The sequence below is a fragment of the Oncorhynchus mykiss genome, chromosome 26, assembly GCF_013265735.2.
Source record: "Oncorhynchus mykiss isolate Arlee chromosome 26, USDA_OmykA_1.1, whole genome shotgun sequence".
Taxonomy (NCBI): domain Eukaryota; kingdom Metazoa; phylum Chordata; class Actinopteri; order Salmoniformes; family Salmonidae; genus Oncorhynchus; species Oncorhynchus mykiss.
Window position 1 is genome coordinate 35,959,521 of NC_048590.1, and position 144,179 is coordinate 36,103,699.

General features: G+C 43.1%; 2 protein-coding genes and 1 pseudogene across 4 annotated transcripts; 2 read left to right on the top strand and 1 right to left on the bottom strand.

The window, feature by feature from the left end:
- Positions 1-18,570: 18,570 nt before the first annotated feature.
- LOC110506734 lies at positions 18,571-21,430 on the bottom strand. 2 transcript variants are annotated; one of them, XM_021586567.2, is made up of 7 exons: positions 21,270-21,430; positions 20,854-20,960; positions 20,599-20,709; positions 20,421-20,474; positions 20,149-20,310; positions 19,787-19,909; positions 18,571-19,355 (listed from the first exon to the last, which is right to left on the bottom strand). In XM_021586567.2, exons 1-7 carry the CDS (start codon positions 21,274-21,276, stop codon positions 19,317-19,319), a joined length of 603 nt encoding a protein of 200 aa, XP_021442242.1. In that variant the 5' UTR covers positions 21,277-21,430; the 3' UTR covers positions 18,571-19,316. The 2 variants fall into 2 exon arrangements, with proteins under 2 accessions (XP_021442242.1, XP_036820149.1); XM_036964254.1 differs by lacking the exon at positions 20,599-20,709.
- A 13,112-nt stretch (positions 21,431-34,542) lies between these two features.
- Positions 34,543-55,348, top strand: LOC110506121 (annotated as a pseudogene).
- LOC110506735 (ubiquitin carboxyl-terminal hydrolase CYLD) lies at positions 51,806-82,927 on the top strand. Of its 2 annotated transcripts, XM_021586568.2 has the most exons (19): positions 51,806-52,191; positions 55,269-55,645; positions 61,881-62,050; positions 65,013-65,256; positions 66,218-66,526; positions 67,932-68,037; positions 72,176-72,277; positions 72,974-73,090; positions 74,468-74,877; positions 75,143-75,308; positions 75,472-75,613; positions 75,831-75,953; positions 76,122-76,213; positions 76,312-76,378; positions 76,546-76,678; positions 79,493-79,601; positions 79,760-79,878; positions 80,613-80,829; positions 81,110-82,927. In XM_021586568.2, exons 2-19 carry the CDS (start codon positions 55,568-55,570, stop codon positions 81,292-81,294), a joined length of 2,889 nt encoding a protein of 962 aa, XP_021442243.1. In that variant the 5' UTR covers positions 51,806-52,191; positions 55,269-55,567; the 3' UTR covers positions 81,295-82,927. The 2 variants fall into 2 exon arrangements, with proteins under 2 accessions (XP_021442243.1, XP_021442244.1); XM_021586569.2 differs by lacking the exon at positions 72,974-73,090.
- The last annotated feature ends 61,252 nt before the right edge of the window (positions 82,928-144,179 follow it).

Here is a 144,179-nt window from a genome sequence, read left to right on the forward strand (position 1 = left end):
TACTGCAACACTGTTTCCCCTGCCATAACCCCTCACACTAGACAACTGCAACACTGTTTCCCCTGCCATAACCCCTCACACTAGACAACTGCAACGCTGTTTCCCCTGCCATAACCCTTCACACTAGACTACTGCAACACTGTTTCCCCTGCCATAACCCCTCACACTAGACTACTACAACACTGTTTCCCCTGCCATAACCTCTCACACTAGACTACTGCAACACTGTTTCCCCTGCCATAACCCCTCACACTAGACAACTACAACACTGTTTCCCCTGCCATAACCCCTCACACTAGACTACTGCAACACTGTTTCCCCTGCATTAACCCCTCACACTAGACTACTGCAACACCGTTTCCCCTGCACTAACCCCTCACACTAGACTACTACAACACTGTTTCCCCTGCCATAACCCCTCACACTAGACAACTGCAACGCTGTTTCCCCTGCCATAACCCCTCACACTAGACTACTACAACACTGTTTCCCCTGCCATAACCCCTCACACTAGACTACTGCAACACATTTTCCCCTGCATTAACCCCTCACACTAGACTACTACAACACTGTTTCCCCTGCCATAACCCCTCACACTAGACAACTGCAACGCTGTTTCCCCTGCCATAACCCCTCACACTAGACTACTACAACACTGTTTCCCCTGCCATAACCCCTCACACTAGACTACTGCAACACATTTTCCCCTGCATTAACCCCTCACACTAGACTACTACAACACTGTTTCCCCTGCCATAACCCCTCACACTAGACAACTGCAACGCTGTTTCCCCTGCCATAACCCCTCACACTAGACTACTACAACACTGTTTCCCCTGCCATAACCCTTCACACTAGACTACTGCAACACTGTTTCCCCTGCCATAACCCCTCACACTAGACTACTGCAACACTGTTTCCCCTGCCATAACCCCTCACACTAGACTACTGCAACACTGTTTCCCCTGCCATAACCCCTCACACTAGACTACTGCCCTACTGTTTCTCCTGCAATAACCCCTCACACTAGACTACTGCCTCACTGTTTCCCCTGCCATAACCCCTCACACTAGACTACTACAACACTGTTTCCCCTGCCATAACCCCTCACACTAGACTACTGCCTCACTGTTTCCCCTGCCATAACCCCTCACTCTAGACTACTGCAATACCGTTTCCCCTCCCATAACCCCTCACACTAGACTACTGCAATATCGTTTCCCCTCCCATAACCCCTCACACTAGACTACTGCAATACCGTTTCCCCTCCCATAACCCCTCACACTAGACTACTGCAATACCGTTTCCCCTCCCATAACCCCTCACACTAGACTACTGCAACACTGTTTCCCCACCAATTATCCCTCCACTTGACTACTGCAACACCGTTTCCCCACCAATTATCCCTCCACTTGACTACTGCAACACCGTTTCCCCTCCAATTATCCCTCCACTTGACTACTGCAACACCGTTTCCCCTCCAATTATCCCTCCACTTGACTACTGCAACACCGTTTCCCCACCAATTATCCCTCCACTTGACTACTGCAACACCGTTTCCCCTCCAATTATCCCTCCACTTGACTACTGCAACACCGTTTCCCCTCCAATTATCCCTCCACTTGACTACTGCAACACCAATTCTCCACCAATTATCCCTCCACTTGACTACTGCAACACCGTTTCCCCTCCAATTATCGCTCCACTTGACTACTGCCACACCGTTTCCCCTCCAATTATCCCTCCACTTGACTACTGCAACACCGTTTCCCCTCCAATTATCCCTCCACTTGACTACTGCAACACCGTTTCCCCTCCCATAACCCCTCACACTAGACTACTGCAACACAGTTTCCCCACCAATTATCCCTCCACTTGACTACTGCAACACCGTTTCCCCTCTAATTATCCCTCCACTTGACTACTGCAAAAGCTATTTATTCGATTGTGGGGTTTGAATAGTAGAGAGAAGAGAAGACAACATATTTGGTGAGAATCACAACATTGGGTACAATATAAAATACTATCTCAAGGGGGCACTAGCCTACATTGGGTGTGCAATTTTCAATTACAGCATTATACCTCTTAAATGTAAAGTCCCCTGTTTTGAGGACCTGCGTTGTTCTGGTATTGGTTCCGACCAACATTTTCCCTTGGAGGCAGATGTTTTGATCAAGAGACCTTTAGAAAATATGCACATTTTCTCTATCACTAAATACATAAAGATGTATTTTACAGTTATAAGGAAGGTGAACTCTTATAGTTAGTTAGTCATTGTATAATTCGATGATACTATATTTAGAAAGCATGCAAGTTATGTCAAGCCTTATTCATACAGATTTGTTGAATAGGAAACACATCATATAACAGATTTCATATTTGCATGGTGTACTTGAGCTTGTGTCCTCAAAAGTGACTAAACATCAGCAATTTATAACTATTTGTTACCAGAGAAGTCAGATTTGAACCTTTCTTAGATATGCAGCATTAGTATGCTCTCATGATAAACAATTACATAGATTACATTTAGTTACATTCAACTGGTTTTTAATCTGCTATTTATTCTGTTATTATTTTCTGATTATAATTATGTCTCATCTTTTAACTAAATGCAATCTATTAGCTTCCAAAATGTAAGTAGGTATATCTAGCTGTCCGATAACACAATCTGATGGAAGGGCTTGTCCTGCACTTCGTAAAAACCCAGAATGTATTGAGTGAATGTTGGAAAAAGATCTTGGTTCCTTTCTAAATAATGCAATATAAATGATATGCATAGGGGACTCGGACCACAAAATAGGTGAAGTGAACCTGCAAAAGAGTCCTCATTCAAATCCAAGAGCAGTGTGAATACAAAGAAAACCTCTTTTGCTTTTTTTGACCCCAGAGTTCAATTTAAAAATCACTGAGATCAGTTATTTTAAAGATGACACTATGTGAAAACACCCTTAGATTGTGTGTTGTTGAGCGATAGGAGTGGGAGTCGGGTGAGAGGAGGTGGGGGTGTTGGGGAGAGGGTGGAGATGAACCCTGTCTTGTTGTTGCCAAAATCAGGAGAGCAATGATATTGTGGAAAATGAGAGGCTGCCATATGTGTTCTCTTTGTCTCCAGCAGATAGGCAGTGAGAGCTTTGAAGTGCGGATTGGCCCAGTGGGGTGCTAGCTTCTGTAGAGACGAGATGCTAAACGCTAAGGATGAGAAGGACACGAGGTAGTCTATTACCAATACAGGAGCAAAGAGAAAAAAGCAAATCCAATGATAATGTACATCTGTTCCAGCGTATTTATGGGCTTTGAAATGTTTTTCATGCGGGATAAGTGGGCCCCTATTTCTTACAGCATATCAGAACTTCAAAGCCCAGATTCACAGGATAATGCAAATTATTGGAATATGCCGGTTTCTGCCGATTCAAGAGCATGAAAAAAGAGAGAAGAAAAAGAATGAAAGCTAATTAGTGTGGCAGCCTTTCATGTGTAGAAAAGAAAGGGTAAAAAATAAAGCCACTTCAATAATTGTCAAGTTCATTGAATTAAGGAGCTGACAAAGTGCTAAAGTTAAATCCGTCTGCCCCTGTAATCAGTCACTGGCACTGAACATCACTTTTCGCTGTCTGTTGACATTTGCAACGGGACTGTGGTGATCATCTCTGATCCTACAGTGTTGATCGTGGGTCATCACTGTTAGCCTGCCTCATCCACCAGCCGGCTTGTTAGCAATCAGCCTGGGACAAGGTTAGGTTCTTCAACCGATCGCTGCCCACACCTGCCGGCTCGTCCAGCATCACAACTCTGGACAGTTCTGAATTAGAATATGTGGACAACTACAAATATATAGGTGTCTGGTTAGACTGTAAACTCTCCTTCCAGACTCACATTAAGCATCTCCAATCCAAAATGAAATCTAGAATTGGCTTCCTATTTCGCAACAAAGCATCCTTCACTCATGCTGCCAAATGTATGCTCGTAAAACTGACCATCCTACCAATCCTCAACTTCGGCAACGTCATTTACAAAATAGCCTCCAACACTCTACTCAGCAAAGTGGATGCAGTCTATCACAGTGCCATCCGTTTTGTCACCAAAGCCCCATATACAACCCACCACTGCGGCCTGTATGCTTTCGTTGGCTGGCCCTCGCTTCATATTCGTCGCCAAACCCACTGGCTCCAGGTCATCTATAAGTCTTCGCTAGGTAAAGCCCCGCCTTATCTCAGCTCATTGGTCACCATAGCAGCACCCATGGGTCAGTACAGTAATAATAACATTTCCACAGGTTTGCTTGCCATTGGATTTTCCAGCCACTAAGGATATGTTTGTAATGGAGGAAGCCTGATTGCTAATGAACTCTGCTGTGGTGAATTATTCAGTGTCTGGGTGGATGGAGGATGAAGGGTGCCAGTAGCTTCAGGCCTTTTATATGCAACAGACTGTAATTGCCGCTTTTAGATTGGAAATTACTCTTGATTTGAAAAAGAAAAAAATCAACAGATCTCAGCACACAGATCAAAGCGGAAAATCAATGTAGATGCACTTGTTGTCTGTGTGTTGAGGTGTGGTTGGCTGGTGGGAGGGGTGGAAGGGGTGGCCTAGCCTTCACAACCCCAACCTCTAGTAATCCAGCCTGCCCTGCCTCCCTGCTGCATCTTCCCAGGAGTGAGGGTCTGCAGTCTACACACATGGCCAACAAACTGGCCTTTTGACCAATTTCCCTACAATGTTTTAGATTAAAGATGGCTGCAAGCCAGTCAAGAAGAACGCCTACTTTCTCCTTTTATATCTGTGATTTCTGCATCAGATTTAAAGGCTCCTCGTCTGTCACAAACAGGAAAAACAAAAACACATTTGTCATTTCCACAAGCTTACAGATCCTTTGAAAAAACTGCAAATTACTGCAACATTGGAGTCAATGGAAACAACTGGTTTAGATTGGTCCCAGATGGACGAGTGCGTGCGTTTGTGTCTGTGCACGCCATGTGTATTTCCTGTTACATGGCATCATTACTGGATACTGGAGCAACATATTATGTACCGCAAGCTGGCATTGCATGTAATCAGTAACTATTTTATGACTGAGTATGATGATTGAAATTGTCTGCATTGTGACTGTTTTAGGTTAAATACAATTAAACAATCAAATTGTGTAGGTTAGGTTGTAGGGCAGACACTAATATGATTACAGCAGTGTGAGGAGAAATACCCTTAGATTATGGGAGAAATAGACAGAGACACAATATGACATTTGAAATGTCTCCTTTGGAACTTTTGTGAGTGTAATGTTTACTGTTTATTTTTTTAAATTTTGTTATCTATTTTACTTGCTTGCTTACTTTCCCATTCCAAAAAGCCCTTTGAATTGAATTAACCACCTGCTATGATGTCTTGTCTCTAACGAATGTTAACTTGGGTTTTCTGTGTTTGCTGGATCTGCAAAGGAAGGACTTGCAAAGTAAGGGACTGCAAAGGAAAGACTTTCCATGGACAGGAAGAACAGAACAGAGGTTGGACATTAAGAAGAAGAACCCTTCTCAAACTCAAAGACAGTGAGCTAGTTGGAGATGAATAGCAGCCAGCCTGCTCCCTCCAAAAAGTTGCTGCATTGGTTTTAGTAGATCATTGAGGTTCTTTCTTTTTGCAACATCAAAGGCAGTTCTTCCTCTTTGAAGTGGCAGCATGCTGTTAAAGGTACAGCATGAATGGAGAGATGTCAAGCTGCAAGGTGCCTCTGTAGTTTACGTTGAGTGCTGCAGATGAAAGGAGCAAACAGAGTTTGATAATGAATGTCCAACAAGTAGGACCCATCTCAGACAGCACGCGCTCAGCGGGGGCCCCAGTGCTAACCTTGAGCGGCCGTGCCCACCGCACCCCAAACCTTGGCCAGGCAGGCAGGCACTGGAGAGGAGACCAGACTCTCCTTCTGTTTTCGACTTTGCTGGCGCCCGAAAAAAGCTCCTTCGTCTCTCAGATGTGAGCTTTAATCTTCCTGTCAATTAAATCCCGATTGACACCCACACTTGCGGCCACACACACACACACACACACACACACACACACACACACACACACACACACACACACACACACACACACACACACACACACACACACACACACACACACACACACACACACACACACACACACACACACACACACACACACACACACACACACGTCCTTGCTCTGTTCCCTTTAAAGAGGTTCTTCTTTTAAGTTCCTCGCTCACCGGCCTTGGAGAGAACTGACTAATTGGACACCAATCTTATCAACATATGAGTCAATAAGAGACAGAAAACCAGTCTCCCATTCTTACCATTATTACAGCAAAGCCTGTTGCCAATTAACCTCTCCATAATTTGACTGGGAGAATAATGTACCCACCTGTATCTTCCATCCCCCTATCGCTCTCATTAGAGTGGCTTAGTTACTCTGTCTAGGGAAGCTGTTATCATTTTGATGAACACACACACCTTAGATTTAATCTTCCAGATTTCCATGAATTTCAGCAGAGCTCAACTCTCTTTTTTGAGTGAGGACCCTCTACACTGTATTTAATGGTTGTATTTTTATCAACACACCACAAGTTCTCAGCGCAGGGATTTAAAGAACCAATGAATTTCAGCAGTCCATGAAGTTTAATATGATGATGCATATTCTGACCTCACAGTGCACTCGGAGAAAGAAAATAAAAGAAAGATGGCCGCTTGACATATACAGCTACTGATGATGGCTAAGGAACCATGGAGCCAATTTACAGACAGGTAAATAGTAATAGTAATAGGTACCAGTCAGAGATAGCATACAGTACATTCCTGTCCAAACACTGATAAGGAAATAGAGAATGTCACTGCGACAAAGCAAGAGCGGTCCAGATTTATTTTGCAGTCACATCCACAATGATACATCTAGTATTTCAATATCTTAGTATTCAAAACAACTCCTAGCCTACATTTTTTCTACCACATTACGTGCACACTCAATGCACCTGGCCTAATGTCAAGCTCACCACATGTTTTTGATATCTTAAGAGCAGAAAAATGCATGATGATGAAACAACTGTGCTGAACTACGTTATTCACTGCCATAAGCCTGCAATGGCTGGGCTGGGCTATGTTATTCATAGCCATCAGGTTAAAATGGCTGTGTGGAGTTAAGTTATTTAGTGCTTTGCAACTGCTTTAGTGCAGCTCAGGGAGCTGAATTGAGTCCATATGGAGCAGGACCTTACTTTAATGTCCAATAAACCACATGCTGATGAACATTTCCGCCATGTCGGGTTTGACTGGGGCTCTCTGTGGGTATTGTGGAGAAATGAACATTATCTCCCTCTAAAATCCCCCTCTTTCTCTCTCTCCTTCTCTTTCACAGGGTGATCTGGAGGGCCATAGAAACTTGGAGTCCCATCGCTGTCTTGATTCCCCTTTACTGGTCCATTGCTCAGGTCCAGGGATCTGTATGTAGCTGGATACATACTGTTGTTAGAACAAGCCAGAGGCTACAGTACATATATGAAGGAGTCCCAGGCTTGGCTGTTCATAGACATGTCAGTCTGTCACTGGGTGTCCATTGCGGAGCTCACAGGCCTGCACCACATCGTCAGATCAACATCAGTTTGACCTTTCATTACAACCAATGACCCAGAGCATAGGAGCTTGGTGGTGACTGGTGTGTCAAGACATTTGCACCAGACACTAGTCCTTACTATCTCTTTACACTAAAGAACAAGCATAAGAGTGACAGCTAGATCCTAGCTCTTCTGTCATCTGACTCCCTGTTTGTTTGTTCATAGATTTTTAATTGGCATGAGAGATACAATTAGCACCAAGATGATATCAGCAGGACTGTATAGACTCCAAACAATTTGGGGATTGTTTTTCCACCCCTTAATCATCAGACACACAATGCAGCCAGACTCTCTATAACATATCTGTGAAAAACATTATTATACGTCTGGGCAAGATTCAAGAAGTTGTCCCGCACCGTTGGAGACCCATATAGACCCAAAAATCACCTCATCACTGAGGGAGGAAATTAGTAGGAATGGTCTGTACTCTGTAGAGACTTGGCTCGCATCATTGCTCCTGGAATGGGTATACTTTCAGCTATAAGAGAAGAAGAAATGCTGTATATTACTCTATAAGATGTATTTTGTCTGCTTTCTACATTTTTACACAAATCATAGAGCTGTGTCAACAGTCACAGTGCATCATTTAGAAAATGCAAAGACTGTGTATGAACAACACAATAACATCTGTACGTACCACATCCAGGAATTCACAATAAACAAGCAACTTTTTATTAAATGGTCACAGATATTCATGCCCATGGTCAGACGGGGTTAAATGAATGGTTACAAAAGCACAGTGTACAATTGAATTGAAATTGACTCAGACCAGGCCACAACCCCTAGTTCATATCACAGAACATTAGATAGAGCAATAACCATGCTGTGCTGGTTGAATAAAGACAATTGTGTGACACTCTGCTACTCCCTGTGGTAGGATTGTGTCCTTGTCAGATTTAGGAAGAAACTGACTTTAAAATCACCCAGTCTGCCTTTCATTACATACTTCCTTTGTCTGACTTTTGAAGATTTCGCCCTCAGAACATAATGAAAAACAGAATGAACTAATCATGGCACACAGGAGGAAACAATAATAGTAATATAATAATAATACAACAACAGACAGTCCCCCCTCAAAAAATGTTCCGCTGATATTTCATTTCTCAGATCAAAGAATGCATGAGGAGTAGATGGCAATCAGAAAGCTGCTGTTTCCATGGTTGTGTTTTTATGAGATTACATCAGAAACACAGCATGTGAGCATGATGAATAGATACATGCTCCCAATGGCTAAACTATTTATTTCTCCCGCACCACCACTGCATACTGTTAGTATTCATAAGAATTGTAGTATTTTATTGTTGTTGGAGGAAACAGCATTACAATTTTTATTTAGAATGAGTTGTCAAAACAAAGTCAATAAATCATCGTCTCATGTCAAATGATTTCCCAATTTAGATGAATGGCAATTAACTGGCTAAATGTCTTGGTAAATGATCACAGTGAACCCTGCAGACAGAGTTATGATGTGGGTGAAAAAAACATCCCTATATCTGATCATTTGTGCATCAGTCATTTCTGTGATTGAGTTCTGTAGAAGGTTTGAAGCTGACAGATAATAGAAAGTGACAGATGAAAGGTTAGTGTCAGGGGAATCTAAAGAAAATGTGTCATAGGAAAACGATAAGAGATGGGGCCTCAGTCCAGTCTCGTCAACAGATAGCGTGCTCTAATTTACACAACAGTTCCCTCAAGTGGTTGCATTATGCCACTACAGCATATATTATTGGGTATGACAATTTGACTGGCGCCCTAATCTGTGCTACACATCTCCTAGGACCTAGCAGAATTATGTGAGGTCCCTCGCATTATGCATTTAAAAATACTTTAGATACTCAATGATAATTTGGGTACTTACTTATTGTTAATGTTGTAAACGACTATTGCAGCTGGAAACAGGGAATATCTATTTTTAAGGGAATATCTATACAGGCGTACAGAGGCCCATTATCAGCAACCATCACTCCTGTGTTCCAATGGCACGTTGTGTTAGCTAATCCAAGTTTATCATTTTAAAAGGCAAATTGATCATTAGAAAACCCTTTTGCAACTATGTTAGCACAACTGAAAACTGTTGTACTGATTAAAGAAGCAATAAAACTTGCCTTCTTTAGACTAGTTGAGTATCTGGAGCATTTGTGGGTTCGATTACAGGCTCAAAATGGTCAGAAACAAAGAACTTTCTTCTGAAACTAGACAGTCTATTCTTCTTCTAAGAAATTAAGGCCATTCCATGTGAGAATTTGCCAAGAAACTGAAGATCTCGTACAACTCTGTGTACTACTCCCTTCACAGAACAGCGCAAATGGGCTCTAACCAGAATAGTAAGAGGAGTGGGAGGCCTCAGTGCACAACAGAGCAAGAGGACATGTACATTAGAGTGTCTAGTTTGAGAAACAGATGCCTCACACGTTCTCAACTGGCAGCTTCATTAAATAGTCCCCGCCAAACACCAGTCTCAACGTCAACAGTGAAGAGGCGACTCTGGGATGCTGGCCTCCTAGACAGAGTTGCAAAGAAAAAGCCATATCTCAGACTGACCAATAAAAATAATAGATTAAGATGGGCAAAAGAACACAGACACTGGACAGAGGAACTCTGCCTAGAAGGCCAGAATCCCGGAGTCGCCTCTTCACCGTTGACGTTGAGACTGGTGTTTTGCGGGTACTATTTAATGAAACTTAATAGTGAACACGACTGACTCATTACCTCAGCCCTGAGAGCCAAAACGAGTTGATAGGAATATGTGGTCAAAGGGTTTTGAAAGCAATACTTTATGAAAGAGAAGATGCGATCTATTACTCGGTTATATGTGATGCAACTCCAGACATTTCCCTTGCTGAGCAAAATGTATTATTGTTGTGATATGTACACAAGATAAAGTTCAGGGAACAGGTGAATGGAAATAACGGAATGTTTTCTTGAACTTAAAGACTTTGCTAGAAAGACAGGCAGTGACATTTCTGAAATGATTTTGAGTGCATTGGAAGGGCATGGTATTGACATAGCAATGGCATAGCATAGCAAGTGACAACTTGCCGTCCATCTTCAAGGCCCTAGATGTCACGCCCTGACCTTAGAGCTTTTTATGTCTCTATTTTGGGTTTGGTCAGGGTGTGATTTGGGTGGACATTCTATGTTCTATTTTCTATGTTTTTGTATTTCTTTGTTTTGGCCGGGTATGGTTCTCAATCAGGGACAGCTGTCTATCGTTGTCTCTGATTGGGAACCATACTTAGGTAGCCCTTTCCCTCCTTTCTGTGTGGGAAGTTGTCTTTGTTTGTGGCACTATATCCCTTAAGCTTCACGGTCGTTTTGTATGGTTTATTGTTTTGTTGGCGTCATTTTAAATAAACGAAAAATGCGCTCACCAAGCTGCGCTTTGGTCCAGTTCTTTCGACGGCCGTGACAGAACTTCCCACCACCAAAGGACCAAGCAGCGTGGTAAAGAGGACTGGACATGGGAGGAGATCCTGGACGGTAAGGGACCCTGGAGGCAGGCTGGGGAGTACCGCCGTCCAAGGGAGGAACTGGAGGCAGCTAAAGCAGAGCGGCCGCGATATGAGGAGGCAAGTCAGCGAAGCAGGCACGAGAGGCAGCCCCCCAATTTTTGGGGGGGGGGGCACACGGGGAGATTGGCGGAGTCAGGTTATAGTCCTGAGCCAACTCCCCGTGCTTACCGTGTGGAGAGAGTGACTAGTCAGGCACCAGGTTATGCGGCTCTGCGCCATGTGTCTCCAGTGCGCTCTCATAGCCTGGTGCGCTCTCTGCAAGCTCCCCGCAGTTGCCGTGCTAGAGTTGGCATTCCTGCACCAGCTCTATGCACGGTATCCCCAGTTCGCCAGGAGAACCCAGTGCGGCCTGTTCCAGCTTCCCGCACGTGCCGGGCTAAAGTGGGCATGAAGCCAAAAGGAGAGATGCACGTGGTAAGCACCAGATCTCCAGTGCTCCCCCACAGCCCGGTTCGACCTGTGCCTGCGCTCGGGAGGTGCCGGGCTAAAGTGGGCATTCAGCCTGGAGGAGTGGTGCCAAGGCTACGCACCAGATCTCCAGTGCTACCCCACAGCCCGGTTCATCCTGTGCCTCCTCTAAGGACCAGGCCGCCTGTATGTCTCCCCAGCGTGGTGGGCCCTGTGGCAGCCCCACACACCAGGCTGTCTATACGTCTCCTCCCATCAGTGAGGGTCTTTTCCGCTACTCTGGATTATCGACCCCTGCCTGCCGTCCTGTACCTTTTCCGCTACTCTGGATTATCGACCCCTGCCTGCCGTCCTGTACCTTTTCCGCTACTCTGGATTATCGACCCCTGCCTGCCGTCCTGTACCTTTTCCGCTACTCTGGATTATCGACCCCTGCCTGCCGTCCTGTACCTTTTCCGCTACTCTGGATTATCGACCCCTGCCTGCCGTCCTGTACCTTTTCCGCTACTCTGGATTATCGACCCCTGCCTGCCGTCCTGTACCTTTTCCGCTACTCTGGATTATCGACCCCTGCCTGCCGTCCTGTACCTTTTCCGCTACTCTGGATTATCGACCCCTGCCTGCCGTCCTGTACCTTTTCCGCTACTCTGGATTATCGACCCCTGCCTGCCGTCCTGTACCTTTTCCGCTACTCTGGATTATCGACCCCTGCCTGCCGTCCTGTACCTTTTCCGCTACTCTGGATTATCGACCCCTGCCTGCCGTCCTGTACCTTTTCCGCTACTCTGGATTATCGACCCCTGCCTGCCGTCCTGTACCTTTTCCGCTACTCTGGATTATCGACCCCTGCCTGCCGTCCTGTACCTTTTCCGCTACTCTGGATTATCGACCCCTGCCTGCCGTCCTGTACCTTTTCCGCTACTCTGGATTATCGACCCCTGCCTGCCGTCCTGTACCTTTTCCGCTACTCTGGATTATCGACCCCTGCCTGCCGTCCTGTACCTTTTCCGCTACTCTGGATTATCGACCCCTGCCTGCCGTCCTGTACCTTTTCCGCTACTCTGGATTATCGACCCCTGCCTGCCGTCCTGTACCTTTTCCGCTACTCTGGATTATCGACCCCTGCCTGCCGTCCTGTACCTTTTCCGCTACTCTGGATTATCGACCCCTGCCTGCCGTCCTGTACCTTTTCCGCTACTCTGGATTATCGACCCCTGCCTGCCGTCCTGTACCTTTTCCGCTACTCTGGATTATCAACCCCTGCCTGCCTTCCTGTACCTTTTCCGCTACTCTGGATTATCGACCCCTGCCTGCCGTCCTGTACCTTTTCCGCTACTCTGGATTATCGACCCCTGCCTGCCGTCCTGTACCTTTTCCGCTACTCTGGATTATCGACCCCTGCCTGCCGTCCTGTACCTTTTCCGCTACTCTGGATTATCGACCCCTGCCTGCCGTCCTGTACCTTTTCCGCTACTCTGGATTATCAACCCCTGCCTGCCTTCCTGTACCTTTTTCGCTACTCTGGATTATCAACCCCTGCCTGCCTTGACCTGTCGTTTGCCTGCCCCTGTTGTTGCAATAAACTTTGTTACTTCACACAGTCTTCACTTGGGTCTTACCTGAAACCTGATACCTAACCTTAAAAATGTTAGGGTTAATGGCTAGTTTGAGAAACATGGACTGTGACAGCTAGTTGCTCACTGAATAGAAACAATACAATAACTTTCATGTTCCAGCTACTTTTTCCACTGTATTTGCACATTGAAATAATGGGAATGATATTGAATTGGGTTCTTTACATTGTGATACCATATGATAATGATATGGTCATTGGTAGACGCTTTCATCTAAAGCTACTTATATTACAATTGCCAGTGACACATACAGTGCCTTTAGAAAGTATTTAGGCCCCTTGATGTTTTCCACATTTCGTTACATTACAGCCTAATTCTAAAATGGATAAAATAAAATCAAAATATTCCGCAGTCTACACACAATACCCTGTAATGACAAAGCAAAAACAGGTTATTAGAAATGTTTCCGAATGTATTTTTTTGAATAAGGCTATAACATAACAAAATGTGGAAAAAGTCACAGCCGTCAAAAGAAGTGAACCAAAGTGCAGCATGGTGAGCGTACATTTTCTCTTTTTATTTAAAATGTCGCCAACAAAACAAGAAAGAAAGAAACAACCGTGAAGCTTTACAGGGCTAAGTGCCACTAACAAAGTCACCTACCCACACCGAAGGAGGGAAAGGGCTACCTAAGTATGATTCCCAATCAGAGATCACGATAGACAGCTGTCCCTGATTGAGAACCATACCCGGCCAAAACATAGAAATAAAGAAACCTAGAAAAAAAAAATAGAATGCCCACCCTACATCACACCCGTGACACAAGGAGTCTGAATACTTTCTGAAGGCACTGTATCTAAAGCTACTTATATTACAATTGCCAGTGATACTTACATTCAGTATGTGGTCCATGTGGGAATCAACTCCAACCCCCTGGTGTTGCCAGCACCATGCTCTAACCCACATAGCCTATTCAAACCCCTATAGGATATCCTTTATTTAGAAACCCTCCATAGATCATAATGTAGGGGTTATGTTGTGTAAATTCTTACACATGGATTATAAATGAATCACTCTTTTATCACTCAGTCAATTGTAAGTGAATCAGTCTTTATTATCAGCAAGCTGGAGAGGACACAGTCAAACTTAGATGCATAAAGTACCGGTCTGAAGTGAGCTCTAACGGGCAGTCCCGTTAGTTCCCTTATATACTGAACAGTTAGATTTGCATGATTTAGCTTATTCATCATTCATAATTCATGTTTGCTTCATTCATGTGACAACCAATACTGGGGTCATGCATGTGACAGACCAACAAGGCTTCTTTTCTCTAAGCTGAGACCTTGAAACTGAGATTTCCCTTTCTCTAAACAAGGTTCTGGGCGTAGTGCCAAAATGCAGATACTGATAGTGAGGATTAGTTTAATCAGTCACTTGCATGAACACAGAAATTGGTTTATAGAAAAGCACAAACATAGAACACAGCAATTGGTAAATAGAAAAGCACCAAGAAGATGTTTTCCATCACAGTTCCACCAACCTGCTAGGACCCATATTAAAATATAACTCACATTAGGCTACACCATTCCAAGCAGTTTTTAATAAAAATAACACATCCATCGGTCTGACGTATTGGTAGGCATATAGGCCAACAATATGTCAGTTGATGGAAGTATAAGAAAATTATAATGCTTTTGCTGGTTGGTTAGGGGGTTGGATTGCATGTCTTAATAGGTCCTCACACATAATCTCTCCTCATTGCTGAGCAGGAGGGACTTGGACCTTGATCACCGGCTAGAAGAGAGAACTCACACACTCAATTAAGACATTATAACAGTCATGTTATAACAACATTCCATTACTGATGATAATTCAGATTATCTGATCAAATACAATATTTGAATGATGAGAAAAGGCCACTCAGCCCATTCTAGACACACCACAGGCATAGTATTGGTAGGTCTCCAACCAAACTTTGCATTTCAAGGTGATTGATGTCTGTTGTAAGCAGGGATGGACTGCATGAAATTGGAGGGAAAAGATCCCCTTGTTGTCCTCATCATAAACCAAATCATGAAAATTATGCACCAAAACCCCAATTTAGACGGGCCTATTTGCCAATGGACCCGTCTGGCATTTGCCAGATCTGACTATGGCCAGTCCATTTCTGATTCTAGAGGATCCATTTCTACACTGACTCACCATTCGTTGTCCCGGGGAGCAGCAGTTGATCACCTTACAGCAGTAGGCAGCCAGCGTGACAGCGATAGCGATGAGAGCTGTTTGCATCAGGACCAACTCAGCAAAGTAATGTATAACAGAATTCTGTTGACAAGAATTGTAGCATTGTGTACTTTCTTTTGTGTTTTCTTTCCCATTGTATGACATACACTACATTACCAAAAGTATGTGGATACCTCATTCCAAATCATAGGTATTAATATGGAGTTGGTCCCCTCTTTGCTGCCATAACAGCCTCCACTCTTCTGGGAAGGTTTTCAACTAGATGTTGGAACATTGCTGCAAGGACTTGCATCCATTCAGCCACAAGAGCATTAGTGAGGTCGGGCACTGATGTTAGGCGATTAGGCATGACTTGCAGTCGGCGTTCCAATTCATCCCGAAGGAGTTCGATGGGGTTGAGGTCAGGGCTTTGTGCAGGACAGTCAAGTTCTTCCACACCGATTTCAACAAACCATTTCTGTATGGACCTTGCTTTGTGCATGAGGGCATTGTCATGCTGAAACAGAAAAGGGCTTTCCCCAAACTTTTGACACAAAGTTGGAAGAACAGAATCATCTAGAATGTAATTGTATGCTGTAGTGTTAAATGTCGCTTCACTGGTACTAAGGGGCCTAGCCCAAAAAAATTCAAAACGGACCCAGACTATTATTCCTCCTCCACTAAACATTATAGTTAACACTATGCATTGGGGCAGGTAGCGTTCTCCTGGCATCCACCAAACCCAAATTCGTTCATCGGACTGCCAGATGGTGAAGCGTGATTCATCACTCCAGAGAACGCGTTTCCAATGCTCCAGAATCCAACGGCGGCGCGCTTTACACCACTCCAGCCGACGCTTGGCATTGTACATAGCGATCTTTGGCTTTTGTGCGGATGCTCGCCATGGAAACCCATTTCATGAAGTTCCTGATGAACAGATCTCGTGCTGAGTTGCTTCCAGGGGCAGTTTGGATCTCTGCAGTGAGTGTTGCAACTGAGGACAGACCATTTTTACCCACTATGTGCTTCAGCACTCGGAGGTCCCATCCTGTGAGCTTGTGTGGCCTACCACTTTGCAGCTGAGCCGTTTCTGCTCCAAGATATTTCCACTTCAAATTAATAGCACTTTCAGTTGACGGACAGTTTAAACAGGGCAGAAATTAGACGTACTGACTTTGAAAGTGGCATCTTATGACTGTGCGACATTGAAAGTCACTGAGCTCTTCAGTAAAGCCATTCTACTGCCAATGTTTGTCTATGGAGATTACATGGCGGTGTGCTCGATTTTATTCAGCTGTCAGCAACAGGTGTGGCCAAAATAGCCGAATCCACTAATTTGAAGGGGTGTCCACATACTGTACTTTCATATATATTGTGTATTTGCCTCTACACATCCAATAAGTAATATTTGCATGTAGCATTTCATAGGACATTCTCAATATCAGCCGTCTTTAACATCTAATATAAGCATCACTTTAGCATTTACAGTGCATTCGGAAAGTATTCAGACCCCTTCACCCCTTGAGTGCTGAACCTATTGCGATGTTTTTTTGGGAAAAGCATATTGAGACGATTTCTGTTCACATGCAAATGTTCTGGTATGAGATTGATTTTATTTTTAATACAAACATGCAGATCAGAGTCCAGATTGTCTTGTTTTTACTAACCATGCAATGCAATGATATTTGTTTTACCTGCCATAACTGTTGGATGTTATTAAGATCTCTGAAACCTTCGATAATCTTTAAAATAGTCTACTTTTGACTTCCTTGACGAAATTCATAACAAAACCACCAATTCCCAGTGCAGGACAGAATATTCTAACTGATGGTTTTGATTTGAAAATTGTCGTAGACTATGTCTGTGTTCAAAATGACACCCTAAGTAGTGCATTATATAGGGAAAAGGGTAACATTTTGGATAAAGATGGCACACAAAGTAATGTTCTATATAGGGTACGGTGCCATTTGTGATGCAGCCTGTATCCATCTAATGAGGCAGGTTGATAGGAGTCAGAGTCAGGTTGTTGTTGCCCTGAACCTACTCATAAAGAACAGAGGACTGATAAACTACAGTCAACTGGTGCTCTAGGTTTATTTTCCTCATCCACCAACACATTATTTCTCTAAAGGGAGACAGTAAATGAAGGTCCTGTAACTTCCTCTACAGCTGTCGACACACTGGAAGAGCAAAGTATCAGACAAGCCTCAGAAAACCAGGAAGTCAAGTCTTACCTATCTATCTATTTTGCTCTTTGGATGGAACAAATAAAAGCTAATATCCTAAACAACAACATGTCATCTATTTTCCACCAATCCTATTACCTTGTTTTTATGTTTTGTTTGACCAGGTTATGCATTTCAAAAGAATTTCAAGGCAGGAAATTGTTTAGGATGTGTGACAGAAAGCATGCAGGGTTTTGCACACCCCAGCTCTTAGATCATTGCGCTGGATCTATGTTATTCTGATTAAGCACAAAAATGACTGGCTGTATCGTAGCAGGAGAATTAAAGTAGCATGTTAGGAGAATTAAATTAGCAGGTTAGGAGAATTAGGTTAAGGTTTGGAAAAAGGTTAGGCTTAGCTAAAATGCTGTACTCTTGCCACAACTGTAGAAGCCATCAGTTCTGAGAAACCATCCGTGTCACCACACCTGGAGCTGCTTGTGGATTTGACTGGTCTAAAACGCTTCCCCCTCCGACATCGTCAAAACACCAGATATACGGGTGTCGGCTAACGTGAATCTGATTGAATCAAGCCCTCATCCATATAATCACTGTAATAATGTGTCTGTTTATACATCTCTTGGATTTCATTCAGCTCTTTAGGCTTTGTATAAGACTTTGTAGCTGTACCCTTGCCCCTGTACCTCTTACCTCTAACCCTTGTTTATAACACTATAGTTATCCATTTACCATTACTCTAAATCTATCAACTACAAATGGATTAGGAGAAATGGGCACTTCATATCTAGTGGAATTGTAGTTCTCTGTTATCAAAAAGGGGCGGCATTGTAATATAAATTGGCCTATATTCATAAATCGTCTCTGAGAGGGAGAGCTGATCTAGGATCAGGTCCCCCCTGTCAGTGTAATCTGATATTCATTATGATCTAAAAGGCTAAACTGATCCTAGACCATTACTTCTACTCTGAGTCACTTTATGAATGTGGGAGTCAACTCCCACCCCCTGGTGTTGAAAACACCATGTTCTAGCCCACACAGCCGCCGAGTCGGTTGTAAACCAATGGGTATACTTTATTGGTGAATTATAAGCCATTTATAAACCCTCCATTGATCAACTTTTTAACAATCGCTTGTGGAAATATTGACCAAAAGGAGGAAGACCCAGGAAATATAACAAGAACACTAACAGAACAATAGGGATCCTGCACCTGCTAGGACCCCTAATAACATGTAACTCACATTAGGCTACATCATGTCAAACCGTTTCTCATTGCATAAAGATATCCATCAGCGTGACTTACACTGAGTGCACAAAACATTATGAACACCTGTTCATTCCATGACATAGGTTGACCAGGTTAATCCAGGTGAAAGCAATGATCCCTTATTGATATCACTTGTTAAATCCACTTAAGTCCGTGTAAATGAAGGGAAGGAGACAGGTTCAAGAAGGATTTTTAAGCCTTGAGACAATTGAGACATGTATTGTGTATGTGTACCTTTCAGAGAGTGAATGGGCACCGGTTTGTCTCAAGAACTGCTGCGCTGCTGGGGTTTTCACACTAAATTGTTTCCCGTGTGTATCAAGAATGGTCCACCATCTAAAGGACATCCAGCCAACTTTACACAACTGTGGGAAGCACAGTGTTCTTAATGTTTTGTGCACTCATTGTATGTGTAGACATATAGGCCTACAATATTTTTTGTTGATGGAAGAATAACACATGTTTTTGCTGGTTGGTTAGTAGGGTTGGATTTCTTGTCTTGATTGGTCCTCACACAGAATCTTTCCTCATTGCTGAGCAGGAGGGACTTGGAGTGTGATCACCGGCTAGAAGAGAGAACTCACACACTGAATTAAGAGATTAAAACCTTAATGTTAAAACAACATTCAATCACTGATGATAATTCAGATGACCTGTTCGGTATCTGGTCAAATACAGTATTTGAAATGATGAGAAAATGCCACTCAGCTCATTCTAGACACACCATAAGCATAGTATTGGTTGGCCTCCAACCGAACTTTGCATTTCAAGGAAGGCATGGACTGCATGGGACTAGAAATTAGCCTGGGCATTTACAACTCACTGGATAATTTTCTTTCCCTTTTTGTTCCCATCATAAGCAAAATCATGATAATTCTGTGATAAAACCCCAATTTAGACTGGCTTACTGGCCAATGGATCCGTCTGGCATTTGCCAGAATTGACCTATGGCCAGTTCGTTTCTGATTCTAGAGGATCCATTTCTACACTGACTCACCATTCGTTGTCCCGGGGAGCAGCAGTTGACCACCTTACAGCAGTAGGCAGCCAGCGTGACAGAGATAGCGATGAGAGCAGTATGTATCAGGACCAACTCAGCAAAGTAATGTGCAGTAGAATCCTGTTGAAAAGAATTGTAGCATTGTGTACTTTGTGTCATGTTTTTTCCTATTGTATGACATATTTGCCTCTTTACACATTTGATAAGTAATATTTGCTTGTAACATTTGATAGGACATTTTCAATCTCAGCCTACTTTAACATCTAATATGATCATCCCAGTTTGAACATCCTCTTTCTCCATATCCATTTACATTGAAATATTTCCAACACATACTGACATTGTCTGTACATACTCACAGTGATTGAATAGCAAGAATCATTGTGATCAGTGCTGTTGATTTCAACATATTTCCAGCAGCTATAACCATGTCTGTGTCCAGCCATGTCTGACACAGAGACGATCAAGTTGATCACTGATGCTACACAGGCCACTACCTGCATCCCCAGACAGGCCTTCAGCTGAGACAGGAGGAGAGGAGAGCAACTGAGAGCCGAATAAATGCCACTGATACAGTATATCTCACTTGTTTTGTCAAAGAACATCTACGCCTACAAATTGCATAACTTACAGTGGGAAGATGGAGATTCTGTGCAGCTATGGCCAAACTACCAGCTATGATCACCTGAAGAGAGTACAACAGTAAATGTACCATCAAACTCATAGTCTCAACACTCAATTCCTTCATTTGCTTGTCTTTTAATATCAATCAAGTGAGTGCAGGGGGCACATGTATGGTGGCCACTCACAAACATTGATCCAATGACATGTGTTAAATCTTCAACCAACATGCTCATGCTGTTGGTGAACATGACAATGACAGAACTTATGTAAAATACACTGAGAGCAATCTGAGCCACCTGAGGAGAGGAACAGAGAGAGGTAAAGTAAAATGAGCTACAGATTAAATAACATTTCATAGATCATAATACATTATAGTGACATTTAAATGGATTGCCAAACTACACAGACTACACTTCATTTATTTGCTCAGGATGATTTACCCCCAATGCTTTGGGTTGAGACTCCAGGTACTTCTGTTTTTTGTGAGGAGTTCTCTGAAAAGTCACTGTGACAAGGGGACCCTCTGCACCAGGCACGGCCTCTTCATCTGAAAATAACATTTGAGTAAACAGTCTTGCAATAGACTGTTGAACCTACTGTACTGTCTTTGGGAAGAGCGTATTGCACAGATTGCTGTTGACATGCAAAAGTTCTTAACTGTTAGATTTCCTCAATGCAGGACAATACATTCTAACTTATGTTTTTTACTGGCAAATTGTTGTGTTCAAAATGACACCCTAAGATGTGTCAGAGGAAGGCCCAAAAAGATTGCGTTTGTTTTTAAAGCAAACATGCAGATCAGAGTCCAGATTGTCTTGTTTTTACTAACCATGCAATGCAATAATATTTGTTTTACCTGCCATAACTGTTGGATGTTATTAAGATCTCTGAAACCTTCGATAATCTTTAAAATAGTATATTTTTGACTTCCTTGACGAAATTTATAACAAAACCACCAACGCCCCTAAACTCTTTGTGTGCCCCGTTATTTTTTATCCAATCCCGCCCCCTTGTTGTCAGAGGAATTTGACCCCTCTCTAGGCCCACACACTCCTCCCCCTTAACTGTTAGAGTTCCTCAGTGCAGGACAGAATATTCTAGCTGATGGTTTTGACTGGAAAATTGTTGAAGACTATGATCGTGTTCAAAATGACACCCTAAGTAGTGCACTTTATGGGGAAAAGGTTGTCATTTAGGGTGCCATTGCAAATGCATATGCATACCTGTATGTTCATTCAAAAGACTGGACTACAGTTTGTAGTTTGATTTAAAGCCTGCTTCTTTTATTTCAAAATGTGTGACTTCTACCCACATAGGTCAGCAGTGAAGACCTTTTCAGTATGCCACTGGGTTGTTGTGGAGGGGCACGCTCCTTAATGAGTGCTTTATAAATGCAAATCAATTAACATTAACACAAATCATGCTATCAGCTACCACAGCAAGTGAAATCACTGCAACACTTAACAAATAGCTGCAGTCAGTTTCAGAATGAGTGGCAAGAAATAAGTTGGTCCTTAATGATTAGAAAACTAAAAGCATTGCATTTGTGGCAAATCATTCACTAAACTCTAAACCTCAACTTAACCTACAAATACCCCAATGGTTATAATTATTGTAATCAGATACATTTTGTGCTCTTATAAGGCTATAGACATCCCCCTAATATTGCCACATTGATGCGAAATTGATCAGATAAACTAGTGTTCATTATTATGCCTCTGTCAGAAACAGAGGTTTACTGTTTGTTTTACTGTTAACTGAGAGCTGTGGCAATTTTAGCATGTAAATCTTGGTAGGCCAAAAAATACCAAAAAGTGGGATACATGCCAGCAAAGCCACTACACAACACAACACTAAACAATACATGAAGTGCACTATAATGGTGACAAACGGTGCCCACAAACTGTTAGGGCCTACATAAAGCTGTCTCAACATCTTATCACTTCTACACCTGGCTATCAGCGGAGCCTGGTCTAGCAGCAAAACAGTTAATTGTGCCTCATTTAGTGCCTTTCAACAAAAAAAAGGTGCTAATATGGCTGACTTGCTTAAACGAATGTGGTTTCTAATGACAATTGAGATGTACAAACTATGGCATGAGGGGATTAAGACATTAATGAGCGAGCTAGGTTGGACGTACTCAATATAACTATTTGTTTAGCACTTTTGAAATGTACAGCAACAGAATTCAGAACATGGGCCGTTCTTACAGTGTTCTAGCTGTACACCAAGTCAGAACTGTAGGATAAATAAAGGGGGCATATAAGCTGACAATGAAAGCTCTTACAATATTCAATGATTACATTTCTCTAAAACAGGTTATAGGCTACATGTGTACCACCAAGTCAGAACAGTAGGCACAATTAAGAGAGGTAAATATACCAAATTATTAGGGTGAGGCATATGTCCTACTAACATGTTACTACACAACATACACTTATTATTACTTTCTTAGTTACAATAGACATATCTCCCTGGAATATTACAGCATTTATGCAGCAGCATACAATACATTTTTAGACTCACCTTGTTGTACTGTGCTCACTTGAACAGGAAGGTGGCGCGGCGGTCCTTTGTGGGACGATTTTGTCATCAAAGTATGGCTTTCTCTGGATTTATGGTGCATTCAAAACAACTGGGAACTCTGAAAAATAACAAAATTAGAATCATGATGATTTAATTGATCTTCAGGCCGTAGCTCTCGAAAGAGAACAGATTTACAATTCCGAGTATTTTCCCAGTCGGAGCTCGTTTATTCCCGATTTCCCAGTTGTCTTGAACTCACTGATGTCAGGTTTCGCAGTTCCGAGTTAACAGTTGTTTTGACTGTGGCACACATCATGCTTCATTGACAGCATAGTCTATGTTGAATGTTCATCATTTTAAACTTGGAAAAGAGCCCCTTAATCCCAGATTTGGGACCACACTGCCAATCCACTGAATAGCAGGATAGTGATTGCTTTGCAATGCTTGCAGTTATCCACCGTCACTGATTCCTTCCAAACCACTCATTGTTGAATTTGTGATTTCCAACTTGTGTAATGTTTATGTCCAATGGCCGATGAGCATCGATACGTTTTATCTGTAATTTCTCTTCATTATTTCACTTCATATGAGAAGGATTGAAAAGGATTTGCCAGTAGATTGTCGACTGAATTCATGATGACTGCTAGCTAAGATTTTGAAAGTATGTTGACATGATCAGTTCAATCAAAGCTACTGTACATACAGTGCCTTGCGAAAGTATTCGGCCCCCTTGAACTTTGCGACCTTTTGCCACATTTCAGGCTTCAAACATAAAGATATAAAACTGCATTTTTTTGTGAAGAAACAACAACAAGTGGGACACAATCATGGAGTGGAACAACATTTATTGGATATTTCAAACTTTTTTAACAAATCAAAAACTGAAAAATTGGGCGTGCAAAATTATTCAGCCCCTTTACTTTCAGTGCAGCAAACTCTCTCCAGAAGTTCAGTGAGAATCTCTGAATGATCCAATGTTGACCTAAATGACTAATGATGATAAATACAATCTACCTGTGTGTAATCAAGTCTCCGTATAAATGCACCTGCACTGTGATAGTCTCAGAGGTCCGTTAAAAGCGCAGAGAGCATCATGAAGAACAAGGAACACACCAGGCAGGTCCGAGATACTGTTGTGAAGAAGTTTAAAGCCGGATTTGGATACAAAAAGATTTCCCAAGCTTTAAACATCCCAAGGAGCACTGTGCAAGCGATAATATTGAAATGGAAGGAGTATCAGACCACTGCAAATCTACCAATACCTGGCCGTCCCTCTAAACTTTCAGCTCATACAAGGAGAAGACTGATCAGAGATGCAGCCAAGAGGCCCATGATCACTCTGGATGAACTGCAGAGATCTACAGCTGAGGTGGGAGACTCTGTCCATAGGACAACAATCAGTTGTATATTGCACAAATCTGGCCTCTATGGAAGAGTGGCAAGAAGAAAGCCATTTCTTAAAGATATCCATAAAAAGTGTTGTTTAAAGTTTGCTACAAGCCATCTGGGAGACACACCAAACATGTCGAAGAAGGTGCTCTGGTCAGATGAAACCAAAATTGAACTTTTTGGCAACAATGCAAAACGTTATGTTTGGCGTAAAAGCAACACAGCTGAACACACCATCCCCACTGTCAAACTGGTGGTGGCAGCATCATGGTTTGGGCCTGCTTTTCTTCAGCAGGGACAGGGAAGATGGTTAAAATTGATGGGAAGATGGATGGAGCCAAATACAGGACCATTCTGGAAGAAAACCTGATGGAGTCTGCAAAAGACCTGAGACTGGGACGGAGATTTGTCTTCCAACAAGACAATGATCCAAAACATAAAGCAAAATCTACAATGGAATGGTTCAAAAATAAACATATCCAGGTGTTAGAATGGCCAAGTCAAAGTCCAGACCTGAATCCAGACCTGCCTGCATCCGTAATGGGTCAGCGGTCAAACGACCTCCTCCCATCACTGTAAAACGCTCCCTGAAACACTTCAGCGAGCAGGCCTTTCTAATCGACCTGGCCGGGGTATCCTGGAAGGATATTGACCTCATCCCGTCAGTAGAGGATGCCTGGATATTTTTTTAAAATGCCTTCCTAACCATCTTAAATAAACATGCCCCATTCAAGAAATTTAGAACCAGGAACAGATATAGCCCTTGGTTCTCCCCAGACCTGACTGCCCTTAACCAACACAAAAACATCCTATGGCGTTCTGCATTATCATCGAACAGCCCCCGTGATATGCAGCTGTTCAGGGAAGCTAGAAACCATTATACACAGGCAGTTAGAAAAGCCAAGGCTAGCTTTTTCAAGCAGAAATTTGCTTCTTGCAACACTAACTCAAAAAAGTTCTGGGACACTGTAAAGTCCATGGAGAATAAGAACACCTCCTCCCAGCTGCCCACTGCACTGAAGATAGGAAACACTGTCACCACTGATAAATCCACCATAATTGAAAATTTCAATAAGCATTTTTCTACTGCTGGCCATGCTTTCCACCTGGCTACTCCTACCCCTGTCAACAGCACTGCACCCCCAACAGCAACTCGCCCAAGCCTTCCCCATTTCTCCTTCTCCCAAATCCATTCAGCTGATGTTCTGAAAGAGCTGCAAAATCTGGACCCCTACAAATCAGCCGGGCTAGACAATCTGGACCCTTTCTTTCTAAAATTATCTGCCGAAATTGTTGCCACCCCTATTACTAGCCTGTTCAACCTCTCTTTCGTGTCGTCTGAGATTCCCAAAGATTGGAAAGCAGCTGCGGTCATCCCCCTCTTCAAAGGGGGGGACACTCTTGACCCAAACTGCTACAGACCTATATCTATCCTACCATGCCTTTCTAAGGTCTTCGAAAGCCAAGTCAACAAACAGATTACCGACCATTTTGAATCTCACCATACCTTCTCTGCTATGCAATCTGGTTTCAGAGCTGGTCATGGGTGCACCTCAGCCACGCTCAAGGTCCTAAACGATATCTTAACCGCCATCGATAAGAAACATTACTGTGCAGCCGTATTCATTGATCTGGCCAAGGCTTTCGACTGTTTCAATCACCACATCCTCATCGGCAGACTCAACAGCCTTGGTTTCTCAAATGATTGCCTCGCCTGGTTCACCAACTACTTCTCTGATAGAGTTCAGTGTGTCAAATCGGAGGGTCTGTTGTCCGGACCTCTGGCAGTCTCTATGGGGGTGCCACAGGGTTCAATTCTTGGACCGACTCTCTTCTCTGTATACATCAATGAGGTCGCTCTTGCTGCTGGTGAGTCTCTGATCCACCTCTACGCAGACGACACCATTCTGTATACTTCCGGCCCTTCTTTGGACACTGTGTTAACAACCCTCCAGGCAAGCTTCAATGCCATACAACTCTCCTTCCGTGGCCTCCAATTGCTCTTAAATACAAGTAAAACTAAATGCATGCTCTTCAACCGATCGCTACCTGCACCTACCCGCCTGTCCAACATCACTACTCTGGACGGCTCTGACTTAGAATACGTGGACAACTACAAATACTTAGGTGTCTGGTTAGACTGTAAACTCTCCTTCCAGACCCATATCAAACATCTCCAATCCAAAGTTAAATCTAGAATTGGCTTCCTATTTCGCAACAAAGCATCCTTCACTCATGCTGCCAAACATACCCTTGTAAAACTGACCATCCTACCAATCCTCGACTTTGGCGATGTAATTTACAAAATAGCCTCCAATACCCTACTCAACAAATTGGATGCAGTCTATCACAGTGCAATCCGTTTTGTCACCAAAGCCCCATATACTACCCACCATTGCGACCTGTACGCTCTCGTTGGCTGGCCCTCGCTTCATACTCGTCGCCAAACCCACTGGCTCCATGTCATGCACAAGACCCTGCTAGGTAAAGTCCCCCCTTATCTCAGCTCGCTGGTCACCATAGCATCTCCCACCTGTAGCACACGCTCCAGCAGGTATATCTCTCTAGTCACCCCCAAAACCAATTCTTTCTTTGGCCGCCTCTCTTTCCAGTTCTCTGCTGCCAATGACTGGAACGAACTACAAAAATCTCTGAAACTGGAAACACTTATCTCCCTCACTAGCTTTAAGCACCAACTGTCAGAGCAGCTCACAGATTACTGCACCTGTACATAGCCCACCTATAATTTAGCCCTATCAACTACCTCTTTCCCAACTGTATTTAATTTATTTATTTATTTTGCTCCTTTGCACCCCATTATTTTTATTTCTACTTTGCACATTCTTCCATTGCAAAACTACCATTCCAGTGCTTTACTTGCTATATTGTATTTACCTTGCCACCAAGGCCTTTTTTGCCTTTACCTCCCTTCTCACCTCATTTGCTCACATTGTATATAGACTTGTTTATACTTTATTATTGACTGTATGTTTGTTTTACTCCATGTGTAACTCTGTGTTGTTGTATCTGTCGAACTGCTTTGCTTTATCTTGGCCAGGTCGCAATTGTAAATGAGAACTTGTTCTCAACTTGCCTACCTGGTTAAATAAAGGTAAAATAAAATAAAAATCCAATCGAGAATCTGTGGAAAGAACTGAAAACTGCTGTTCACAAATGCCCTCCATCCAACCTCACTGAGCTCGAGCTGTTTTGCAAGGAGGAATGGGAAAAAATGTCAGTCTCTCGATGTGCAAAACTGATAGAGACATACCCCAAGCGACTTACAGCTGTAATCGCAGCAAAAGGTGCCGCTACAAAGTATTAACTTAAGGGGGCTGAATAATTTTGCACGCCCAATTTTTCAGTTTTTGATTTGTTAAAAAAGTTTGAAATATCCAATAAATGTGGTTCCACTTCATGATTGTGTCCCACTTGTTGTTGATTCTTCACAAAAAAATACAGTTTTATATCTTTATGTTTGAAGCCTGAAATGTGGCAAAAGGTCGCAAAGTTCAAGGGGGCCGAATACTTTCGCAAGGCACTGTATAAAGTGATTTGACATAATTTTATCTGTGGCCAATGACCTTGAGCCTTCTTGGATGGGCACTTCTAATGTTACTCTATGGCAGCACCCAAGGGGCTAGAATTATTTAAAGAAAACAAAAATGAGAACATGTTTGTGTGTAGCTTTATTAACTCAAGGATATATATTTTTTACATTGTTTGCAAACTGATATGTGACACCAAAATAACATTTATTTGTATTGTATTTTTTGCTATAAATGTGTGGCTCTACCCCACCTGCCATGAACGACGGGTCGCCACTGACTGAGGCCTATTAGAAGGGACATTAATCATTGGAATAAAGAGCCAGGATTTAAACAAATTCTAAACGTTTCATTGACATGTCACTTTCACTTTAGATAAAAGGTACGTGCACATGTAGTTTCTCATAATTCAATAGCTCTCAGTAATACAATAGTTTGAGAACTTGCCAATGCTTCACGTTGAAACAATAACTTAATATGTTTATAGATTAGTTATTAAATGGTTTAGGAAAAAGCCACAATTTACAGCAGGCAATCTAGCGGCATGAGGAACGAGGGATTGTGGAATGAGGAAGTGAGACAGGAGTTGACGGATTTCAGCCTGTTCCATTTGAGTGGACCATTCTGATTCGCAGGACTCGAGTAGACAGATGATGATCTCGCAGAAATCAGACAAATCTCCCGCTGAAACTTAAGTTAGGACTGGACCAAGGTGCAGCATGGTAAGCGTACATTTTCTCTTTATTAAAAATGACGTTAACAAAACAAAGAACAAAACCAAACCGTGAAGCTTTGGGCTATGTGCCCTGAACAAATTCAAAGTTAACTTCCCAGAAAACAGGTTGGGGAAAAGGGTACCTAAGTATGGTTCTCAATCAGAGACAACGATAGACAGCTGTCCCTGATTGAGAACCATACCAGGCCAAGACATAATAAATAAATAACATAGAAAAAAGGACATAGGATGTCCACCCTAGTCACACCCTGGCCTAACCAAAATAGAGAATAAAAAGCCTCTCTATGGCCAGGGCGTGACAGTACCCCCCCAAAGGTGCGGACACCGGCCGCAAAACCTGACTCTAAAGGGGAGGGTCCAGGTGGGCCTTCTTACGGCGGCGGCTCTGGTGCGGGACGTGGACCCCGCTCCACCTCAGTCTTGGCCCACTCGCAGCGTGCCCCGGACTGAAGACCCTCGTAGAGGGCGCCTCTGGACTGAGGGGCGCCTCTGGACTGAGGGGCTGCGGCTCTGGACTGAGGGGCTGTGGCTCTGGACTGAGGGGCTGCGGCTCTGGCAGCTCCGGACAGGAGGGAGGCTCTGGCAGCTCCGGACAGGAGGGCGGCTCTGGCAGCTCCGGACAGGAGGGCGGCTCTGGCCGCTCCGGACAGGAGGGCGGCACTGGCAGCTCCGGACAGGAGGGAGGCTCTGGCAGCTCCGGACAGGAGGGCGGCTCTGGCAGCTCCGGACAGGAGGGAGACTCTGGCAGCTCCGGACAGGAGGGCGGCTCTGGCAGCTCCGGACAGGAGGGAGACTCTGGCAGCTCCGGACAGGAGGGCGGCTCTGGCAGCTCCGGACAGGAGGGAGACTCTGGCAGCTCCGGACAGGAGGGCGGCTCTGGCAGCTACGGACAGGAGGGCGGCTCTGGCAGCTCCGGACAGGAGGGAGCACCTGGAGGGAAGAGACGGAGAGACAGCCTGGTGCGTGGGGCTGCCACCGGAGGCCTGGTGCGTAGTGGAGGCACCGGATACACAGGGCCGTGGAGGTGTACTGGCGGTCTCGAGCGCAGAGCTGGCCCCACCCATTCTGCATCCAGATTTTTTTGGGCTGCCTCTCAGGCTTCCTTGCCAGCCGTGTTCCCACATACCGCTGGTTCCTCTCTCTGGCTGCCTCTGCCCTCTTAGCTGCCTCCACCTGTTCCCATGGAAGGCGATCCCTTCCCGCCAGGATCTCCTCCCATGTGTAGACTACCTTGCCGTCCAGAACTTCCTCCCATGTCCAGGAGTCCACCTTACCATGCTGCTTGGTCCGTTGGTGGTGGGAAGTTCTGTCACGGCTGGCTGAAGGACCAAAGTGCAGCATGGTAAGCGTACATTTTCTCTTTATTAAAAATAGATCAATACTTTACTCAGAGAGCGGTCTCACTTCAAAATGAGAACACAATATTTTTTACAACACATACACACACACACACACACACACACATGAACTCACATCAGAAGAAACTCCACCTCTCTTTAGGTGGGCTGTATTTTTCCACAATACTAACACATAGTTTCTCATTATCTTCTGCAAGTCTAACCCTTTTTTTATTTTTATTTATAACTCTGTTTATTAAGTTTTACACACACACACAGACAAGACAACACAAAGCAATATAAATAATATACTCAACTAGAAAAAAAAAAAAATTGCTTTAAAGATACCATACTTTAGACAAGTTAAACACACCAGGCAGAAGGCTACAAAGGTTAAAGGGCAATCTATAATACAGGGACAGAGCAAACACCTCACCATTGTTCCTGTAAACAGTCAAGGGATAAGGGTGGAGAAATGCAACCACTCACAGACAGTCATGGCCACAGACCGACCATCCACTGGACCAAAAATAAAGTTTACAATGCTTTAAAATAAAAAAAAATAGAATGATTATTTATGTAGGCGTGAACAAAATTAAAAAATAACTGGGAAAAACAAGCTCACACTTCAGTCTCTGCCCGGGCAAGATGAACAAGGCATCCGCGGTTCACAATCAATAAGCACATGGACCTTAATGCCCCCCCAGCAAAAACACAGAGAGAAGCTCCTCCAACCCTTAAGTCACAGGGGGGTCAAATACAGACTTATTTTAGTTTTAATTGGAATGCCATCAGAGGATGGACTGTTTAAAGAAAGATCGGAATGGAGCCCAAGACTCATTAAACAGTTTGGGGTTCCCACGTGAATTGAATTGTGACACCATGGATTTTTCTAGTTTCTCACCCAATATTTATAAGATGGGGGAGCTGCCATCTTCCAGTTCTGTAGTATTAGCCGTCTAGCTAAAAGAGCAACAGTGTCCGACTGGATTCTTGATATGGGGGTACCCATGGGCAGTACTCCAAAAGGGCTGTAAGGGGAGACGGATCTATAACAGTGTCATATATATCAGAGAAACATTTAAATATTAATTCCCAGAAATCTGACAGTTTATGACAGCCCCAAAACATATGCAACAGTGTGACTGGTTCCACTTTACATCTGACACATGTAGGATCAAAATCAGAGAGTATTCTTCCAAGTTTGGCCCCCGACCAGTGGATACGGTGAACCACCTTGAATTGAATGAGGCTATGTCTAGTGCTAAAAGAGGACGAATGCACCCTGTGCAGCACAGATTCCCAGGTGTCTTCTCCAAGTTCCTCCCCCAAATCCTTTTCCCATTGAGTCTTTAAAGGCACCAAAGAAGGGTTCTGTAAGTCATGAATGATTGCATATACATCTGAAATTGCGCCCCTAGGAAGCTTGTTCAACTCCAAGATGCTTTCCATAGCAGGCCTATGGGGAAATCCAGGTGTGTTAGCTCTGATAAAGTTTCTAGTCTGGAGATAGCGGAAAAAGTGGGATTGGGGGAGATTGAACTTTTCCTGCAGCTGAGAAAAAGAGGCAAATGTATCATCAAAGAATAATTGGGCTAGCGAGGAGAGGCCTAGTGAGTGCCAAATGCCAAAAGCCCCATCATTCAAAGATGGAGGAAATAAAATGTTCTGATTGATTGGGCCTGAAAGAGAAAAGCCTCGGAGGCTAAAGGCTAAATGGAACTGATTCCAAATTTTAAGAGACGGCTTTAGAATTGGGTTGACACACCTTTTGCCTAGGGACACTGGGAGAGGCGAGCACAACACAGAGGAAAGTGCTGCAGGTTTACACGATTCAGACTCCATCTGGACCCAGAGTGGTCTAGGGCCAGTAGGATCAGTCTGCAGCCAGTACAGAAGGGCTCTGAAATTTGCAGCCTAGTAGTATGTCTGAAAATTTGGTAGAGCTAAACCCCCCAATGACCTAGGCTTCTGTAAATGTTTTCTACCAATCCGTGGTACCTTGCCATCCCAAATAAAATGCATGAATGTTTGATCCAATGAAATAAAAAAAGATTTTGGAATAAAAATGGGTAAACATTGAAATAAATATAAAAATTTGGGCAACACATTCATTTTAATGACATTAATCCTTCCGATAAGAGAAAGGGGTAGCAAATTCCAAAAAGTAAAATATTGTTTCAAACTGTCTGCTAGAGCAACAAAGTTTTCCTGAAACAAATTTGAATATTTCTTTGTCACTTTTACTCCCAAGTAGGTGAATTGATCACGGACAATCCTAAACTGAGAACTTGTAAAAGAGCACTTTAAAGCAACCTTCTCTTGCCTAGATTCAGCTTGTACCGTGAGATTGATCCAAACTTTTTAAGAACAGATAGGGCACGTGGCAATGAGGTATCAGGGTTAGAGATAAACAAAAGGAGGTCGTCAGCATATAGCGAGACTTTCTGCTCCCAGCCCGCCCTGATTATGCCTTGAATGGCATCATTCGAGCGTAGTGCAATGGCGAAAGGCTCGATTGCCAAAGGAAACAACAAGGGGGAGAGTGGACAACCATTTCTGGATCCGCGGTGCAAGGGAAAATAGTCAGAGGACAAGTTATAAGTCCGTACCGAAGCCATGGGAGAAAAATAAATCATCTTTATCCACGCAATGAATTTGGGGCCAAAGCCAAATCTATAAAGGGCAGCTGTTAGGTAATCCCACTCAACGCGGTCAAACACTTTTTCGGCATCAAGTGAGACCACCACGCTGGGGAGTACAGTATATTCATAAGGCGCCTAATATTGAAAAATAAATGCCTATTTCTCACAAAGCCAGTCTGGTCAGAGTGTATTACTTGGTGCAGCAAGCCTTCCATACGGATGGCTAAAAGCTTAGCTAGGATTTTGTAATCACAGTTTAAAAGCTTGGGCGATAGGATCCACATTCCAGGGGGTCTTTGTTTTTCTTTAATAGTAATGAAATTGAAGCCTGATAAAGACTAGGCGGTAGCTTTGAAGTATTAAGGCACTCTGCAAATAGTCAAGACAAGAATGGGCAAAGCAGACCAGAAAACATCCTGTAAAATTTGGTTGGAAAACCGTCTGTCCGTTATTTATCACTTTTCATTGTGGACACTGCTGTTGCAATCTCCTCAAGCGTAAATTCTTCTTCTAGACGGTCATGGGAGTCTGTATCAATTGAAGGCATATTCAAGCCATTAAAGAAGGAGTCAATCAGCAAAGGGTTCAGAGGTGTATAGCGCAGAGTAAAATTGTTTGAATTGATCATTGATCTCTTTATGTATAACTGTGGTGGCACCAGACGGGGTCCTTATTTGTGTGATTAAACGTGAGGCCTCAGATTTACGGATCTCATGCGCAAGGAGTTTACTGGCCTTGTCGCCTTGTTCATAGACTTTGTATCGAGCTCGCAAGAGTAATGTTCAGCTTGCCTGGTAGAAAGCTCATCAAATTCAGATTGGAGTAGTTGGTGCTCTTTATGCAGATCAGAGGAAGGATCCGTAGCATACTTCTCATCCAATGTGGCTATGGACTCGCTCAGGTCCCGAAGTCGCTGAGAGCTAACTCTGTTTTGGTTGGCTGTATAAGAAATCATTTGGCCACGTAGGTATGCTTTGAGAGACTCCAATATGGTAGAGCAGGACATACCTGGTGTTGAATTAGTTTCTAGGAATAAGGTGATTTCAGAAGAAATGAAATTGACAAACTCCTTATCTGAGAGTAAAATGGGGTTGAGACGCCATTGATAACACATAGGAGGTCGCTGGGGAATCTCTAGTTCAAGCACTAATGGTGAATGGTCAGAGATAACAATACTCTCGTAAGTACACTGCCGAAGGTTAGGCAGAAGTTTTTTGTCCAAAAATAAGTAATCAATCCGGGAGTATGTTTGATGAACATGAGAATAAAAGGAATACTGTCTATCTGTAGGATGTAGGAAACGCCAGGCCTCAAACATAGCATATTTCTGAAGAAAGGATTGAATAAGTAGGGCACATTTAGATGGGCCTGTATTTGTTTGTGAGGACTTGTCAAGAACTGGGGACATTTTACAGTTGAAATCCCCCCCTAAAATCAACAAATGAGAATCTAAATTGGGCATAGCAGACAGAAAGGAAGAAATGAAACATGTGTCATCCCAATTGGGAGCATAAACACTAGCCAAAACAAGAGGGGTAGAAAACAGTTCACCGGTTTAAAATGACGTATCGTCCCTTAGGATCAGCAATAACCTCAGAAGCTACAAAGGGAGTAGCTTTATCAACCAGAATAGCAGCACCTCTTGATTTACTATGAAAGTTCGAGTGGAACACTTGACCAACCCAGTCCTTACGCATCCTAAAATGCTCACCAGTCCTCAAGTGAGTCTCTTGTAGAAATGCAATATTTGCATTCAAACCCTTTAAGTGTGTCAACACCCTCTTACGCTTCACCGGGTTATTAACCCCTTTGGTGTTCCATGAAATGTACTTGATCGCATTATTCCGGCCCCCCTGGGCATTCCCGTTATTCAACCCTGTCATTAGAGCATATAATGGAAAAGCAATAAGTGCCCAAAACCCACAGAATAACTTGTCTCAGAGTAATAATGTACAGAGGTAGATGTTTGGAAAAAGTACAGAAAAAAAACTAAAAAGACAGAATGACAACATTAGAACTGAACAATTTAACCTGCCCCCCCACCCCCCATCCCAGACAATACCTCCCCAAACGAGGTACAAGCCTAAATAGAACATGTTCTCTTCACACAGTATGTCTGTGAGAGTGCGGTCTTAAACCTAAACCCACAGTCCCGCTCTTTAAAGTTGCAAAAAGAAAGATTTTTATGTAAAAAAGGCGAATCCCTTGTGCAAACGGAATGACAAAAGCACCACTTGTAGATGTATATAATTATATTCCCAGTCTTATAACAGGCATTGAGAGAGAAAATAAATAAAATGTATAAAGGCTCTCAGCCAAAAATCGAATTGGAAGTAAGGAAATCGTAGTAAGACAATCAAAAAATAATAGTAATTATAATAGTAGTCTAGTTGACGCTGAGACAGCTTACAACCAAATACCAAAAAACTACGTGTGTGCAACGTTGAACGTTTGCTGGGCATAAATTACACTCAAAACTTTTAAAATTGAAGTGAGACCCCAAAAACCGTGTAGCCTCGGGAGACATTTACTGTTTACTGGGTCAATGCAAACGGATGCAGTAAACAAATAACCAAAAATATTTTGAGTCACTGAGACACTGTGTAAACAAACTGAATAGGTGAGCGAGACAGCCTAGAAACACAGGAGTTAAGTAAAAGCTTAATACAATTAAATTAAAATGACTGAATGCTTGTAAGGCACGCACACTAGATAATCAAAACATTAGATCACATCAAATAAGCCTGAATGGTTTCGCCAATTATACAAGACTAGCCTGTTATATCTAAACATAATTGTACAACAGGTGGGTTACTTACTATCCACAGTTTGCAAGCAACAGTTGCTGAACCATGAGCATGTTCAAGACTTCTTGATGTGACATTAAATGTGAGCCATAGCCTCATCCGGAGATTCAAATGTGTAGTCTTTACCCTCATGAGATAGCCATAAACGGGCCGGGAACTGCAGTCCATACTTCACACTTGGATGGTCCCGAAGTACTCGTTTGGCCTGTCCGAAAGCTGCGCGCTGCCTGGAAACAGTGGGGGAGTAGTCCTGGTAGATGGAGAAGCTCTGTCCTTGAAAGCTCAGAGTGGTATTGCGGGCTCGTCGGAGGATCTCCATCTTCTCATGAAAAAAGTGCACTCAAAGAATTATGTCACGGGGCCTCTCCCCATCCCGGGGCTTTGGGCGCAGCAACCGGTGGACTCGATCAATCAGGGGCTTTTCATCTAAGGCAAGAACATCCTTCAGCAGCCCTGAAACGAAATCCGTGGCGCGATGCATTTCCTCTGACTCTGGGACCTATACAAGTCTCAGATTATTGCGGCGAGAGAATCCCTCTAAACTCACACAGCTCTCCTTCACCTTTTTCAAATCCGCAGCTAGGCGTTTAACTTCCTCCAGGGATGTAGTTAAGTCGGAGACATTAGTAGCGGAGGTCTCCAGTGCTGCAATCGTTGTAGTGTGTGACGCAGTTGTTGTTTTGAGTGATGTGATTGCTGGTACAGTCTCGTTCCGCAGGATGGTTAAATCTGCTTTTAAAGTATCAGAAACCTCCTGTATTCTGGCCTCAATCGTAGCAACCACCTCTGTTTTCATTTCAACTATCTCAGAGCGTAGTAGTTTGATGACCTCGAGAATGTTCATTTCAGCGCCGCCAGGCCAAGCTGCACCCCCGGGTAAAGTGTGCGTCCTCGGGCCCTCAGACTCAGGAGAGGTGCGGTGATGAGAACGGGTCTTGTAGGCCGGGTTTTCTCAAAGTCATGCTTTTGGCCTTATGTTTGGTCGACATGCTGACATTCGGAAGCAAAGTAGTCTTGGTTTTTACGGAAAGGGATCACCAAATTAATATTTGAAAATAAATACGGTTCTGCTGCAGAATTCACATAAACTTTAAGAATACCACGGGAGCAAACGGAAAACATGTCAGTCGCACATGGCGTCCCTCCTATTCCATTCCTAACCCTTTCTAACAGTTAGTCCCCTACCTAGGTTGGGGAGGCCTCTTTCCTGTTATTGGTTTCAGAGTTATCACAAGTCGACAGTTCAGTTGGCCTTGAATGTCTCAACTATACTCAGCTCATATTGTGAAATAGTAACACAATGGCCTAGTCACACACATATTGAATTATGACTCTAACACATTTCATACAATTATATGGTTTCAGGGTGGAATACCTTAGTCATTATCTTAAACATACAAATTATCCAATCGTAGACTGAATTTGCATAAACCGTTCAATACTGCTTTTTTACATATGAAGTATGTTGTATTTTTCAATCGTATTGAAATGTGTGATACATTTTGGATTGTATTCATACATTTCCTTTTTTATTGATTAATTTATTTTTATTCCTTGACATCACTGAGGAAAAGAGAGTAAACCATATGAGTTTGACATGATGCGGTGTCAGGTTTGGAGCTGTGCCTGTGTGCATTTTCAGACTTGATTTGCCCTAACAAAAAATGTAACAATCCCTACTAAAATGCCCATTAATTATAATCCACATAATAATTCACATTTCCTTTTGCTGCAGGATTATTTTCCTGCTCTAGCAAGTTGGCTCAAATTAAGATCCTACGTCTGTATGAGTGCCGGCAGCTGGTCCTGCGGCAGAGAGCAGGGAGCTGCTGCATGCCCTGTGCTGTGGTGGCTCTTCTGAGGGTCTCGAGAGTGTATTGGACCTACTCCTGTCCTGAGGCATGCTGTTGTGGGAGGACTACCAGAATGTACGGGTACCAGGCTGTGCTCTGTGTGCCAACACAAGGGTGCTACTAGATCTGGTGTACACCAAGGGAGATGAGACCTGTTTACTGCTCCTAGTTGCTTTCAAACAGGTAAGCTATGTAGGCACAGCTCTTCACAGGTGATGCCGTTCTAAAGGATGTATGAGCATTGTTTTGAATGGACTCATTACTGATGTATGTACAAAACATTAAGAACATCTTCCTAATATTGAGTTACACCCCATTTTTCCCTTAGAATAGCATCAATTTGTCGGGGCATGGACTCTACAAGGTGCCAAAAGTGGTCCACAGGGATGATGGCCCATGTTGACGCCAATGCTTCCCACAGTTGTGTCAAGTTGGCTGGATGTCCTTTGGGTGGTGAACCATTCTTGGTACACACGGGAAACTGTTGAGCGTGAAAAGCAGCATTGCTGTTCTTTGCACACTCAAACCGATGCGCCTGGCACCTACTGCCCTGTTCAAAGGCACTTAAATCTTGTCTTGCCCATTCATCCTCTGAATTTCACACACATACCCAATCCATGTCTCAATTGTCTCAAGCATTAAAAATAATTATTTAACCTGTCTCCTCCCCTTCATCTACACTGATTGAAGTGGATTTAACAAGTGGCATCAATAAGGGATCATAGCTTTCAACACTTAAACAACACAATGTAACTCCAAGTCAATCACACTTCTGTGAAATCAAACGGTCCACTTAGGAAGCAACACTGATTGACAATAAATGTCACATGCTGTTGTGCAAATGGAATAGACAACAGTTGAAAATTATAGGCATTTAGCAAGACACCCCCAATAAAGGAGTGGTTTTGCAGGTGGTGACCACAGACCACTTCTCAGTTCCTATGCTTCCTGGCTGATGTTTTGGTCACTTTTGAATGCTGGCGGTGCTTTCACTCTAGTGGTAGCATGAGACGGAGTCTACAACCCACACAAGTGGCTCAGATAGTGCAGCTCATCCAGGATGGCACATCAATGCGAGCTGTGGCAAGAAGGTTTGCTGTGTCTGTCAGCGTAGTGTCCAGAGCATGGAGGCGCTACCAGGAGACAGGCCAGTACATCAGAAGACGTGGAGGAGGCTGTAGGAGGGCAACAACCCAGCAGCAGGACCGTTACCTCCGCCTTTGTGCAAGGAGGAGCAGGAGGAGCACTGCCAGAGCCCTGCAAAATGACCTCCAGCAGGCCACAAATGTGCATGTGTCTGCTCAAATGGTCAGAAACAGACTCAATGAGGGTGGTATGAGGGCCCGACGTCCACAGGTGGGGGTTGTGCTTACAGCCCAACACCGTGCAGGACGTTTGGCATTTGCCAGAGAACACCAAGATTGGCAAATTCACCACTGGCGCCCTGTGCTCTTCACAGATGAAAGCAAGTTCACACTGAGCACATGTGACAGATGTGACAGAGTCTGGAGACGCCGTGGAGAACAATCTGCTGCCTGCAACATCCTCCAGCATGACCGGTTTGGCGGTGGGTCAGTCATGGTGTGGGGTGGCATTTCTTTGGGGGGCCGCACAGCCCTCCATGTGCTCGCCAGAGGTAGCCTGACTGCCATTAGGTACCGAGATGAGATCCTCAGACCCCTTGTGAGACCATATGCTGGTGTGTGGTTGGCCCTGGGTTCCTCCTAATGCAAGACAATGCTAGACCTCCTGTGGCTGGAGTGTGTCAGCAGTTCCTGCAAGAGGAAGGCATTGATGCTATGGCCAGCCCGTTCCCCAGACCTGAATCCAATTGAGCACATCTGGGACATCATGTCTCACTCCATCCACCAACGCCACGTTGCACCACAGACTGTCCAGACTGTCCAGGCGGATGCTTTAGTCCAGGTCTGGGAGGAGATCCCTCAGGAGACCATCCGCCACCTCATCAGGAGCATGCCCAGGCATTGTAGGGAGGTCATACAGGCACGTGGAAACTACACACACTACTGAGCCTCATTTTGACTTGTTTTAAGGACATTACATCAAAGTTGGATCAGCCTGTGGTTTTCCACATATAATTTTGAGTGTGACTCCAAATCCAGACCTCCATGGGTTGATAAATTTGATTTCCATTGATAATTTTTGTGTGATTTTGTTGTCAGCACATTCAACTATGTAAAGAAAAAAGTATTTAATAAGAATATTTCATTCATTCAGTGTACAAATAATTACATAGATACAATTCATTACAGAGATACAAATAATTACATAGATTCAAATCATTGCAAAGATACAGATCATTACATAGATACAGATCATTACATAGATTCAAATCATTGCAAAGATACAAATCATTACATAGATACAGATCATTACATAGATTCAAATCATTGCAAAGATACAGATCATTACATAGATTCAGATCATTTTTTAATTTTTTAATTTTCTGAATTTTACCCCTTTTTCTCCCCAATTTCGTGGTATCCAATTCTTTTAGTAGCTATTATCTTGTCTCATCGCTACAACTCCCGTACGGGAGAGACGAAGGTTGAAAGTCATGCATCCTCTGATACACAACCCAACCAAGCCGGTGAGGAGGCTATTTGACCGTATTGAAGGAGCTCTGGAGTTCCTGCTGGAACAGGCAGCTTTACACCATCTGATTGCGATGAAGTGCAGCTACTTGTGTTCACCCCCTCACAACAGGTAACCAACCGCACCCTGAGACCAGTATAACAGCTTTATTTATGTCTACATGCCTGGTATGATGTAGAGCACAATGATATTACACAACTTGGTTACATACAAGCATGCAGACGAGGCGGCTGAGGACCTGAAGTCAAGGGGCTTCCCAGTGGAGTATACCGCCAGGAGAAAGGCGACATCACCAGCGGAAAGACTCAAGCAAGCTCTCCCATGGATCACTGTTGACAAGCAGGGTCATGGAGAAAGAGGGAAACCATCTCGGCAAGAGAACGTTCACATCCGAGAGAGACTCAGGCATTTCCAACGGGAAGATGTAAGACACTGAATCAGATTTAACAGAATTAATAGTTACCGCGAGCTGTTAAGACTTTGGGTTGTTACGATTGACATTGCAATAGGTAAAATATATCCCCTATTTTCCCCCAATGCTGAACAAGGGTGAGTAGCCAAAAGCATGTGTTCTTTACGAACACACTAAGTAGCATCATGTTAATAACATATATATTAGCTAAGGATTAATGACACATTGACAACGGGGTGACAAAACGTCATATCAAGGGGAGGATTCATGATATGCAAGCATGACCGATATAGTTTTCACTTGTAATTAGCCGATGTGTATAAGCGACAAAATAGACGCCCTTATTATTTTCGGTTCCACCAGGTCTTGTTTGTGACTACGTCACACATTTTCATATCTGAGCGAGGGGCCCCTCCTGCGGACAGGTTCATCTCCTCAAACCCCAGAGGCAAGAGACAGTCCTCTGACATGGGAGTCCAAATACCAAAATATTTTCCTACTTTGGTTTACTTTATTATCGTTCTTGATTTTTCATTCATTTTTCGGTTCATGATAAGCAGGCAGATATGGTGCACAGTTTTTTTTTATTTATATCGATGCATCATCTGGAATTTAAGGTCAGAAGTCTCAATGTAAATGGACTGGGGAGTGCCGTCAAGAGAAGTAAGGTTATAGCAAAGATGAAACGGGAGAGAGCTGACATACTATTCTGGCAGGAAACTCACTTATCCACACCTGAACACAAGAAACTCAAGAAAATGGGATATAGGAACACTTTTTTTTCTTCTTACAAAATGGGTAGAAGGGGAGTTGCAATCTTGATCCCAAATTCAGTTAAGTTTGAGTTTATGTCAGAAATAAAAGACAAGGTGGGTAGATTTATACTTGTTAAATGTAAACTGGATAACAAGGAAGTTACATTATTTAATGTATATGCACCCCCAGGGAGTGACATGACTTTAACACAATTCTAAACTCAAAATTGGACAGCACAAACCAAAATAGGAAAATGAGCCTAGTTGCCAAAAAGATCAATCGGATACTGCAGGATCTAGGACTGCTCGATGTATGGCATGACACCCACAAGACCGATAAGGAATATACTTTTTACTCAGCTCGCCACACGGAATACTCCAGGTTAGACTACTTTTTTATGTAGAGTGCAGATAGACACAGGCTTAAGGATTGTAGGATCGGGCAGAGCGACTTATCAGATCATAATGGAGTTTACCTAACTCTACACCTTGATAGCAAACCAAGAAATACTATATGGAGACTTAATACAAGCATGCTGAATGATCCAGCATTCAAGGAATAAATAAAGACAGAATTGAACATCTATCTGGAGAATAATGATAATGGGGAAGTATCTCCTGCTATATTGTGGGATGCAGCTAAGGCGGTTATTAGAGGGAAGATCATAGCCACATCATCTCTCAAGAAAAATATTAAAGCACAGAAACTGCTGAAATTACAGGAAACCCTAAGAAACTTAGAACGATCTCATAGTCAATACAAAGACCCTCTTATATTACAAGAGATTTAAAAGGTAAAACAGGAAATTGACCAGATTTATAGAGAAGAAGTAGAGAAAAAGCTTAGGTTCCTGAAACAATGATATTATGAAGCAGGCTCAAAGGCAACCAAATTACTAGCATGGAGACTCAGGAAACAACAAGCACAGAATACCATTTTCAAAATAAAAGACCCAAAAACAAAAAAGATCACATCCAAATTCTTAACACAGATTATAAACTATATGCATCAATAATAGCCAAAAGAATGGAGAACAGAATCCCAGAATTGATTGACAGAGATCAAACTGGTTTCATACAAAATAGGCAGACACAGGACAATATAAGGAGAACACTACATGTCACGGACCACATTACTCAGAATAAGATAAGTGCAACATTAATCAGCCTAGATGCAGAAAAAACATTTGATTCAGTGGGATGGGATTACCTATTCCAAGTTATGGAAAGATTTGGTTTCAACAAAGAAGTGATACAGTGCATAAAAACACTATATTCATGTCTGACCGCTAGAATAAAGATAAATGGACATTTGACACGAACGATAAAATTTGAGCGAGGGGCAAGACAAGGCTGTAATCTTTCACCCGCGCTCTTCTCCTTGTACCTCGAACCATTAGCACAGGCAATAAGACAGGACCCAACCTCAGAAGGAATAACAATAAGAGGCAGTGAACATAAGATATGCATGTCTGCTGATGACATTCTTTTATTCCTTGAAGACCCAGGCTCAAGTGTACCTAGATTGATGGATGTTTTACAAACATTTGGAACATATTCAGGGTATGTGCTTAACGTACACAAGCCCTAGTATATAATTATACCCCACAGGAAGAGCTGAAGAGTAGGTATAACTTCACCTGGACCTCCTCATCCATTAAATATCTGGGAGTAAATTTACCAAAAGATACACCCAAACTTTATTGCATGAATTACGATCACATTAACAAGAAAATATATGATGACCTAGACAAGTGGAATTCACTTCCCTTAGATCTTAGTAGTAGAATTGAAACAATCAAAATGAACATCCTGCCAAGGTTACTGTATATGTTCCAGTCACTGCCCATAGAAATCCTGCCTAAACAGTTTAGGGAATAGGATAAACGGATATCAAGGTTTATCTGGAACAGTAAGAGACCAAGAACTAGATATACAACATTACAGTTACCAAAAAACTGTGGGGGTATGGCCTTACCAAACCTAAAAGATGATTATGTGTCAGCCCAATTGAGACCTCAGGGTGTGTTGGTGCAATTCAGAATACGAATCCAAATGGAAAGATTGAGACTACTTTGACAGAGATACCCATACAGTCAGTTTTGGGAAATAAGGACATGGTAAAATAAATATACAATAGACAAAATCAGTGGATTAATATCTTTCTGAAGACATGGTTTAGGGTAGTTAAGGAAAATAATTTAGACAGAGAGATCAAACTGCTGAGTTGGCCCGCATACGACCCCAGCTTCATCCCTGCAACTCAGGACAGCAGGTTTAAACAATGGACGTAGAAAGGCATCATATCATTCAGTACAATTCTAAGGAATGGGAACCTAGATAACTTCCAGGACCTAAGTAAAAAACATGGCTTGGATAAACAAGGGAGATAAAAGTGACTGACCCTCGAGCACCTCCAAAATTAATCCAAGTATTCACTAACGCATACAACTTGGGGAGTAACAAAAAAACTATTTCAAATCTCTACTTGGGTATTCAACCCTCAAAGAAACATTCCACAAACTATATTTAAAAGAAATGGGAGGAGGAATTTAACATTGAAATAACTGATGAAACATGGTTGAACATATTAGAGACTCGAGGTTGACCGATTAATCGGATTGGCCGATTAATTAGGGCCGATTTCAGGTTTTCATAACAATCGGAAATCGGTATTTTTGGGCGCCGATTTGCCGATTTCTTTTTTTTATGTATACTTTTATTTAACTAGGCAAGTCAGTTAAGAACACATTATTATTTTCAATGATGGCCTAGGAACGGTGGGTTAACTGTCTCTTTCAGATTTACAGATTTTCACCTTGTCAGCTCGGGGGATCCAATCTTGCAACCTTACCTTACTAGTCCAACGCAATAACGACCTGCCTCTCTCTCATTGCACTCCACAAGGAGACTGCCTGTTACGTGAATACAGTAAGCCAAGGTAAATTGCTAGCTAGCATTAAACTTATCTTATAAAAAACAATCAATCATAATCAGTAGTTAACTACACATGGTTGATGATATTACTAGATATTATCTAGTGTGTCCTGCGTTGCATATAATCTGACTGAGCATACAAGCATATAAGTATCTAAGTATCTGACTGAGCGGTGGTAGGCAGAAGCAGGTGCATAAACATTCATTCAAACAGCACTTTCGTGTGTTTTGCCAGCAGCTCTTCGTTGTGCGTCAAGCATTGCGCTCTCAACAGGAGAGAGGTCAAGAATACTAGGAGAAATGGGTTTCGTACTTGGAAAAGGTCTAATTCAAAGATGTCAATGTAACTAATATGATGATATGATGATGAATGTATGAAGTGCACTATAACTGACAGATCTTTTTTTGTTGTTTTTTTATTTGACTTTATTTGTACTTTCTTTGTGTTCCTAAATTCCTGCACATTACCATGCAGTGCTTCTTTGCTGCTCTTTACATTGTCCTGAACAATAACTCGGACCGCTCCACCATCCCTAAGCTCTTTCAGCCCCAGGACAGGCAGCAACAGCCTGGCTTTCACAGAGCGTGTCTGGAGCACTGCTTGACCCAACAAGAAGGGGCCTTGAAGGAGGCCAATACGGCAGCAGAGACCCCAAACCTCCAAATAACAGCTACTTTTGTGTCTGGGCTCTTGTCTCAGCGCCACCATAGCCTCCTGCTCCTCTCCTGCCCTGGGCCCACTCTGGACAGGAAGTCCAAGCAGGTGGTGCCTGTCCAAAGGCATACAGAAGCACTTTAAATCCATCCCTCGGCCCGTGGAGGGGGAGAAGAAGAGCATGCATGCCATGCCGGGCTTCGTGTGGCTCATCAAGTGCATCCATGAGATGCAGGATAGCAGGATCGCCAGAGACACTATGGCTAAGCTAGAGGTGGAACACCTGAAGCTGACCTATTGTAACATAGGCCCTGGGGAGTGTACTGCACTGGCCTACGTGCTCCAGCACCTTAGAAGCCCTGTGGGGCTTCAGCTAGACTACAACTATGTAGGAGACGTTGGGGTGGAGCAGCTGCTGCCTTGCCTGCATGTCTGCCACTCTGTATAGTAAGTGTATTTATCATGGCAATCACTATGGGATTATTTTAGCATTACCTTGTGCCAGTAACATAATACACAGGACACTAAACTAAGGCCTAATAATACGATTTGTTTTATTTCACTCCCTCAGCCTGAGACACAATAACATATCAGATGAGGGAATCTGCAAATTGATTGAAAAAGGCATCCAGTGTGAGCGCTTTCAGAAGATTGCATGAGTATGGCCAAATCTATTTTCCACTGTCAGGAGACCTATAGCTAGGCCATGGTGGCTGTAAATGTTCTAAGTCAAATATGCAGATGTAAAAACTGATGAATAACCTTTATTGATCTTGATTAATATCTCTGAAAGGCTATTCAACAACAAGCTAACGGATGCCTGCACAGAGTGCTTCGCTCCTGAAGATAAAGCAGAATTTTCTCTCTCTAAAGTGAGGATATTTTTCAACTCTCAACATATAAGATACTGTACAATGTTACCTCACATAGCAATAGCTAATACAGATATATTATTACAGCATCGTGATAGGCATAAAAACAACTTTGTCATTCTCAGAGAGATAGGGTAGTCTGCTTCCTATCCCAAGAACTGTAGTGACCGATTGAACCTCAGTCTCTCCCCCAGTAATATGTCCAGACATCCCTGTTATCATTAAAGTACTTCAACATAGGAATAAATCTTACTATCAGATGTATGTTTCATGGCAGCCTGGTAGACAATGGTGTTGGCAGTGCAGGAGCATGTGCTCTTGCCCCACTCATCAAGAACAATACGCTAGAGGAGCTGTGGTGAGTATATTGATAGCACATCCTGAATAGTGAAAAAGACTTTGCAGCCACCCACATTACGTTTAGCCTCAACTGACATTTTGATAGTTGTGGTTGTGCAGTAGATTTGTGGTTGTACTAAACACATCTTTCACCCTGCTCTCTCATGCCCTCCACAGGTTAACCAAAAACTGCATCACAAGAACAGGTGTGGAGTGTCTAATACTGGCTCTTGAAAGCAACACTAGTGTGAAGGCAGTGTGGTATGTTAACATAATACTTTGATCATGTAATTTACAAAGTGTCATGTCCTATACATACAGTACAGTATGCTGTAGTCTCCTATGCCTCGCCATACCTCTCAATACATGTGAAGATTGGATCTCAAATCACTTAAGAAGGTCTCTAATCCAAAGACAGTAAATTAGAGTTACGTGAATAATTGTTTTCTTTCTAGGTTGAGAGGTAATGAGCTCAGCCGAGAAGAGGTGGAGGAGATGACACAGCGGGGAACCCAGGCTTACATTCTGATGATGCCAAGTAATTTATGTAACTTCTTCAGTAGCATTTCCCTTAAAATGGTAGTTGTGTTATTTATAGGTTATTATATGTTTTTACGTACATTATGGATAATGTTGGATGTGATGTTCTCTATGATGTAAACAGTGTGGGCAAGCTTGTTTGATCCATTCACAATAAGTAGCAACTTCTGACCTGCTCTGCTACTACAGGCAGCTTGTTTGATCCATTCACAATAAGTAGCAACTTCTGACCTGCTCTGCTACTACAGGCAGCTTGTTTTATCCATTCACAATAAGTAGCAACGTCTTACCTGCTCTGCTACTACAGGCAGCTTGTTTTATCCATTCACAATAAGTAGCAACGTCTTACCTGCTCTGCTACTACAGGCAGCTTGTTTTATCCATTCACAATAAGTAGCAACTTCTGACCTGCTCTGCTACTACAGTCAGCTTGTTTTATACATTCACAATAAGTAGCAACTTCTGACCTGCTCTGCTACTACAGGCAGCTTGTTTCATCCATTAACAATAAGTAGCAACTTCTGACCTGCTCTGCTACTACAGGCAGCTTGTTTTATCCATTCACAATAAGTAGCAACTTCTGACCTGCTCTGCTACTACAGGCAGCTTGTTTGATCTATTCACAATAAGTAGCAACTTCTGACCTGCTCTGCTACTACAGGCAGCTTGTTTTATCCATTCACAATAAGTAGCAACTTCTGACCTGCTCTGCTACTACAGGCAGCTTGTTTGATCCATTCACAATAAATAGCAACTTCTGACCTGCTCTGCTGCTACAGGCAGCTTGTTTTATACATTCACAATAAGTAGCAACTTCTGACCTACTCTGCTACTACAGGCAGCTTGTTTCATCCAATCACAATAAGAAGCAACTTCTGACCTGCTCTGCTACTACAGGCGGCTTGTTTTATCAATTCACAATAAGTAGCAACTTCTGACCTGCTCTGCTACTACAGGCGGCTTGTTTCATCCATTCACAATAAGTAGCAACGTCTTACCTGCTCTGCTACTACAGGCAGCTTGTTTTATACATTCACAATAAGTAGCAACTTCTGACCTGCTCTGCTACTACAGGCAGCTTGTTTCATCCATTCACAATAAGTAGCAACTTATTTGACCTGCTCTGCTACTACAGGCAGCTTGTTTCATCCATTCACAATAAGTAGCAACGTCTTACCTGCTCTGCTACTACAGGCGGCTTGTTTGATCCATTCACAATAAGTAGCAACTTCTGACCTGCTCTGCTTCTACAGGCGGCTTGTTTTATCCATTCACAATAAGTAGCAACTTCTGACCTGCTCTGCTACTACAGGCGGCTTGTTTTATCCATTCACAATAAGTTGCAACTTCTGACCTGCTCTGCTACTACAGGCAGCTTGTTTTATCCATTCACAATAAGTAGCAACCTCTGACCTGCTCTGCTACTACAGGCAGCTTGTTTTATCCATTCACAATAAGTAGCAACTTCTGACCTGCTCTGCTGCTACAGGCAGCTTGTTTTATCCATTCACAATAAGTAGCAACCTCTAACCTGCTCTGCTACTACAGGCAGCTTGTTTTATCCATTCACAATAAGTAGCAACGTCTTACCTGCTCTGCTACTACAGGCAGCTTGTTTTATCCATTCACAATAAGTAGCAACGTCTTACCTGCTCTGCTACTACAGGCAGCTTGTTTTATCCATTCACAATAAGTAGCAACTTCTGACCTGCTCTGCTACTACAGTCAGCTTGTTTTATACATTCACAATAAGTAGCAACTTCTGACCTGCTCTGCTACTACAGGCAGCTTGTTTCATCCATTCACAATAAGTAGCAACTTCTGACCTGCTCTGCTACTACAGGCAGCTTGTTTTATCCATTCACAATAAGTAGCAACTTCTGACCTGCTCTGCTACTACAGGCAGCTTGTTTGATCTATTCACAATAAGTAGCAACTTCTGACCTGCTCTGCTACTACAGGCAGCTTGTTTTATCCATTCACAATAAGTAGCAACTTCTGACCTGCTCTGCTACTACAGGCAGCTTGTTTGATCCATTCACAATAAATAGCAACTTCTGACCTGCTCTGCTACTACAGGCAGCTTGTTTTATCCATTCACAATAAGTAGCAACTTCTGACCTGCTCTGCTGCTACAGGCAGCTTGTTTTATACATTCACAATAAGTAGCAACTTCTGACCTACTCTGCTACTACAGGCAGCTTGTTTCATCCAATCACAATAAGAAGCAACTTCTGACCTGCTCTGCTACTACAGGCGGCTTGTTTTATCAATTCACAATAAGTAGCAACTTCTGACCTGCTCTGCTACTACAGGCGGCTTGTTTCATCCATTCACAATAAGTAGCAACGTCTTACCTGCTCTGCTACTACAGGCAGCTTGTTTTATACATTCACAATAAGTAGCAACTTCTGACCTGCTCTGCTACTACAGGCAGCTTGTTTCATCCATTCACAATAAGTAGCAACTTATTTGACCTGCTCTGCTACTACAGGCAGCTTGTTTCATCCATTCACAATAAGTAGCAACGTCTTACCTGCTCTGCTACTACAGGCGGCTTGTTTGATCCATTCACAATAAGTAGCAACTTCTGACCTGCTCTGCTTCTACAGGCGGCTTGTTTTATCCATTCACAATAAGTAGCAACTTCTGACCTGCTCTGCTACTACAGGCGGCTTGTTTTATCCATTCACAATAAGTTGCAACTTCTGACCTGCTCTGCTACTACAGGCAGCTTGTTTTATCCATTCACAATAAGTAGCAACCTCTGACCTGCTCTGCTACTACAGGCAGCTTGTTTTATCCATTCACAATAAGTAGCAACTTCTGACCTGCTCTGCTGCTACAGGCAGCTTGTTTTATCCATTCACAATAAGTAGCAACCTCTGACCTGCTCTGCTACTACAGGCAGCTTGTTTGGTAGCATTATTTTCATATTAGTCATTGTGATAAGTGACACCATGCTGTATGCTAAGGAACTGGTCTGACACTTGTTTTATTTAAGCACCATTGTGTGTGACCCTATTTTTTCTGGCTAATTATCAAATAACAGTCAGGTTTTTGAACTGGTACATCAGCATTCTTATGTACCCTACCCTATTGTACACTGACTGGAAGTGCCAGTATGTTTGATAACATGGGTTGATTCAGTGGTAACATGACTCTTATTTTATCAGGGAATCACTAACAGTGATTACATTAGTCCTATTCACATGCTGCTTTTATCAATATTTGCACATCCTTCTGCATTCATAACAAGTCCTTTGCATGTCAACACACACACATGCCTGGTTTGAATGACATTAATCTGTGTACACTGTACAAGTCACAGTATAGTGGATCCCAGACCTGTCAACAGCACTGTTAATGTGGGAGGCAATCAATTATGAATATAAACCCTGGACTGCTGATGGTTTGTATTGGCCATTGTATTGGCTTTGAAGCCACTGGTCGGCCATATTGGCACTCCCCAGTAGGAGCAGTCCTCCATAGGAATATGGAATTCTACAGTATTTCAATTAAACCTTTCAAGGATAAAATTGCATATATTTAATTTACATTTATAATATGACATTTTGCCATTAGCACAATTAGATTTATGAGATAAAATTGTTTTTCATTATCCTTATTATAGTTAAGGAAACTGAGCAGCACATTCTCCCATAAAAAACAACATCATCAAGAATATTAACAGTTATAAAACTATGAATAACTTTCCATCATTTCTTTACATGTAGACAATGCCAAAATAAATGCAAAACTGTTTCTGGATGCTCAACACAAAAAGTATAGTTCATGTTAATAATGTCTTTTTTGAGTTTCTTCAGGTAATGATTCGAAGGGTAATACTTATGGATTATTCTGAAAGAGACCTCTTTGACCTTGTTAACAAGCAGGTATTTGTGTGTTAATAACCAGACTTTTTTCCAACAGATATTATTGACAAATGTATTCCAGTAAATTGTGACAAGGAAGGGATACAATATCCCTTTGAAATAAAGCACGTATAGATCTGTTGTTCTGAGGGAGTAAGCAGAAACAAATGTTTCCTATTGGAGAGTCAACTGGATTAAGTGAGGGTAGGTCAAGAAGGTGAGGTCTGGTTACACCTCTAAACAACATGATAGTTCCAGAAGGAATAGCATCAAAGACTATGGCGAACTCTAGGTGTAACAGGGATATTGTAACAAGATAAAAATTGAGTAACAATCCTGCATCAAAAAGTTGGCTCACCAGCAGGATATGATTATTAAACCAGTTCTAAAAGAATGAAGACTTGTTTCTATACAAAATATCCTTATTGTTCCAAATGGAATACCTATGAGGGGAAGAAATGTCCTTATTGTTCCAAATGGAATACCTATGAGGGGAAGAAATGTCCTTATTGTTCCAAATGGAATACCTATGAGGGGAAGAAATGTGTTAATATAACAACGACCACGCTAAGAATACTTGTCTATGAAAATAAGATCATTTTGTAGGAATCTTATCAATGTTCTACTTACAAGGTAACTTAAAATTGAGGCCACCAAAACGGGAAAAGTTATAATGAGGGATGAAATTTCAAATTGAAATTGGATTCTTTAAGAAATGTTTAGCACAATGTATCTTAAAAAGTATTATTCAAAGTAGGAAAATCACCATATTCTTATGTGTTCATAACGACAGATTTCCTAATATAATGTGTATGATTTTTACAGCGGAAGTTGAAAAGCATATGGTCAACAGCTTTAACTATTTTGTTGTCAATATGTAGCGGCTGGGCTGCATAAGTAAGTCTGGAGATACATTCAGCTTTAGAAAGCAATACTCGACCTATCAGGGATAAATCCCTCTGCAATCAATGGTTCAATTTATTTGAGTTTTTTTTCAATAATAGGTATGAAATTTAATAAACATCTTTCCTGTTGATGCTTATATATAGTACTCCCAAGGTATGTTACTTTTTCCTTGACTGGAATATTGCGTATAGAGGGTATCACTTTAAGATCAGGCCAAGATGGAGGCACAGTGGCTTCAACACAGCGCCCCCTATCAGTAATCTAGTGTACAGGGTCTGCCAGGGTTATCACTAGTTACCACAGCCACAACGTCAAATGGGCAATTTCGTAAAAATTCACGAAAACAAAAATGTGCCTTTTGGTTTTCATTTTAGGTTAGGCATAAGGGTAGTAGTGTGGTTAAGATTATGGCTAGGTTAATATTAACTTTTTAAGAATAAACATTGTAGAAATATGTGGGCTTTAAAACTTTGTGGCTGTGGTAACTAGGGAAGACCGTCTGCCAGAGAGACGAGTAGCACGGTTTTGAAAATGCTAGTAGAGAACCCCTTATTCGCAGATTCCTCAATACCCGTCAACCAAACTCGTGGGAAAACCCCGGGGGGTGGGACTTAATGACTAACCTGAAGCCCAGCCAATTGGCACTTGTGATGGATGCAGATTGGCCAATGGGTTTTTTAAATTGACATAATCTCAGGCGACAAATATTTCGGTGTCTATTGGTTCTGTAAATAATATTTATTCCTCTCGCTATAAGGCCTGATTTCGTTTGTCTGTCAGTATTTAATAGTATAGTCAAAGAGTCGTTCAGAAAAATAGTTATCTACATTAAATGCCGTAGATAACAGGCTCTGTGTTGCATGGGGGCAGCTAGCTAGCCATACTAGCTAATTTCGAGGCTGTCATATCAGTTCTCAGCTGGTTTGCTATCAACAAACTAGCCAGTTAATCACAACCTCAGCTACGAAAGGACAGCATTGGAATGAGCAGGTGACATGACACTCCAGCATCGAACTGACGTTTGAATAAGGTAAGAAAACGAGCTAGCTAACGACATTATGTCATAATGATAGCAATATTTCGTCTTTGCTACCCTCGTCATACGTCAGATTATGATATGGATGCACCTGATCAAATATCGCATGGTTTGCTATACTGGCTAGCTAGCCCTACAGCAAAACGTGTCCTAGTATATGTGCAGTTTTACACTAATTGACATGTTCCATGGGTGTTTTCTCAATCAGTGTCCTTCCTCAGCCATGATTTAGCAAGGCCTGGCAGTGACACATTCTTCCTTCTTCTCTCACGCGTCATCATCACTCGCTGCTGCTGACTGGCTTTATTCAGTGATGTCACTGATGGAACTGGCAAGACAACTGCAATAATGATACAATTACTCTGCTGTTAATAATATTTTATTTAATCTTTTGGGGCTTTTGAATGTTGTGATTGAAAATGGAAGCATGGTGTGTTTAGATAATCAGTGTTGCATCCCAGTAATTTTATATTCAGGATATCTGCACCATCAGTACGTGGCTACATTGTACATCACACATTCACACTGTTAATTTAAAAGGCAAAGCAAACGGGACCAGTGGGCTACTTTCAGAAGTAGTTGTCATGTCAGATAATGCCCAAGTAAGCAGTGCTTCTTACTTGGGCATTATCTGACGTGCAGTAGGGTTGGTATAATTTGTGGAACGTTCCAACAGGAATCTCTTCCAATAACGTTGTTAAGTACAAGGTTGTCAACAAACAACGCATACAAAGTAGCATGATCAATTCACGTAGCTAGCTAACTGGCTGCCGAATAGACATCAACTCACGACGTAGCTGATTCTTAATGTTTGTCCATAAGCTACCAGAGTGAGGAAAGACTTTTTCGGAATAAACGTGGTGAGTGAAAAACTTAATGAAATAGCCCACTCCCTACCCGGTATCTTATTCTGCCGCTATACAACTTTATATGCGTTTGTTGGCAACCTTGATATTTACGAAGTTTTTGGAACAGATTCCAGTTCGAACGTTCCAGAAATTATACCCACCCCATGCAGTAGTGCATGTTGTTGACCAAGGGTCATTCAATTATGTGTATTTTGAAAGGGCAATAGGCCTTTTGCCCTCACTCCTTCCTTATGGTAGACTGCTAGAATAACATCACAACATAGTAAATGTCTGTCATGTTCTTTTGCTCACCCCATGCTCCCTCCTTAAGCTCAAACAGGGGCATGGTCAACATTGCATGATAAACAACAAGTCCTCTGTGAAATTTGAACTGTGAAAATTGATGTTAAGCACAGATGCACAGCCTAAGTGGAGTTGCAATGCAAACCAAGGCTACCACAGCGGCACCCTGTCATTGATTTAAGAAAAACAATGTTTTATTGAACCTTTATTTAACTAGGCAAGTCAGTGAAGAACTAATTCTTATTTACAATGACAGTCTACCCCAGCCAAACTCTAACCTGGACGACACTGGGCCAATTGTGCGCAGCCCTATGGGACTCCCAATCATGGCTGGTTGTGATACAGCCTGCAATCGAACCAGGGTCTGTAGTGAAGCCTCTAGCACTGAGATGCAGTGCCTTAGACCGCTGCACCGCTCGAGAGCCTCAAGTTGCTTGATTGATGCACAGACATGAGGTGTGAATAGCCTAGATGTGAGAGTGGCCAGAGAACCATAAAGAGGAGTCATGTCAGAGGTGCTTGGATCCCCCCCTTCATATTGGGTTGGTCAAACAGGTTGACCCTGTATTACAGTGGCGGTGACTCTATTGTTTGTCAGGAAGAGGCGTTTGACTGCTTTAGTCTGTGAATTCCCCCTCACAGCTCCCTTAACACACAGCTAGGGGAAATCCAAAATGGGTTTTGAGTAATATGTTTATAACAGTGTGTGACTAACGCTTGGCTTAGAATCCATTTGTGTTAATATTGACAGTAGGACCAAGGCCTGTGCGGCATCACCCATTTCTCATCTTAAGAGGAGAGTATCAACAGGTTTTGAGCATATTGTCTGCATGCTTCAAAATTGCCTTCAGGGTACAGCCATTTGAATTCAATCAGTTTTTGGACAGCATCCCTGTCAACTTTCTATGCATGTTTGCCCATGGAAGAAGTGTTAAGAAAGTTACTTTTTGTACCTGAATGCCAAAACATTCAGGAGATTAAAGTGCTCAAAGTTGACCCATTTCGCATACCCCACCACACCATGAGACATCCGTGTCTTCATCACTGGAAAAGATAAGTGGTTCAGCTTGATATCATTTAAAAGCTTGTCAAACTATTTTATTATTTCTTGAAAAGAAGCGTAATATAATTGCCATTTTCTTTTTCCAGAAACTATTAAATAGTTTGACAACCCTGTTTGTAAGCTTTTTAAATTATAACAATCCCAAACCCTTTATCTTTTTCAGTGATGAAGACATTGATGTTTCATGGTATGGTGGGGTATGCAAAATAAGTCAACTTTGAGCACCTTTATCTCCTGAATGTTTTGGCATTCAGCTACAAAGTCACTTCCTGAGCACTTCTACAATGGGCAAATATGTATGGAAGGTTTTGTTCAAATCAAAAGGGATCTGTCAAAAAGTGAAATAGGTTTGTCAGGAATCAGAATACAGGTAGTATGTTTTTTTGTTTTTTTTTGGCCTATTTGGTTGCAAGATACCGGTAGTACACTAGGTTAGGCCTAATCATGTTTGTGCTCAACTGGTTTTCACCGTCAGGTTTATGAGGTAGAGTAGCAGCCTGTAGCTAATGGTGCAATCAGGCTTCACTCAGATACTAGCCCTACATTCTAATGAGACTACATCCTGTTTGTTTAGATACCAATTTTAATCTTTGAATGCCATTTATTCAGAGCTTATCCCAGATTTGTATTGCCTAAATGTTTTGTTGTTTTCCCAAAAAGGCCAATTTCTAGCAAATCTTTAAAAAACAACTCCATGCTTATTTGGGTTAGCCTAGCCATAGGCCAATTTTTTGGGGGTGAGAAATTGCTCTGGGATTTATGATAAGTCAGTGATTTAATAGAATTAACCTGGAGGCATTCCATGACCTTTTAACAACATAGTCATAATAACACCATGCCTTTCTATTCGTACACAGGTCCTACGACGTACATTGGGGCATGCAGGCAGACAGTTGAGCCCGTTAAGAGGGCACCCCAGGCCAGCAGGAGCCTGTGAGCGACCATAACACCCTCTCTGTCTACTCTCTAACCAGACAACCTTCCCTTCAGGTGGTAGGCCTAGTTTCTCTCTCACCCTTGCTATGCCCCTGTCACTGCTTTGGGGATAGAGGAACGTCCATAAAGGGAAGAGAGAGGGGCTTCATATTGGGTTAGTTAGACAGGCGGACCCTGTATTTCCCACTGCTATGCCCCAGCTGCCCCAGCCCCTACAGCCATGAGCTCTGCCCTGTGGAGCCAGGAGAAGTCCAGTGGGGGCTTCAGGGAGGACTGGCGCTTCTACATGGTGGTCAAGGTAAATATACATATGTTTAAAGAGCCACTGAACATTTCGACTGTCACGTGTGTTTTTCTGTTGCTCATTAGAAAAAAACAGATTTCAGTCTTGTAATGTGGTTGCTCCACTAAAAGTTTTGAGATTATCCTTCGTTACTTAGTTAATTTGTGTTTAAGTACGGTATCCTGCATCACAACTTCATTGCTCCAGACCAGCGCAAGGGGTAGTTAGAGCACTGATTATGTTTTGGGTCCTACTGTGTCTCTAACTGACAATGAATGGGTGACATAAACCTAAATAGAAACTGATAATTGTGCACGACTTCAGTATTACTTACTAAAACTTTTATTACACAAAGGTTTTCATAATTTTATTTTATCAGGATTATTTTTCTCTTACTGTAGTAGTATAGCCCACTCCTGACCGGGCACATTGCACAGTGTCTGAGTGGCGCAACGGTCTAAGGCAGTGCAAGCTGTGTTGCTACAGGTGCTGGTTCAAAACCTGTGCTGGCCTCGACTGGGAGACCCATGAGATGACTGTAGGTTTTTGGTTTCTCTCACTCTAATAACATAAATAAATTATTCTAAATAACAAACTGTCTTTATTTAGAAATTAGTAACAATGTCTCATCCCATGTTCAACAATGGCCTTTTTCGTGCTCATTTTACGTTATTTGAAAACAAAATCATCTCCAAAATATTATTTTTTAAACAAAGCGATTTTATTATTAATTTAGAATGATATAAAAAACAACTTGGATATTCTCACCAATACAGTGAGGGAAAAAAGTATTTGATCCCCTGCTGATTTTGTACGTTTGCCCACTGACAAATAAATGATCCATCTATAATTTTAATGGTAGGTTTATTTGAACAGTGAGAGACAGAGGGAAATAAGTATTTGACCACCCTCTCAATCAGAAAGATTTCTGACTCCCAGGTGTCTTTTATACAGGTAACGAGCTGAGATTAGGAGCACATTCTTGAAGGCAGTGCTCCTAATCTCAGATTGTTACCTGTATAAAAGACACCTGTCCACAGAAGCAATCAATCAATCAGATTCCAAACTCTCCACTATGGCCAAGACCAAATAGCTCTCCAAGGATGTCAGGGACAAGATTGTAGACCTACACAAGGCTGGAATGGGCTACAAGACCATCGCCAAGCAGACTGGTGAGAAGGTGACAACAGTTGGTGCGATTATTCGCAAATGGAAGAAACACAAAAGAACTGTCAATCTCCCTCGGCCTGGGGCTCCATGCAAGATCTCACCTCGTGGAGTTGCAATGATCATGAGAATGGTGAGGAATCAGCCCAGAACTACACAGGAGGATCTTGTCAATGATCTCAAGGCAGCTGGGCTCATAGTTACCAAGAAAACAATTGGTAACACACTACGCCGTGAAGGACTGAAATCCTGCAGCGCCCGCAAGGTCCCCATGCTAAAGAAAGCACATACAGTGGGGCAAAAAAGTATTTAGTCAGCCACCAATTGTGCAAGTTCTCCCACTTAAAAAGATGAGAGAGGCCTGTAATTTTCATCATAGGTACACTTCAACTATGACAGACAGACAGGATCAAAAAAATCCAGAAAATCAAATTGTAGGATTTTTAAAATTAATTTATTTGCAAATTATGGTGGAAAATAAGTATTTGGTCAATAACAAAAGTTTCTCAATACTTATATTATTATAATATCAGTATAAATGATATACCCTTTGTTGGCAATGACAGAGGTCAAACGTTTTCTGTAAGTCTTCACAAGGTTTTCATACACTGTTGCTGGTATTTTGGCCCATTCCTCCATGCAGATCTCTAGAGCAGTGATATTTTGGGTCTGTTGCTGGGCAACACGGACTTTCAACTCCCTCTACAGATTTTCTATTGGGTTGAGATCTGGAGACTGGCTAGGCCACTCCAGGACCTTGAAATGCTTCTTACTCCTTCAACAGTTGAGTTTTTACCAAAAAGTTATATTTTGGTTTCATCTGACCATATGACATTCTCCCAATCTTCTTCTGGATCATCCAAATGCTACCTAGCAAACTTCAGACGGGCCTGGACATGTACTGGCTTAAGCAGGGGGACACGTCTGGCACTGCAGGATTTGAGTCCCTGGTGGCGTAGTGTGTTACTGATGGTAGGCTTTTTTACTTTGGTCCCAGCTCTCTGCAGGTCACTCACTAGGTCCCCCCGTGTGGTTCTGGGATTTTTGCTCACCGTTCTTGTGATCATTTTGACCCCACGGGGTGAGATCTTGCGTGGAACCCCAGATCGAGGGAGATTATCAGTGGTCTTGTATGTCTTCCATTTCCTAATAATTGCTCCCACAGTTGATTTCTTCAAACCAAGCTGCTTACCTATTGCAGATTCAGTCTTCCCAGCCTGGTGCAGGTGTACAATTTTGTTTCTGGTGTCCTTTGACAGCTCTTTGGTCTTGGCCATAGTGGAGTTTGGAGTGTGACTGTTTGAGGTTGTGGACAGGTGTCTTTTATACTGATAACAAGTTCAAACAGGTGCCATTAATACAGGTAACGAGTGGAGGACAGAGGAGCCTCTTAAAGAAGAAGTTACAGGTCTGTGAGAGCCAGAAATCTTGCTTGTTTGTAGGTTACCAAATACTTATTTCCCACCATAATTTGCAAATAAGCTCTTTGGCATCAACTCAACTCGCCATGTTTGGAGGAGGAAGAATGCTGCCTATGACCTCAAGAACAATGTCCCCACCGTCAAACATGGAGGTGGAAACATTATGCTTTGGGGGTGTTTTTCTGCTAAGGGGACAGGACAACTTCACCGCATCAAAGGCACGATGGACGGGGCCATGTACCGTCAAATCTTGGGTGAGAACCTCCTTCCCTCAGCCAGGGCATTGAAAATGGGTTGTGGATGGGTATTCCAGCATGACAATGACCCAAAACACACGGCCAAGGCAACAAAGGAGTGGCTCAAGAAGAAGCACATTAAGGTCCTGGAGTGGCCTAGCCAGTCTCCAGACCTTAATCCCATAGAAAATCTGTGGAGGGGGCTGAAGGTTCGAGTTGCCAAACGTCAGCCTCGAAACCTTAATGACTTGGAGAAGATCTGCAAAGAGGAGTGGGACAAAATCCCTCCTGAGATGTGTGCAAACCTGATGGCCAACTATAAGAAACGTCTGACCTCTATGATTACCAACAAGGGTTGTGGCACCAAGTACTAAGTCATGTTTTGCAGAGGGGTCAAATACTTATTTCCCTCATTAAAATGCAAATCAATTTATAACGTATTTGACATGTGTTTTTCTGGATTTGTTTTGTTATTCTGTCTCTCACTGTTCAAATAAACCTACCATTAAAATTATAGACTGATCATTTCTTTGTCAGTGGGCAAACATACAAAATCAGCAGGTGATCAAATACTTTTTTCCCTCACTGTATATTATTAACCCTGTTATTAGCAGGACAATACAGTTAAAGTTGAAGTTTACACACACTTAGGTTGGAGTCATTATAACTTATTTTTCAACCACTCCACAAATTTCTTGTTAACACACTATAGTTTTGGCAAGTCCGTTAGGACATCTACTTTGTGCATGACACAAGTAATTTTTGCAACAATTGTTTACAGACAGATTTTTTCACATATCTTACTGTATCACAATTCCAGTGGGTCAGAAGTTTACATACACTAAGTTGACTGCCTGTAAAAAGCTTGGAAAATTCCAGAAAATTATGTCTTGGCTTTAGAAGCTTCTGATAGGTGGATTTACATCATTTGAGTCAATTGGAGGTGTACCTGTGGATATATTTCAAGGCCTACCTACAAACTCAGTGCCTCTTTGCTTGGCATCATGGGAAAATCAAAATAAATCAGCCAAGACCTCAGAAAAAAAGTTGTAGACCTCCACAAGTCTGGTTCATCCCTGGGAGCAAATTGCAAACGCCTGAATGTACCACATTCATCTGTACAAACAATAGTACGCAAGTATAAACACCATGGAACCACGCAGCCATCATACCACTCAGGAAGGAGACGCGTTCTGTCTCCTAGAGATGAATGTACTTTGGTGCGAAAAGTGCAAATCATTCCCAGAACAACAGCAAAGGACCTTGTGAAGATGATGGAGGAAATGGGTACAAAAGTATATATATCCATAGTAAAACGAGTCCTATATCGACATAACCTGAAAAGCTGCTTACAAGAAAGAAGCCACTGCTCCAAAACCACCATTAAAAAAGCCAGACTAGGGTTGCAACTGCACATGGGGACAAATATCGTACTTTTTGGAGAAATGTCCTCTGGTCTGGTGAAACAAAAATAGAACTGTTTGGCCATAATGACCATTGTTATGTTTTGAGGAAAAAGGGGGAGGCTTGCATGTCGAAGAATATCATCCCAACCATGAAGCACGGGGTTGGCAGCATCATGTTGTGGGGGTGCTTTGCTGCAGGAGGGACTGTTGAACTTCACAAAATATATGACATCATGAGGAAGGAAAATTGTGTGGATATATTGAAGCAACATCTCAAGACATCAATCAGGAAGTTAAAGCTTGGTTGCAAATGGCCCCAGAGTGGTGCACAATGGGATTGCCTTGCAGTTCTCCATCTGTATCCACTCCCCAAGCATACTTCCAAAGTTGTGGCAAAATGGCTTAAAGACAACAAAGTCAAGGTATTGGAGTGGCCATCACAAAGCCCTGACCTCACATTTGTGGTACATTTGTGGGCAGAACTGAAAAAGCGTCTGCGAGCAAGGAGGCCTACAAACCTGACTCAGTTACACCAGCTCTGTGAGGAGAAAGGGGCCAAAATTCACCCAACTTATTGTGGGAAGCTTGTGGAAGGCTACCCAAAATGTTTGACCCAAGTGAAACAATTTAAAGGCAAAGCTACCAAATACTAATTAAGTGTATGTAAACCTCTGACCCACTGGGAATGAGAGAAATCATTCGCTCTATTACTGTTCTGACATTTCACATTCTTAAAATAAGAGTGGTGATCCTAACTGACCTAAAACAGGGAATTTTTACTAGGATTAAATGTCGGGAATTGTGAAAACTGAGTCTAAATGTACTTGGCTAAGGTGTATGTAAACTTCTGACTTCAACTGTATATACTGGTCATGGCCCCAGAGTGGTGCACAATGGGATTGCCTTGCAGTTCTCCATCTGTTTCCACTGAAAGCGCGTGCGGTTCAAGGCACGAGGGCAGGAGGCATGGGTTTGGGCTGCAGAGCCTCGCACAGAAGAAAGACCTAGTCCATGGGGGAGGGAGGAGGAGGAAGGGTGGTGGTCCCCCTCCCCGCCACACTGGGTAGCACAGAACAACACTTTAAGGGGCATTGCACTAATAATGTCGCTGACTAGGGAAACGTTCCCGTTGTTCTTAGTGCCAGTCTGCGCGTTCAAACTAAAACAATGTAACTAATAATGGCATCTTTATGCTTTTGTTAATAAAATAGTGATAAAAATACTCTTTCAAAATGCCGATGTTTGTTTATTTAGTTATGGATCCATAACAAATTACTATGGGAATAAATATCACTGAATTGCAGAAATATTGGAACAAAGTTGTCTAAAGTTAAACAAACTGTTGCTTACTGGAAAATACTCTTTCAAACACACGGTCACGTTGTACAGCGCAATTATGGCTATTAGCAGGTAGCTTATTTAAACAGTCTCACTGTCTATGCTATGGGATAGAGAGTAATCACCGCAGCTCTTCACCCCATGTTAGTGGACATCATCAAATCAAAACCCTGTCTTACCCATTGACGCACAGATGTTCCAAACTCAGTTTAAAACAGACTTTATGAGCAAAATTATCCTATTTACACTTTGTAGTCTGACACTAGAATAACTTTTTCTGGCTCATATGATGCCACATAGGCCATTTTTAAAAGGGATTCGTTGCTTTTTTAAAGCAGTTGCTCTTTAAGAAATTCCTGACTTTTGCTAGGGATTATTCAAGATTTTGTTAATGTTTGTTTGTTTATTTATCAAGGCCTGTGTATCGAAAAGGGTTTATTTTTTTGATTTTTCATATTTTGTTGTTTCAGCTATTGTGTGTTTGAGAATCAACTCAGGAAGATAAGTCCTGATGTACTGATGGGTATCTTTTGATTATGTTTTGAATTGGCTCTTTATTCCCTATATAATGCACTACATCAGCCCAATGGGACCTGGTCAAAACCAGTGTGCTAAATAGGGAATAGGGTGCCATTTATAACACAGCCTGAGTCCCTTAATAAGTCAACACAATTCTACTAAGGAGTGTACAGTGGAGAAGCCCCCCCAGAAGACCCTGAGGATCCCCCGGGGCAGCCTGGGACAGGCCTGCCAGGAGAGGAACAGCCTGGGGCGCACGCTGCCCCCCAGCAAGGGCAAGAGGAGCATACGCATCCTGGACCAGACCAACGTGGTGCTGAGCCTGGATGAGCGGTTGGTCTAATTAATGGATAGTGACACTATCATGCTATATTACAAATTTGAAAAAGACAAGACAAAGTTCGAAAAACAACAATACTCACATTTGACACAGTCGTGACCAAAAGTTTTGAGAATGACACAAATATTAATTTTTACAAAGCCTGCTGCCTCAGTTTGTATGATGGCAATTTGCATATACTCCAGAATGTTATGAAGAGTGATCAGATGAATTGCAATTAATTGCAAAGTCCCTCTTTGCCATGCAAATGATCTGAATCCCCCAAAAACATTTCCACTGCATTTCAGCCCTGCCACAAAAGGACCAGCTGACGTCATGTCAGTGATTCTCTCGTTAACACAGGTGTGAGTATTGACGAGGACAAGGCTGGAGATCACTCTGTCATGCTGAGTGAATTCGAATAACAGACTGGAAGCTTCAAAAGGAGGGTGGTGCTTGGAATCATTGTTCTTCCATGGTTACTTACAGGAAACACATGCAGTCATCATTGCTTTGGACAAAAAGGGCTTCACAGACAAGGATATTGCTGCCAGTAAGATTGCACCTAAATCAACCATTTATCGGATCATCAAGAACTTCAAGGAGAGCGGTTTAATTGTTGTGAAGAAGGCTTAAGGGCGCCCAAGAAAGTCCAGCAAGCGCCAGGACTGTCTCCTAAAGTTGATTCAGCTGCGAGATTGGGGCACCACCAGTACAGAGCTTGCTCAGGAATGGCAGCAGGCAGGTGTGAGTGCATCTGCGTGCACAGTGAGGCGAAGACTTTTGGGGGATGGCCTGGAGTCAAGAAGGGCAGCAAAGAAGCCTCTTCTCTCCAGGAAAAACATCAGGGACAGACTGATATTCTGCAAAAGGTACAGGATTTGGACTGCTGAGGACTGGGGTAAAGTCATTTTCTCTGAATCCCCTTTCCGATTGTTTAGGGCATCCTGAAAAAACTTGTCAGACGAAGACAAGGTGACTGCTACCATTAGTCCTGTGTCATGCCAACAGTAAAGCATCCTGAGACCATTCATGTGTGGAGTTGTTTCTCAGCCAAGGGAGTGGGCTCACTCACAATTTTGCCTACGAACACAGCCATGACTAAAGAATGGTACCAACACATCCTCCAAGAGCAACTTCTCCCAACCATCCAGGAACAGTTTGGTGACGAAAAACGCCTTTTCCAGCATGATGGAGCACCTTGCCATAAGGCAAAAGTGGTAACTAAGTGGCTCAGGGAACCAAACATTGATATTTTGGGTCCATGGCCAGGAAACTCCCCAGACCTTAATCCCATTGAGAACTTGTGGTCAATCCTCAAGAGGCGGGTGGACAAACAAATAGCCACAAATTCTGACAAACTCCAAGCATTGATTATGAAAGAATGGGCTGCCATCAGTTAGGATGTGGCCCAGAAGTTAATTTACAGCATGCCAGGGTGGATTGCAGAGGTCTTGAAAAAGAAGGGTCAAATGCACTGCAAATATTGACTCTTTGCATCAACTTCATGTAATTGTCAATAAAAGCCTTTGACACTTATGAAATGCTTGTAATTATACTTCAGTATTCCATAGTAACATCTGACAAAAATATCTAAAGACACTGAAGAAGCAAAGTTTGTGGAAATTAATATTTGTGTCATTCTCAAAACTTTTGGCCACGACTGTACACTACATGTCTAAAAGTATGTGGACACCTGCTCATCAAACATCTCATTCTAAAATCATGGGCATTAATATGGAGTTGTACCCCCCTTTTGCTTCTATAAAAGCCTCCAATCTTTTGGGAAGAATTTCCACTTGATGTTGGAACATTGCTGGGGGACTTGCTTCCATTCAGGCACAAAAGCATTAGTGAGGTCGGGCACTGATGTTGGCCAATTAGGCCTGGCTCGCAGTCGGCGTTCCAAATCATCCTAAAAGTGTTTGATGGCGTTGAGGTCAGGACTCTGTACAGGCCGGTCAAGATCTTCCACTCAGAGCTTGACAATCCATTTCTGTAAGGACCTCGCTTTGTGAACTGGGACATTGTCATGTTGAAACACAAAAGGGCCTTCCCCAAACTGTTGCCACAAAGTTGGAAGCACAGAATCATCTAAAATGTAATTGTATGCTGTCCGTTAAGATTTCCCTTCACTGGGACAAAGAGGCCTAGCCCGAACCATGAAAAACAGCCCCTGACCGTTATTCCTCCTCCACTAAACTTTACAGTTGGCACTATGCATTGGGGCAGGTAGTGTTCTCCTGGCATCTGCCAAACCCAGATTTGTCTGTCGGACTGCCAGATGGTGAAGCGTGATTCATCACTCCAGAGAACATGTTTCCACTGCTCCAGAATCCAATGGAAGTGAGCTTTACACCACTCAAGCCGACCCTTGGCATTGCGCATGGTAATCTTAGGCTTGTGTGCGGCTGCTCAGCCATGGAAACCAATTTCATGACACTCCTGACGAACAGTTCCTGTGCTGACGTTGCTTCCAGAGGCAGTTTGGAACTTGGTAGTGAGTGTTGCAACTGAGAACAGACAATTTTTACGCCCTTCAGTACTCGTGGTCCCATTCTGTGAGCTTGTGGCCTACCACTTCGCAGCTGAGCTGTTGTTGCTCCTAGACATTTCCACTTCACAATAACAGCACTTACAGTTGATTGGGGCAGGGCAGAAATTTGACTAATTGATATGTTGGAAAGGTGGCATCCTTTGACGGTGCCTCATCGAAAGTCACTGAGCACTTCAGTAAGACCATTCTACTGCCAATGTTTGTCTATGAGAAGTATATGGCTCTGTGCTTGATTTTATACACCTGTCAGCAACCGGTTTAGCTGAAATAGCGGCATCCACTAATTTGAAGGGGTGTCCACATACTCTTGTACCTATAGTGTATGACATTGACATGTTTTTTAAACTTTCATATTTTTTGGTGTTTTCCTCTGGGATTAAAATCTTTTTGTTGTGTGTTTTGATTTGCAACCAAATCAGGGACGTCCTGGAGCTGGATGAGAAGCTAGCTGAGCTGCTGTTCCCCATCACCAACTGTGAGGAGCGCTATGCCCTGCTGTGCAACAAGCCCAGGCTGGAGCGGGCCAGAGACATCGACTGTGGCTCCAAGGTGCGCGTGCAGCTGCGTTCGGGGGATGAACCTTTGCCCGGGGTAGTCCGATTTAAAGGATCTCTCCTCCCAGACAGGGCTCTCTCCGGGGTCTGGTTTGGAGTGGAGCTGCTGGTGAGAAATCTCATCTTTACTGTTTTTTTTTAAATGCGCTTTGTAAGCAGTTGACCCTCAGTTACGTATATAGAATAACTTTATTTGTCCCAGAGGGAACTTCAGTTATGTGTGATATCGTCTGTAATTTGGTTTTTGTGAAATGTTCCCTGAGGATTTCATAACAGTTAAGCTAGTAAATGGACTCTCTCTCATGCCGTAGCCTACGTTCTGTAAAGATGCAGTAAAATAGCGGGCTACAAAGGCTTGTTTATTGGAGCACAATGTTGTGTGAGTGGGTGAAGGAGCCGGACGAGAGGCTGACCCTTGCTCACTATAAAGGGTTTAGCACATTATTGGGTTTCAGATCAGCGTCTTGATTGAATGCCAGACTTGTATCACGATTGAGAATACTTACCACACATTTACAGACAACAATGTTTACTTCTTATCTTAATCATACAAACAAATTGAACGATGCCAATATTGAAAAGCCCTACATGGCACTCAAGAAGAAGTGCAGTGTATAGGATCATGTAACTACACCCTCTAACTGTCCATTATCCCTGTGTAAGAGCAAAGATTATTCAGTTCGGCGCCTGCCGGCTACTTTCTGCAATGAAACATTTTGAGTATGCTGTTATGCCCTCCGCACTATCGATCTGAAACCCTCATCATCCCAGATGTATGATGTTCACTTCCCTGTTCCCTCCCCTGCAGAATGCTGAATAGGCAGGTTACTGTAGCTGAGCTCACCTCACTGTAATGACAGCTCATGCCTCTTGTATCAGCTCAGCCCAGTGCTAGGCTTTTCCGGTGATGGTAAGGGTTAGGGAAGAGGTTATGGGTCAGGGAAATTATTTGGCATTACTGTGTGAAGGATTAGGGGAAGGGTTAGTGTGTCTGAGTAAGCCACATGCGACTGGCACTCACAGGTTATCCCACGTTTAACATACTGTATGTAACCTATGCCTCTACCTAGGAGGAGGGCAGAGGCCAGGGCTTCACAGAGGGCTCCTACCAAGGCCGACAGCTGTTCCGCTGTGAGGATGAGTGCGGGGTGTTCGTGGCCCTGGACAAGCTGGAGCTGTGGGATGATGAGGAAGAGGAGCTGGGAGAGCTAGAGGTGGATCACGTCACCCTGGTGGAGGAGGAGATCGATTTCCATCAGCTGGAGATCAACTCCAGGGTCCTGGTCCAGACCAGAGAGGGGCCGGAGAGAGGAACCATCATCTTCTGTGACCTGCTGCCTGGGAACGAGAGCCTGGGGTACTATGTGGGAGTAGACATGGTAAGGCTTGAGACGCTGGTCCCATACTGGGGCCTTACTGAGTAGGACCTCTTCAACCTGCTCCTGTCTGCTGTAGAATGGCAGACTGGCAATGTAAATACTGTCAGAGTGGAGGTTACCTTCTCCTCTGCTGTTAACACTAGGTAAAGGGAAAATGTCCTCCCTACATATATAATAATGCTGTATTTATAGAACATGGCTAACAATTTGTAAATGACATCTCAAGTTAAGTAAAAGGCTAGTTCAAGTAGCCCCTGTAATGTTGTTTGTATGATTTGATTGTCTATCCAAAAAGCAAATATAAATCATAATGTTTATTTAGCCAGCTGCTGGTGTCGATGTTGCCAATGTAATCAGATGGCATAGCAGTTAAGGAAAGGGAACATGCATAATGACAGAGGCATTTGACTGCCGGTTGTTAGTAGTAGCAGCAGCAGTGAGCCCACTCAGTCTACTCTGGCCTGGGACACACACAAAGGGCAGTAGTCATGCGGGGAGCTGGGGAGTGAGGTAAAGTTGCAGCATGCGTCCCCAATGGCACCCTATTCCCTATGTAGTGAACTACTTTTGACTAGAGCCCAATGGGCCCAAATGTAGTGCACTAAATAGGCAATAGGGTGCCATTGGGGACGCAGCTACAGCACTGGGCTGTATGACCAGTAGCATGGCACATGGCCAGCGGGTTGGCCGGGCAGCCGAGGAAAGGAGAGGAGAGTCCACTGCTCCGTTCACTCTGCTCCAGCCTCGCCCAGCATACAGGGAACATTAACAACACTCTGACACGCCATATACAAAACAGCTTAGTGTTAGGCTATATTTGTATAACGTTTTGTTTATTTGGATCTATTTTTGCCAACAATGGGGCCAACCTTCCAATAGTACATAGATTAGTGTGGTGGAGTGGAGCAACCAGTACTGGAGAACTTTGACCCTGCTTCCTGGGGATTGGAATAAGCACCGCTTTGTTTTGAGACGCGGGGAGGTACATTTGAGAAACGTAGAGAGGGAAGGTTAAGAGGGGAGTTCAAGTGCAGACAGAAGACCATTACTGGGTAGAGGAGATAGTTGACTGGAGAGAGAAGAGCAGACAGAAGACCATTACTGGGTAGAGGAGATAGTTGACTGGAGAGAGAAGAGCAGACAGAAGACCATTACTGGGTAGATGAGGTAGTTGACTGGAGAGAGAAGAGCAGACAGAAGACCATTACTGGGTAGAGGAGGTAGTTGACTGGAGAGAGAAGAGCAGACAGAAGACCATTACTGGGTAGAGGAGGTAGTTGACTGGAGAGAGAAGCGCTGTCGTAGTGATGACAGGACTGCTGCTGAGACTGGGACTGTAAGTACAGGTTTTAGGAGATGAGGAACGCCCGCAGCAGTAATCGGTTGCTGTCTCCGGCTCTTCCAGGACAATCCTATTGGGGACTGGGATGGTGTTATCGATGGGAAGCTGCTGTGTAATTTCGCCAGTCTGGAACACACCCGTCTAGTCCCCATCTGTGACGTAATGCCAGGTGAGTCTAGTGGTCCGGTAGTCTATTCTCTCCCTTTTTCCCTCACATCAAATGTATATAGTTATTTCAACTTATTACAATTTCATCAAGTGCAAATCTATATATTTTTTAAAATATTCTCTCCCTTATTTGGATCCTATAAATGATAACTGAAGAAGCTTCAGGTATTGCCTATTAGCCATATAGTCAGTCAGGCAGTTATGAGTGTAGTATTTGTGGCGGGTGTGAGTGAACACTGGAGTGTTGTGTGTTAGTGTTTTACTGGCAGCGGTAACAGCAGCAGCAACAGAGGCTCTTTTGTTTGATGGTTCTGCTTGTTTTTGAAAGTCAAGTGAGATGCTGCTCCTCTCAGCCTCTTGTTCTAGCCATTGGTTTTATTGATTTGTTTGTATGTGTTGTCTGACTCTGAACCCCAACAATGTTTCAGATGCTTTGACGTTCTTGGTCTTCTTGGACATACTTGAAGCGTGTGTGTGTGTTGTGGGGGGAAGGGGGCGTATATTTTGTTAATGCATTTTCTCTTTGAAAAGCTTTTTGCTCTCTGAAACCTAAGACTCATTATGTTCACTTGTACTTAAAGTCTATGGTATTGAGTGAAAGTATGCTTTTCACTTTGCATCAGTCTTTGTGATTAACTGAGTAAATATCGGTATTTTGCACAATTATAAAGCCCTTCCCACTGCTTTACCAGGCTCCACAGCCACCAATCATTATTAGGCCTATACTTTGTAATGGTGTTATGATGGGGGATATATATATACATACATACACACACACACACACACACAGTGGGGCAAAAAAGTATTTAGTCAGCCACCAATTGTGCAAGTTCTCCCACTTAAAAAGATGAGAGGTCTGTAATTTTCATCATAGGTACACTTCAACTATGACAGACAAAATGAGAAAAAAATAATTATTTTGTCACCTACAAACAAGCAAGATTTCTGTCTCTCACAGACCTGTAACTTCTTCTTTAAGAGGCTCCTCTGTCATCCACTCGTTACCTGTATTAATGGCACCTGTTTGAACTTGTTATCAGTATAAAAGACACATGTCCACAACCTCAAACAGTCACACTCCAAACTCCACTATGGCCAAGACCAAAGAGCTGTCAAAGGACACCAGAAACAAAATTGTACACCTGCACCAGGCTGGGAAGACTGAATCTGCAATAGGTAAGCAGCTTGGTTTGAAGAAATCAACTGTGGGAGCAATTATTAGGAAATGGAAGACATACAAGACCACTGATAATCTCCCTCGATCTGGGAGCCCACGCAAGATCTCACCCTGTGGGGTCAAAATGATCACAAGAACGGTGAGCAAAAATCCCTGAACCACACGGGGGGACCTAGGGAATGACCTGCAGAGAGCTGGGACCAAAGTAACAAAGCCTACCACCAGTAACACACTACGCCGCCAGGGACTCAAATCCTGCAGTGCCAGACGTGTCCCCCTGCTTAAGCCAGTACATGTCCAGGCCCGTCTGAAGTTTGCTAGAGAGCTTTTGGATGATCCAGAAGAAGATTGGGAGAATGAGAACTTCTTGGTAAAAACTCAACTCGTCGTGTTTGGAGGACAAAGAATGCTGAGTTGCATCCAAAGAACACCATACCTACTGTGAAGCATGGGGGTGGAAACATCATTCTTTGGGGCTGTTTTTCTGCAAAGGGACCAGGACGACTGAACCGTGTAAAGGAAAGAATGAATGAGGCCATGTATCGTGAGATTTTGAGTGAAAACCTCCTTCCATCAGCAAGGGCATTGAAGATGAAACGTGGCTGGGTCTTTCAGCATGACAATGATCCCAAACACACCGCCCGGGCTGACGAAGGAGTGGCTTCGTAAGAAGCATTTCAAGGTCCTGGAGTGGCCTAGCCAGTCTCCAGATCTCAACCCCATAGAAAATCTTTGGAGGGAGTTGAAAGTCCGTGTTGCCCAGCAACAGCCCCAAAATATCACTGCTCTAGAGATCTGCATGGAGGAATGGGCCAAAATACCAGCAACAGTGTGTGAAAACCTTGTGAAGACTTACAGAAAACGTTTGACCTCTGTCATTGCCAACAAAGGGTATATAACAAAGTATTGAGAAACTTTTGTTATTGACCAAATAGTTATTTTCCACCATAATTTGCAAATAAATTCATTAAAAGTCCTACAATGTGATTATCAGAATTTTTTTTCTAATTTTGTCTGTCATAGTTGAAGTGTACCTATGATGAAAATTACAGGCCTCTCATCTTTTTAAGTGAGAGAACTTGCACAATTGGTGGCTGACTAAATACTTATTTTGCCCCACTGTGTGTGTGTATATGTGTATATATATGTGTGTATATATATATATATATATATATATATATATATATATATATATATATATATATATATATATATATGAAAAAAATATATATTTGATCCCCTGCTGATTTTGTACGTTTGCCCACTGACAAAGATATGCTCAATCTATAATTTTAATGGTAGGTTTATTTGAATAGTGAGAGACAGAATAGCAACAAAAACATCTAGAAAAACGCATGTCAAAAATGTTATAAATTGATTTGCATTTTAATGAGGGAAATAAGTATTTTACCCCTCTGCAAAACATGACTTAGTACTTGGTGGCACAACCCTTGTTGGCAATCAGAGGTCAGACGTTTCTTGTAGTTGGCCACCAGGTTTGCACATATCTCAGGAGGGATTTTGTCCCACTCCTCTTTGCAGATCTTCTCTAAATCATTAATGTTTCGAGGCTGATGTTTGGCAACTCGAACCTTCAGCTCCCTCCACAGATTTCCTATGGGATTAAGGTCTGGAGACTGGCTAGGCCACTCCAGGACCTTAATGTGCTTCTTCTTGAGCCACTCCTTTGTTGCCTTGGCCGTGTGTTTTGGGTCATTGTCATGCTGGAATACCCATCCACGACCCATTTTCAATGCCCTGGCTGAGGGAAGGAGGTTCTCGGGGTTCTCACCCAAGATTTGACGGTACATGGCCCCGTCCATCGTCCCTTTGATGCGGAGAAGTTGTCCTGTCCCCTTAGCAGAAAAACACCCCCAAAGCATAATGTTTCCACCTCCATATTTGACGGTGGGGACAGTGTTCTTGGGGTCATAGGCAGCATTCCTCCTCCTCCAAACACGGCGAGTTGAGTTGATGCCAAAGAGCTTCATTTTGGTCTCATCTGACTACAACACTTTCGCCCAGTTGTCCTCTGAATCATTCAGTTGTTCATTGGCAAACTTCATACGGGCATGTGCTTTCTTGAGCAGGGGGACCTTGCAGGCGCTGCAGGATTTCAGTCCTTCACGGCGTAGTGTTACTAATTGTTTTCTAGGTGACTATGATCCCAGCTGCATTGAGATCATTGACAAGATCCTCCCGTGTAGTTCTGGGCTGATTCCTCATGATCATTGCAACTCCACGAGGTGAGACCTTGCATGGAGCCCCAGGCCGAGGGAGATTGACAGTTCTTTTGTGTTTCTTCCATTTGCGAATAATCGCACCAACTGTTGTCACCTTCTCACCAAGCTGCTTGGCGATGGTCTTGTAGCCCATTCCAGCCTTGTGTCGGTCTTCAATCTTGTCCCTGACATCCTTGGAAAGCTATTTGGTCTTGGCCATAGTGGAGAGTTTGAAATCTGATTGATTCATTGCTTCTGTGGACAGGTGTCTTTTATACAGGTAACAAATTGAGATTATGAGCAATCCCTTTTAAGAGTGTGCTCCTAATCTCAGCTCGTTACCTGTATAAAAGACACCTGGGAGCCAGAAATCTTTCTGATTGAGAGGGGGTCAAATACTTATTTCCCTCATTAAAATGCAAATCAATTTATAACATATTTCATGTTTTTTTCTGGATTTTCGTTTGTTATAGACTGATAATTTCTTTGTCAGTGGGCAAACGTACAAAATCAGCAGGGGATCAAATACTTTTTTCCCCTCACTGTGTCTGTATATATAGTTATTTATTTATATATTTATATATATATATATATATATATATATATATATATATATATCATCTCTCTCTGCCAGTACCTGCAACAAGACACACGGCTGTGCACTGTAGGGTTTTAGCACGGGGGGATGGGTATATCAGTGTTGTTCCACACTGTTGTTATACTGAACTGTTTGTTTGCAGAGTACTCCATGCAGGACCAGAGGTTGCAGAAGCACAGTTTTACCCCCAGAGGCAGCAGCAGTGACAAGTCATCCTCTGGCCAAAGCAAACCAAAGAGCAAAGGTACTGCTGCTGGCTTCAAGTGCATGTACTAGCTAACACTTTAACATGGTGTTAGTGTGCTGATGTGATATTGGTTGAGGTTTCTGTCATTGGAATGTTGTGAGGGAAATCATATCTGGAATGTTGAGGGAAATCATATCTGGAATGTTGTGAGGGAAATCATATCTGGAATGTTGTGAGGGAAATCATATCTGGAATGTTGCGAGGGAAATCATATCTGGAATGTTGTGAGGGAAATCATATCTGGAATGGTGAGGGAAATCATATCAATCAGACATGATGACTCAATTTTGGAAAATTGAAGTTTTGCCATATTCCATTTGCGTGAATGGTCCATTTGGATTCCAGAGCTGATGTGAATGGTGTGGAGTGGTGAGAGTTACTGAACCATCGTTCCTTGCATGGCTACTGACCTGCTCAGTGTGCTGACGATCTGCCTCCCGTTCCCCCTCTCTATCCCTTTCTCTCTCCTTCCTCTCCCCACCTATCCTGCTGTCATTAAAGAATGCCTCATAATAATGGCTGCATTGGAGCAAATGGAATGGAATGGTATGAAAAACATGGTTTTCTTGGGTTTGATACCATTCCATTTACTCCATTCCAGCTGTTATTATGAGCCGTTCTCCCCCCAGCAGCCTCCACTGCAGCAAACACATACCTGCTTTCTGTTTCTCTGTTGACTTGTGTTATCTCCAGGCTTAGGTCTTCAGTGTGGGAGTAGAAGCAAGTCAGAGTTGTATTATACTTTAAATGGCAGCTCTGTTGACCACCCAGTCCAGGCCAAATCCAAAAGCACATGGTACATTGATGAAGGTAAAGCCCCAGCAAGATACAGTAGTGAGACTCCCATCTGTCTTGATAGCAGATACTGTTAATGCATGGTTGTTCTACAGTATTCATTTACCAATCAGTGAACAAATAAAGAATGCGTTTGATCTTTAACTTGATTAAAAAAGCTTGCTATCAAGACTAGGGCTGTGACGATACCAGTATCTAGATATTTTTTCCATGGCAAAAATAAAAACCGGTGGCAGATCAAACTCTTTTGGTCCTTTTTAAAATACCTGCTGTATGTAAAATAGTGTGTTCTATAGCTTGGAAAATAAATACATGTGACTGGATGACAACATAATGAGTATTGTTTTTCTAAAGAAGTTAAATCTGCTTTGTGTTTTGTTTCCTTGCCACGAGTATCGTGATACTGGTATTGTCCCGGCCCTGATCAACACCCTTCACTGATAGTCCTCTATCTACTCATTCCCATTAACTGTGCGGTCCAACTGCATGGTGTAATTGTTGTGGCATGGTCTTTATCAAATCATAAAAAGGCTTTTAATAATGTCTTGCATTTTTTTCTCCCTCAGAATAATTTAAATTAGGTAAAGTACTGTACTTTATTCTTGATAGTTTCCTGTAAGCCTTCAGTACTTGGTTTAAGTGAGGTCATGTGGATATGTTTCATTGGCGATAGTGTGGGGTAGTTTAGGTAGGTAGTTTACATGGGGTCAAAGATCATGTTCCTTACAGCATGGTGGTGATGAATGGATAATTACACAAGTGAAACCAAGGGATTGAAAATGATTGAGTCATGTAAAGCCTGTGTGTAAAGTTATGGAGCTATCAGTGGACTCTAGGGTGAGGAAGACCCAGTGGAGATGACAGTCACAGCTGTTTCCTCTGTTCTGTTTCATCACCTCTGTTTTGTTTTTCATCACTGCCTTCTTACCCATATGTTCAGGTCCATCATATTCATATTGGATGGTGTATTGTATTTTCCATTGGTGACGTGATGATCTTATGACTCACCCATCTCTTCTGGATTATTCTGTGGCTGTCTCCATGTGGAGGCATTTAGATTTTCTCAACACACTCTCACAGTGACACAAATATTAATGTTTTTCAACTCCCATGGGAGGTAAATAAAGTCCTTTTCACACAAGGTACATTTTGTGGTTGTGTTTACAGTGAATGTAAAAATGTGTATCCACTTTATAGTGAAAGTGTTTATAAGCCAACGTTACATTTGGTTTGCTAATGCTGATATGAAGCTGTGACCCCACCTGCACACTCCCTATTCACAACGTTGGCTAAAAAGTCTAATAAATATCTGATGAGTCCACAATGCTAGATGCTCTCTGTCAGTGTAATGTCTGCTGCAGTGAAAATTGATTATGTTGTTTTCCTCTGCAGTCGGGGAGGACCCTGCCAAGTCCCTCACAGACACGCCCCCTGACTTCAATGAAGCCACACCTCCTACCAGGGCCCCGCCCTCTGCTTCCTTGTCCAATGACAACAAGTTCCATTCCCTGCCCTTCAGCCTGAGCCGTAAGACGGGGCCCAATGGCAGCATGAGCCATGGACCCCTCTCCCTCTCCGTGCAGTCAGTGATGGGAGAGCAGATGCAGATGCCAGAGCCCCCGTCCCCTACCCCTCCCTCTCCGCAGCCCCCCTCACCTCCCAGCTCTCGCGGGGGTGGGGGTGTGCCTGGTCTGGAGGTGGGGTCCCTGGTGGAGGTGAAGGAGAACCCGCCCCTGTGTGGGGTCATCCGCTGGGTGGGGCTGCCCCCGGGACTACCAGAGCCACTGGCTGGCCTGGAGCTGGTGAGAGATCATTACACTGACTGGAAGGATTGTCTCTTTGTCGCCTATGAGACCTGGCTGTTTTGTCTTATGTTTTTCCCAATAACATTGTCACAACAAGTGAACTAAGAATTTAAGGAAAACTTCAGAGAAACCAACATTTGGTAAATTGAATGGTAGAATCATCCAAATCCAGTATCATTACTAGCTATATGTTTGGTGTAATAGCATACAGGTAACTGCACTCATAACATCATGATGGCCTTGTCTGGTTCTGCTCTCTCAGGAGGAAGAGTGTGTTGGCTGTACAGACGGCACCTTTCAAGGTACCCGCTACTTCAGCTGCGCGCCCAAGAAGGCCCTGTTTGTGAAGCTGAAATGCTGCCGGCCTGACTCCCGTTTCCCCTCCCTACACCACTCCTCCAACCCCATAGAGAGATGCAACTCTATCGGTGAGTCACTGGTGTCACCTGTCAGTCCTGCGCTGAATTACAAATGGACCCCTAGGTACTCCCTAGGATTGGACGGGTAAAGGCTATACAGGGACATTTCCACCCAGCTAAGCAGTCCTGCCCAGGATTGTCAACTTAAACTTCACTGTTTGTGTCTGTCCAGCTTTCGGGGGTTATCTGAGTGAGGTGGTGCATGAGAACACTCCTCCACGCACTGAGAATGACGGTCTAGACATCATGGTGGGCAAGAAGAAAGGTATCCAGGGACACTACAACTCCTGCTACCTGGACTCCACACTCTTCTGGTGAGAACATAGAAGAGAGAGATCTGAGTTTTCACTTCTTCCTTGCGTGTATTATTATAGAGTTCTTAACCTCCTCTTTCCTATGTCACTGTAGTTAAAGGCCCAGTGTAGGCAAAAATGTGAAACATGAGAGCTTTTTAGTCTCTCAACAGGGAAAATAAATGTATATTTTTGGCATCATGTTTTTTTTCCTCATTCCCTGCTTTCCCCTCTTTAGCCTGTTTTCCTTCAGCTCAGTCCTGGACACAGTTCTGCTGAGGCCGAGGTCCAAGACTGACGTAGAGTATTACCGAGAGACACAGGAGCTGCTACGCACAGAGATAGTCAACCCCCTGCGCATGTAAGTAGGAAACTGCTCTTTGTGTTTTGTTCAGACACATTCATTCAGTGTAATGTCATGTGGCAAACCAATGCTTAACATGTCATTTATAAGCACTTCAATTTGTTTTCTAGACCCAGCCAATTATCATAACAGAGATTTGTCTTGTCTATTTGATTTGTCTTGTAGACATGGCTATGTGTGTGCCACTAAAGTGATGAAGCTCAGAAGGATACTGGAGAAGGTAGAAGCTGCCTCAGGGTTCACGTCTGAAGAAAAAGGTGTCTAATGCCTTTATCAAAATATTAAAGTGTTGGGGTTTTGTTATACATATCATGAACTTGTTCGAAGTGTTATAAACGCAATGTTCACCTCACAGATCCTGAGGAGTTCCTCAATATTCTGTTCCATCACATATTGAGGGTGGACCCCTTACTCAAGCTGAGGTCAGTCTACATTAAACATACTCCTCAACATATCCTCGTGATATTGCTTTTCTAAACTCTTTCTGCTAATAGTATATACATTTAAGAATATTTAGACATACATCTAATCTGAGCTCAAATGAGTATGATTTCTAATGTATTACACATGATATCCTGTTTGTATCTAGGTCGGCAGGTCAGAAGGTTCAGGACTGCTACTTCTACCAGATCTTCATGGATAAGAAGGACAAAGTGGGCGTGCCAACCAGCCAGCAGCTCATAGAGTGGTCCTTCATCAACAGTGACCTCAAGTTTGCTGAGGTGACCTGTCTGTATGTCTTTCTGGCCGGCTGACTGTCTGTCAGTGGTTGTGTTGCTCAGGGGTGAATCATTTGCTGATTGCAATCAAGAAGCAATTCACTCTAGGAGCATGAAGGGAGAGTCAACTTGACTATCAATTCTAATGATTAGCTGAGTTAATCAATGAAAGGCTGAGCTACTATGGGAAATTGGCAGGATTAGTAGCTTGTAGAAAACACACAGTTCTCTTTTGTGGAATTTAAGTTGGATGTTGTTTGCTCTGCTGTCACCAGTCAAGTGCTTTATATTCAGGATTTGTTTGTTATGTAACGGCTGTTCCCCAGTAAGGTAAGATGGTGCTGACAGATATGGCAGCTCTGCTCCAAAGCAACTTTGCAGTATTTTGTTTTTTTTTGTCTGTTATTTATTATGTTATTAGCCCAGAATTTTGGGGGGGGTGTTTTTACATACAGCCATAATAACTTTTGGATATCGGAACGGTGGTAACTCGCCAGCATTATGGCCAGGAATAGGACTTTCCCGAATTGGATCTTTTGTTCGTACCCCCCAGGGCAATTGAACTGATTCCAGAGCCTGTTCCAAATCACCGCCGGCGGAGAAGAGGACTTCTAGTCTGACTCAGGGGGCGTGCACACCATCCACCGCTTATATTACTCGCTAATGTTCAGTCTCTGGATAATAAAGTAGATGAGCTCAGGGCAAAAATGAAAGCGCGAACCACCGCATTTAACCAGGGTAAAGTGACTTGGAATATGGCCGAATACAAACAGTGTAGTTATTCCCTCCATAAGGCAATCAAACAGGCAAAATGTCAGTACAGAGACAGTGGAGTCGCAATTCAACGGCTCAGACACGAGATGTGTGTTGCAGGGTCTACAGACAATAACAGACTACACTGTCTTGCTTCCGGACAAGCTAAACACCTTCTTCGCCTGCTTTGAGGATAACACAGTGCCACCGATGTGGCCCGCTACCAAGGACTGTGGGCTCTTGTTCTTTGTGGCCGACATGAATAAGACATTTAAGGGTGTTAACCCTCGCAAGGCTGCCCAGACGGCATCCCAAGCCGCGTCCTCAGAGCATGCGCAGACCAGTTTGCTGGAGTGTTTACGGACATTCAATCTCTACCTATCCCAGTCTGCTGTCCGCCATTGTTCCTGTACCCAAGAAAGCAAAGGTAACTGAACTAAATGCCTGTCATCATGAAGTGCTTCGAGAGGCTAGTTAAGGATCATATCACCTCTACCCTACCTGTCACCCTGGACCCACTTCAATTTGCTTACCGCTCCAATAGATCCACAGAAAATGCAATCGCCATCACACTGCACACTGCCCTATCCCATCGAGACAAGCGGAATACCTACGTTAGAATGCTGTTCATTGACTATAGCTCAGCATTCAAAACCATAGTACCATCCAAGCTCATCATCTCGCTCGGGGCCCTGGGTCTGAACCCCACCCTGTGCAAATGGGTCCTGGACTTCCTGACACACTGCCCCAGGTGGTGAAGGTAGGAAACAACACCTTCACTTCGCTGATCCTCAACACAGAGGCCCCAAAGGGTGCATGCTAAGCCCCTTCCTTTACTCCCTGTTCACCCACTCTTCCAACTCAATCATCAAGTTTTCAGACGACACAACAGTAGGCCTGATTACCAACAATGACGAGACGGCTTACAGGGAGGAGGTGAGGGCCCTGAGAGAGTGGTGCCAGGAAAATAGCCTCACCTCAAAAAAAAAAGAGCTGATCGTGGACTTCAGGAAACAGCAGAGGGCGCACGCTCCTATCCACATCGTCGGGACCGCAGTGGAGAAGGTGGAAAGCTTCAAGTTCCTCGGCGTACACATCACCGACGATCTGAAATGGTCCTCCCACAGACAGTGTTAAGAAGGCACAACAGCTCCTCTTCAACCTCAGGAGGCTGAAGAAATTTGGCCTGGCCCCTAAAACCCTCACAAAATCATTGCCTGGTACTGCAACTGCACCGCCCTCAACCGCAAGGCTCTCCAAAGGGTGGTGCGGTCTGCCCAACTCCTCACCGGGGGCAAACTACCTGCCCTCCAGGACACCTACAGCACCCGATATCACAGGAAGACCAAAAATATCATCAAGGACATCAACCACCTGTTCACACGGCTATCATCCGGAAGGTGAGGTCAGTACAGGTGCATCAATGCTGGGACCGAGAGACTGAAAAACAACTTCTATCTCAAGGCCATCAGTCTTACACCTGGTTACTCAACCCTGCACCTTAGAGGCTCCTAAGTGGCACAGTGGTCTAAGGCATCTCAGTGCTAGAAGTTTCCCTTTTGATCCTGGTTTGATTCCAGGCTGTATCACAACCGGCCGTGATTCGGAGTCCCATAGGGCGGCGCACAATTGGCCCAGTGCCGTTAGGGTTTGACCGGGGTAGGCCGTCGTTGTAAATAAGAATTTCTTCTTAACTGACTTGCCTAGTTAAATAAATACAAATAAAAGAGGCTGCTGCCCTATATACTGTACATAGACTTGGAATCACTGGCCACTTCAATAATGGAACACTAGTCAATTTAATAATGTTTACATACTGCTTTACTCATCTCATATGTAAATACTGTATTCTATTCTACTGTATTTTAGTCAATGCCAATCCGACATTGCTCAATCTGATATTTCTTAATTCCATATTTTTACTTTTAGATTGTTGTGAATTGTTAGATACTACCGCACTGTTGGAGTGCACAAGCATTTTGCGACACCCGCAATAACATCTGCTAAATATATGTGACCAATAAAATTTTATTTGGTGACTTCATGCGTCTTATCTCTGTTCAGGCTCCTTCCTGCCTTATCATCCAGATGCCTCGCTTTGGGAAGGACTTCAAGATGTTCAACAAGATCTTCCCCTCACTGGAGTTAGACATCACAGACTTACTTGAAGACAGTGCGTAAAACATTATTTTATTTGAATATGGTTGTAGTTGGATTATCATTATTGAATGTGATAACTGTTTTCCATATCTGAAATCTACTGTTCTCCATCGACATATGGTTGTGTGTGGGTGTGTATAGTCAACCCTCAACCCTGTGCTTCTCTCTCAGCTCCCAGGGAGTGTCGAATCTGCGGGGGTCTGGCTCTGTATGAATGCAGGGAGTGCTACGAGGACGGTGACATCACTGCCGGGAAGATAAAACAGTTCTGTGAAAAGTGCAATACACAGGTAACAGACAGAGGGTGCCATTTCACCAACATAGAAACTAAGGGGATCTCATCAGGGACTTGCAGTAGTTGTAAAGCAGTGTAGTTCCAGTACAATCCACTTGGGGGAGACAAGTCCTAAGGAATGACTGAGTTTCATGTAAGGAATGACTTAAGTTAATAAGTTGTATTATATACTGGGTGGTTTGAGCCCTGATTGGCTGACAGCCGTGGTATATCAGACCGTATACCACGAGTATGACAAAACATTTATTTTTGATGCTCTAATTACCTTGGTAATCAGATTATAATAGCAATAAGGCACCTCGTGGTTTGTGATATATGACCAAAATACCATGGGCTGTATCTAGCCACTCCGTGTTGCGTCGTGCATAAGAACAGCCATTAGCCGTGGTATATAGGCCATATACAACACCCTCTCGTGCCTTATTGCTTAAATAACTTATAGATGAAGACAAAATATTTACCTTGAACTTTGAGGCACATTTTGTGAATATTTTTGCCAAACTCTCAGTGAATATATGTGTAATAGATTTTTTTTTAAACGAATGAATTGTGAAACTTGTCATTCTCCAGTTTATTCTTTACTCTGTAGTTGCCATCGATCTGTGAGAACTATTATTAGACCGATTTTATAACTAGTGCTTAGAAATACTGACAAAATCCCCAAGAAATAGGTAAATACTTATTTCCAACCATTATGTGTATATGTCATACGTGTATGTGTTCCCTCAGGTTCACCTCCACCCGAGGAGGAAGGCCCATCGCCACGGCAAGTTGTCCGTCCCCAAGGAACTGCAGGAGGGTGTGTGGCGGCAGGGTAGCTACCCTCGCCAGCGGATGGAGCTGTTCGCCGTGCTCTGCATAGAGACCAGTCACTACGTGGCGTTCGTCAAGTACGGCCACCAAGACTCTGCATGGCTCTTCTTCGACAGTATGGCCGACCGCGACGGTATGGAGAGAGAAAGTTATTGGATAGTTTGTTGTTGTTGTGGGGGAAGCAATATTTTGAATCATTTACAAAGTTATTATGAACTGTCAAAGCAACTCTTATTCTGAAATTGGCCGTTTGTCTCACTGTTCATAATTATGAATAGATATTCAGCTCCATAGTAAATATTTTGGATTAATTCACACACAGAAATTATATTACATAGAAATATAACTAGAACACTTGCCATTGCTTTAATACCACAGATCTGAGTGCTCTGTCTGTGTTTGTTGTTCCACAGGAGGGCAGAATGGCTTCAACATCCCCCAGGTATCTCCATGTCCGGAGGTGGGGGCCTATCTGAAGATGACCCCTGAGGAGCTGCACGCCCTGGACCCCAAGAGCATCCAGGGCCAGGCCCGCCGCCTGCTGTGTGACGCCTACATGTGCATGTACCAGAGCCCCACCATGAGCCTGTACAAGTAGAGCCCCTGGGGCAGGAGACTCCCAGACAGACGGGAGAGCTACAGTCCAGGGCTCTCTCCCTCTGTCCCCACCACCTCCTCAATGCCTGCCCCTGTCTCCTCCGTCTACTCTGCCCAAAGTGAAGAGAATATAAAAGAGAAAAGGAAAAAGCTTATTTGCACTGTGTATTTGTTGAAGTGTTGTTCTTCTTGTTTTCCCTCTGTGGTGAACAACAAAACAAGCTGATCTTGACGTCAGTAGCTTCCCTGTGCCTCGTAGCTGAGTGGTGGGGGACGGCGGTCAATGGAGACACGAGAAGCCCGCTGAATATTGTTCTCTTCCTGTGGAGAGGAAGAGGAGAGAGAGAGGGGGACGGCATGCTCGCCTCGGCTGACCAAACATGCGAAACAAAAACAAGCCATGTTAACGGAAGGACAGAGGCCACCTCATTTACCTAAAGCAGGGGGAGTCCTGCTTTTCTTAATCAGTGTAAGAGATGGGAGCGCTCCATAATTCAACTCATAGTGGAAATAATGCCATGTTCAAAACCCTCAACCAACTATGTATACGGTTTAAACAGCTTGTCTTAAGACCTCCTTAGTACCATGATCCATTATGTCAGATGTGTACCATCACCAACAGTATATTTGTGTCAACCGAATATAGCATTAGGCTCAACCAGAATACTTTGGGTGGCATATTTCCCTATTATACCTTGTAGATTTCATGAAAGTGTGTGTGTTCCAAATGGATATATGGTAAAGGCGGCTGTATGACAGTTCTCCATGCAGTCAGAGGACAGGTCAGGTACTCTAAAGCCTGGCAGGTGTTTTTGAATTAACAGTTTGTGGAAAAATTCAACTGAAATTTTACATTTAGATTTTTCTGTTTTGTAAGTCTCAAGGTGTTATGTGTCAGAAAACAAAATGATTTCATGTCTAAACTTTTAACTGCACTCAAGACATAGCAAACCCCTGCTTGGCATTTGTCATTCTCAATACTTATCTATCTGATGAGACAAACAGTATATGCCTTTTGTGTCTTTTTCATACATTTGTGACAGTCAACTCCCCAACCGTGGCTCAAAATCAAGTAACTTTAAAATACAGTATATTCCTAATTATATTTTAATCTGAATATATTTACATTCTCGTATTTAAATTTTTTGAAGAAAATAAAAAAAAATATATTAAATATAAGCTATCTGGAACTCCTCCTCCCATCTCTCACCAGATATTGAAGTGAGTTCTTGTGATTCATGCCGTCCCATTAATACTACTGAATGTTACCACCAGTGGCATGCTGGGTAGTGTAGTTTAATGTCATGATGTAGGCCTGATTGGGAGGTTCAATGCTGGTTTCCAGATGATTACAACCTCCACAAAGCCCCATTGTGATTGTTTTCCCAGGGACCCTCAAAGGGGACATTATTACTGTGTGTTCTTGTTTCTGCACTGCTGAAGTTTAATGCTCGTCACAGACGGACAGGAGGACTTTCTTTACTCCACGGGAGCCTGTGAGTCTCTGATATGGATATCTATGAATATTGACTTGTGCATCTATCTGTAAAGTATAAAACGTATATAACGGATGGAAATTAATGTCAGTGCTGTTCTCGTAAATGTTAACTAAATTAAAACCACTGTTTTGAAAGGTATGAAAAGTGTTTATTTGTGTGTTGGAGATGTTTGCCATGTGCCTGGCAGTTTGCTTTGTTTTGTGCATCTTAGTGTGAGTGCATTGGGGTACGCTTGTCGTGTAGCTTAATGACGACTCTGGTGTGTGTCCGTGTCCTCACCTGTCACAGAGGTGCAGGTCTCATTAGCATGGTGTCTCTCTGCAGGGGCTCAGCACAGCGGGGATTCTGCTCTGGTCGATGCGTTTGTCAGAGAGACGGGGTGCAGATGGGACTAACCTCCCCGTGGGCAGAGACACAGCAGCTGGACACTGGTCCGACAGGGAGCTCGAGGCCCAGACAGCACATTACCACAAGGTTCTATTTTCTTCTCTTTATCACCTCAAACTACAGTTTACTGGAAAAGGCAGAAATACTTTACATGTTTTAAACATATCTCTGATCAATAATTGTTAAAATGGGGAAAATAAAATGCTTTTTGAGTTAGTCATAACTCACGGGGCACAGACATCAATTCAATGTTTATTCCACGTGGTCAAATGGTATTTTATTGAAAGGGTGTGGAAACAACGTTGATTCAACCAGTGTGTGCCCAGCGGGTGCATGGCTACATTTCTAGCTTAGTGAGTGACTTGCAGTGCCTGTCTGTGAGGGCTGCAGCATTTCAAGCTCTTGAGAAAAGTCTCTCATTGGTGTTTGAGCAGTTGACAATGTGTGAGCAAGTGGGTTTATGCCTTTAGGATTATTACAATATGGGCCCCAGTCTAGGCCTCTTCAAAACCACAGTCAATCATCTGCTGTCCAGGAAATAAATACAAATTGGGTGCAATATTCTTAACAATAAAGAATGACAGATCAGTTTTAAGATGGCAGTTTGTTTGACCAATTGTGTGACTGGCTTTTTATTGTTATTATCCCCGTGGCCTGTATGTTGGGATTAAGTTCCATATACCCTATGACCCAATTCCCCAGACACTTAGCAACAAAGAGAAATCCGCCTGTATTATACATGCATTTCCCCCACAGGAACCCTCTTACACACCTTACACCCATTTAGTTTTTAGTCAAACTTGAAACCAGCTTAGCAAGCTGACTTCAGAAGTGCCAGATAAGTATTTGTCAACACAACAGCTGGCGCCACAATGCCCTCTTGTATCTTAATGCCACAGCATATGCCAGCCGCTCGTAGCGTGTGATAATTTAGCCGGGACTGGTACTTCAGGAGCAGATGGGCTCAAGTATTGTTATTCTCACTCCAGCTCAGAGGCCCTGGGGGAGAATGCTAAATAAAATCAAAGCAGATGGACCTTGCTGGGCTGTTTATGATAAACAGCCAATGGCCCTCCAACACCGCTGGGTTGGGGCTGCTGGGAAAGGGGCAGGGTCTACCACCTATAGTCTCCACTGGACAGGAGCAAATATTACACTGGTGGATTGGGCCTCTGGAAAGACCTCGAACTTACTTAGCCTGGAAAACACACAGAATATGGCTTTTACTACTGTCCTGTTTTAGTGAACTGAAACAAAGCGATATTCATTGCGTATCCCAGGCTATATTCTTCTTCAACCCCTGTCTACTTATGGTATGGTCACACACAACAGAAGCCCAGACAGACACTCTCAGGATCACTTTCTCACTTTTATTTTTGGTGTTGTGTTTGAAGCATTTTTTTTATGGCTGAATTTCCTGTTCTTTCTCACTCATAATAGTCAGTTCCGAGTTAAAATATAGGACTATTTTATTATTTTTTTTTTTTATACTTTCCAAAGACTGCCTGATGTTGTTCTTGGGATTTTCACATCTACTCCATGCACGGGACCTTGAAAAAGACATGGGCGGTATGGTTTTTATTGTAAACAGCCTCCCATCACATCAGGTAGTGATTCTGCTGCCTGTCTACTATACATAGGAATGCAGAATGGTTGGTTCACACTCAGCATTGCACTTGAAATCCAGTCTCATTCCCATGGGAAAGACGGCCAGTAAACAAAGAAATCCTATCAGAGCCTGGAGAGAGAAGGTAAATGTAAAAGCCCATTCAGACAACAGGAAAACAGTGATTTCCGACACTAAAGATGAAAAGGGAGCTGAGAGAGAACAATTTCAAGCCAATCAGTCCTAACTCAATATACCACTTAGGTGCTGTTTTAACTCTATTGTGATAAGGGGTTTTATTTAGTGGCTTTAAAGGTCACAGTCTGATGAAGTCAAAGCAGTGCAATCAAACTAATGTTTAGAACTGAAACTATTAACTCTGCAGTTCTTCAATCACTTTGAGACATTTTAAATATGTGTTGTAAGGTAGTTTCCATTCATTCGCAATCCTGTTCAAATGGCCAGCTGCAGAAGCAGTTATTTTTCATACTTAAATTAAATGACATGTTTTTGTCACAGAGAAACTACTCCAACTCTAATCTGATTCAAATACTATTCCCTGCCAAAATGAGTTTGTAATCATACCTCAACGTTTTGATGTAGGAATGACGCATGCCTCTTGTAACGGAAAACATTGTTCTATTGGATGCAACATGAGGGTCAAGTTCTACACCTCCCTTCTGCTCTCCACAGATGAACTCGCTTACGTATGAATCTCTTCACATACCTGTGTTGCTTACACAACATCTCCCCCCTCTGAAATGATGTTCAGTAGGAGGATGCTAGTGACGGATGAAGAATTAATTGCCTCTAAAGCGACCGTTGCCAGATGTTGTTCCTCCTAACAGCCAGGTGTGGGCAAATTGCATATGCAGGATGTGCGTAAAATATTTAAAGTCGTATCTTTCGCTTAAGGTGTGAAGTGTTTTTATTGCCCATCACTGCTCTGAGTGTGTGTGTGTACGGGGGGGGGGGGGGGGGGGGGGCTGGCTGGGCCCCCCACTGGGGTCTGTGTGGCGCTAGGCCGGTGGCACCCACTGGGGGTCTGTATGGGGCCTGTAATGATAAGAGGGCTGGGAGTGACGGCAAGACGTGGCAGCAATGGCAGTGGGATGGGACTGGTGGTGTCTGTGTGTGTGCGTGCGTGTAGGCCCACACACCTGTGTACTGCCTATTCCCCTCCTGCTGCTACCTTTAACACTGCATTGTTTACAGGTGCTAACTGGATTGGCACGCAAGCTGTTTTCCAGATTAAATATGAGTGAGTGTTTCAAGTTTTAATGTCACATGCACAAGTACAGTGAAAGGCCCAACAATGCAGTAATCAATAACAATGTAATAATAAAAATAACAAGGTAGAACAAAAACACACAAGATATGAAATAAGAAGAACACGGTTCCAGTAGCATATTTACAATGTGAAGGGATACTGGATCATTAGGGGTAGATATGTATATGGGTAAGTTGACTAGGCATCAGGATATAGAGTCAGTGTAAAAGTATGCATATGATGGGAGTGAGTGTTTTGTGTGTTGGGAGTATCAGTGTGCATAGAGTGTAGGGCCCTGTGAGTGCACAGAGACGGAGCAAAAAATAAGAATAAAATACAAAGGTCAGCTCCGATAGTCCTTATAGCCACACCATTATGTGTGTATGTTTTAGCCCTCAGCCACCCACTTTCTCAGTCTTGTCTTACTGTTCCTGGAAGAAGTTTGCACCAATACCATCTGTCCGCTGTATGGGGTATAATGCATGTTGGATAGGAGAAACTCAGAGTTTCTATACCATTTCTAATATAGCACAGTTGCCCTGAACAGTGCCGCCTCATGTCAAATTCACTTTCCATTCCAAATAACATTGGTCATGATCAATCATTATAAACTGGATGGTTCGAGCGCCGAATGCTGATTGGCTGAAAGCCGTGGTATATCAGACCGTATACCATGGGTATGAAAAAAAACATTTACTGCTCTAATTATGTTGGTAACCAGTTTATAATAGCAATTTGGCATCTCGGGGGTTTGTGATATATGGCCAATATACCACGGCTAAGGGCTGTGTCCTAGCACTCAGTATTGCGTTGTGCATAACAACAGGTCTTAGCCGTGGTATACTGGCCAAATCCCACACCTGCTTGGGCCTTATTGCTTAAATATACTGAGGGTCATGCAAAGGTTAATAATTAAAAACCAAGCAATGATCAAATTGCCTGTCTGGATGTTTACCAATAACAATCTCCGAGAACCCAGGAGAACTCAGCCCTGCTCTCAGAGAGGTGTAAAGAAGAGAAATCAGTGTGATCATTTCAGAAAAGAGAAAAGCCCTTTTTTCAGTATTAAGATCAGTGTCCCCTCCGCGGAACGGTGGAGCTAACATGCGCTAATGTGATTAGCATGATGTTGTAAGTAACAAGAACATTTCCCAGGACATAGACATGTCTTAAATGGGCAGAAAGCTTAAATTCTTGTTAATCTAACTGCACTGTCCAATTTACAGTAGATATTACAGTGAAAGAATACCATGCTATTGTTTGAGGAGAGTGCACAGTTATGTACTTGAAAATGTATCAATACACCAATTAGGCACATTTGGGCAGACTTGAACATTTTGAACAGTAATGCAATAGTTCATTGAATCAGTCTAAAACTTTGCACATATACTGCTGTCATCTCTTGGCCAAAATAAAAATTGTGCCTAGACTCCTAAATCATATAATGGCATTTTTCTTGCATTTCAAAGATGATGGGACAAAAAAATAGAAAACACATGTTTTTTCTTTGTATTATCTTTTGCCAGATCTGATGTGTTATATTCTCCTACATGAATTTCACATTTCCACAAACTTCAAAGTGTTTCCTATGCATATCCTTGCTTCAGGTCCTGAGCTGCAGGCAATTAGATGTGGGTATGTCATTTTAGGTGAACAATAAAAAAAATAACAACAAAGGAGAATTATGGGGAGAATTTACGTTGCAGGTTAGGGGAACAAACTACAAAGGTTAGGAGAACTAAAAAAAACAAAAGTTAGGGGAATTGGCTTAAGGGCAGTGGCAACATTAGGCCTGGGGTTCTGGGCTTCAACCCCAGATGTTTATGGTCTAGCCCTGAACCTTTTGATGGTAAAAAAAATGTTATTTTATAATTTTTTTACATTTCAGTTTGAGTTGCCAAAACCACACATCATGCTAGCGCTAGAGTTCAGCATCCTTAATCTATTGAGTGTCAGTCAGTTATTTAACAGTATATTCAGTGAATGGGCAAGCTAAGGAGAGTTGATATAAGTAAAAAAGTGAGGGAAAGTGTTTATTTCCAGCGAGTGTATTCAATGGGTTTTGTTTCTGTAGCTAGATTCTACAACTTGATTGGAGTCCTCCTGTGGTAAATTCAATTGATTGGACATTTATTTGAAAAGGCACACACCTGTCTAGGTAAGGTCCCACAGTTGAAAGTGCTTGTCAGTGGAAAACCCAAGCCATGAGGTCAAAGAAATTGTTCGTAGAACTCCGAGACAGGATTGTTTCGAGGCACAGATCTGGGGAGGGTACCAAAAAATGTATGCAGCATTGAAGGTCCCCAAGAACACAGTGGCCTCCGTCATTATTCAATGTAAGAAGTTTGTAACCACCAAGACTCTTCCTAAAGCTGTTCGCCTCGCCAAACTGAGCAATTGGGGGAATAGGGACATGGTCAGGGAGGTAACTAAGAACCCGATGGTCACTCTGACAGAGCTCTAGAGTTCTAGGTGAAATTTCCAGAAGGACAACCATCTCTGCAGCACTCCACCAACAGGCCTTTATGGTAGAGTGGCCAGTCCTCAGTAAAAGGTGCATGACAGCCCGCTTGGAATCGGCCAAAAGGCACCTAAAGACTCTCAGACCATGAGAAACAAGATTCTCTGCTCTAATGAAACCAAGATTGAACTTTTTGGCCTGAATGCCTGGAGGAAACCTGGCACCATCCCTACGGTGAAGCATGGTAGTGGCAGCATCATGCTGTGGGGATGTTTTTCAGCGGCAGGGACTGGCAGGGACTGGGATCTCTCTGCAAAGTATAGAAAGATCCTTGACGAAAACCTGCTCCAGAGCACTCAGGACCTCAGACTGGGGTGACGGTTCACCTTCCAACAGGACAACTACCCCAAGCACACAGCCAAGACAACACAGGAGTGGCTTCAGGACAAGTCTCTGAATGTCCTTGAGTGGCCCAGCCAGAGCCCGGAATTGAACCTGATCAAACATCTCTGGAGAGACCTGAAAATAGCTGTGCAGCGACGCTCCCCATACAACCATCCAGCTTTGTCATTATGGGCTATTGTGTGTAGATTGATGAGGGGGGAAAACTATTTAATAGATTTTAAAATAAGGCTTTAACATATCAAAATGTGGGAAAAAAAGTGGTCTGAATACTTTCCTAAGGCACTGCATCTTCTGACAGTCCCCCCTGTGGACTGAAGCTGAACTTTACTACAACATTATAGTTAACCCTGTTTAAATTAGCAATGTTGAGGTGGTAGAACTGACAAAAGGAAACGAATTATAGAGGTCTTATAACCTGTCCATTCTACTGGTAAACATTCTTGTATCATGTATCTTATGCTCCCGAGTGGCGCAGCGGTCTAAGGCACTGCATCTCAGTGCTAGGGGCGTCACTAAAAACCCTGGTTTGATCCCGTGCTGTATCACAACCGACCGGGATCGGGAGTCCCACATGGTGGCACACAATTGGCCCAGCATCATCCGGGTAGGGGAGGGTGTGGCCGGGGTTTGCCGTCATTTTAAAATAAGAATGTTTTTATCTGACTTGCCTAGTTAAATAAAAAATAAAGAAATGTCTTATTTCCATTTAGGCTATGTAACTATTTATAAAAAGGTTATTATTTAATTTATTTTTTATTACTCTTTCTATTCACTTAGCTATTTACTTTTTCTATTGTTGCATTAATGCGAGGTTAACCTGCAAGTAAGCATTTCATTGCATGGCTCAGATGGTAGAGCATGGGGCTTGCAACGCCAGGATTGTGAATTCAATCCCGATGTAAAATGGATGCATCTATGACTGTAAATCTCTTTGGATAAAAGCATCTGCAAAATGGCATAAATTCTATACTGAAAAAAAATATAAACGCAACAATTTCAACAGTTTTACTGAGTTACAGTTTGTACAAGGAAATCAGTCAATTTAATTAAATTCATTAGGCCCTAATCTATGGGTTTCACATGACTGGGCAGGGGCACAGCCATGGGCCTTCATCTACGGATTTCACATGACTGGGCAGGGGCGCAGTCTGTCTCGTCCAAAACTGAGTTTTGTAAGAGTTGTGGTTGTGACTGCATCACAACTTAAATTAAGGTTGGGTTTGTTTCAGTCCTGTCCACAGCTGGCAGCACACAAGTAATCGTCAATTAGGAGTGCAGCTGCACAGGACACGATCATAATGCCTGTAATATATTTGGGTTGACTTTGGATATCCCTATGGGGCTAATTAGGGACCATAGGTAAATTACACAATGTACATGGGACAATATGTTAAGATTCCAATAGCTCCAAATTTCAATGACTGAAAAACCTAAAACTAACTATAAATTGTAGACAATAATATACAAATATTAAAAGCTTTTAGTGATTAAACTAAAAGGTGTGCAACATGAAAATATTGTTTCATTTAATTGTGTAATTTATTGACAGCCCCTAACTAGCCCTTGGATAGCTAGGCTATCCAAAGTCAAGAGACACACCAGACAAGACACAGAGACAGCAACAGAAGAGTAGGTGATGGAGAGAGACACTAGACAAGATACAGAGAACGCAACAGAAGTGTAGGATATGATGGAGAGAGACACCAGACAAGATGCAGACAGCAACAGAAGAGTAGGATATGATGGAGAGAGACACCAGAAGAACAGAACAGGCCATAACAGAAGAAGATGGACAAAGGAGATGGTAACAAACAAGAACCTGAGACAGCAACAGACAAGACACAGACAAAGTGACAGAAGAGGGCAGATGGAGAGAGAACAGAGGTGGGTTGAGCACACAGTAGATTGTATCACTTCAAGCTGCTCTATAGAGAGAACAGAGGTAGGTTGAGCACACAGTAGACTGTATCACGTCAAGCTGCTCTATAGAGAGAACAGAGGTGGGTTGAGCACACAGACTGTATCACGTCAAGCTGCTCTATAGATTCTAATTAATCGTATTTATTTGCACAAATTATAACAGGTGAAATACAGACAGTGAAGAAGTAAAACACGGAATTGCAATTGAGGTGAAAAAGCCTGTGAAATTAATATTAAAACAAATGTTTGCTTTTAAACTTTTTACAACCAGGACGAGTGAGGGTAGACAAGAGACGGCAACATTGAATACTAAGAGACAGCAACAGAAAAGTGCAGACAAGCGACAGCAACAGACAACACAGAGTAAGTGATTGAGAGATGCAGACAGTAGACTTTCTCTCTCTCTAGCAGCTTGAGAGAGAGAGAGAGAGAGAGAGAGTGTGTGTGTGTATTTGGCTACTGTGGGATTCTTTAATCAGTTTGGCTCATTGGACAGATCAGAGTCAAAACTATGAAATAACACTACCTTGTCACAACACTGATTGGCTCAAACGCATTCATTTCACAAATTCACTTTTTACAAGGCACACGTGTTATTGGAAATGTATTCCTGGTTGAGAGAATGCCACGAGTGTGCAAATCTGTCATCAAAGGGTGGCTACTTTGAAGAATCTCAAATAAACAAATCAAAATATATTTTATAACACTTTATTTCATAGTTTTGATGCCTTCACCATTTTTCTACAATGTAGAAAATAGTAAAAAATAAAGAAAAACCCTGGAATGAGTAGGTGTTTCCAAACTTTTGACTGGTACTGTATGTGTTCCAGAGTAGAGAGTACCCACAGTAGCCACTGTAATTGAGTAGTGTCTGCTGTGGCAGGTGGTAAGGTGAAGTTACCTGAAAAAGATCTAATCTCTCAATATTCTTTTCTCTCAATGTTAATCTCAAAGTGCACTAAATTCATGCATTTAGCTGTTTAAATTATTATAGATTTTTTTGCGTAAAGCTGAAGCATTACAGATTCTGCGATTTAAAAGTGTAAAGGTAATTTCCGATTGAGCCGACATAATGCAGCGTTTACCTTGAATGCAGTCTCCTTTAAAGCGGGAACATTGCCATTAAATTTCAATCACGCTTAATTCTGCAAAGAGGATTGAATAGAGAGAAATAGTGCCTACAAAAAGACACCATTACTAACTCCACCATGGTTCGTTGTACAAAGCCCATGAGGAAAACTTATAAACTAACATCTCTTTTTGTGAATTTTGAAGAATTTATGTAGTAATAAAAAACATAAATCACACAAAGGCTTCATAATTCATAAAGGTCATGTTAACTGACTGCTATTATCTCATAGAACAAAACGTATATAAATCTCCTAAGCCTCTGACCTTATTTTCAGCGTTAATTTCAAAACCCTATTCTTTCCCCATTCATTCTCATATGGATGGCTGAACGAACAAGAGGTAACTTATTTCAGGGTTCTAGGCTACAAGCTGTCAAGCTCTATAGAGCCTTAACTTTGGAATAAGAGTTGGGGAAGGGTTAGCTTTGACACCTTTGGATTGCTAGACTGTCACGAATTACGCCAACCCTTCCTGCCTGACTAACCTACCTACTTTTGTTTCTGTCTGAAGTAACTAGATCATTAGTAGGTATCATACGTCTTGGAGGTGCTCAGAAATACGTGAAGTATATTTCGTAAGGCTCTGAGGCCAGGCTGAAGTACTACACCACCCAAACGCACAGCCAACGCATAAACACTGCTTGTACCCACACAAAGGCATCAAGCAGGCATTTCATCAGGCCTTTGTGTGATATGGCAGGCCGGCTACTGTGAATGTATTTATTAGTTTGCGATACATCCCTTTTCCTGTTGTTCCCGGGTCAGTGGATAATGCTGGTTTTGTTCGACGCCCAGTATGTGCAGCGCTCCGCCTGCCAGCTGTCAGAGCCGATACCGTCTCATTTGGATTCCCAGCGCTGCCTGTCTGAATGGTTAATTACGTTGCCATTTCCAATCCGCTGATTGCCATACATAATAGGACAAAGGAGCTGACAGCGTGTAGCGTTCAACTATAACTGTAACAATTAATAATGGTATTAATTAACATGTGTCTTTGGCACCATTGATTATGACATTACCTGCCTAACGGATGACCTGCCCATGCCATTTCATTAAGGAGCACAGATATAGATTGATATTAATAAACTGCTTTGTCCCGGTCGAAACAGGGTTATTAATTACACAAATTAGCGGGTGCAAAGGGGTAATCAAGTTAAACCTGTTCAGTTTGCAATAATTGATCAAATTTTTACTGACAATTCCTGTTGGGTCTTGTCTGACGCACTTCCAGGAAGAGAAATCACCTCATTAGCTGAAAGTTTAATCCTAATCATAGTTCTTAGATCGCCTCGTTTTAAGGTCATATCTGAATGTCAGAACCATTTCAAATTGATTGGTGTTAAATTGAATCAATGTAATGTTTAGGGAAAACAATAACAGTAATGGATGAGGTTGAGCCAGACCGAAAACAAACATGTTTATTGAGGGGTGAGAGGAAGGAGGATGAGTGGGGGACGACAACGACTGCTCAGTCACTTTCATAATTCATTATGTCCATAATAAGAGACATGTTAGTGTCTGGTCTGGGCAATTAGCTGCAGCAGGGACCTGTTGGCTCAAGGGCCCAGGGGGAGAGCTGGGTGCCAGATAGACAGAGAGGCAGGGCAAAGGCTGGGAGCAGAGCAGAGAGAGAGGCAGGGCAGGGATAGAGCTGTGTACCATAGAGACCAAGAGAGGCAGGGCAGCAGAGCAGAGACAGACAGAAAGAAAGACAGAGGCAGGGTAGGGGAAGGCGGGGCAGGGGGAGAGCTGTGTGCCAGAGAGACCAAGAGAGGCAGGGCAGCAGCCAGCAACATACCACCCTGCATCCCACTGCTGGCTTGCTTCTGAAGCTGAGCAGGGTTGCTCCTGTTTGGTCCCTAGATGGGAGACCAGATGCTGCTGGAAGTGGTGTTGGAGGTCCAGTAGGAGACATGCACCCTACACAGGGACATTGCCCTGTGTAGGGTGCCATCATTCAGATGGGATGTTAAACAGGGGTCCTGACTTTCTGTGTACACTAAAGATCTCATAGCACTTATCGTAAGAGTAGGGGTGTTCATTTGGCCCTCATACCATCACTGTCACTTAATCATCCCAAGCTTACAATTTGCTCATTCAACCCCCTCCTCTCCCCTGTAACTATTCCCCAGGTTGTTGCTATAAATGAGAACTTACCTGGTAAAATAAGGGTTAAATAGAAATAAATAAAAAGCCTAGCAGAGACAGAAAGAAAGACAGAGGCAGGGACGAGAGCTGTGTGCCAGAGAGACAGAGAGAGAGATAGGCAGGGTGGGGACAACAGAACAGACAACTCCAACAGGGTTAGGGTTGTGGCTGAGGGTTAGGGTTAGGGTTGTGGCTGAGGGTTAGGGTTAGGGTTGTGGCTGAGGGTTAGGGTTAGGGTTGTGGCTGAGGGTTAGGGCTGAGGGTTAGGGTTGTAGTTGAGGGCCAGGGTTAGGGTTGTGGTTGAGGGTTAGGGTTTGGGTTGTGGTTGAGGGTTAGGGTTCGGGTTGTGGTTGAGGGCCAGGGTTAGGGTTGTGGCTGTGGGTTGTGGCTGAGGGTTAGGGTTGTAGTTGAGGGCCAGGGTTAGGGTTGTGGTTGAGGTTTAGGGTTGTGGTTTAGGGTTAGGGTTCGGGTTGTGGTTGAGGGCCAGGGTTAGGGTTGTGGTTGAGGGTTAGGGTTAGGGTTGTAGTTGAGGGCCAGGGTTAGGGTTGTGGTTGAGGGTTAGGGTTGTGGCTGAGGGTTAGGGTTATAGTTTAGGGCCAGGGTTAGGGTTGTGGTTGAGGGTTAGGGTTAGGGTTGTGGTTGAGGGCCAGGGTTAGGGTTGTGGTTGAAGGCCAGGGTTAGGGTTGTGGCTGAGGGTTAGAGTTGAACCGGGATGTGGACATGAAGCTAGGGTTAGAGTTGAACCAGGATGTAGACATGAAGCTAGGGTTGGGGTTAGTTTTACACTTTCACACCTTCTTCAAGTGACTACAAGGAACTGTCTTTTAGTGGGATTTGTATTGGTTAGGGGACAGTTTAAGAGCTTTTCTGAAATCCAAAGGTCCCTTTCCCTCCCATTTTCTCCTTTGTCTCAGGTGACTGGAAGGTTGCCAGCGGAAACAAATCCTCTTGATCCTTACAAATCTGTGAAACACAGAGAAAAAGGCTAGTCTTTATCATTCTGATGACCCACTGTGGAGCCTACTCAATGAATGAGCATCTGGAGGGGCTCTTCTCTCTCTCTCGCTCTCTCTCCCTCCTTCCCCCTATAAAGTAGACTATAGAACACATTGCATTTCCTCTCTCTAAACCTGTGTACATACAGTACATGCGTTAGATTTCCGCCGCTCCATCTAAGCCCACCTGGAAAAACAGCAGCCATTTTCATCCGGTCTAGGGAGTGTGTGAAATTTCACACTTGTTTTTCACAACACATTTTTTAATATGCACTGTGCCTTTTTCTTCCTCCCTTTTTCTTCCTCCCCCCTTCATGTCTGCCAACAACCAAACACACCAAACACACTGCCAATCATCCCAGAGTGACGGCAGTTACAATTTTCCTTAGAACAATTTGCTCCCTTAAGAGGAAAATTGCTTTTGATATAACCTATCTTCTGAAAGACAACAACAATAATAATAAAAAACACCTACACCTGTAGTCATACCATTCCCTCTGTCAGCACTTAGCCAGGACAGGCGTATATACTAGGAGAAATGTATGACTGTGAGATCAAGTGTTTTTTTAACAAAGTCGCTCCTCTGTAATATCAACACCTGTGAGAGAATGAGACAGGCCCGGCAAATGAAACCCACTCTGAACATAACAGGCTGGCATTGTGTTGAAAATGACTGCTATGAGCAGTAGGTGTCAGATATGCTCTGGCCATTGTGATGGTGAATTGTCATTTATTATATGTTGTGCCTTCATCTGTCAAGGTGTTGTTGACTGTGTGTGTATTGATTTGCGAAGCGTGGAGAACAGGGACAAAGGTCACTTTGATCAACACTCTGCGACACGGGGGGGAACCGGCAGAGAGTTGACATTTCATTACTAGACAAAACAGGCCTCAAAATAAAGTGGAATATGTTAAGGGACAGCAGACTTCAATAGGGCGATATGACTATAATTAACAGAAGAGACGACTGGCTGCTGATGTTGAACAGAATGGATTCTTTCTGCCTTTCTGCTCCAAGGGACTATTGTTCACCTGATGTTCCCCTGATATTATTATTTCTGCTCCAAGGGACTATTGTTCACATGATGTTCCCCTGATATTATTATTTCTGCTCCAAGGGACTATTGTTCACATGATGTTCCCCTGATATTATTATTTCTGCTCCAAGGGACTATTGTTCACCTGATGTTCCCCTGATATTATTCTTTCTGCTCCAAGGGATTATTGTTCACATGATGTTCCCCTGATATTATTATTTCTGCTCCAAGGGACTATTGTTCACATGATGTTCCCCTGATATTATTCTTTCTCCTCCAAGGGACTATTGTTCACCTGATGTTCCCCTGATTGTCCACCTGTAGCACGCGCTCTAGCAGGAATATTTCACAAATTCCTCGTTTGGTCGCCTTTCCTTCCAGTTTTCTGCTGCCAATGACTGGAACAAACTGCAAAAATCACTGAAGCTGGAGACTCATATTTCTCTCACTAACTTTAAGCACCAGATGTCAGAGCAGCTCACAGATCATTGCACCTGTACAAAGCCCATCTGTAAATAGCCCATCCAATTACCTCATCCCCTTACTGTTATTTCTTTCTTTCTTTTTCTCCTTTGCACCCCAGTATCTCTACTTGCACATTCATAATCTGCACATGTATTACTCCAGTATTTAATTGCTATATTGTAATTACTTCGCCACTATGGCCTATTTATTGCCTTACCTCCCTTATCTTACGTAATTTGCACGAACTGTATATAGACTTTTTTCTATTGTATTATTGACTGTATGTTTGTTTATTCCATGTGTTGTTGTTTGTGTTGCACTGCTTTGCTTTATATTCGCCAGGTTGCAGTTGTAAATGAGAACGTGTTCTCAGCTGGTCTACCTGGTTAAATAATGGTGAAATAATAAAAAAAATACATTATTTCTGCTCCAGGGGACTATTGTTCACCTGATATTATTATGTCTGCCTTTCTGCTCCAGGGGACTATTGTTCCCCTGATATTATTATGTTTGCATTTCTGCTCCAGGGGACTATTGTTCCTCTGATATTATTATGTCTGCCTTTCTGCTCCAGGGGACTATTGTTCCCCTGATATTATTATGTCTGCCTTTCTGCTCCAGGGGACTATTGTTCCCCTGATATTATTATGTCTGCCTTTCTGCTCCAGGGGATTATTGTTCACCTGATATTATTATGTCTGCCTTTCTGCTCCAGGGGACTATTGTTCACCTGATATTATTATGTCTGCCTTTCTGCTCCAGGGTATTATTGTTCACCTGATATTATTATGTCTGCCTTTCTGCTCCAGGGGATTATTGTTCACCTGATATTATTATGTCTGCCTTTCTGCTCCAGGGGACTATTGTTCCCCTGATATTATTATGTCTGCCTTTCTGCTCCAGTGGACTATTGTTCCCCTGATATTATTATGTCTGCCTTTCTGCTCCAGGGGACTATTGTTCACCTGATATTATTATGTCTGCCTTTCTGCTCCAGGGGATTGTTGTTCCCCTGATATTATTATGTCTGCCTTTCTGGTCCAGGGGACTATTGTTCCCCTGATATTATTATGTCTGCCTTTCTGCTCCAGGGGACTATTGTTCCCCTGATATTATTATGTCTGCCTTTCTGCTCCAGGGGACTATTGTTCACCTGATATTATTATGTCTGCCTTTCTGCTCCAGGGGACTATTGTTCCCCTGATATTATTATGTCTGCCTTTCTGCTCCAGGGGACTATTGTTCCCCTGATATTATTATGTCTGCCTTTCTGCTCCAGGGGACTATTGTTCCCCTGATATTATTATGTCTGCCTTTCTGCTCCAGGGGACTATTGTTCCCCTGATATTATTATGTCTGCCTTTCTGCTCCAGGGGATTATTGTTCACCTGATATTATTATGTCTGCCTTTCTGCTCCAGGGGACTATTGTTCACCTGATATTATTATGTCTGCCTTTCTGCTCCAGGGTATTATTGTTCACCTGATATTATTATGTCTGCCTTTCTGCTCCAGGGGATTATTGTTCACCTGATATTATTATGTCTGCCTTTCTGCTCCAGGGGACTATTGTTCCCCTGATATTATTATGTCTGCCTTTCTGCTCCAGGGGACTATTGTTCCCCTGATATTATTATGCCTGCCTTTCTGCTCCAGGGGACTATTGTTCCCCTGATATTATTATGCCTGCCTTTCTGCTCCAGGGGACTATTGTTCCCCTGATATTATTATGCCTGCCTTTCTGCTCCAGGGGACTATTGTTCACCTGATATTATTATGTCTGCCTTTCTGCTCCAGGGGACTATTGTTCCCCTGATATTATTATGTCTGCCTTTCTGCTCCAGGGGACTATTGTTCCCCTGATATTATTATGTCTGCCTTTCTGCTCCAGGGGACTATTGTTCCCCTGATATTATTATGTCTGCCTTTCTGCTCCAGGGGATTATTGTTCCCCTGATATTATTATGTCTGCCTTTCTGCTCCAGGGGACTATTGTTCCCCTGATATTATTATGTCTGCCTTTCTGCTCCAGGGGACTATTGTTCCCCTGATATTATTATGCCTGCCTTTCTGCTCCAGGGGACTATTGTTCCCCTGATATTATTATGTCTGCCTTTCTGCTCCAGGGGATTATTGTTCCCCTGATATTACATGCTTGATCTTTTTGCTTTCCCACTCTCCTTGCTTATCACATTTTCACCACTTCTTGAAAAATCTAATTCTGTCCTTTCCAGTGCTTAAAAGTCACCAGCAGTCCTAAGCTGTAATTGGATGCATAGGTCCAAATACACCTGTTTTCATTAATGATTTATACAGTATGTACTTCATTGTGAGGATGCCTAGAAAGTTATCTATGAACCCAGAGAAACAGTAACAATGTTTCAAAATGTAAGGCTAAATCATCTCAAAACAAGTTCAAGTTACAGTGCCTTGCGAAAGTATTCGGCCCCCTTGAACTTTGCGACCTTTTGCCACATTTCAGGCTTCAAACATAAAGATATAAAACTGTATTTTTTTGTGAAGAATCAACAACAAGTGGGACACAATCATGAAGTGGAACGACATTTATTGGATATTTCAAACTTTTTTAACAATTGGGCGTGCAAAATTATTCAGCCCCTTTACTTTCCGTGCAGCAAACTCTCTCCAGAAGTTCAGTGAGGATCTCTGAATGATCCAATGTTGACCTAAATGACTAATGATGATAAATACAATCCACCTGTGTGTAATCAAGTCTCCGTATAAATGCACCTGCACTGTGATAGTCTCAGAGGTCCGTTAAAAGCGCAGAGAGCATCATGAAGAACAAGGAACACACCAGGCAGGTCCGAGATACTGTTGTGAAGAAGTTTAAAGCCGGATTTGGATACAAAAAGATTTCCCAAGCTTTAAACATCCCAAGAAGCACTGTGCAAGCGATAATATTGAAATGGAAGGAGTATCAGACCACTGCAAATCTACCAAGACCTGGCCGTCCCTCTAAACTTTCAGCTCATACAAGGAGAATACTGATCAGAGATGCAGCCAAGAGGCCCATGATCACTCTGGATGAACTGCAGAGATCTACAGCTGAGGTGGGAGACTCTGTCCATAGGACAACAATCAGTTGTATATTGCACAAATCTGGCCTTTATGGAAGAGTGGCAAGAAGAAAGCCATTTCTTAAAGATATCCATAAAAAGCGTTGTTTAAAGTTTGCCACAAGCCACCTGGGAGACACACCAAACATGTGGAAGAAGGTGCTCTGGTCAGATAAAACCAAAATTGAACTTTTTGGCAACAATGCCAAACGTTATGTTTGGCGTAAAAGCAACACAGCTCATCACCCTGAACACACCATCCCCACTGTCAAACATGGTGGTGGCAGCATCATGGTTTGGGCCTGCTTTTCTTCAGCAGGGACAGGGAAGATGGTTAAAATTGATGGGAAGATGGATGGAGCCAAATACAGGACCATTCTGGAAGAAAACCTGATGGAGTCTGCAAAAGACCTGAGACTGGGACGGAGATTTGTCTTCCAACAAGACAATGATCCAAAACATAAAGCAAAATCTACAATGGAATGGTTCAAAAATAAACATATCCAGGTGTTAGAATGGCCAAGTCAAAGTCCAGACCTGAATCCAATCGAGAATCTGTGGAAAGAACTGAAAACTGCTGTTCACAAATGCTCTCCATCCAACCTCACTGAGCTCGAGCTGTTTTGCAAGGAGGAATGGGAAAAAATGTCAGTCTCTCAATGTGCAAAACTGATAGAGACATACCCCAAGCGACTTACAGCTGTAATCGCAGCAAAAGGTGGCGCTACAAAGTATTAACTTAAGGGCGCTGAATAATTTTGCACGCCCAATTTTTCAGTTTTTGATTTGTTAAAAAAGTTTGAAATATCCAATAAATGTCGTTCCACTTCATGATTGTGTCCCACTTGTTGTTGATTCTTCACAAAAAAATACAGTTTTATATCTTTGTTTGAAGCCTGAAATGTGGCAAAAGGTCGCAAAGTTCAAGGGGGCCGAATACTTTCGCAAGGCACTGTACATAGCAAAATATATTTCTATTTTTAAGGTGAACATGTTCATTGATGATACGTCTTAACATTAATGTATGTTATAGATTTAGAGCATTTTAAAGTATGTCGAAATTCTGTTTGTGATTTCTGAAAAGAGAGTCACTACTCTTTTGTGAAACATGAGCTTATTGATAAAAACAAGGGTCTGCTGGTAATTGCGAGCATTACCAGAGGTGGTGTTTGCTTTGATCATGCTGTCACAGTAAAAACCACAGGGTGTGTTATTGCATGTGCCGGCTCGGCGCTGTCTGTCATGTCTGTCAAAGTCATGAGAGGATCACTTTATCATCGTTTGTCTGTGGATGACACTTTGTAGTGACACTTTGTAGTGTGGGCGTGGCCCCCCGGGGGTGGCTTCTGTATTTGCTGTGTATGTACCTCTTTTAATTTAGTGTTTTCATCAGGATTCAGACTCCATGTAGTTTGCCAATTGTTCTGTGAGCAAAAAATGTTGGTTTGTCACACTCCTCAGAAACGTGTGCCTGGCCTGATGTGGTATGACATAGTATGACGCTCTGCAATGTATTCAGTGCGACTAATACAAGGGGGCTCTGTGTGGACGAGTGCCATGCCTGAGAGAGTGTGATATCCCAGGAGACTGAGACACAGATGGACACACATGGATGGAATCCATCTCACCACTTATAACAAACATTAATGAGGCCAAGGCCTGTCTGAGTCATTCTGCGTACCACTGCATGGTGTGTGTGTGTGTGTGTGTGTGTTTGCAGTAACTCTGCTAGCAAACATGGTACAATGTTTAAGCTCATTAGAGTTCTCTTATAATGCCGTGTTGGACAGTAAACGGCATTAAGGCATAAGCACGATTCAGATAAAGGAAATCTCCTTACACATAGCAGTATAGTAGTATTTTATTCAGCTATGAAATGTATGAATAGGCAATTTCCTGTAACTTAATAATGATGTTGCAGTCCAGTGGACTAGTTGTGACTGGTGTTAGCAAACTATCAGAATAACGAAATCTGTTGAAACAGTCTGCCAACTGGGCAGAAACTGGTTGAATCAACGTTGTTTCCACATCTTTTCAACAAAAATATTCAATGTGATGACGTTGAATCAACGTGGAAAACTGATTGGTTTTGCAAAAAGTCATCAACATAAGAGATTTTTGTATTTTTTTCATCCAACTTTTAACCTAAATCCAATCACTTGGTAATGTTTTGTTGTTGATTTCACGTTCAATTCACGTTTGTTGATAACTCAACCAAGTTTAAGTCAAAACTAAACGTTGAACTGACGTCTGTGCCCAGTAGGTGGTATGACTCAGGCCAGTTCGTATTACTGTAAAGTCTTAAATACTGTATGACTCGAACAGGTCTGAAAAGGCCTTGATTATAAGGAGTCACTGAGTAAACACACACTGCCAGTAAACTACCAACATGCCAGCTGGCTTTTCAACTCATCCTTGAAGTCATAATCCCAGTTGCTATGATGAATTTATTTTATGATTATTACTCTACAATATCTCCATAATGAGCAATAGGACTGAGTGAGTCTACTTCCTATGACTGATCATAGGATAAGAGAGAGAAGCATGAAGTCCTAGCTGTTAGCCCCAGATCAGGGAAGGACAACTGTGCTCTCACGTGATAAGGAGGCTTACGCCTTCGTCTGCTCCTGATGAATGTTCATCCACTCCTTAATTATCTTCATAAGTTTGAACAGAGAAGTACGTGAAGATCCATCCAGACAGAGAAACAGCCACACTATCGCCCATTACGCACAGCTTGGGGGCAATTCACGACACAAAATTGATTAATATTTGCTTTCAAAATGACACGGCATGATGCATGGGCACTCTCCAGATGCAAATGAACACTTAAAAAGAGATGAATGGCCTCAACTGAAAGATTGTAAAGTTCAAGCAGGGAGATTTGCATATATTACAAGTTACTGATAATAAGCAAGGCAGCGAGGAGTAAATGCAATCCGTTTGTCAATGTAAGCCTCCTACATTACAAAAGTATACCTTATTAACTTCTGTGAACTGATATGTTCAATTATTTGCCACAATAGCAGCTTTGAAGATGTATTGTGCTGCATTTTGACTGTAAAGCACAAGATAGAACGAGGAGAAGATATGGTCCAATTGATGATACACCTAGAAGGATACAAGAGCTGTATTATGAAGGGAAATACCTCAGAGCCAAACACTCCATTATTTCAGCCTGACGATGTCATTAAAGGAAATAGGCATTGGTGGAATGTTCAAACAATAAAGATTATAGAAAATAACAGCTTTCTATCAGAAGCATACAATTGTCATTATACCTTCATTTTTTTTTACATTTGGGATTTATGCAATTTATGCTTTACTAAACCATTATTGTATACCAGTGTTGCCTAATTTGGCACAAGTTCCCTCTCTCTGACATCACTACGTTTGTGAGGGATGTCGTCGACTCTACCCATACTGAACTTCCTGGTCCTGAGGAGGGGTTTAAAAGCTGACCACTGTTGAGTGGAAACCACAGTCATGCTCAAGCAGACCCAGGAGGACAGGAAAGGAAATGGGACCAGTAGTAGTATCCTATCCACATGAGACATTGCAGCAGTATATCTCTGGAGGAGAATGTTGTCCTTTCCCCTTTCTCTTTCACTTCACTTCGTTGGCTCAGAGCTCTCTGTATTCTTCAATACTGCTGTTGTCCCTTATCACAGCTTTACACAACTGCAGCAAACAGCGGAGTGCAGCAATGCACAAAATGCCTTATTTTGAGCAAACACAGTGATAGCAGAGTACTCATTGTAAGAGGCAGAAAACAGTTAAGTTAAGATCCGTGCTTTTTCCAAGCCTTGTCTCTAAAATACTTCAAGGCTATACTACACTATAATGCATGCTATCAAATGTCTCACAAGTTTACCACCATACGTGATATGAGAAATTGGAAAACATATGTGGCATGCACTCTGTGACAAAGATGATACACAAAACAATCTTATACCACATATGAGTAATGCTTAGACCACATGTTATACAAGGTATAGGTCCTCTTCTCAATTGCTTAAATTTACAAATAAATCAGGTATCAAAACAAACATATGACTGAGAGCCCATTGAATTACTGGTTATAGCTTAACTGCACAATAACCCTAACCAGGGCCTCTTCTAAATGGCCCATTTTTGTGTTCGCCGACACTCGATATCTCTTTTTTTTTGTCAGGTGAATTGCCCATATTGAGCCCCCTTTAACAATTCATTATGCTGCAGCACTCAGAGACAGCCCAGCCAGGACTCCAGGTGTTAAAACGCATTTGGCAGCAGGGGACCAGGACCAGGCCAGCCAACCCTCCCCTCCCTCCCCAGCACGCCCCTCTCCTCCTTGGGCCTATGTGAGAGAGAGATGGTCTAGGTCTACCCCCCCACCATCAACACTATACCAACCAGCTCACTGCCTCACAGCAAAATCTGAATCTGTGTCACCCTATGGGAGAGGGGGACCAAAAACTTGTTGATAGGGTTTGCTAAAGAACAACATTCCATTTTGTGTGGGTATAAATTGTGGTCTGTGCTCGATACGTAACACACTATTCTGTGATAATTATCATATTTTTTGCTAGTGATCTAACAATTAATGGAACAGTAAGCTCTCATAGATGACATTTTGATTTACTGTAGTTTAATTTCTGTGAAAACAAGGGTTACATGAAAACATGGATAGTTTATTTAGGAAGCTGAAGAACTGAGGAGACAGGCGACGAGACTCAGGCCTTGTGGTTTCTCAGTCATAAATCTAGATCATTTTAACAAGAAGAGACAGGAACCAATTTGTGGGATTAATGTTTCTTCTCTGAAATATGAATGAAGAACAGACATATCTGTGCTACAGTGATGATAACACTAAATCTAATCAAAGAGTGGAAAATTGATTTTAAAGGGCTTGTCTACAATTGAAAGCTTCTAAGAAGCTATTTCTGCCTGCCACGTTAATTTAATTCTCCATAGACATGATCCCTGGAGACCGCAGAGAGAAACTCTAACTTCTGAAACATAAAGAGGTCCTTTTAAGGGCTATGGCATTTTAACATCCTATGTTTGACAAGGAGAGTTATATACTGTGAGGGTATAATAAACAATGCTTCAATTGCATTATGGTTATCCAGAGTAATTGGATTATAGAAAAAATGCAGGCCACATCATAATAACACATACAGAAATGGATTGAGAGCGGGATGCTGGTCATTGACCGGGGACAGGAAGAGCTGTGTTGAAAAGTGGTTCAACTCTCTGGCTGTCCCACTCTCTCCGCGCTGCCTCACACACAATGGTGGTCTCACGCTTAAGAAAGCTCATGCACACAGAAATGTACACGAACACGCAGAAGTACACACGGAGAGAAGCACACACACACATGGACACACACACACATGGACACGATGCATGCCCTCAAATGAAGTGCATCAGAAAAAGACCTACAAACACAGACATGCACACAAATAAACTGTGCATACTGAAACTAAGCTACCCTCACATTTTCTGGGTCAAGATAAAAGCGTAGAACAAAATGTGGTTAGCATAATCCACAGAATATTCTGGTTCTTTGATGGCGGTGTCTGAAAATGGTATTACAGATGAAAGAGAAGGCTGTGAACTTTGAGGAGGATGAACATGTATCCCTCATGTAGAAGAGAAGAAGAAACAACACAGAGACGTGGGGGGAAGGGGAACTTGTGGCCAAATTCAATCTCTTTCAATTAATTATGGGGAAATTAAACAATATCTTATCTTGAGTGAACAACAGCGGAGGCTGCTGAGTGGAACGGCTCATAATAATGGCCGGAACGGTGCAAATGGAATGGCACCAAACACATAGAAACAATGTCTTTGATGTATTTGATAACATTCCACTGATTCTGCTCCAGCCATTACCACGAGCCCATCCTCCCCAATTAAGGTGCCACCATTGCAGTGTGAATGCATTGAGCTGGCTCTAAATATGAACTGCAGTGTGAATGCATTGAGCTGGTTCTAAATATGAATTGCAGTGTGAATGCATTGAGCTGGCTCTAAATATGAACTGCAGTGTGAATGAATTGAGCTGGCTCTAAATATGAATTGCAGTGTGAATGCATTGAGCTGGTTCTAAATATGAATTGCAGTGTGAATGCATTGAGCTGGTTCTAAATATGAATTGCAGTGTGAATGCATTGAGCTGGTTCTAAATATGAATTGCAGTGTGAATGCATTGAGCTGGCTCTAAATATGAATTGCAGTGTGAATGCATTGAGCTGGCTCTAAATATGAACTGCAGTGTGAATGCATTGAGCTGGTTCTAAATATGAATTGCAGTGTGAATGCATTGAGCTGGCTCTAAATATGAACTGCAGTGTGTTTGTACTGAGCTGGCATATAAATATGAATTGCAGTGTGTTTGTACTGAGCTGGCTCTAAATATGAATTGCAGTGTGTTTGTACTGAGCTGGCTCTAAATATGAATTGCAGTGTGAATGCATTGAGCTGGTTCTAAATATGAATTGCAGTGTGAATGCATTGAGCTGGCTCTAAATATGAACTGCAGTGTGAATGCATTGAGCTGGCTCTAAATATGAATTGCAGTGTGAATGCATTGAGCTGGCTCTAAATATGAACTGCAGTGTGATTGCATTGAGCTGGTTCTAAATATGAATTGCAGTGTGATTGCATTGAGCTGGTTCTAAATATGAATTGCAGTGTGAATGCATTGAGCTGGCTCTAAATATGAATTGCAGTGTGAATGCATTGAGCTGGTTCTAAATATGAATTGCAGTGTGATTGCATTGAGCTGGTTCTAAATATGAACTGCAGTGTGTTTGTACTGAGCTGGCTCGAAATATGAACTGCAGCGTGAATGCATTGAGCTGGCTCTAAATATGAACTGCAGTGTGAATGCATTGAGCTGGTTCTAAATATGAATTCTAGTGTGAATGCATTGAGCTGGTTCTAAATATGAACTGCAGTGTGTTTGTACTGAGCTGGCTCTAAATATGAACTGCAGTGTGTTTGTACTGAGCTGGCTCTAAATATGAATTCTAGTGTGAATGCATTGAGCTGGCTCTAAATATGAATTGCAGTGTGAATGCATTGAGCTGGCTCTAAATATGAATTGCAGTGTGAATGCATTGAGCTGGCTCTAAATATGAATTGCAGTGTGAATGCATTGAGCTGGCTCTAAATATGAACTGCAGCGTGAATGCATTGAGCTGGCTCTAAATATGAATTGCAGTGTGAATGCATTGAGCTGGCTCTAAATATGAACTGCAGTGTGAATGCATTGAGCTGGTTCTAAATATGAATTCTAGTGTGAATGCATTGAGCTGGTTCTAAATATGAACTGCAGTGTGTTTGTACTGAGCTGGCTCTAAATATGAACTGCAGTGTGTTTGTACTGAGCTGGCTCTAAATATGAATTCTAGTGTGAATGCATTGAGCTGGCTCTAAATATGAATTGCAGTGTGAATGCATTGAGCTGGCTCTAAATATGAATTGCAGTGTGAATGCATTGAGCTGGCTCTAAATATGAATTGCAGTGTGAATGCATTGAGCTGGCTCTAAATATGAATTGCAGTGTGAATGCATTGAGCTGGCTCTAAATATGAATTGCAGTGTGAATGCATTGAGCTGGCTCTAAATATGAACTGCAGTGTGAATGCATTGAGCTGGCTCTAAATATGAATTGCAGTGTGAATGCATTGAGCTGGCTCTAAATATGAATTGCAGTGTGAATGCATTGAGCTGGCTCTAAATATGAACTGCAGTGTGAATGCATTGAGCTGGTTCTAAATATGAATTGCAGTGTGAATGCATTGAGCTGGCTCTAAATATGAATTGCAGTGTGAATGCATTGAGCTGGCTCTAAATATGAACTGCAGTGTGAATGCATTGAGCTGGTTCTAAATATGAATTGCAGTGTGAATGCATTGAGCTGGCTCTAAATATGAATTGCAGTGTGAATGCATTGAGCTGGCTCTAAATATGAATTGCAGTGTGAATGCATTGAGCTGGCTCTAAATATGAACTGCAGTGTGTTTGTACTGAGCTGGCTCTAAATATGAACTGCAGTGTGAATGCATTGAGCTGGCTCTAAATATGAACTGCAGTGTGTTTGTACTGAGCTGGCTCTAAATATGAACTGCAGTGTGAATGCATTGAGCTGGTTCTAAATATGAATTGCAGTGTGAATGCATTGAGCTGGCTCTAAATATGAACTGCAGTGTGTTTGTACTGAACTGGCTCTAAATATGAACTGCAGTGTGAATGTATTGAGCTGGTTCTAAATATGAATTGCAGTGTGAATGCATTGAGCTGGCTCTAAATATGAACTGCAGTGTGTTTGTACTGAACTGGCTCTAAATATGAATTGCAGTGTGTTTGTACTGAGCTGGCTCTAAATATGAATTGCAGTATGTTTGTACTGAACTGGCTCTAAATATGAATTGTAGTGTGTTTGTACTGAACTGGCTCTAAATATGAATTGCAGTGTGTTTGTACTGAGCTGGCTCTACATTTGAATTGCAGTGTGTTTGTACTGAGCTGGCTCTAAATATGAATTGCAGTGTGTTTGTACTGAGCTGGCTCTAATTATGAATTGCAGTGTGTATGTATTGAGCTGGCATATAAATATGAATTGCAGTGTGTTTGTAGTGTGCTGGCTCTAAATATGAATTGCAGTGTGTTTGTACTGAGCTGGCTCTACATTTGAATTGCAGTGTGTTTGTACTGAGTTGGCTCTAAATATGAATTGCAGTGTTTTTGTAGTGAGCTGGCTCTAAATATGAATTGCAGTGTGTTTGTACTGAGCTGGCTCTAAATATGAATTGCAGTGTGTTTGTATTGAGCTGGCGTATAAATATGAATTGCAGTGTGTTTGTACTGAGCTGGCTCTAAATATGAATTGCAGTGTGTTTGTACTGAGCTGGCATATAAATATGAATTGCAGTGTGTTTGTACTGAGCTGGCTCTAAATATGAATTGCAGTGTGTTTGTACTGAGCTGGCATATAAATATGAATTGCAGTGTGTTTGTACTGAGCTGGCTCTAAATATGAATTGCAGTGTGTTTGTACTGAGCTGGCTCTAAATATGAATTGCTCGATCCTGTCACAACACCAGAGGATTCATACAAATCTTAGTGAAATAAATCAATAAAGGAAAACACAGAGAACAGAGATCCAAACAGAAGCTATTCAATTACTCAGTTGGATATTAAGTCAAGCCGTGTCAGCTGCCAATACATTTTTACACCTCTGGAGTAGCAGCATGGTGATGCAGATTGGTGCTGATAACTTGAACTTTTATACATATTAAAGTATTCAGAATGGTTAAGTGCAGTGTGTGTGTGTGTGTGTGTGTGTGTGTGTGTGTGTGTGTGTGTGTGTGTGTGTGTGTGTGTGTGTGTGTGTGCGTGCGTGCGTGCGTGCGTGCGTGTGAGTGAGTGCAGCAGCCAAACCCTTCAGAGTGAGAGGAGGTGAAGTCTCTTAGATGTGTTACACCACAGGAGGTGAACAGAGAGAGTGTTGAGCAAAACACTGGGAAGTGTTGGTTAGAACATTCTGCCATATCAGGGCTCCAGATAAGAGAGGTCCTGTTATGGATGTTCTTGAATTGACTGGTAATCTAGTGTCCCTGAGCTAAAAGCTGGTTGGGGTTTACAGTGGTAGTATCTTAGCACTTCACGTATGCACATACACACACACACACACAGGCACGCATGCACACACACACAAACACACGCTTACACAATCCACACACACTACGCTCCTGTTTCTCCCCACTATGGTAGGATGAGAAAGGCATCAAGACGGACATACAGAGAGAGTGATTACCTCAGCATGATCGTCCAGACTGGCCCAGAGCAGTCAGGCAGTCAGGCAGGCAGGCAGTCAGTCAGCAAGTCTGCCATGTTGTTCGTGCGTGGCGTAATCTGATAATATCAATCATAATTGTGTTAGATGTAATCCATCTGACTTTCAGTGTGCTGGGGTCAGGGAAGGAAGCAAGGCCCCACTTGCCATCAATTACCAGTCATAAGAGAGTAGTGGATGGAGCGCTCCCCTCTCTTCTAGAAATAATAGCAAGAGGTCCCGGCGCTAGCAATCGATGCGGTACAGTTCCACTGTCATGGCTTTAATGGCAGCTGGCTTTCTTGGCGGAGGGGATCAATACCGTGTCTCCTCGGGGTTCAGTCTGGTGCCCCGCGTGGTCGTTCCTGGTGACAAGGGGTGTAAATGACACCTCTGTTGTAATTGGGAGATCGTAGACCTTTTGGGTTATTTACTCAGACTACAGTACCACCCCTGGGCACTGTCTCCTCAGGCCTCTCAGAGGGCCAAGAGAACACTTGTCAGGGTTAGGGGGACATAACCGCCACATCAGCTCAGCTGCAACTGGTTGGGAGGCAAACATACAGTACAAAGGCATGTTTTCCCCAAAACTCCTCTGTCGGCATCCTCCCCTCCACCCCCTACATTGGGTTAACTCACAGGGAGGTAGAGAGTAGGCGCTGCTGGGTAAAACCAGTGAAGAGGATTTGAACCACAGCAGGTTACACCTTTTGCATTAACCTCAATATAACAATTCTGTCCTCAAAGAATATTGCAGATTATTTCAATTCAAACTGTCTGTAGATTCCATTATAATCACTGAAATGTGATGGTGAAACATTCTAAATGAAATGACTATAATCAAACAACTCTGTAAGCGTGCTGACATGAGGACTGTAAATTGATATTTATAGTAAGAGGACCTTTGTAGATGTTCATCCAACTGAATCACAAACATGACACTATTTCCACATTATTATATTGTTATTCTTCAAATATAAAAGGGTTACACATAGCAGGGTTGGCTTGCAGTGCAGCTAAACAATGGAATAATGCCCTTTAATTTCGAGCCAGGGATGGTTGAAGTGACGTCTAATTGAAAAACATGAAGCCCCGGAACGTGGCCGTGTCAGAATTTCAATGGAGGCAGAAATGAGAGATGGAACAGCACAGCCCCTTCCTGACATAGGCTGCTTCTTACTGACAACACACAACAGCCAGACCAATAAACATATGCAGATACAGATACACAGATAGATACTGTTGGTATAAGGTAGACGTACTACACAGACAAACATACAGACAGGTAGGTAGGTAATCAATTGCACATACAGATGTAGGAACTTAATTTGAGCCAGTTTCCTACAGCTGGAAATTAATCCTACAGCATTAATAAATGTGAATTCACTTGTGGATTACCATAAATTGCCATTTTTGTAGGGGTTGATACATTTTTTGTTTGGGAAAATCTAGTCTGAAATGACACACTTTAGAAGCTTTAGAAACTCCAATACACTCCATTTAAAATGTCCTGCAACAGGGTGATCAAATTAAGATCCCACATCTGTAGACAAACATGCAGTACATACAGACAGCAGGAGGACAGACATAAACAAATAGTAGTTAGAAGAAAATGTATTATTATTGTGCAAAATAAAAATTTTTTTCAAAAAGGCTCAAAACAAAACCTGAGAAAACTATGAATAGAAAGAACAGAGAAAAATATATTGAATCAAAATTACATTCAATATGTCTAGCAAGTCTTTCCATCTGTCCAGCATGTCCACCATGATCCCTAGTCATTAATACTGTTGAGATAAGGAGGATACGAAGCTCTTCAGGACATGTTGAGTCGTTTCTCTAAAGCAGGAAAGACCATACATCTGACATGGATCTAGTCTCATTTGAAGTGTTCCTGCAGCGGAAGCCGTCTCGCCGCAGGCACTGGGAGTGTATGAAAGATAAACCACGTATGTAATTAATAGAGATATGGGTCAGTGGGCAACAGAGACCAAAAGGGTCTAGCTGTTTTTGTTGTCCCTCCACCCTCCTCTACTCTGTTATTTTAGGAGAGAGAAAGATATATATATATATATATATATATAGAGAGAGAGAGAGAGAGAGAGAGAGAGAGAGAGAGAGAGAGAGAGAGAGAGAGAGAGAGAGAGAGAGAGAGAGAGAGAGAGAGAGAGAGAGAGAGAGAGAGAGAGAGAGAGAGAGAGAGAGAGAGAGAGAGAGAGAGAGAGAGAGAGAGAGAGAGAGAGACCGGAACAAGGTTACCTCCTTGACCACACATGGAAGAGGCGACTGAAGCTCTCTCATTTCAGTTAAGTGTCTAACCCTAACTAAAGAAACACCCTGCATGAATTAATCAACCACTAGCCTGGCGCTTGGGTAGGAGGAGCACCACAGTCACAGAGACATGGCTGACTTTGATGTAAACACATGTTCCCTCTCCTTCAGGCACACTGTGCTTTGCAGGACAGTGTTTCTCTGGTCTGCTCAGACAAAACAGCATTAGTGGTGCGTTTCTTAAAACATTACACAGTTCTGCTGCTGCCACTGGTCCCTGTGAATTCCCAGAATATCTCTCTAATTGGTTGGAAATCTACGAAGTACATTTGAAATGGAACTTTGTTTCTAATGTTACCTTTAGGAGGTCGAGCCTAGCCGTCACCTTACACTGCTTTTTCACACAGTAAGACATTGAATGGAGCAGCAGTCAGTGTTGAACTTGACGTGTACGTAGATCATAAAGGAGAACTTGAGACGTGCCAATTATTGTAATGTTTATGACCCGACCCAAGTGAATCAGAGTTCTTTGTTCATTGTCCTGAGACCTCTGGTCCTGAGCTCCTAATTTAGGTTACGGTGAGGAGGGTTCCTGGAAGGGAGGAAGGGAGTGAGGGAAGGAGAGTGAGATAGAAATGGAGGAGAGAGAGGGGGTAGGAGAGAGTGAGAGGAACAGAGCAAGAGATGAGGAGAGGGAGGGAGGGAGGGAGGGAGGGAGGGAAGGAGGGAGGGAGGGGGAGAGAGAGAGAGAGGGAGGGAGAGAGAGAGAGAGAGAGAGAGAGAGAGAGAGAGAGAGAGAGAGAGAGAGAGAGAGAGAGAGAGAGAGAGAGAGAGAGAGAGAGAGAGAGAGAGAGAGAGAGAGAGAGAGAGAGAGAGAGAGAGAGAGAGAGAGAGAGAGAGAGAGAGAGAGAGAGAGAGAGAGAGAGAGAGAGAGAGAGAGAGAGAGAGAGAGAGAGAGAGAGAGAGAGAGAGAGAGAGAGAGCGCTCTGGGTGTTTCTGCTCGGCTGCAGTTGACTGTGGGCCACAGAGGGCCTTTCCCTGGAACTAATGGAGCTTCCTCTGGCTCGCTTTTCCCCTCAGATTGGCACAGCTGGGGGAGTTCCGCCACCCAGCACTGGGTTACACCCCCCCCCCCCCCCCCCCCCCCCACACACACACTCCTCACATCTCCGCTAACACCCTAGGCCAGGGGGAGGGGTCTGCCGGGCCCCCTGTCCCACAGCTCCAGGCCAGACGAGTATGGACCACCACGGTGAGTACAGTCAGCCTCATATCTGCTCCTCAGAGTTGGGGGAGAAGGGGGTCCATGGAAGAGGAGGGAGGGGTCCTACTGGAGCTGCTGACGTTTATGTAGCACTACAGCAAGTCCCCCATAGTCTCTCCTTCGGCTGAGAGGCAGGCATGCTTAAATAACGGGGCTGTCTAACGAGCCCAATGAACCTGGCTGTGTTTTGTGTGCTGGACCAGGGGGTGGCCGCCCTCCACCCCGCCTCCCGCCCCACGGCTCTTTGATATGCCTCTATGCAGCCCTGTAGGCCTGTACCACCCCTATAACCAGCCCTCCACCTCCCTGACATTTTACATGGCCCGGGAGACAGGGCCAGAAAAAAAATACCTGCGTTGTGTCATAAAACGCCATAAAGGTTCTCCGAAAAGGCACACAGGAGTGTTTGATGTTTCCACCCCACATTCTTCAACAACCCAAAGAAGACGTTGTGGCACTTTATATTGCCTATCATGGTTGACACAAGGACTGTGTGTCAGACCCCAATCTCCTGTGTATTCACAACATTCTAGATTCACTCACTACACTTGTCTTTAGTGAACACATACAACAGTATAGGCTCTCTATAACTTAATGTATGTACAAGTTACATTTTAAAAACTCCATGCAAAATCTGTGCATCTATTTTCCGAGGTTCTGATTATTTAAACAAAAACAAGAACAGTCTTATTTAAACAAGAACAGTCTTGATAATTATACACCAACATTTAAATTAACATAAAAACTGTTATCAAACCTGTCATATAGCCTTGCATGGTTCTTTCCACAGTCCTCATTTTCCCAGCACAACCGTAGCATTTCCAGTTTATGCATTTCTCCATGAGACACACTTCCACTAACACAATACCATGGAGCAGTGGTTGGTCGCTCCCTCCCCTCCCACTGTTTGTGTGTGTGTGATGGATGGTGTGTGTGTGTGTGTGAGCAGGTTATAAAAAAGTGTACTTCCACACTGTGGAACTTGTAAAACATAGAGAGGACTACACCCTCTGCAGCCACACAGCAGGTTCCAATTACAACTCTTATCTACTAATTATGTTCTGAACACATCTGCATTCCAGAATCAGAAAAACCCACTGTATGTCCTCTCCGCGTAACAAGCCTCTGGAATTAATGAGATTGCTCTGTAATTGAACCTCTTCATGGGTCCCTTGGCAGTGAAAATACGCTACGTTAGATTTGAATGAACAGAGCATCAATCATAGCTGATCAAACGATAAACAGTGTTGATGATCTTGTGACCAAGCGTTTGCACCTTTATGTAAATGTGCTGTTCACCTCTGAGGCACTGGGGAGTCAGTCAGGAGGCAGAAGGGATTTGGAATGAGTGGCTGGGCTGGTTGACTGGGACATGCTGAGACTACTGTACACCACTGTGGGGCGATGTGCTCCAGATCACAGACACTGATACACACACGTTTTCACAGAAAAATGCTTACACACATACACAAAGGCACATACACACCCATGCATGTACTGTATACATCCACACACATTCACACACACACCCACACACACACACACACACACACACATACATACATACTGTACAGTTCTAATAGTACCATGGAAAGTGCTTTCTTTGAGAATGCGGGAAAAGAGATGAAATGACCCAGCAAGTCTTTACAGTAAAACACATGAACATTAAAAGAGAACGTACTACTGAGTGCTTTGAACTGATTTAAAGTCATGTAGGCAGACCCTGAAATAGAATGTGCCCAACTAAGAAAAATCTAACAACCAGAAAACAAACCCATAAGCACTGGAATGTACATGTATTACATGTTTATAGAAATAATTTATCTCAAGAGTACTATATGGCAAGAAGTTGCATTTAATATGAATATATTTTCAGCAGGTAGCCTGGTGGTTGAGCGTTGGACTAGTAGCTGAAATGTTGCAAGATCAAATCCCCAAGCTGATAAGGTTAAAAACTGTTGTTCTGCTCCTGAACAAGGCAGTTAACCCACTGTTCCTAGGCTGTCATTGAAAATAAGTATTTGTTCTTAACTGACTTGCCTAGTTAAATAACGGTAAAAAAAAATAGGAAATAGGAATTAGGATTTTTTTTACATTACTTACATTACATTTCATGTCTTTTATACTGATAACAAGTTCAAACAGGTGCCATTAATACAGGTAACGAGTGGAGGACAGAGGAGCCTCTTAAAGAAGAAGTAACAGGTCTGTGAGAGCCAGAACTCTTGCTTGTTTGAAGGTGACCAAATACTTATTTTCCACCATAATTTGCAAATAAATTCATTAAAAATCCTACAATGTGATTTTCTGGATTTTTTTTCTCATTTTGTCTGTCATAGTTGAAGTGTACCTATGATGAAAATTACAGGCCTCTCTCATCTTTTTAAGTGGGAGAACTTGCACAATTGGTGGCTGACTAAAAACTTTTTTGCCCCACTGTATCTCTCCACACAGGCACATACTTCAAGGTGATTTTTCTAAAGCATGCCATGCAAGATATTTTCTCCAAGCATGGCAGAGCTTAGCAGGTGCTTGAGATTCAAGTGAGGGGGACATGCTTGAGCCTCTGCTGTCACAATGACAAGGTAAAATATACGTACTTAAACCCCACCATCACAACCCAGGTGTGGACATAGGGACTGCTCCTCCATAGTGGTTTGTCCTTTAAGTAAAACAAAATAGGATTAAATGACAGTATGTCTGCAAATACTTTCAACAACAACATCAAAAACGTTATTGTATTCTTCATTTTTTTATGTTGTCTCTACTTTAGGCACAAAGCTGACTGTTTTCATCCCACATACATCCTAAAAACTATCAACAGCAGGAACAATGGGATTTAAATCAAGTGTCTTCTACTCAAAGTGTGTTAATTGCAGGTGTTTACAGTGAGGAGGTGTTTACACCAGCTACAGCTAATAGGTAGGATAACTGACCTGTACCTGGTGGGAATGAGGGTGAACTATGCACTGCATACGGCTGGACGGGAGTACAGAACATGTAGATGTGAATGGAGAGAGAGGAGACATTCTTGTGAAGCTGATCTCACTTTATAAGCATTGATTCTCTTTTTATGTATTTTGTCACAGCTAGGTAAATGCTATCGATTTGAAGCTTTAACACTTTAACACTTTGTGAGTTTTCATGTCTCTTTTCAGGCTCAAAAGTGTGAGATGGCTTTTGAAAAGCATCAGTCAGTCAGTCAGTCACCCTTGAGACAAAGTCATGTTGACTGAATGGTAATGCAGGATACATGTGTAATTGTTATATTCTCCCTTTATGCCATATCTTTTTTTATGTAGCTTGACCGTTTATCTGAATTGATTAATAAAAAAATAAAGATCTATTTGCACAGTTGATGTGAAATGATCCTAATGCGTTTGAACTCATGATGTTGTAACATTGCCCATGTTTTATCATTGTGATGCCAAACACAAATTCCCACTCTGTTTGGACAATGAAGTTATTCAATTTCTATTCCACTGTATATTTATGAATGGGTTGTGTCTGCTTATGATCTGCTCATCATACCACCATCTGACAGAAGAGACCAAACAAACAGAAAGCAGACAAACAAACCAACAAACATAGAAACCAAAGATAATGAAGTGGGCCTGACTTCTGAGAGGCAGCTCAGAGAGATTTAAGGACTCCCAGCAGACAGTCTGATGTGGTGTGAATATCAGGTCCTCTGCTCCCAGTCCCCACGGCCCAGCAGCACAGTGACAGCTCCAGCCCTACGCTGCTCTGAGCTGCATAACATAGCCAGAAACAGCATGTCTTCTGTGATAGTGATTGAGCAGAGGCCGCGTGTCCCCCTCCATCTCAAACAGCCTCCCCACAGACCAGGAGAATACCAATTAACATGCTAAAGGTAGTAGGTGCTAATGACAGCCCAGCCAGCAGATCTTTAGTCTGAACCCGCTCTGAACTGAGGTGGCCATTACCAAGCCGCGATGCTGTTAGTGAGGATCAGTTATACAGTGACATTACAGAGAGAGAAGGAGCAGGATTGTAATGCTAACTGTCTTTGCAGGGGTTCAATGTAAAGTATCAGAGTTTTAATCAGTATAGTTTTGTGCAAGTGAATGAGGTGTATGTAAAATGGATGACCTATTTTAAGCAGACATTATATGAACTCACATTAACCTGTTTGGTTGTGGCACTGAAATGTGACTGTGTTTGAGTCGTTTAAGCAATGTGCAAACTGACCATCCTCTTATATCCAAGTAGAATACAAGAGGATAACAGAAGAGAATGCTGAACGCCTGGAGCTGGGTTTCTTTGTTACTCATGTTCTTTGTTTTGTCAATCCGCTTATATTAATTCTGAGACCCAATGACAAATTATGAGCATATGAGTGAGGACTGTTGAAACGCTCCTTTCCCTCAGTGTATTTGATACTGAGACGAGGGAGGCATGGTGTTTCTCATCAGCCTATGGTAATGCTGTTGAAGTGTGTGACTGACTGCTGCAATACCCAGAGAGGAGCAGCTGAAAGCCACAGCCTCTGACATGGTCTGTCTTTCACCTGACACCTGACAATAGCAGGAGGAGGGGAGGGGGGTAAACCCACACACACACCTGATCATCGTCGAATTATATCTCTCCTCTCCCGGGGCCCAGCTGTTCATGGACCTCCCAGTAAGAAATAAGAAAGAGAGGATGGAGGGAGGGGGGTGAGGGGATGGAAGGAGGGGGGGGGGGGGGGGCAGAGGGAGAGATTTCAGGGAGGGAGGGAAGGAGAAAAAGCCAAAACGTCATGCTTCACTGCCTCCCAATACCACCATTTTTTTTAAAGAGAGACAAAGTGAAAAGATACAATTTCAGCCAATGAGGCTGGTAGCAGAGGCAGGGACAAAAGAGACAAGATACAGCAATCTAGAGGTCACTGACACTGTCTCTACTATAATTACTACACTTCCTTTAATACTTCTCTAAAGCCACGGTGCTCCCCCCTCACCCCTCCCAGCTTACATCTATGTATTAGTAAGAACAAGTGTTTGGTGCAATAGCGGTATTGTGTGGCTTGAAGGCTGGCTTCATTCTGTGGAGATTAGGCCTTTAATATGTGCTGTGGGTGGTTCGGTGACATGGGGCAGGTTTGTGACCCTTAGTCCATCTACTCTACTGAATCCTGTTGGAGAACTTATTCCATCTATCCTTCTTTTCACACCAGTGATTATCAATAGCTGAATGAACTGGGTAATGAAATTATACCAACTTTCCCCACTAGTTGAAGTTGGACTCTATCCCCATTAATGTGTTGGTGGGATTTTGTTAAAGGTTTGTAGAGTTCGCAATGTTGATGAAGACTATCACAACTGAAATGAGTGAATGAGACATACACACCACAGACAAGACAAACAAACCATTAAAGACCCATCGTCATGATCTAGTGGATCAGCAGAGACTCATTTGGCGTATCTAGCTACACCTGTTTAAACTATGGAGAAACTGTGGGGTTTGTACGACCATAGTAATCAGTATTTTTCGAAAAGTGTGCAAAAAGAATGAGCATGAATGGCATGAAATCCTGTTTGAAATTCACAACATGTTTTACAATTCTGACAGAAAGTATCTCCTCTTTATACTTTAAAACAATCAACATTTTTGTTTCTGATAAAAACTCAAAGCCACAGAGAGATCCTCTCTGAAGAGAGAGATGGAATGGCTCACATCAAACACCCTGCATTTTTCTTGGAAAAGTGTTGATGTGTCGATGTTTGTGTTGTTTTAAAAGATTGTGGTTTGGTTAAAAAATAGCTGCAGTCAACAAAAGAAGCATCATAGCTACTTCTGTGCCTTCCCCGCCAACCACTTAAGATATCTTTGAAGATGAATCAATCACTATATTATAGCGGAGAGAGAAGAGCAGAGCCCACAAGGTGCCTGGCTGATAATCGAACACTGGCGCCTGACTTCATAGCAGTCTGCAGGCATTGATGCCCTGATTGATCACTGAATGGAAGTGACTGGGAAGAAGAAAAGGATTACTCTTGTCAAACGCAGTCAATATGCCGGGCTGGATGGTCAAATGTTTGCAGTAAATCTCGGATAGTGTCTGCAAAGCTAAAAAGGATGGAAAACAACAACCAAAAGGAAAAATGCTCCTGCTTTGGGTTGCATGGAAGAAATGGATCAGGGTCCATCTCCTCTGGCATCTCTTCCTTCCCAGACTGGACTGACAGGAGAGAGAAATGATGCTCTGGGATGAGTAGCCAGAGAGTTTAGGAGATTAACTATACTTTCAATATCAAAACGCCTGATTCCATTATCTCAGGAAGACCTGCAATCAAATAATGAGTAGATACAACAAGGATTGTCAAATGTACATGCTTAATAAAGTGATGTTGTGTAGTTATCATCTGTAAAACATTTGGTTGACTCCCAGGATGAAAATGTTCAAACTTTTCTAATGTTAGTTTAACAGTATTGTTCCCGTCCCTCTCCTTGCCCCTGGGCTTGAACCAGGGACCCTCTGCACTCATCAGTTCTTGCAAAGCAAGGGAAACAACTACTTCGAGATCTCAGAGCGAGTGACGTCACCGATTGAAATGCCACTAGAGTGCATCGCTAACTAGCTAGCCATTTCACACCAGTAGGAGATTAGGAACACTAGATTACATGGTGTATTTTTTACTGCTAAACTGTAACTTCCCTGTGTGTCTCTTGATATTGCTGCTACTTACCCTTCATTAAATCTCCATCAATCGCAACCACACTGCACACTGCCCTAACCCATCTGGACAATAGGAATACCTGTGTGAGAATGCTGTTCATCGACTACAGCTCAGCATTTAACACCATAATACCCTCCAAACTCGTCATCAAGCTCGAACCCTGTGTTATTCAGGGGCGTTTGGAAACATTCAACAGTGATATCTGCGGATAGATAATGCCAGCTGTAATGCAGAGCTCAGTAGAGAGTAGAGATGCTATTAGGACTTTATTTGTTCAGCAGCAACCAGGGCCAATAGCAGAGTGTTATTTACAGCTGGCTTTTCTTTTATGGAAAAATCAAGGTGTGATTGATTGAGGTTAATGTGACGGCGAGGCTGCACCAAGCTGCATTTGAGTGCTGCAGGTTAACAGAAAACACTAACTTCCATAAACCGCTATGGAGATAAATCACTGTTATTTTGGCGGCTCTGACAGCAGTTTAAGCAGTGGCAATCATCGAAAACACCTCGGGAGCCCCTACGCTGCGCTTTGCAAAATGTCAAGGAGGGGGCCGCGGGGGATAGCGGTGTAGAGGAGGAGGGGGACACTGGTGAGAGAGATGGTCATATCAACGGCCCGTCAGCGGGCAGGTGTTTTACATAACCATCCCAGAGGGCAGTAGGTAAATTCTGTTGACGAAAAAATGCAATAAAACAAAGAGTGTTTGGAAGTGTGACCGGTCCCCAGAGCATTCCAACCCTCCTCTCCTCCGCGTCGCTCCTCCACTCACTCACTACCAAGCCGACCGGGGTGAGATTATGGCGTTTGCTTTTATCTGTCAGAGATCAATATTTCACACGTCCGATAAAAGAGGAAATTGAACTGGGAATAGACTGAAGTGCTGTAAAAAGTACAAAGCACAATTATCAAAAAGCACTTAAAGAGCTTAATAGGATACACATATTAAAAATGCTGAAATGCATGTCTCTCTCCAAACACCCCCACCCCCACTACCTTCTGATCACAACACTATGCCCCCTGTATGCAGGCAGGCTCTGTGGTCAAATCATTCAATGCATTCTGGGTAGTATATGGACCCCTAGAGAACTGGAGGCAGCCACTCTCTGTGTTTTAACACAACAGCCATTAGGTGTGATTGGGCACTTTTTGCCTTTATAGGAAATGCATTATCCGTGTAAACTGGGCATCAAGAGCCAAACTGATGTTGAAAATACAAGGACATCTGAGAGGCGTTGTAGAACCCGACCAGAGAGAGGAGAGTCCACAACCTTCTCTCTGTTAGAGGAGCTTTACTGTAGTTTACTACTTGGAATGCAGTGGAGGCTGCTGAGGGGAGAACGGCTCATAATAATGTCTGGAATGGAGTAAATGGAATGGTATGAAAAACATGGTTTTCATGGGGTTGATACCATTCACTCCATTCCAACCATGATTATGAGCCCTCTGCTGCCAAGTCCACTTCGTACTCTCTCCGTCCAATAGGGACCAGACAAGTGATCCATACAGAGTAAAAGGTCCAGAGAACCAACAGAGCAAGTCTCTGGATAGAACACCAGCTCTACTAGCCCTAACCTTAACTATAACTATAACCCTAACCCTAGCTCAAACCCTAACCCTAAGCCTGTATGAAATGAAGGGCTCCTATGTCAGGATTTTCTGTCAATTCTCATGGTATTGTTACTACAACAACCTCCATGGAACACCGAGCACCCAACGATGCTCTGTCTAAAGGTCAGTCATGCTTTAAGCAGTAAGAGCCACTCAACATGTACTTACGTGGTAAGTCAACGTTACCCTCAGCGCTAGAGCTACTGACCTCCTCCTCAGGGGTCACCCAGAGTGGCCAAATGACTGGTCTTTTCACTCTCATCATTAACATATTGATATCTCCATGAATCTATCTTCTACTTAAATATTATTCATGGCACTCAGCTTAATGCTTGGCAATAATGAGGCAAAACTGCCAAGCAACATATATTGTTGAACATATATTGATTCTAAATTCCCCTAAAATGACCATTGGGGCAGTTGGCTAATGGCTTAAATGGTAAACAGTAGGCTAATAGCGGGCTAATAACAGACGGTCACATTTTGGGAATATGCATGTATTGACGTTATCTCAGCTTCTTTGCTCGCTCCCTGATGTAGTCCTCAGATTAAAACACATATCACAATAGAAAGAAAACCAGAACAGGTTTCCATTTTGAAACTCAAGCAGGGCTGATACTGATATCTGGGCATCTTTCGATAAAGACATCCTATTACTCCACAACATGACATGATAGGAGTGCACTCTTCTCAGCCGTATCTGAACGAGCCTTCATTAGCAACCTGATCAATAGTCTCTCTTGATTAAGTGGGATGAGGGACACTCATTTAATTTTCAAGCATTTTCACAAATCGATCAATGGTGAGATTATCTTGCAAATCTTGCAAAGATGCAAGCAAAGGATTCTGAACTGAGGCCACCTTCTCTCTCTCTCTCTCTCTCTCTCTCTCTCTCTCTCTCTCTTTCTCTCTCAACTATTGCTGACACACACACGCTTGCACACACACACACACACACACACACACACACACACACACACACACACACACACACACACACACACACACACACACACACACACACACACACACACACAGTAAATCACAGAACTCCGTAATCACTGGCCCAATATACAGAGCTTTTAATCGGCAATGGTAAGACATTAACTAAATTAGTTTTTAAAGATTTAAGATGTTTAAAGATTTCATTTGCAGATACCTCTGATTCTATTCTATGTGGCCTGGGAATTGCAGTTGATTGAAGCTGATTGATGCAGGTCCGTAAAATGCATCTTTAAAGCATCTGAGCTGTCTCTGGTATATTCTACACAGCAGAACCAGACTCCCCTAAGGAAGTGTCAAGCTTGCTTTTTCTCCAGATTACACCACAAGAAACTAGACCAGGTGCAATACATCTGCATACCTCATCAAGACAATTCAAATTGTACCCTGATCATGAAGTGTCTTTTACTTAGTTATTCTAGTTTATCCAGCTTAGAATTCAGAAACTGAATTCCAGTCCATGTCATCCATTCTCAAGGACATTAATCATAAAAAGTCATAAAATGACCAGTCAGAAGATACTTTTTTTTCCCCGGCACCGTTCAGAAATCCACCGTTTATGGGTCACCCTGTTAAAGAGAGGTGGCTACTAAAGTCACTCAGGGGATGGTAATTAACCTCCAGGCCAGTGTGGTCTGTAGCTCTGAGACTCAGGTCCATGCTCTCTGGGGCCTGCATGGGCCTGCAGTGCACTGAGCCGAGAGTAAGCTAGAGAGATTCATCGATGCCTGTAAAAGAGAAGCCTGCCAGCATCCCAAATGACACCCTATCCTCTATATAGTGCACTACAATTAGTGCACTGTTAAGGGAATAGGGTGCCATTTGGGAAACACACTGGGTAAGGTGGTCTGTGTGTGCGTTGGTTGTTACGCTACATAATGCCCTTCAGGGATAATTTTTCATGCGATGATTCAAATCACATTTTTGATATTTGCTTTGCATGATGGAAAATGGAAGAGGAGGATCTAGAGGGAAGGTATTTATCGGTTTGCGACTAACTGGCTACCCTGGAGGGCCCTCTTCTGACGTTCAAGCCTAATTTGGAAAACTAAAAAGGCTGTGTTATCATAATTTGTGCTGGTGCATTTTACACAGGGGTTTGAGCAAACAGACAAAGGCTGGTGGAAGGGAGGATTGAGGTTATATTCAGGCCGCTGTATGACCACAGCAATCTGTCTGTCTGTCTGTCTGTCTGTCTGTCTGTCTGTCTGTGTATGTATGTATGTATGTATGTATGTCTCCAAATGCCAGTGCAGAATGCTTAGCATCAAAGAGAAGCTTTCTCACAGGACTAAGGACATAACGAGGTATCAAGTAACACCATGAACTTCAAGCTAAGTAGCTCTGCCTACAATCATGTTTTATCTGAATTTTCTTTCTCATTTAAATTGATCACTATCATTATGAAAAAAATTGCCAAATTCATGTCAGCTAATATTAAAGACCCTCACATTTGTTAGATGTGGTATTTATCATTTGTGGTGCCTTCGCACACTCTGTGAGAGTCACGACTTCTACCAAAGTCGATGCCTCTCCTCGCTCGGGCGGTGTTCGGCAGTCTTCTAGCCATCTCCGATCCATTTTTCATTTTCTATTTGTTTTGGCTTGTTTTCCCACACACCTGGTTTCATTTCCCAATTACTGGTCATGTATTTAATCCTCTGTTTCCCCCATGTCTTTGTGTGTGATTGGTTATTGTTAAGGTCGGTACGTTTTTTGGCTGGGTTTTTCCGGGTGCTGTTTTCACCCGTGTTTTGTGGCAACCGTTATTGTTGGCACATTGGTGTTGGTTTACTTTGTGCTATTTTCTTTAGTAAAGTGCGTTGTTCACTCATCTCTGCTCTCCTGCGCCTGACTTCATGCACCAGCTACACCCACCGCCTGACAGTGAGGATGCACTCTATCTGAAGCCATGTTAGGGTAATTAAATAATTGCCTTAAAACAAAGATTCTGAGCTTGGTTCAGCAGTGCAGCCGCACCTACCGTTCACCAGTGTCTCTGAAAAGTACATTGCATGTTCAGGCATGCCCCATGCGCTTTCCATGTTAATGAGCTCTGAAATACATTTTGAATGTAGCTTATGGCCGCCTCGCACTCCTGTGGGATGAGAACAGCTCAATAAAATATACACAGGAGGTCAAAACAGGAGGGAAATAAAACCCCTTTTTGACAATGTTAAGCCTTGCAGCTGCTTTGAGGCAACTGCAGGGTTTTTATCAGCTCTTCAGATGTTGGATCATGGGGCGCAGAAAGCTTTCCAAGGGTAAGCAAAGTCAGAGTCAACGAGTCTGTACTGTACCATGTATCCAGTCCTACGCCCTCGTTATAAACACATCAGCCAAGCATCTCTTCAGTGGAGTGTAATTGTAGTGTCTGACAGAGAATGTGCGTTCGTGTAGGCCTCACCTCACCAGAACTCACACCTGAGCAATGCATGATGTAGCTCTAAAATGGTTAGATCACATGAATCACGGTCTCGTGCAACCACAGTCAGTCAACTGTCTGTCAGGGTAATGTGTAACCAATGGTTATGAAGGAAACCAGATCTACTGTATCTCAGAAAATATCCACATTCATTGCACTCAAATGAGCAATGACCAACAACCAATAGAGATGAAACTGGACTGGACTGTAGGTATTAATGCTAAATTGCAATTATTTTCACCTCTATGGCCTATTTATTGCCTACCTCCCTACTCTTCTACATTTGCACACACTGTACATAGATTTTTCTATTTTTATTTTATGTTGTGTTATTGACTGTACGTTTGTTTATGTGTAACTCTGTATTGTTGTCTGTTCACACTGCTTTGCTTTATCTTGGCCAGGTCGCAGTTGTAAATGAGAACTTGTTCTCAACTGGCCTACCTGGTTAAATAAAGGTGTTCTCAACTGGCCTACCTGGTTAAATAAAGGTGTTCTCAACTAGCCTACCTGGTTAAATAAAGGTGAAATAAAAAATACATTTTAAAAAAGTAACAAGTTTACAGTTAAATATACATTCTCTGGCCCGACCAGGACAGGGGAGAGGAGGAAATGAGTTTATTGATGCGTGCCTGTGTCTGTGTCTGTGTCTGTGTAGTGTAATAAAGACGAGGTCAAGTAACAAAAGCTGCTCTCACTGAAACGGACGCTCCAGCCATTTCTATAATGACCTTGCTCCCACATCATGGCTGCGGGTTAATGATTCTAGACTCTACACCTGGCCTCTACATCTCCACTCTCCTCTCTGCACAATGATTTTTCAGAAGAGGGGCCGGGTCGTGTGATCAATGAAGCCTGTACTTGTTTTGGGGGTGTATAAATTAAAATAAATGTGTGGTGTAACATCCCGGAAGATGAAATAAGAGGCTCTTTAGGCAACATTTCTGATGAAGCAGTCCAACCCCTATGGCGGAGGAGAGGATGATAGAATCAAAAGCACTTGTGCAGGCTTCTCCAGCCAAGATACAGAGCCTTCTCCTGACTGGCCCAGGTGGGAGCATCTCACAGAGACTGGGCTGGAAAAGGAAACAGGAAGGAAGAGACTCCTAAAGAGTAGGGGGATAGAGTGAGCAAATCAATTCAAATTGTATTGGTCACATACACATTTAGCAGATGTTATTTAGGTGTAGTGAAATGCTTGTGTTTCTAAATAATATTTAACAAGTAATATAAAAAACTGTCAGCAACAAGATTATGTGGATTATAGTAAAAATTTTGTAGGGATTGATATAATTTTTTGTTAGAGCAAATCAAGTCTGAAATGTTTAAGTGAAAATTATAAACTTTAGAAGCCTTTTTAAACCTTGAATACACTACAAATTAAGTTACCTGCTTTGCATGAAAATTCTCTTTGACAACAGACTGATCAAATTAAGATAGCAGATATGTATCTCCATTACAATAGCACCAGTCTCTTAATTCCAATGAGAAAACTTTATGAATCTACCCGTTTCATTTGTAGTTTCAGTTGCATATACTTTTTATTTTTATTTATTTATTTCACCAGCTGAGAACAAGTTCTCATTTACAACTGCGACCTGACCAATATCAACAAAGCAGTGCGACACAAACAACAACACAGAGTTACACATAAACAAATGTACAGTCAATAATACAATAGAAAAATCTATGTATAGTGTGTCACAAATGTAGAAGAGTAGGGCGGTAAGGTAATAAATAGGCCATGGAGGCGAAACAATTACAATTTAGCATTAACACTGGAGTGATAGAGGTGCAGATAATTATGTGCAAGTAGAGATACTGGGGTGCAAAAGAGCAAGAGGATAAGTAACATTATGGGGATGAGGTAGTTGGGTGTGCTATTTACAGATTGGCTGTGTACAGGTACAGTGATCTGTAAGCTGCTCTGACAGCTGATGCTTAAAGTTAGAGAGGGCGATATAAGTCTCCAGCTTCAGTGAGTTTTGCAATTCATTCCAGTCATTGGCAGCAGAGAACTAGAAGGAACGGCAGCCAAAAGAAGTGTTGGCTTTGGGGGTGACCAGTGAAATATACCTGCTGGAATGCGTGCTAGGGCTTTACCTAGTATAGACTTATAGATGACCTGGAGCCAGTGGGTTTGGCGATGAATATGTAGTGAGGGCCAGCCAACGAGCGCATACAGGTCAAAGTGATGGGTAGTATATTGGGTTTTGGTGACAAAACGGATGGCACTGTGATAGACCACATCCAGTTTGCTGAGTAGAGTGTTGGAGGCTATTTTGTAAATGACATCGCCAAAATCAAGGATCGGTAGGATAGTCAGTTTTACGAGGGTATGTTTGGCAGCATGAGTGAAGGAGGCTGTGTTGCGAAATAGGAAGCCGATTCTAGATTTAATTTTGGATTGGAGATGCTTAATGTGAGTCTGGAAGGAGAGTTTACAGTCTAACCAGACACCTAGGTATTTAAAGCATGCACTTAGTTTTACTTGCATTTAAAAGCTGTTGGAGGCCTCGGAATGAGTGTTGTATGGCATTGAAGCTCATTTGGAGGTTTGTTAGCACAGTGTCAAAGAAGGTCCAGATGTATACAGAATGGTGTCGTCTGCGTAGATGTGGATCAGAGAATCACCAGCAGCAAGAATGACATCATTGATATATACAGAGAAAAGAGCCAGCCCGAGAATTGAACCCTGTGGCAACCCTATAGAGACTGCCACAGGTCCGGACAACAGGCACTCTGATTTGCCACACTGAACTCTATCTGAGAAGTAGTTGGTGAACCAGGCGAGGCAGTCATTTGAGAAGCCAAGGCTATTTAGCCTGCCGATAAGAATACGGTGATTGACAGAGTCGAAAGCCTTGGCCAGGTCGATGAAGATGGCTGCACAGTACTGTCTTTTATCGATGGCGGTTATGGTATCGTTTAGGACCTTGAGCATGGCTGAGGTGCACCCATGACCAGCTCGGAAACCAGATTGCATAGTGGAGAAGGTACCGTGGGATTCGAAAAGGTCAGTGATCTGTTTGTTAACTTGACTTTTGAAGATTTTAGAAAGGCAGGACAGGATGGATATAGGTCTATAACAGTTTGGGTCTAGAGTGTCTCCCCTTTGAGGAGGGGGATGACCGCGGCAGCTTTACAATCTTTGGGGATCTCAGACGATACAAAAGAGAGGTTGAATAGGTTAGTAATAGGGGTTGCAACAATTTCAAGGAATAATTTTAGAAAGAGAGGGTCCAGATTGTCTAGCCCAACTGATTTGTAGGGATCCAGATGTTGCAGCTCTTTCAGAGCGTCAGCTGTTTGGATTTGGGTGAAGGAGAAGCAGGGAGGGGCTTGGGCAAGTTTCTGCAGGGGGTGCTGAGAGGTTGGCTGGGGTAGGGGTAGCCAGGTGGAAAGCATTGCCAGCCGTAGAGAAATGCTTATTGAAATTATTGATTATCGTATATTTATTGGTGGTGACAATGTTTCCTATCCTCAGTGCAGTGGGCAGCTGGGAGGAGGTGCTCTTATTCTCCATGGACTTTACAGTGTCCCAAAACGTTTTGTAATTAGTGCTACATGATGCAAATTGATGTTTGAAAAAGCTAACCTTAGCTTTCCTAACTGACTGAGTATATTGGTTCCTGACTTCCCTGAAAAGTTGCATATCGGGGCTATTCGATGCTAATGCAGAACACCACTGGATGTTTTTGTGCTGGTCAAGGGCAGTCAAGTCTGGGGTGAACCAAGGGATACATCTCTTCAAGGGATCTACATGTTTTGAATGGAGCGTGCTTATTTAAGATAGTGAGGAAAACACTTTTAAAGAGCAACCAGGCTTCATCTACTGACGGGACGAGGTCAATTTCCTTCTAAAGTGTTTTAGGGAGTGTTTGACAGTGATGAGAGGTGGTCGTTTGACCACGGACACATTACGCATGCAGGCTATGAGGCAATGATCGCTGCGATCCTGGTTGAAGACAGCAGAGGTGTATTTGGAGGGCAAGTTGGTCAGGATGATATCTAAGAGGGTGCCCATGGTTACGGATTTAGGGTTGTACCTGGTAAACTAGGATCAGGCTGTATAGTCTACATTTCCTCCTTGATGTGCCTTGTTGTGTTTCATCAGTAGGATGATTTACTCTCTCCATTTGGCAGCTGTTTTTTCAAGCTCCATTTCCCCTCTCTCCTCTGGAGGAAGAGAGCAGCAGGAGTCAATGTGTGTGTCCAGGAGGTTGGGCTATTTAACATAAAAAATGATGATATTGCATTAGGGTGATAAATAAATGAATACATATGTGGACGGAAGCAGGATGACAAATACCAACACTTGACGGAGCCCATTAGTTGTTGACAGCTTTTGCCAGGGAAGCAGGCCGGATTCTGAGGCCTGTAATTCTGTCTCATTACCTCCCCGGTCCACACTTCCTCCCCCGCAAGCTTAATTCATCTCTTATAGTTTGCCCTGTCGCTGTCCCTTGTTTTATTGCTAACTAACTCTCATGTTATGGTCTTGATTTATGGCAGGAATTGAGATGCCTGCAATTCGTGGAAAAAATTCATTGATTACCACAAATTGTCTAATCTGCTGTATGTTCTTAGCTCTTGATTGGGTGGTACTTACCGATTGCCTCCTCTCCTAACTTAAAAATCAATCAGGAGCAACATGGAGAGTGGCTGGATGAATCCGGTCCACGCCGGCCACTTCCTACTCAATCACATTTGTGGCAAATTTACATCTCTAAGCCTAAAGCCGTCAAATGAATTCTAATTTCTTATGATGTCTCCATATGCAGTTTTCACAGCCCCTATCCTATGATGGATGGAATAGTTGGATTTGCATTATGGTTTGTTTTATTATGTACTCTAATGCAAATCACTCCCAGTGTGTATCTTCACGGGTGCAAATGGATTGTGTGCTTGTTAGAAAATGTTATTTTGAGTCATTAGTTGAAAATATAGTGAGCTCAACTAGCTGTTACTATCATAAATTGTTTAGTATAAATATACAATAGCCCTATTGCAATTCAGTACAGGGGGATTTGCTGCAGATAAATTAGGTAAGTGATAAGACATACAGCTGTATTCTGAGGGGGCAAAGCAGATCCCCACGGTCACACCTGAAATGTCTGCTTTGTTCCTGTCAGTATTGGACTCATTTTCCTGACAGTGGCCCAGCTTTCAGTTGCACTTTTGACACTGCGCTGACTTCTTGACACAAGGTGCAAGGGATAATTATAGAATGCATTCAGGTTGCCAGAGGTGTGGGCTAGTTCAGGCTAAATGAAATGCAGTCACATCTGGTTAACCTCAGTGGCCATGGAAACCTACCTATGGGTCTTACTGGAGAATAACAAGCAAACAAACAAAGAAACCGCTAGTACACTGGACAGGTTCAGAGTGCATTCTGGCCAGTGGCACCTCAAATGGTACCTACACAACGACAACAACAAGGCTCCTCTATGTGTTGGTGGAGAGGGCATGGAAGGGGATCAGTGTCTGTGATATGAGGCTGTGATGACAAGTGGTGATTTATATTGAGGTGGACATGGGGAAGTAAAGCAACCCTGAGGGCAGCTCACCTATTCACACATTACCATCACTGTCAGCTACAAAGAGAGAGAGACAGAGAAAGAGAGAGAGAGAGAGACATGACAAAATGGCACAAGGGCCGAAGCACCTGGTCACCAGTTTCCATCTCTGCATTAGGCATGCTTTTTTTCAACTTATAATGCATTTGGAAAGTATTCAGACCCTTGACTTTTTTCACATTTTATTATGTTACAGCCTTAATCTAAAATAGAGTAAATCAAATAAATCCTCAGCATTACACATTTATACCCCTTAATGACAAAGCAAAACCTTTTTTTTTTCAAATGTATTAAAAATACAAAACAGAAATACCTTATTTACATGTACATATTGATTGGAGTTGTTTGCTTGGTCATTATGGGGTATTGTGTGTAGATTGATGAAGAAATTTTAATTTTAATCAATTTTAGAATAAGGCTGTAACCTAACAAAATGAGGAAAAAATCAAGGGGTCTGAATACTTTCCGAAGGCACTGTAGTTCTGCACATGGTATTATTTTGAGTAATCTAACCAACCAGGCTTGAGGCTTGAGTTTAATGAGAGAAAGAGATAGTTAACAAGTAAGAGAGAGAGTGAGTGAGTGAGTGAGTGAGTGAGTGAGTGAGTGAGAGTTTAATGAGAGAAAGAGAGAGTTAGCAAGTAAAGAGAGAGAGAAGAGAGAGAGAGTGAGTGAGTGAGTGAGTGAGTGAGTGAGTGAGTGAGTGAGTGAGTGAGTGAGTGAGTGAGTGAGTGAGTGAGAGAGAGAGAGAGAGAGAGAGAGAGAGAGAGAGAGAGAGAGAGAAAGAAAGAAAGAAAGAAAGAAAGAAAGAAAGAAAGAAAGAGAGAGAGAAAGAAAGAAAGAAAGAAAGAAAGAAAGAAAGAAAGAAAGAAAGAAAGAAAGAAAGAAAGAAAGAAAGAAAGAAAGAAAGAAAGAAAGAAAGAAAGAAAGAAAGAAAGAGAGGTGGGGAGCAATTACTATTTAGTAATTTCATCCGCTGACATACAGATTGTGGGATCATTTTAAAACTCCAGCCATTAAAAAGTAAGAATTCATATAACTTTATCCATTGAGATTTTTATAGATTCCACGTTAGACATGACCTTGAAAAAAGGAGACAGAGAGACTGTTAAGAAAAACTACTTGACAGGGATAGAATTACATAGGAGGTTAAAATGGATACAATGTTTGATATGGAGAAGGCTATAGAAGTGGAAGGCTTGGTTCCATAGATCAGCAGCAGAGGAGGCTGGTGGGAGGAGCTATAAGAAAACAGGCTCATTGTAATGGCTGGAATGTTAGAAATGGAACGGAGTCCAACATGTGGTTTTCATATGTTGGATATGTTTGATACCGTTCCAATGATTCTATTCCAGCCATTACAATGAGCCTGTCCTCCTCTAGCTCCTCCCACCAGCCTCCTCTGATCAGCAGCATAGAGTATAGTAGTGCTCTGCTCTGCAACTCACTAATTAAAAACACTAGACCTTAAGACTAAGATCTATTGGTCAGGACTTGTAATATCCAGAAAACAACATGAAGATCAGTAGCTAGATTCAGAAAGAAAAATACATTCTGTGAGCGTACACTATGTAGCTATGTGTGTTACATTTTGCATTGACTAATCAACCGATAAATTGATTGTGGGCGAGTCTTTGACATATCCTATGTGCTGCATGAATGTTCTTTGAGAATAACAGCTGTAGTCTCCAAGGCAAAAATATTATGAACAAAACTCTGTCACAATCAGCCTTTGGCGAGCCCACCATCTTTCGCTGATGAAAAACATTATGATGAATTTCCTGTTTTGTCTGCCTCATATCCCTGCCAGGCTTGACTGATGAACCATGTCCAGTGTTTTTGTGTTATGCTACATAAAGTGCTTTCAAATATTTACAGACTTCCTTTAATAACTGCATTTCCGTCACCGGTTTTCCTATTCACCTATTCATATCCAGCTCTGACTGCAACAACAGCGTCCGGCCTGACTTTGTTAGATGGACGGAAGATTATGGTGATTGGAAATTTAAACATCCGCCAGGTTTATCCCTCATCTTGGGATCATGAAATGTGTTTTTCGATGGCCCACAATGTTTTTAATAATTAGGCCACCAAACGATACTAGGATACCTGATTTCCCATGGCAAAAATGAAAACCCAAAGCAGACTAAAATCTTTGGTCCTTTACTACTCAATATAAAAGATGTGTTATAACTCAGAAAATAAAATTGTGATTCTGGGTGACAACATCAGGCTGTTTTTTTCCAACATTAGGACTATTTTACTCAGGAAAGTCTGTCCACTTCATGCTTTGTTTCCTTTCAACAATACCTACTGGTATCATGGTGACAATCCTAGATCCTATAATATAAGCCTTTACAGTAAATTATAAACCGGGTAATTCGAGCCCTGCATGCTGATTGGCTGAATTCCATGGTATGTCAAACTGTATACCACTGGTATGACAAAAAAATACTTATTTACTGTTCTAATTTCATTGGCAACCAGTTTATAATAGGATTGTGGCATATGTCCAATATACCACGGCCAGGGCTGTCTCCAGGCACTCCGCGTTGCGTCGTGCGAAAGAACAGCCCTTAAAGTAGCTGTGGTATATTGGCCATATACCACATCTCCTCTGGCCTTTTTACTTAATTGCAGGCCCATATGTAGACACTAGACAGTCAATACCCCCATGGGTGACAGCACAAAGGAAACGGGACAACTGATAGTACTGTTGCAGGGACAGAAGAATGACAAGTTAAAAAAAATGAGCTGTGATGTGAAACATATCATCTCTCAACTCCTTTGGGGGACTACTCTACAACCGGCAAAAAGCTATAGGAGAGATAAGTTCACACACAGTCACTGGCACGGCTGAGTGGCTACATATCCCCCCCACACCTCGACCCCCTCCCCCTAGCCTAGCCTCAGCCACCCGTCACCCCCGTCAATAAATCCATCCAGAGGATCGATGCCTGAGCGAATCTGTAAAAGTTATCAGCTCAGGCCCTGCCGAATCTGCAAACACAATCAGTATGTAAATCCATCTTCAGCTCTCCTCTCTTCTCCCAACAAAGACAGCTTTCTGCTGTTACAGTGCAAGGCATTAACCAGCTGCTTTCTCTCAGACCAGCCTAAACATTAAATATCAAATGGACAAAATTGTCTGGCCAACACTGGGCTGGATCTTGAACCACAACACATTAAAGTATATGGAAAAGAACCTAGGTTTGAAGCAAGTGCTAATTTCCAGGGAAACCACATTTTCTCACCTAATAAATATGGTGTTAAGAGAATTACAAAACTCCCACTAAGTCCAACTTGCCTGCTAGTTAATTGTGTGTGCATGCATGGATGTGTACGTGGGTGCATGCCTGTTTGTGCATGCATTCAGGCTGCCAGTAACTCCCATGCCTTTAACAGCTTATTCAATGTCAATGTTTCACTAGAAGGTTGCCAATGGCTGGTCATTTCTATGCCAAGATGGAACTTTCACAATGACATCTGTGCTTCTGTCAGTCATGATGTCGCTCCCTCCCCATCCCCATCACGCAGGCAACAGACAGCCTCGTCACCCAGCCTTGCCAGAGAGGAGACTCAGCATCACCGTGATGGAATAGAGGCAGGCAGTTGTTCGTTCAGCCCCAGGGTCATTATTTAAAAAGTGACAGAGACCCAAGTGAGTGAACGTGAGCGAGGTGAAGAGAGACGGAGGGAGGGTGGGGGTATGGAAGTAAGGAGCGAAGGCGAGGACGGGGGTTAGAGAGAGGGGGGGGGGTGTCAGTTGTGCAGGTGCATTGTCCAGTGGAGGTAGAGGAGAGAGGGTGCTGGGAAACAAATGAATCCAGCAGTCATTTGGTACACACCGGAGATTGCTTATTGATCCAGATCACAGTATTCAGGCCGGCCCGAGAGAGGCCTGAGAATTTTCTGAGGGAGTTAATAACCTGGCAGCTCGGCTGTCTTGTCCAATTCACCAAAAGCAGAGGCCTAATCAGGGCTGGATTCTTTTTTCTGTCTGAGGAGGAGGCTTTCTCAAGCCTCCCTCCTTTCTCCCTCCCTCTCTTCAAGCCTTCATCCCTCTCTCCAGCTCTCTCACCCTCTCTCTCTCTCTCACACCATCCCTCCCTCAGCCTTCACAGTGATTGAAATGACAGCCTATAGAAAGAGGCTAATCAAATTGTTTATTATCAGTCTGAATCAATATGTATGGATTGTTAAAACATCAAAGTCAGCCCCTGGAAAAGTAATCGTCCCAGACCTCTGCAGCAGCTGCTGCTGCTCAGCCAAGGCCGGACTGGGCCCCTCAGAGCCTCTCTCCATTCAAAGTGACTTTCACTCTTACTTAAGTCCTGATGACCCAACGAGGTCAGCTGGCTAGAGGGGGATGTTGTGGGTTTGGGGTTTTGCTTATGGGGTACAACCAGACTGGATTAGGCTAGCACCCCAACCAAACTTCTGCCTGCCCTCCAGCTATGGACTCAAATACATGTCTGTCTGTCCCCATCTATGATACCAAGATGGCGTGTGAAGACGTGTTTGTTTGTCCTCTCGTGTACTTTTGTATTTTTCTTATTTTTTGTATATATATTTTAATTTATTTTCAATCTCTTTTCGATTTTTTATTCGATTATACCTTCCGGTAACCTGCCTCACCCAATGTGATACGGAATCGCTATTATTTTCAATTTTAGAACACATTCAAGAACCTCCAGAAGTTAACCAGCTAATTAGCTACAAGCTATTTAGTCATTGTTAGCCTCTGCTAGCAGCTGTTACCTTCTGCACAGATACCAGCCCTGTTTTTAGCCTGGATAATACTCGCTAGTCTACCAGTATCGGACTGTCTCTCCACAACAACGCCGGATTCCTGCCGAAATCCCTGGACCACTACTTCTGATCTTCACAGCTAGCTTGCAGCTAGCCAACTCACAGCTTGCAACTAGCTAGCTCACAGCTACCTTGCACTCACCGTGGCACCCAGTACCGAAGCTATCCCTGAGGCCCACCTCCCGGCCTACTCAGCTGTTCACCCGAACCCCACTCATACACGGCTAGAGCCCAATACTCCACCGGATCCTTGCTGTAAACTCTGGACCTTGGCACCGGATCACCGCTGCTACCAAATGGATATAGTGGCTAACGCCACTGCCACGAAGCTAGCACCAGTTAGCCGTGAGCCAGGCACATCTCCCGGCTAGCAAACTAAATTCCACAATACCTCTTTTGCCATCTGGCTTGGATTCTCTGTCGACACGGCGCCCCGCCGCACCACCACGACTGGTCTGCCGACGAATACTCCATCCGCTGTGCCTTCATCCGGACTCCGTCGGAGCAGATGCTCCTACTAGCCCAGGGCTACTAACTTTAAACGCTGTGTCGCTAGCGTAGTGGCGGCTTCCCTGTTCCATCTACTGCTGCCCCCTGGACACTATGATTACTTGGCTACATAGCTGATGCCTGCTGGACTGTCCATTAATCACGGTACTCAATTCTGTTTATTTATTTTTTTATCTGTCGGCCCCAGCCGTGAACTCAGGCTCTGTGTGTAGTTAATCCGACCCTCTCTGCCTAGTCATCGCCATTTTACCTGCTGTTGTTGTGTTAGCTGATTAGCTGTTGTTGTCTCACCTGTTGTTTTAGCTAGCTCTCCCAATCAACACCTGCGATTACTTTATGCCTCGCTGTATGTCTCTCTCAAATGTCAATATGCCTTGTATACTGTTGTTCAGATTAGTTATCATTGTTTTAGTTTACAAAAGTTCCACTCTTCATACCTCACCCATTACAACCAGCATGTCCAGAGATACAACCGCTCTTATCATCACCCAGTGCCTGGGCTTACCTCCACTGTACTCGCACCCCACCATCCCCCTGTCTGCGCATTATGCCCTGAATATATTCTACCATGCCCAGAAGTCTGCTCCTTATATTCTTTGTCCTCAACGCTCTAGGCGGCCAGTTTTGATAGCCTTTAGCCGCACCCTCATCCTACTCCTCCACTGTTCCGCGGGTGATGTGGAGGTAAACCCAGGCCCTGCATGTCCCCAGGCACCCTCATTTGTTGACTTCTGTGATCGAAAAAGCATTGGTTTCATGCATGTCATCATCAGAAGCCTCCTCCCTAAGTTTGTTTTACTCACTGCTTTAGCACACTCTGCCAACCCTGATGTCCTTGCTGTGTCTGAATCCTGGCTTAGGAAGGCCACCAAAAATTCTGAGATTTCCATACCCAACTATAACATTTTCCGTCAAGATAGAACCGCCAAAGGGGGAGGAGTTGCAGTCTACTGCAGAGATAGCCTGCAAAGTAATGTCATACTTTCCAGGTCCATACCCAAACAGTTCGAACTTCTAATTTTAAAAATGAATCTCTCCAGAAATAAGTCTCTCACTGTTGCCACCTGCTACCGACCCCCCTCAGCTCCCAGCTGTGCCCTGGACACCATTTATGAATTGATCGCCCCCATCTAGCTTCAGAGTTTGTTCTGTTAGGTGACCTAAACTGGGATATGCTTAACACCCAGTCCTACAATCTAAGCAAGATGCCCTCAAACTCACACAAATCATCAAGGAACCCACCAGGTACAACCCTAAATCTGTAAACATGGGCACCCTCATAGACGTTATCCTGACCAACTGGCCCTCCAAATACACCTCTGCTGTCTTCAATCAGGATCTCAGCGATCACTGCCTCATTGCCTGTATCCGCTACGGGTCCGCAGTCAAAAGACCACCCCTAATCACTGTCAAACGCTCCCTAAAACACTTCTGCGAGCAGGCCTTTCTAATCGACCTGGCCCGGGTATCCTGGAAGGATATTGACCTCATCCCGTCAGTTGAGGATGCCTGGTCATTCTTTAAAAGTAACTTCCTCACCATCTTAGATAAGCATGCTCCGTTCAAAACATGCAGAACTAAGAACATATATAGCCCCTGGTTCACTCCAGACCTGACTGCCCTCGACCAGCACAAAAACATCCTGTGGCGGACTGCAATAGCATCGAACAGTCCCCGCGATATGCAACTGTTCAGGGAAGTCAGGAACCAAAACACGCAGTCAGTCAGGAAAGCAAAGGCCAGCTTTTTAAAGCAGAAATTTGCATCCTGTAGCTCTAACCCCAAAAAGTTCTGGGACACTGTAAAGTCCATGGACAACAAGAGCACCTCCTCCCAGCTGCCCACTGCACTGAGGCTAGGTAACACGGTCACCACCGATAAATCCATGATAATCGAAAACTTCAACAAGCATTTCTCAACTGCTGGCCATGCCTTCCTCCTGGCTACTCCAACCTCGGCCAACAGCTCCGCCCCCCCCTCCACCCCTGCAGCTACTCGCCCAAGCCTCCCCAGCTTCTCCTTTACCCATATCCAGATAGCAGATGTTCTGAAAGAGCTGCAAAACCTGGACCCGTACAAATCAGCTGGGCTTGACAATCTGGACCCTCTATTTCTGAAGCTATCCGCCGCCATTGTCGCAACCCCTATTACCAGCCTGCTCAACCTCTCTTTCATATCGTCTGAGATCCCCAAGGACTGGAAAGCTGCCGCGGTCACCCCCCTCTTCAAAGGGGGAGACACCCTGGACCCAAACTGTTACAGACCTATATCCATCCTGCCCTGCCTATCTAAGGTCTTCGAAAGCCATGTCAACAAACAGATCACTGACCATCTCGAATCCCCCGTACCTTCTCCGCTGTGCAATCTGGTTTCCGAGCCGGTCATGGGTGCACCTCAGCCACGCTCAAGGTACTAAACGATATCATAACCGCCATCGATAAAACGCAGTACTGTGCAGCAGTCTTTATCGACCTGGCCAAGGCTTACAATTCAAGGCTTTCAATCACCATATTCTTATCGGCAGACTCATTAGCCTCAGTTTTTCTAATGACTGCCTTGCCTGGTTCACCAACTACTTTGCAGACAGAGTTCAGTGTGTCAAATCGGAGGGCATGTTGTCCGGTCCTCTGGCAGTCTGTATGGGGGTGCCACAGGGTTCAATTCTCGGGCCGACTCTTTTCTCTGTATATATCAATGATGTTGCTCTTTCTGCGGGCGATTCCCTGATCCGCCTCAACGCAGATGACACCATTCTGTGTACTTCTGGCCCTTCCTTGGACACTGTGCTATCTAACCTCCAAACGAGCTTCAATGCCATACAACACTCCTTCCGTGGCCTCCAACTGCTCTTAAACGCTAGTAAAACCAAATGCATGTTTTTCAACCGTTCACTGCCTGCACCCGCACGCCCGACTAGCATCACCACCCTGGATGGTTCCGACCTAGAATATGTGGACATCTATAAGTACCTAGGTGTCTGGCTAGACTGTAAACTCTCCTTCCAGACTCATATCAAACATCTCCAATCCAAAATCAAATTTAGAATCGGCTTTCGCAACAAAGCCTCCTTCACTCACGCCGCCAAACTTACCCTAGTAAAACTGACTATCTTACCGATCCTCGACTTCGGCGATGTCATCTCCAAAACAGCTTCCAATACTCTATTCTGCAAACTGGATGCAGTTTATCACAGTGCCATCCGTTTTGTTACTAAAGCACCTTATACCACCCACCACTGCGACCTGTATGCTCTAGTCGGCTGGCCCTCGCTAAATATTCGTCGCCAGACCCACTGGCTCCAGGTCATCTACAAGTCCATGCTAGGTAAAGCTCCGCCTTATCTCAGTTCACTGGTCACGATGGCAACACCCACCCGTAGCACGCGCTCCAGCAGGTGTATCTCACTGATCATCCCTAAAGCCAACACCTCATTTGGCCTCCTTTCCTTCCAGTTCTCTGCTGCCTGTGACTGGAACAAATTGCAAAAATTGTTGAAGTTGGAGACTTTTATCTCCCTCACCAACTTTAAACATCTGCTATCTGAGCAGCTAACCGATCGCTGCAGCTGTACATAGTCCATCGGTAAATAGCCCACCCAATTCACCTACCTCATCCCCATACTGTTTTTATTCATTTACTTTTCTGCTCTTTTGCACACCAGTATCTCTACCTGCACATGACCATCTGATCATTTATCACTCCAGTGTTAATCTGCTAAATTGTAATTATTCGCCTACCACCTCATGCCTTTTGCACACAATGTATATAGACTTTTTTTTTTCCTACTGTGTTATTGACTTGTTTATTGTTTATTCCATGTGTAACTCTGTGTTGTTGGTTGTTCACACTGCTATGCTTTATCTTGGCCAGGACGCAGTTGTAAATGAGAACTTGTTCTCAACTAGCCTACCTGGTTAAATAAAGGTGAAATTAAAAATAAATAAATAAAACATCTGGCTGAATGATAAACAACCTATCAACTAAATAAATGAGTCACAATGGCATTGACATTAAGACCATCACTCACTAGATCTACTAACTCAAAGCCATGGGGATTAAAGCTACATTTGTACCACTGGGCATTGACTCTACGAAACTCCATATCTTGCAACAAAAACCTTTATCACAACTAAAATACTCTAACACTCTTCTACAGGACAAAGGCCCAAGTTGCAAATGAGGTCGTCAGCCAGATGAATGTGATGAATGAGTCAAGCGAGGGAATGAAATTGCTAGTAGATCCACATTCTAGTTGGACTCCAGCTCCGAGACAAGTTGGTGTGTGAGATTGATGGATGACCATTGTCCATTCATTGGTAGTCACAGTGACACCTGATGTTTGGCTGGGGTCTACACAGGGCTATGGGCTCTACTCTACAGAACCCCACAAATACAGGGACTGTGTCACAGTCTTGGACAATGAAGGATATCATCTTCTCCAACACTCTGTCTTGACCAGTTTGCAGTCCCGATGCGGCCTTACGCTCCATAGGGAGTGAAGAGGAGTAATAAGTAAGTAACATCGAGGTTCGTCTCCTGATCTAAAACCTCCTAGATCAAAACCTGACCATTAAACTGACCAGTTAATATAAACCATTCATCATTCTCAGAAGTGGTTTCTGTCATTTTATATTTTGTCCAGCCATGTAAACTAAAGTAAGACAAGGGCCAGAGGCTTCGTATTGAATTCTTTAATATGTGAAGCTAAGAAGTGAAAGTGTGTCCTGTTATCAATAATGGGAGTAATAACCATGACAGGGAAACGCATCTGGCCCTTAGACCCTCAGCAGTAGACAGATGTATGAGAGGAATTAATAAGGCCTGCTGCCTGCCGTGCAGACAGCCACATGAGGAACAATAATATATACCATTTAATAATAATTAGACCTGGTTAACTTAGACCTGAGTCTCTCTCCCTTCCTCCCTCTCTTCCTAACTCCTCCCTCCCTTTGTCCATCTCTCCCCCCTCCCTCCCTTCCTCCCTCCCTCCTCCCCCCAGTTGGAGATGGAAGTAGCAGCCAGGGTTTCAGTCAGTATATTCTGCCTCTTACCAAAGCAACACTGGGACTGGGCACGTTGCAGTGCTGTGAACACCAAGAGGACCTCTCCTCTTTACATGACGGGGGTCTCTAATTAAAGTGTGCAACGAGACACCCCAACGCCAGCCAAAGCTCCTCCATATCAGCTCTACACCCACAATTAAAGCTATAGTCTGCGATTTGAAAATGAACAGAACAGGCTCCAGTCACTTGGTATACAGCTGACAAATGGACCCGGGGAAGTGAAACCCCTTTCAAATTCATAGAAGGTGTTCTAGATACCAGGACTGACAGTCTATGACTCCCACATGATAGTTTTAAACATATTTTGAAGCTTTTTATTGTTTGTTTACATTCTTGTTGCTTGTAAACAATGTAGTAATAAAACCTTAGATTTTGGGTTATGATAAAGACAAACAGTTAAGCTCAGCTCGTGATGCATTTAGAAGTTATATTCTTCAAGAACCAATGTGTAAACATACAGATTTAAAATGACCGTTGAACAGTTTCCCCAAATCACAGACTGCATCTTTAAGTCCACTATGGGAGCCAAGGCGCTGCATTATTGATGGAGCAGAACGCTTGATTAGAACTCTTTACACAGCTCCGGAAGAGAACAGCCAGTCCATTGTCATTAAACACCACTTCAACCAAGTCAAAACATACACACTTCCTAAACATCAGGGTTATGATGGAGGAACAACTGGATTGAATATCAATGCAGGTTCATGTTAACATATGTTGGGGGGGTTTAAACATATAGGAACAAGGTGAGCAAGAAAAGAAAGAAGCACCTGAGGCCAGAAAAGTAAAGGTCACCTTGATGGCCGATGGTCTGTGAGGGGAAGTAAGTTGAGGAAGTAGGATTTCACATCCCAACTCACACAGATGCAAAAGGTGCTAAACTAAGTGAACCAGGGCAATTACAAAGCTCCATATGATGAATCAGCAAATGGTTGAAATTATAACAACCCTTGACCAGGAAATATGTCTGCACATCAAAGCCAGACGGCCATGAGAGGGGCTAAAGTGTATTACCGGCTGGGAGTCAATCAACCGTATCCTCAGTGTGCAGATGATGTAGCATGACTTCAGATCAAAAGCCCTGCTAATGAAAACAGGCTGCTATATGTAACACCAATGTATGTAGACTATGTATGCATTGAGAGGCTTCATGTGTTTGTGTATGTGTGTGGGTGAGTCTTTAAGAAATAATTATAGCTTATCTTTCTCTCTCTCTCTCTTTTTCACTCTCTGTCTGTCTGTCTGTCTGTCTGTCTGTCTGTCTGTCTGTCTGTCTGTCTGTCTGTCTGTCTGTCTGTCTGTCTGTCTGTCTGTCTGTCTGTCTGTCTGTGCCTGCCTGCCTGCCTGCCTGCCTGCACACGTACTGTATGAGTGTGTTTACAAGAGACTAGGGGGAATACTGTGCAAACTCCTCCTCTGCAATAGGTTTAATTAATACACACTCAGAGGTTGATAACATTGTGGCTGAAAGTAGATCTCTTTAAGAGATACTTAATCCAGCAGCTAAAGATTGTGCCGTTCCACTCCTCTCCTCTCCCCTCCTGTGTATCACAATCAAAGGTATTGTGTGGGTCTCCTGTGGACTCATTAGTGGACTGTTCAGCCCTCCCCAGAGCCCCCCACTCACCCTTCACTCCCCTCCCCTGTCCACTCCCCACCCCCCTCCACTCTCTAGCCCCCCCCCCCCTTCCCATCATCTGACCTGAGCAGTCAAGGAAGCTCCTATTATGACATTCATTAGGCCCTGCTGATGGACACCTAGCCATTGCACTAGTCTCATCAGTCCTGTGATTAATCATGCCCTGTTATCTACCGACCACTATCTGCTGGCTGTACAGGGGAGGAGGTGGAGTTGTGTGCGTGTTTGTGTGTGTGCAAACACGCATGTCTGTCTTTGTGTGTATGGGGCGTATGTTTGCGTGTGCGAGAAGGGAGGTTGAGGTCAGGTATCAGAGGTCAGATATTGTCTGTAAGGCAACAGAGGTGATCAGCGGTCCTTCACTACTGGACATCATTTATTACAATCACTGTTCTGTGTTCAGATTTACACACACAAAGGGGACCATCAACAGGTCAGAGTATTGAGCGATCCATATGACCCTCAGATACAAAAACAACCTACTGGTTAACGGGAGAAAATGACCAATATATAAAAAGGTGAGGATTAAGAAGAAGAAAGGGCCTGGATAAACATCTAACTTCCCTGATCAACATTCAGTCAGCATCACACAATGGCATGCAGGTTACTGGGTGGGATGGAGTTAAAGAGCTATTGGACCATGTTAAACCACTGCAACAGAGGAAACCACATCATGTCTCCGCATTAATAAAACCTCTGAAATTTAATCATTATGAGCACCTTACGTGCCTGGCCTCTGTTTACTGAGCACTCTAATAGCTAACTGGTCAAGACTGATTTATCTGAGAAGGTGCTTAGTGTTCCACAGGCCTGGCTGCCTGACTGAGAGATGGGTTGGTTTAGACTTCTAAAATGCACTTTATAAATACAAAAGCAAATAGCTGCCTGGGGAGGGGGGTATGGTGTGTGTGTACGTACATGGTACATGTGTGTGTGCATGTGTGTGTAAATGTGTGCTGCTGTGTCATCTTGCGCTTAGGGGAAGAAGAAAGAAGAACTGTTCTATAGTCAGAACTCTTCAGTCTCCTGCCTGCTATGCATTACTGGGGATGTACAGCAAATTACACCCGGCGTCCATTAGTTCTTTTCAGGGTTAATATTGATGCAGATATCATTTCTATCTACGGTGTCATTTATTTGAAATACTATTGTGAGGGAAGTAGCTCCGGCAGTGAATCAAATCAATTGATAGAGCAGTTAGCCTCGCAGCCCGGGCTGCCTGGGAGACCGCTGAGCGAGCATGAAATATTATGGAGATTGTTCTTTAAAGTGATCTCTTTATCATCATTTGTCTGCAGCCTGGGTGATCCTATCCAGCCCCGCTAGCTGCTTTCCTCTTGGGCACCAGCTGTCATAACTCAATCAGCTGGATAATGCAGTCGCGTGCTGCATGCTACCGCTGCGGTGTGTGTGCCCCTCTCACCCCCCCCCCCCGTCCCGTCCCGTCCACCTCCTCCACCCTTCACCTCCCCCTCTACCACTCACATCCCCCTCCTCCAACCCTCGCCTCCCCATCCTCCAACCCTCGCCTCCCCCTCCTCCACCCTTCACCTACCCCTCTACCCCTCACATCCACCTCCACCCTTCACCTCCCCCTCTACCCGTCACATCCCCCTCCTCCAACCCTCGCCTCCCCCTTCGCACCCCTTCACCTCCCCCTTCGCACCCCTTCGCCTCCCCCTTCACATCCCAGCCGCTGCACATGTCAAGGAGCATCCAGAGAGCCGCTCATCATCGGCGCTGATGGCCCTTCCTCTCTGGGGCCTGCTTGTTTATGTCACTTCCTATGTGAGGGGCC

What these genes read in the sequence shown, in the direction of transcription:
- LOC110506735 (XM_021586568.2), top strand. Translation starts at nt 55,568, where the DNA reads ATGAGCTCTGCCCTGTGGAGCCAGGAGAAGTCCAGTGGGGGCTTCAGG. An exon ending in CATCTGTGACGTAATGCCAG is followed by an intron (nt 68,038 to 72,175) that starts GTGAGTCTAGTG and finishes GTTTGTTTGCAG; the next exon opens with AGTACTCCATGCAGGACCAG. An exon ending in CAGTATGGCCGACCGCGACG is followed by an intron (nt 80,830 to 81,109) that starts GTATGGAGAGAG and finishes GTTGTTCCACAG; the next exon opens with GAGGGCAGAATGGCTTCAAC.
- LOC110506734 (XM_021586567.2), bottom strand. An exon ending in ATTCTTGCTATTCAATCACT is followed by an intron (nt 19,910 to 20,148) that starts GTGAGTATGTAC and finishes TCTTTTCAACAG; the next exon opens with GATTCTACTGCACATTACTT. An exon ending in GCTCCCCGGGACAACGAATG is followed by an intron (nt 19,356 to 19,786) that starts GTGAGTCAGTGT and finishes TCTCTCTTCTAG; the next exon opens with CCGGTGATCACACTCCAAGT.